General features: G+C 38.5%; 1 protein-coding gene across 1 annotated transcript; it reads left to right on the forward strand.

Moving 5' to 3' along the window:
* Positions 1-39,955: 39,955 nt before the first annotated feature.
* On the forward strand, positions 39,956-110,315 carry FAM189A2 (family with sequence similarity 189 member A2). Its single transcript, XM_044659418.1, has 11 exons — positions 39,956-40,396; positions 54,117-54,173; positions 85,367-85,477; positions 87,884-88,012; positions 90,182-90,289; positions 90,415-90,548; positions 99,178-99,307; positions 101,409-101,487; positions 104,105-104,257; positions 106,524-106,813; positions 109,377-110,315. Exons 1-11 carry the CDS (start codon positions 39,956-39,958, stop codon positions 109,578-109,580), a joined length of 1,836 nt encoding a protein of 611 aa, XP_044515353.1. The 3' UTR covers positions 109,581-110,315.
* Positions 110,316-116,891: the final 6,576 nt, after the last annotated feature.

Consider the following 116,891-nt stretch of genomic DNA (forward strand, 5'->3'; position numbering starts at 1 on the left):
GCTACATGAATTTGAATATTTTAAAAATTAATTAATTAAAAAATATTCTCCCATGGTTATATGATTCATGTTCTCTCCCTCCCCTCTTCCTTCCCTCCTTCTAGAGCTGACAAGCAATTCCACAGGGTTTTAGTTATATATATATATATATATAGATAGATAGATAGATATAGATATAGATATAGATATATAGCTATATATAGATATAGATATATCTATATATATCACTCAATATCTCTTTCCATATTATTCATTTTTGTAACAAAATAATCTTTTTAAAACCCAAACCAACAAGTAATAAATCATGTTTTTCCTCTACGTTTCTACTCCCACAGTTCTTTCTCTTGATATGGATAGCCAATGAATTTAAATCTTAACTCTTCTGTTTACTACCTGTATAGCAGGGACTATTCTATGGAACATTTGTGGACCTGTATCATAGTCCCTTCCAATGAGCCACATGTGCTCTGGATCCTTGGTAAGAAGCATGGATGACTGACAACTCCTCCATTGGTCTCTATGATAGAGTTATTAGTGGCTATATTAAAAGTATTGGCAATGGAGCTAGGAAAATAGAAAACTTTATGGGTTAAAAAGATAAAGAAAAAATGGCTTTGTCAATGGTAACTTTCTCTTTGACTTCTGTAAAGGAAGATTATTTTTCTCCCCTCCTCTCCAACAATGGCTATAACAGCTACATGCATATGGCAGCAAAAATATATGCTTGTCGAGGAGAACCTGATACTGGAGTTCAAGTCTCTAGCTGCCTCTTCTGCTTTGTTCTTCCTTTTGCTGAGCACAGGTGAATGAAAACTGTTTCTGAAAAGGATATTTCCAACCTCAGCATCAACCTTGTGAGCTCCATAGTTTGGGAGCTCTAGTATTGGGGCTAACTGCCAGAGGGGGTGATTCTCTCAACTGTCCTGCTTCTCAAAGAAAACCACTGCCATGAGGCAGGTTCTGCTTAAGAGCTAAGGTCCAAGCTATACCAAGAGATCTAGACTCAAGAGTTCTACACTATGGGTCAGAGGTAAAAATGAATACCTCTTAAGTAGTTCCACAAAGTGTCTCCCATTAGTACCCACTCAGCTCATAAAGTACGGCTATGGATTACCACCTCAGGATTCTAGAGATAACCTTGAGGGGCTGGAGTTTCTAACAGTGTAGCTATGAAGCCCCCATCTGATGTGTTCTGCATACCTGTCAATCAGCAGAACAGTTAGCTTTTAGAAAAGAGCTTTACTGAGAAGGTATAGTCACAAAACAGTTCCCTCCCAAACTGGAAAAATGCTACCCAGAGATAATAGGTTCATAAGAGCACTTATTTAGCACTTACTATTAAGCACTGTGCTAAACTCCGGGAATACAATGAAATGCAAGAACCTGGACCTTGCTCTCCAAAGAGCTTTAAAAAAATTATTATTTTTTAAATTAATTCCTTACATTCTGCTATAGAACTAATACTAAACATTTTGTTCCAAGGCAGAACAGTAAAGGCTAGGCAATTGAGGTTAAGTGACTTGCCCAGGGCAAGGGCTAAGAAGTATCTGAGGATAGATTTGAACCCAGGATCTCCCGACTTCAAACCTGACTCTCTATCTACTTAGGTGCCTCGAGAGCTAGAATACTAACGCACATGTTGTGCTAAGCCTCTACTCCATCCCCCAATAGAATGTAAGTTTCTTAGGGGCATATATGGTTTTATTCTTCTCTTTATAGCCCCAGATGGTGTTTGGTTGTGCCTGAATTCATCATTAATACGTGTTGATTTATGAAGTGATTTGCACAGGGTCACACAGCTACTACGTACCAGACTTTAGAATTTCTATCTTTGCTGAAAGCAGGACCAATCTTACTTAAAAGCTCTGAGTCAAAAGTGCTTCAAAGAGGAATGGGGGTGTGTAGTCCCTCACACAGGAGCGTTACTACATGGTTAAGGTGACCGAGACCTCTGAGTCAGGAAGACCTGTCTGGCCTCTGACACATCTCCTTTGCAACTCTGGGCAACTCCTTTAACCTCTTAGTGACTGAGGCAACTCTCTGACACGTTTCTGGCCTTTTCGTTTGTTTGGTTTTTACAACCCTTAATTCTGTCTTGGTATCAGTTCTAAGACTGAAGAGCAGTAAGGACAAGGCAATCAAAATTAAGTGACATTTCCAGGGTCACATAGCTGGGAAGCATCTGAGGTCTTAAGGTAAAAACAGGGGGTTAACTTAAATATTTATCTGGGTTCAGAAGGGTGAGTAGGAGACAGGAATGGACAATAGGTGGGGACTTAACAAGCTGGGAAATTGGGTTTCGCAGTTTGGGAAATGGCAGTTGATAGGAGTGACTGTTGGGTCTTAACTGCCCCACTGACCCACCTAGCCAGGGAGTCAGAGAAACTAACAAGTAACAGGGTAGTACAAAGACAAAAGAATTATAAACACAGGATTTTAATAATAATTGAGGGTCAGGAATAATGGGGAACGGTCACACTGAATCTAATCACCAGGGACTACACAGGGGCTGGGAGAAATGGGTTAAAGCCTATGCTGCACTAATCAGACTTTACAGACTAGAAGGGAAAATGGGTCTCTCACAAATCATGTCTTCTTCAGCTCCTCTTGATGGCATAGGAAATGGTTCTACAGAAAGGTAAATCCAGGAGATGCTAATCAAGGAGTTTATCTCAGACTGGGATGTCCACCACCCCAGCTGGATCTTCTTGCTCACTTGATCTTCCCTGGCAGGTCTTCCTTCACAGTGGTAACTCCACTCTCCTTGGGCTCCTCCCTGGGCAGGTAAAGGCATCTACACCCTCTCCCTTTCCCAGTTTGACCAGAGTCCTCAAGGGCAAACAGTTTTTTCCCTTCATTCTATTTAGAATGTCCCTGGCTAACAGCCAAGGCTTTTCCCCTTAGTCTGTCTGCTAAGTCTGCTTTCCTACTTTTAAAGCCTATACATATTACAGAGGCCAGATGAGTTTTCCAGACTCCAGGTCCAGCACTCTAGATTCTACTCCTCAACTCTAATGTTTCCACATTCAGGACGGGCAGGCATTGTGTTCTCATGTTTTTCCTCCCAACACATTGCCTTTATCTCCACGCTTTTCTTACCAGCCAGCTTTGCCCAGCCCTGGCTATTCCCAACTTTCTGAGCCTAAATCTCCATCCCACTTCCAAACTTCTGCTCACCCAATCAGCACTCTTTCAGACTATCCCTCAAGCTCCTTTTCTTCTAGTTAGCCCTTCTTTCCCCATTCAAGACCCTTTGGCCACCCTCTCTGAGGAAGGAATTGAGGCACAAATTGCCCTAAACACTTGATAATCTGGGTCCCTCAGGCCATCTACTCAAAAGCTATGCCTTCTGCTTCAGAGGTATCTGGGGGTAAGGGATGCCCACTGCTCAGTCTAGACTAATAGAGCTTCCTTAACTGGTTAGCCTGTCCTGAATATTCCAAGATAGCTACTAAAAGGTTAACACTTAAGAAATTGGCTTAACACCCTCCTTGGGGAGTTTCCCTAACATCTGGGGCCCTTGCTTTGCTAAGTTTCTAGCTCCCTGATTATATCTCTTGTCTGTCTCATCAACTCACTTGGCTCACCTGCTTAGTTCAGACATGATTTGCCTTATTCAAGACTTTCTTTTTTATGGTTATATCTTTTATTTATTTTTTCTAGATTACATGTCAATACAATTTTTAATAACCACTTTCTAACTTTTTTTTAAACTATTACCTTCCATCTTAGAATCAATACTGTGTATTGGCTCCAAGGCAGAAGAGTGGTAAAGTGGGGGTAAGTGACTTGCCCAGAGTCACACAGTTAGGAAGTATCTGAAGCCAGATTTGAACCTAGGACCTCCCATCTCTAGGCCTGGCTCTCAATTCACTGAGCCACCCAGCTGCCCCCTATTTTCTGACATTTTGCAATCCATGTTTTCTCTGTCCCTCCTAAACATATACCCCCTCCTCAAGAAGGCAGGTAATATGACATAAGATGTACATATATTATCTTATAATATGTTTCCTTGTTTAATATATTATGAAAAAAGAAACATTATTTACAACTAAAGGAAAATTCATGAAGGGAATAAAGTGAAGAATGGTATGTTTCAATCTGCATTCATACTCTGTCTATGACAGAGGGTAGCCTTTTTTCATCATGAGTCCCTTGGAGTTGTCCTGAATCCTTGCCTTGTTGATAATAATTTGTAGTTGATTATTGCACTTTATTGCTGCTACTGTGTACAACATTCTCCTGTTCTGCTCACTTCCCTTTGCTTCATTTCACATGTCTTTCCAGGTTATTGTTGGGTTTTTTTTTGGGGGGGGGATCATCTTGGGTTTGTCATTTCTTATGGCACAATAGTATTCCTTACCACAACTTGCTGAGCCATTACCCAATTGATGGACATCCCTTCGGTTTCCAGTTCTTTGCTTGAGACTCCGTACACCATATCTCCAGTATACACCCCTGTCCAAGGTTCTTGTCCAAGCTTTGTGATTCTGAGTCAAAGTCAGAGCTGAGTTCTGAGGTTCCTGCTCCCTGCCTGCTGAAACCCACTGGTCCTGCCTCAGAACAGAAGCAATAGTGTCTGCCCACTTGAGTTCAGACTGACTTGGCTGGGCTTTGTGACCTCTCCATGTAACTCTGAGGGGAGGTAGGGAAGAAAATAGTTTGGCTGAATTTTTTAAGCACTTATGATGTATCTCTCCCATTTTTTTGTCTGTTTGCTCTTTATGTGATGAAAAAGGGTCCCCTAAAACTGGCCCCAAATCAGAGCCTGAGATGCATGGCCTCATCTCTCCTCTCTGGAGGTGTCCTTCCCAGGTTCCTGTTCTTCTCTCTCCTCCACTGCAGTACAGCTCACACAAACTCGATGTAAGTGTGTGACTATTTTTACTGCGGCATGAGGGCATCTAGACACAGTTGAGGGAAGTTACAAATATGCAGGCTCAGGTTACTGAGTTGGCACAGGTTTAAATAATTTCTCCTATGACTTCCAGGTGATCTTGTTGTCATTCTCCTTCCTGATCAGGCTACTGATTCTTTCTTGTAACCACAAGCCTTTGAGTGACCTGCTTCCTTTCTCAAGGAGCTTTCTTCAATCAATTCTTTTTCTTAATAAATATATTAGTAATAGTATTCTTAACGTCTTAACAATATAATAACAATTTAGCTTCTTAAAAATACAAATAATAATACTTTAAGGTTTTCAAAGTGCTTTATAAACATTGGCTCACTTGATTTTTACAAAAGCTCCATGAATGAGGTGCCATAATCTCTTTTTTACAAATGAGGAAACTGAAACTTTGAGAGGTTAAAGGACTTGCCCAGAGTCTTAGAACTCATGGTAATCTTGAGTAGGATTTGAACCCAAGTCTTCCTGTCTAGTGTTTTACTAATATATACCATACTGCCTGTGAACTCAAAGCTCTTTAAAAGTCTCAAGTTCACAATAACTGACATCTCCCAAGTACTACCGTCACAACTGCAATTAATTGAAATCTAATTCTTTTGATTGTAGCCAGATTGGATAGGCTTCTTATCCATCATGATAGGAGGAGGAAAGGAAGGTTGTTGTTGCAGTTTTTAATGTTCTAGCTTAGACAAATAGGTTACATTCGCACCCAGTATATGTAGCAGAATAAGGCTTACTTCTGGCAATCTTGTAATCAGTTTTTCAATTCTCTCTGTCTAGAGATCACTGTCTAGAGTTTATGACAGTCACAATCAAGGAACCCTTATATGTCCTGTATTTCATTCTCTCAAGCTCTAACAGCTCAATGAACTAATCTGAAGAACTCAGCCCAATGAATGTACTAATGGAATTTTAGTTTAACTTTCTGGAGAAAATGCTCCTTCCCTTCATACCTGATCAATTTTTTAAAAACTTTTAAACCCTTATCTTCCATATTAGAATCAATACTATGTGTTTGTTCTAAGGCAGAAGAGTGATAAAGTCTAGGCAATAGGGGTTAAGTAACTTGCTCAGGGTCACACAGCTAGGAAGTATCTGAGGCCAGATTTGAACCGATGACCACCCATCTCTATCCACTGAGCCACCCACTTGCCTCCCCCCTTACCTGATCTATTAATGAGATGAAAGTTAAGAGCTGAGTTGATCACTTACATCATACCTCAAAAGCAGCTATTTTCTACTCCTAGCTATAGGTCTTTCTTTGGTTATGGCTATATTGATGGTAGTGGTATTCTTGAGGCAGAAGGGTTCCTAGGCAGGCTCTGGTAAAAGAAAAGAGGAACCTATTAAAATGCAAAAATCTGCCCTCCAGGACTATGCCTCTGATTGATGATGAACCAGTCAAACCTTGATCCTAGTGCTATTGGAGAGATCTTCATGTTTCCCACTCTATATAAAGCACACTCACCTAAGCAGACTTAATTGTTACCTACCCAATCATTTATACTCAGCAAGTTCTTTTATAATTTTTTTTAGTATTTATATAGTACTTTATTTTTTATTCAAAGATATTTTATTTTCTCAATTTCATGTAATAATTTTCAACATGCATTTTCCAAAATTCTAAGATACAAACCATCTCCCTCCTTTGCTTCACTCCCCCCAACTAAAGATACTAAGAAATTCCATCTGGGCCATATATGTAATATCATGCAAAACACATTTCCATATTGGTCATTGCTGTAAGAACACACTCATACAAAACCCAAACCCCTAAATAAAACCATAAATAAACTGATGTGAAAGATAGTATGCTTTGATCTGCATTAGCCTCCATTAGTTCTTTCTCTGGAGATAGATAGCATTCCCCATTATAAGTCTTTCAGGATTGTCCCAGATCATTTCATTGCTGAGGGTAGCCAAGTTTTCACAGATAATCATCATCTGATATTGTTGTTATTGTGTACAACATTCTCCTGGCTCTGCATATTTCATTTTGCATCAGTTCCAGCAGATCTTTCCTAATTTTTCTGAAATAATCTTGTTTATCATTTCTTATAGCTTGGCAAATTCTTCTAAAATTTTTTTTTCAATGGACAAAAATCCATTTTTTTCCCACTCTACCTTCCTCCTCACATTGGGAAAAAGAAAAACAAAACCCTTGTAACCAATATGCATAGTATAGCAAAACAAATTTCCACTTTGGCGATGTCCAAAAATATATGTCTCATTTTGTATTTTGAGCCTATGACTTGTGTCAGGAAGTTGGTGGTATCCTTTATCATCAGTCCCTTTGAATCATGGTTGGCCATTGCAATGATCTGAGTTCTTAAATCTTTCAAAGTTGTTTGTCTTTATATTGTTATTGTTATTACTTAAATTGTTCTCTTGTGTGTTCTCTCTTCACTCTGTGCCAATTCATATGAGTCTTATACAAGTTTTAATAATAAATAAGAATCTAGGAACAATAATTGAATTCATCTGCCTACCTTATTTTGGAAGGTAGACAGATGAAAAATGTTGATGAGATTTGCAAATGTGCTCATGAAGCTGCACAAGTCACTTTGTCATTATTTTTAAAGCCATGAATTTAAAGCCATTTATTTTGCAAAATAAATTCACAGTCATAAAATGATCAAGAACTTATTTGTTTCTCAAGGTGGATTGACTAAAAGGTTTGAGATTTTATTTTCAAATCTATGCCTATTGCTTTAATAATCAACACCCATTTTTTTCTCCTTGTCACAAAGACAGAAAAAGTTCATCATTTACTACACTTAGATAAATGTCAACTTGCTCTGGCTGTAAGTTACAATATGTTTCAAAACTCCTCTTCCCTTATGGTCATAAGGGTTAATTGTTAGGAGTTTGACAAAAGTGAGGAGAGCAGTTTGATAAAACACTTAGTTTAATTGGAGAAGTACAGATAGAAAATAGAAAGGAGGAAAGAGAAATTAATACTCTATTACCTTATGAGTATACCTAAATTGCTAATCCTAATTAAAATTTCTAAAAAACCCTACTCTGTTTTCAAGGACAGGTTCTTCTGCCTGGGCAGACCAGGCCTAAACTAACCTACCCTGCCTCTACTGATAAATTTATTCACTATCTACCTACCTATACTAATAACTTAACATTCATCACCTATGAACTCCTTAAATCCGTTTCTCTATCCCAACTGTCAATAGTAAAAACTACCAGTAGTGGCTCTTGACTGAGAGACCCAGACCGACCTTCTGTTCCCTCCAGGTCCTGAGGTAAAAGCCCTCAACTGCCAACTGATCCCTTCCTTATATATCTCATCTCCTAGATAACAGAATCTTTAGCTCTGGCTAACTCTCACAGAAGTCTGTCAGTTCTCTTCTACTTAGAAATCCTTCCCCTCTCTTTCCTGCCTCTTAAAGAGACAGGGGAGAGACTAAGAAAAATCCCTTTAACATGGTCTTAGGCCAATAAAGACAGAATAACTGAACCTGGTTAAGATGCTAATTTAGTGCATGGTAGAGAATTTAAAATGATTTTAGGAGTTTTTCTAGCAAGGATCCAATTATTTCCTAAAGCTGCCTTTTTTTTAAACCTTACCTTCAGTCTTAGAACCAATACTGTATATTACTTTCAAGACAAAAAGAGCAGTAAGGGCTAGGCAATGAGGGTTAAATGATTTGCCCTAAGACACACAGCCAGGAAGTGTTTGAGGCCAGGTTGGTACCTAGAACCTCTAGTTTCTAGTCCTGGCTCTCAATCCATATGAGCCACCCAGCTGCTCCCTAAAACTGTCTTTTGGATGATGATTAACAAAGATCTCAATTAATACAAATAATGAATCTCCTGAAAGTAGTCATATATATTTGAGTTTATACTATTTGAAGTTATTATTATAAAATATGGCAATTGTTGGGGTAGCTAGTTTGCATAGTGGTTAGAGTATCAATCCTGGAGTCAAAAGACTTGTCTTCCCAAGTTCAAATCTGGCCTCAGACACTTATTGCTATGTGATCCTGGGCAAGTCACTCAACCCTGTTTGCTTCAGTTTCCTTATCTATAAAACAGAGGAGAAGGAAATGGCAAACCACTCTAGTATCTTTACCAAGAAAGCCCCAAATGGGATCATGAAGAGTCAAATACTACTAAAAGAATTAAAACGACAAATAGCAATCGGTTCCAGCCCAATGGGAATATTTAATAATGTGACTACCTCAGGGATTTCACACTCATCACTATCCAATTATTATTATTTTTAAAACAATTGTATTTATTTTAAAAATATTTTCCCATGGTTACATGATTCATGTCTACTCCCTCCTCTCTTCCTTCCCTCCTCTCAGAGCTGACAAGCAATTCCACTGAGTTATACATGTGTTATCACTCATAACCTGTTTCCATATCATCACAATCCAATTATAAAAATCTTCCCAGAATCAAAGGAAGGCCAGCACAAAAAATAAAAACCCCATCCTGTAGTATAATTAAAAACCACAACTCCAAACATGCACACATTGTTACTCAATAAGTATTTCCCAATGTTGCTGCCAAATATTATTTACTGCTCAGACTCTAAGTTCCCCAAGGGCAGAGATGGGTTGTTTCAAAAACTTTCTTTCTGTCCCCAGCACTTAACCTGTTCCTGACACATAATAGGAATTTAATAAATGCTAGTTGACTAGCTAAATAGAGGCAGTGTGGTCTGGAGTGTGGAGGTTTAGTCTTTTTTTTTTTTTAACTCACTTTCTGTCTTAGTATTAATTCTAAGATAGAAGAGAGGCAAGAGCAAGGCAATTGGGGTTAAGTGACTTGCCCAGGGTCACACAGCTAGGAAGTGGAGGGTTAGTCTTGAAAACAGAAAAAGCTGCTTTCAAGTTCTGGCTCTCTGCGAGACCTTGGGTCATTGAACCTCTCTCAGTACCTCAAACAACTACTTTATGACTATAAGTTGCAATGGAGTTACAGATCTATATTAACGAAGGAACTTTTCATACTATGTAATCATAGGTCCAAGTCCAAATATATATACATATATATATGTATATATATTTATTTATATATTAGTTACTTACAATGTGAATAATTTGAAATAAAATACCTTGGTCACAACTATCCCAAAGATGATGGTGATGATGATGATGGCAAGTGCTTTAATGTTTGAAAAGCACTTCACAATTATTTCATTTGAGGGCAACTAGATAGCACAGTGGATAGAGAGACAGAAGGTACTGGGTTCAAATCTAACCTCAGATACTTCCTAGTTGTGTCTCTGGGCAAGTCACTTAACCCTGATTTAGTAGTCCTTGTAGATCTTCTGTCTTAGAACTGATATTAAGACAGAGGTTAAGTTGTTTTTTTTTTTTGTGTGTTGTTTTTTTTTTTATTTAATTTGGTCCTCACAACAACTATGGAAGGTAGATGTTACTATTATCCCCATTTTACAGATGAGGAAACTGAGGAAGATAGCAGTTAAGACTTGCCCAGAATCACCTAACTAGCAAGTACGATGGTGGATATGAACTCAAAAGTATTTCAGAGAATGAAGTAGGGTCTCTAGAAGGAAGGAAAATATCTGTTTCTTTTTTCAGTGAAGGGGGATGAAGAGTACTTTGCTCTCCAAAGATAACATGAAACCTCTCCTTCATTACTCAGCCCATTGTTTCCCCAGCCACATTCTTTTATTTCATATTTTCAGAGACCTGCGTGTTTGACTGAGAAATGGCTACTTCTCCAAGAATTGGCCTCGAGCAAACTTGTGAAGTAGATTTTTATCTTGTCCAAAGTTGTTGTCCTGCATACTCCAAGAGGATCAAAATGGCGTCACTGTATTGCTCTAACTGTGTGTTCAACTGTGACTAATGGGATCAACATGAGCTTGCAAGGCTTAGTTCCATGGGTTGGGCATGAATGGCCCCATGACCATTTGAGATGGAGATGTCTCTAAATTTGTACATCTCACGTTTCTTTTGAGTATGTGCCAGGGGCAGACATTTATCTTTCAGGTTCCTTTCTCCTTTGGAGAGATTTTCCTCTCTGAGCTTGCTCTCTTCCAGAAGTGCCCAACACAACCCCAATGAAGCTTTGCCCAATTCTTTTCCTTTAGGGTCCTTCAAAATCCTTGCCTGAACTGAGACTATCAATACTAAATGATGTATGTTTAGGCTGTTAGAGATAGTATGAGTTTCTATAGGAATTCCCCTGCTCATTGACTATCACCTTTTCCTCTTCTGAAGCTCCATCGAGATGACTCAGTAGATAGGCAACCAAGCCCAAAGATGGGAAGTCCTGGGTTTCAATCTAGCCTTAGACACTTCCTAGATATATGACCCTGAGGAAGTCACTTAACTCCCATGGTATAACCCTCATAGCTCTTCTGCCTTAGAACCAAAAAATAGTATTGATTTTAAGATGGAAGGGAAGGGTTTTAAAAATAAAAAAAAATTAAATTCATAGCTTCTAGATCTTACCTTGGCCCCTAAGCTTCAGATTCTTCACCAAAACTCTAGCAAGGAGCTAGGAAGATAATCAATCAATCAGTAATTGTTAATCACCTCATATATACCAGGCATTATGCTAAGGATACAAAGAGAAATAAATGAGAATCCTGTGTTCTATTGGAGAGATTAAGAAAGGCCACCAATGAGCAGCGAATACAGACAAGGATAATCAATTAGATCTGTTTCTCCTAAATGTGGTCCCACTAGTCACAAGGTTAAGTAAATAAACCTTTTTAACCTTTCCTTTTGTCTTAGAATTGATATTAGGTATCAGTTCCAAGGCAGAAGAGCAATAAGAGGTAGACAACTGGAGTTAAGTGACATTCTTAGAGTCACACAGCTAGGAAGTACCTGAGTTCAAATTTGAACCCAGGACTTCCCATCTTCAGGTCTGGCATTCTATCCACTGAACCACTTAAATGCCCCCAGATATGTAAATTTTTTCTGATGGTTATTCGACCACCTGATAGCAGAATTAGGAATAGACCTGTTTTTCATTGTGTGATCTTATACATTTTATAATATTTAGATTTGGAACATTTGTCCCTGTCCTTAAGGAATACCTGTGCCGCACTAGCTCTGACTCAGCTGGATAATGATTCCTGTCTGTTGTTGTTGTTGTTGTTGTTGTTGTTGTTGTTGTTGTTGTTGTTGTTGTTGTTGTTGTTGTTGTTGTTGTTGTTTTAAACCTTTACCTTCTGTCTTGGAATGTATTGGTTCCAAGGCAGAAGAGTGGTAAGGGCTAGGCAATGGGGACTAAGTGACTTACCCAGGGTCATACAGCTAGGAAATGTCTGAGGTTAGATTTGAACCCAGGACCTCCCATCTTTAGACCTCACTTTCAATCCACTGAGCCACCTACCTGCCCCTGATTCCTGTTTTAATAGTATATGTGATGAGTCTCTTTCCAAAGAACTTGGGATTATATCCATATCATGTCGTAATCACCCAACAGTTTGACTGATTCAAAGAAATGTTGTTTTATGGGTAATTGTATAACCAAGTATGGATTTGGTTTTGCTTATAAATATTTTCAGATCCAGAAGAAAACATATGATTTATCACTTGTTTATACAGGCATATGATTTGGAGTTTGGGTTTTAAAAGATTACTTTATTATAAAAAATGAATAATATGGAAATAGATTTTGAGTGATAATATACGTATAACCCAGTGAAATTGCTTGTCACCTCCAGGAGTGGGGAAGGAAGAGGGGAGGGAGACAACATGAATCCTGTAACCATGGGCAAAACAAATTAAAAATAATAAATATTTTCAGGCTATTCTCACAAAGTACTACACACCACTATGTAAAATCTTGAGCATCCCATCTCATATTTTGGCTGCCAGGAAAGTTTCCCTGAGCTTGAGGTGCTTAGTGGGAGAGAACATATATGTACCCACTCAAAACCATAGTTCATGAGTTCCCCACCAATGTGTGTATGCTCTAACCATTTAGTACAAAACTTTTTTTTCTTTTTAAAAACTCTCATCTCCTGTTTTAGAATTGATACAATTTCCAAGGCACAAGGGCAGTAAGGACTAGGTAATTGGAGTTAAGTGAATTTGCCCAGGATCACACAGCTAGGAAGTAACTGAGACCAGATTTGAACCTAGGATGTCTCATCTCCAGGCCTGGCTCTCTATCCACTGAGCTTCCCAGCTGCCCCCAAAACAAACCTTTTGGGAAGATCTACAGCAGAAGCAAGATTTCTTAGTTTAAGGAGCTAAGATTTGATCCATATGGGTTTTCTTTCCCCTGACAGAGATTTTTAACCTCTCTATGCCATAGTAAATGAGCTCCTATGCCGACCTCCAAAGGAGAAAAAAATTTACTCTCATAGATGTTATGATGATAATAACAGATAGTTTGGAGAAGCAGATAAAGGTGTCAGGGCCAAATAGAGCTTTAAGTCAAGAGCCAGAGATTGACAGGCCACAGTGAGGAAAGGATGGGGCTAAACACTCCTGGCTCTCAAACCCCTCCCCCTCTAACTGCTTCTGCTTCGGTTGGTAATGAAGACAGGAATAGGATTCTTCTGGTAAGTTTCTGATATGGCTGAAACCCCAATAATGTTCCTTTTCATTAATTTATATTCTTCTCAGGTCAGTTAGAGGAGATATAACAGCTAGCTATCTAACTGTTGAGGACAGAGATCTTAAACTGGCAGCCAACAGGATTCAAACTAAATATACAGACTGAATTGTAAGTATCTTCCCAAATAATTATCAGGCACAGATTTGAAGGTAAAAAGTTATATTAGGAATTAACAAGGAAAATTAGAGAAGTCAATGAAGGTTTTAGGATAAAGGAAAGGTAACCCTGAACTGTTAAATTGATGCCCCCTTCCCCCTCCTCACTGGAGGGATGAAGCACTTAACTAAAACTGGCTCTCTTGCAATAGATAAATATCTTACTCTCTAATTACTAAGTAATTATATAATTATATTAATGAAGAATAGTAATAACAAATAGGCTAACCCTAGCTTAAGCTACAACGGCCACCTCAGGTGAACCCCCAAGTCCGGAGAGACAAGCAGAGTGTCTGCTCACATCCACTCCCACAAATTAACTGTCTCCAACCCTTCTCAACTGCCCCTCACCCAAAGTTCTCCAGGGGGGGTCCCCTGGAATTCTGGGTGAGGCTCTCCCTGTACCTTTGCAGGGATTCCATGCTTTGCATCTGCACACAACATAGACCACTTTCCAGTGATGAGTCAAGTTGCTGAATTTAGTTATCCTCGTCCTCATGTGATATATACAATCTATTAGCAGGTCTGTAGCTGAAGTCTTTCCAGTGTGGTAGGACCTAGCAGAGTTAAGCTCTGACTGGTGTATGTTTTGAGAACCCAGGATCAGTTCTGTGCCATAATTAAGAAATGAAAGGCAACTTTAACAGACAAGGATTTCTTGAATGGCCTGAAATAGTATATTCACCTTAAGACCTATTCTCCAGAGAAAATTACTTTTCTTCTCTTCTCTCTTCATGAGAATCACTTTCAGAGATTAATTGATAGGGGGAAAATCACTTAAAATGAATTCAATTAAAATGAGGACCTACTTGAAGTCATTTTCTATTTTCACACCCCATATATAATCTAGCTCCATCCTGGGTTCTCCTTTTTTCCCCTCTCTATGCCCTCCCTTTGAATCTTTTCACCAGTTCCTTAGGTTCAATTATCATCTCTATTCAGATCATTCTCAGATATATTTCTTTCAATGATTAATAAACTTCCATCTCATAATTTCCCCCTCCTAGTGATTCTAAATACCTAGCTGTCATTATTTAAACCCTGTTCTATGTCCCCTGACTATAGATTTACCTCATTTTTGTGCTCTTCACTTTATTGTGGTTCACAAATATTGTGTGGTTTTTTACAATTGGCAATTTTCACAATATTTCCATTTTTCATTATTATTATTACAATCATATCCATTATGATCATCAGTGATCTTTGATGTTACTACTGTAATTGTTTTGGGGTACCATGTTCAAATGTAATTGATTAATGTTGTGTGTCTTCTGATTACTCCACCCACTGGACAATTTTCCCATCTCTGTCCCTCTCCTTGGACCTTCTGATTCTCTGAGACACAGCAATATTGAAATCTGACCAATAAGTAACCCTACAATGGCCTCTAAGTGTTTGGGTAAAAGGAAGAGTCAATCAATGTAGCAAATTTCACTGTGATCTTATTTTAAGAAATTGCCACAGCCACCACCACCCTGATCAGCAGCCACACAGCTCTCTCAGCAAAAAGATAATGACTCATTGAAGACTCAGATGATGGTAATTTTTTAATCAATAAAGTATTTAAAAAACAAATGAAAAAAATGAAACCTTTATCTCTTCTCTTAGAAAGGATATTATAAGTTCCAAGGTGGAAGTGTAGTAAGGACTAGGCAATTGAAGTTAAGAGACCTGCCTAGGGTCACACAGCTAAAAGTGTCTGAGGCTAAACTTAAACCCAGCACCTTCTGTCTCCTAACCACTGAGCTACCTCGTTGCTCCCCAATAAAGTATTTTTAAATTATGGCATATAAATTGTTTTTTTTAAACATAATACTATTGTATACTTTAATAGTGTAAGCACAACTTTTGTATGCACTGGAAAATCAAAAAATTCCTGTGACTCATTTTATTATGATATCTGCTTTATTGCAGTGGTCTGGAACCAAACTTGCAATATCTTACAGGTGTGCCTATACTCCTTTTTTCCCCATCTTCCTCAACTCAACCCTCCTAATATCCCTCTTTGAAGCTACCCACCCCTCCTACTGGCTTGCTTATAATGACAGAAAAGGGAGATGCTAAATGTTGGAGGGGATATGGAAAAATTAGAACACTAATGCACTGTTGGCGGAGTTGTTAAGTAGTTAAATCATTTCAGAGAACAATTTGGAACTGAACCCAAAATGTTATAAAACTGTGTATACACTTTGATCCAGTATTACCACTACTAAGTCTGTATTCCAAAAAGATCAAAGAAAAGAAAAGGGGAAAGGATATATATCTACAAAAATATTTATAAAAGCTTTTTTATGGTAGCAAGGAATTGGGAAATGAGAGGATGTCTATCAATTGGGGAATGGATGAACAAATTGTGGCATATGGTTGTGATGGAATATTATTGTGTTATAATAAGTGATGAGCAGGATGTTCTCAAAAAAAACCTGGAAAGACTTACAAGAACTGATGCAAAGTGATATGAGTAAAAGTAGATCATTATACACAGTAATAGCAATATTGTACAATGATCAATTGTGAATGACAGCTATTCTCAGCAATATAATGACTTAAGAAAAATTCTGAAGGACTTATGATAAGAAATGCTATAAAACTACAGAGAAAGAACCAATCGAGTCTGAATGCAGATGAGGAATATTTTTTAGACTGTCCTTATTATTCTTGTTTAGATTTGGTTTTAGTTTTCTTTCAAACTATGACTAATATCAAAATGTTTTGCATAAACGCACACGTATAACCTGCACTGAATTGCTTACTGTCTTGGGAGGTGGGGAGAAAGAAAGGTCAAGGGAATTTGAAACCTAAAATGTCAAAAAGTGAATGTTAAAAATTTTTACATGTAATTGGGAGAAAATAAAATATTTTTTAAAAAACCACTGCCATTAAAATTCCTAGATATACTGAAAAAACTTGCATAGCTAACAAGTATATGCGAGACATCTTTGGTGAGAGGGATTCCTTTAAGGACCTGTGTTTGCTCTTTCTTGTCAAATTCATTTTTATAGTCAACAAAGAGTAATGACGGAAGGATTTTGTATTCTCTTCATTTTTCAGTCTACTGTGTGAATATGTGGACTATTGTGAAAAATTGCTTGAGTTTGCTTATTTCCTTCCAATATTTTCATTGTCATATTAAAAAACACTTTTGATATTTGCAAGAATTGTTCTCATAAAATCTTTTTTTAGTAGAGATAGCTGCAGAATTAGAGAATTCTTAGTCATCTATTTTTAAAACTTAACACAAATATGTCTTCCATTCTTTTTTGAATTATCTATTCACGAAATGTTTTGAGAAGCAACCCTCATAGGTCTTTAAAATTAAGTTGCTTTTACAATAGATTGCTTCAGTATATATTAATCAAGTCCAATGGTTCTTTCTGACATTTTTTTAGTTTCGATTTCCCTTCCTCATATAGCTCCCTGGATACTAAGAAATTAGTGTTCTAATGTGATTCCCCTGTTATTGATAATTTTTTAAAAAAAGTTTATTATAGAAATACAGGGCGTTCCAGGATTCTTTTGTTTTCCTCCTTACAATTTCTATGAAAGCTCTTGGATGATTTACCTTAGTTGGATCTCATGAAAAGTTTTCTGTAGTCTTGTTTTCTCCTTCATTGTTCCTTGTTATTTCATGAGGCATTAATACTCATATCCTCCCCTTACTGTTCTTTGTAACATTTACAATTTAATTTTTATTTTAGCCAGTGTTATCCTTGAATCTCTCCATTTGGCAAGGGAGTCCTGGATACAAAATTTTCTGATCTCTTTATGCTTTATTGTTATCAAGCTTGCTTTATGTTAATTAAACTTCTATAGGAAAATGTGATTATTAGTATCAATGTTTTGCCCTTTATCTGCTTCCCATTTGGGGTTCTCCAATAGCTTGTATGTATAAATAAGCTAGGAGCTCTCCTAATCGCATGATGCATCTTTTTTCTTTCTTTCTAATTTTGACCTTTGTTCTATTTAGTTAGTTTGGCTACACAAAGATAGCTGATTTATAAATTACTTCTTATGTCAGTCACCAGTCATTTCCCGTCAGTTAACAACTAGCCAACTTCATTTTTTTATGATGTTATTTGGAATTCATCATGTCCAGTAGTTTCTAAACACTCTACTTGATAAAAATATCCACAATACACAAGTGAATGGTTTCTGTAGGCTATGTATTTTTGATTTTCCATTTAAAGAACATCCAAACCAAATTTTCCAAAGTAGCAGAGGTGAGCAGGGAAATTCTTGATTTCTTGGCCTGCGGCACTTCTCATGGTGTATGTAGCATGTACATGTCAGCATGTAGTCTGATCTCTTGGGAAGATAACCCTGGAAAACTGTAGTTGGTCACTAGTAATTAGGTCTGTGCTAAAGCTGATATATGCAATTTGGAGTTAGGAAGGGGGATATACTCTTGTTCATAGGAGATATATCTTCCATGCCATGAATAAGATGTACATCCCTTAGCAAGTGCCAAGACACAAGTCCGAAGCACTGGAGGTACCCCAGGCCAATGATATGGAATTGATTATGATTAAAATATTGTTCCTGAGTACAATGTTCTCCTAGTTATACTCACTTCACTTTTCATGAGTTCATATAAATCTTTCGAGGTTTTTCAGAAACTATCACCTTTATTATTTCTTATATCACAATAGTATTCCGTCATAATCATACTCCGCAACTTGTTCAGCCATTCCCCAATGGGTGGGCATCCTCTCAATTTCCAATTTTTATAAAACATTTTTGTACATATAGGTCTCTTTCCTTTTTCTTTGATCTCTTTGGGATACTGGTAGGGTATTGCTGGATAAAGGAATACCAACAACTTTATGGTCTTTTAGACATAGTTCCAGATTGTTATCCAGAGTGGCTGGACCAGTTTACAATTCACCAACACTAATGTGTGCCTATCTTTCCACATCCCCTCCAACATATGTCGTTTTCTTTTTCTGTCCTGTTAGATGAATAGTTATTATTCTGCATTTTCTCCTCCCCTCTTATTATTCCCTCTAGAAAAGAAAGGAAAGAAACCAGCATTTATTGTTCAATGTGTTCAGTTGTGTTCAGTTGTGTTCAACTCTTCATGAGGCCAGGGGCAAATCACTCAACCACTCTCTTTCTCAGCAGGGTAATGTGGGTATAAACTATTTCAATAGTATCTGCCTCCCATGGTTATTGTGAGGATCAAATTAAATAATATTTTTAAAGTACTTAGTACAGTGCTTGACATATAGGCAATTAATGAGTCCTTCCTTCCTTCTTTCCTTCTTTACATCCTTCATCAGCTGGTATCTCTGTGGTCTAGGCCCAAAGTCAAGAAGAACTGAGTTCAAAACCAGCTTCAGACACTTCCTGGCTGTGTGACCCTGAAGACTCTGTCTTCCTCAGTTTTAGCCCCATTTGGGGTTTTCTTGATAAAGATACTGGAGTGGTTTACCATTTCCTTCTCTGCCTCATTTTATAGATGCGGAAACTGGGACCAACAGAATTAAGTGACTTGTCTAGGGTCACACAGCTAAAAAGTGTCTGAAGCCAGATTTGAATTAAGCTCTTTCTGACTCTAGGTCTGGAGTGCTATTCACTGTACCACCTAGATGCCTTTAAGGCCAATTTTTCTGACTCTTGTCCCATTGCTGAGTTATTCTTACTTAACAGTATCTCTGGTGTTATTCTCTTGAGAATTAAATGAGATTGTGTGCATAAAATATATTTTGGGGACAACTAGGTGGCCTAGTGGATAGAGTATCTGGCCTAGAGTCAGGAAGATTTATCTTCCCAGTTCAAATCTAGCCTCAAACACTTACTAGCTGTGTGACGCTGGGCAAGTCACTTAACCCTGCTTGCCTCAGTTTTCTCATCTGTAAAATGAGTTGGAGAAGGCAATGGCAAATCACTCCAGTGTCTTTGCCAAGAAAACCCTCAGTGGGGTCATCAAGAGTTGAGCATGACCGAAACAACTGAACAACAAATTCTTAGTTGAACACGACCTGAATTTTAGGAACCTTCATTCTAATATATTTTCTTGACTCCCACAGCATGGCGTCCACTTAAATCCCTGTTCCTCAGACAAAGCTTTCTCTAGACTGACTTTAGCATAGAAGTCTTGCCTCCTTCTGTTAGTTCCTCAGTCTTACCCAAAGCAATCTTAGTCAGACTGTGTATGGGGTGGGATTGCTATGTGTGTTATATCTGGTGACGGGTAAACACATGTTCAAGATGGCATTCAACAAAATCATTGGACTTTGACATCCTTCCAAGCACCCGCTTGTGTATTCTGCTGGCCTGGGAAGCACAAGAGAGTGCAGAGGAGAGCACAGTTCCTGCTCTCCGCAGCTTAGGTTCAGTGGAAGACAGATAACAGAATTCTAATGAAAGATACACCTGATATACCGGCAGTATAGTCTGACACCAGGACTGCTCAGCCTTGAGTTTTGTTTCAGTTTCCTTTAAAAACTTTATCTTTCTTTGACAGTTTACTCATGAAGAAGTTTTACCATCAGGATATTCCTAGTTTAAGGAAACCCCAAAAGACAAAAGGAGCCAGCCACCTCTGGGTCATAATGAGGAAATTTCAAATCATAGAATTTATTTCCCTTGTTTTTACATCCTCTACATTTCCCAATGTCTCTGCCTCTTTTATTCCCCCAGACAGCCATCCATTGTAAGAGGAAAGGCAGGAAGGAAAGGAAGGAGGAGGAGGAGAAATAAACATTTATAGTGTCTACTATGTGCCGGGTACTCTGCTAAGCACTTTTTTGCAAATATTATCTTTTTTGATCTTCACAATAATCCTGCAAGGTAGTTGCTCTTATTATCTCCCTATCTATAGCTGGAGAAACTGAGGAAGACAGAGTCTTCAGGGTCACACAGCCAGGAAGTGTCTGAAGTTGGTTTTGAACTCAGTTCTTCTTGACTTTGGGCCTAGACCACTGAGATACCAGCTGATGAAGGATGTAAAGAAGGAAAGAAGGAAGGAAGGACTCATTAATTGCCTATGTGTCAAGCACTGTACTAAGTATTTTATAAATATTATTTAATTTGATCCTCACAATAACCATGGGAAGAAGATACTATTAAAATAGTTTATACCCACATTACCCTGTTGAGAAAGAGAATGGTTGAGTGATTTGCCCCTGGTCTCACAACTTGTAAGTCATTAAGGCTGTATTTAAATTCTGATCTTTCTGTCTCAAGATCAAACATTCTATGAATTAAACCACAGGAAAAAAGAGGGAGTTTGAGCATTACAATTTTGTAGCATTTGGGTTTGTTTGTTTTCTGATCCATACAAATTTATTTTTTAAAATAAAATTTTATTTTCCCCCAGTTACTGTAAGAATAATTTTAATGTTCATTTAAAAAAATTTTAAGTTCCAAATTCTCCCCCTCCTTCCCATTCTCACTCCTTTATTTTCTCTCACTCCTTCTGTGTATGGTGAGCAATCTGATATAGATTTTAACATGGTAGCATTTGGTTTTGAGAATTGTTGAATGTTAGTGTTAGAAGGGGACTTTCAAATCATCTAGCCCAATCCCTTGATTTTACAAATGAGGAAACCAAGGTTTGGTAAAATGAGATGACTTGCTCAAGGTTATGTGTCTAAGCTATGGTTGTAGGGGACACAACTGAGACCCAGTTTCTTGATTCCTGATCTTTCTTGTTCTTGTTTCTCTGATCCAGAGTGGTTCTCTCTCATTCTGTCTCTCTCATTCTCTCTGTCTCTGTCTGTCTCTCTTTCCCTCTCTGTCTCTGTCTCTGTCTATCTGTCTGTCTGTCTCCCTCATTCTCTGTTTCTCTGTTTCTCTGTTTCTCTCTCTCTCCCTCCCTCTCTCTCTCTCTCTCTCTCTCTCTCTCTCTCTCTCTCTGTCTGTCTGTCTGTCTCTCTCTCTCTGTCTGTCTCTCTTTCTCTCTGTTGTGTGTGTGTATTATGGACCCCTTTGAAAGTTTAGTAAAGTCTATTAACCTTTATTTAAAATAATGTTTTAAATGCATAAAATACATAGGATTATAAAGGAAAGTAATTCCATTGAAATATGGTTATCAAAATAATTTTTTTAAGTTCAGTAGATCTCAGGTTAAGAACCCCTGCCCATTATCATGCTATTTAGAATTCTTTTGGTACTTTCATGATTGTAGGGGTCACAATTTTCCACATTCCAATAAAATTGAGCTGGTTACTCATATACAGGACCCATATTGATACAGACATCTCAAAAGGAAGCATTCCTGTAGATATTAAAGTTTTCTGTAGTTGATGATTAAGACAACTTCATTCTCTTAGGGGAAAAAAACTGATGTATCAAGGGCTTTATTTTGGTAACTGAATCAACATTTAATAATAGGGGATGAGCCGTACCCCATGCTGGAGCTGTGGATGCCACGGAAATCCTGCCAGTGTAAGGCTGGTAATTACATCAATACTGGGTTACCAAGATGTCCCTCCAACCCCTTTCATCAGAGGCAATGTCCATCGCTCCCCACAAATTGAAGCCCAAAGGAAAATGAAAGGGGTCCAGTGAATACAGTTATCCAAAAGCACTCCTGGTGATCAACAGCTGGCCGTGGAGGAACTACCAGCCAGGGTAGCTGTTTCACAGTATGGGGTCATTGCATGTTACTATGAGAAGAACTGGCGACAATGGAATGCCAGTGATAGATAAAAGGGGTGCACAAAGCTGGTCGCTATCATCATAATAGCCAAATATCCCTTCTTCTATCAATAAATGGACTGCTACTGCTACGTTCAATCCTCTTTGGTGGTCAAACTTCTGACACAAGACCCCAAGTAATTATGCCTTAGATTTAATGACACAGGTCATTGGGGCAAGGAGGGCATTTGCCTCTAGCTCTGAGATTATCTCCAATTTATCCGCTGTTGCACAGATCATGCAGCTTTGATGCCAATGCTGTCTTAGTTTGTGTTTGAAGTTGGGGAAAAAATATAATTATAAGTCATTGAACATTTAGCAAAGGAGGTCTACTTTGCTCTAAGCCAGCGAGATAAAGCAAGGAGGATACTCGGCTGCACTTACCTTCCCTGGCAGCGGCCCACTCATCGGTACTGGACAACTCCAGTGGCTCTTATGCACTCAATTAGTCTGAGAGTCATAGACTCTGGGACCTTTTAAATTGTATTAGGAAGCTGGGGCCAATCAGGTTCCAGGGCAGCTTTGTTGTGAGGGATAAAAGGTAGGGAAGGCCAATTCATTTGGGGTTGGCCACTCTGGCTATCACATCTTGGATATTGTCTCTTTTATATAGTTGTTTGCATGTTGTCTACCCCATCCATTCTCAGTCCTTTATTTTCTCTCACCCCTTCTGTGTATGGTGAGCAATCTGATATAGTTTTTCTCATAGTAACATGCAATGACCCCACACTGTGAAACAGCTACCCTGGCTGGTAGTTCCTCCACAGCCAGCTGTTGCTCACCAGGAGTGCTGTAAGTACTGCTACCTACTTAGTCTCTCTCTAGTGCTGGCACATCAGTTAAGATTTCTTTGATGGTGCAGACTTTCTTCCCCTGGTAGCAAATGAGCTCAGCTATCACTAAAACTTGTTTGTCTATGAATAAGGGACACTTGCTATCTGTCTTTTCCATCTGACATTCTGTTTTTGTGATAAAACTTTGCTTCTTTTACTTTTTAGTGCCAGAACAGAAAAGTAAAGAAAGAACCCATATACTTTTACCCACCTAGTCCCCCCCTATTGCCTTGTCTTTTTCCAGACGAATGAGAATTTCCCTTACACTCAAATTTCCCCATGCCACTAATTCCCCTCTTACTAATTAATGCTTACTTTCCACGAAAAAAAAAAGAGGGTTCTTTGTTGACTCTAGGTCCCTGAAGCTTTAAAAACCTTGCTTCTTGCAAGATAGAATGGAATAGAACCATTTTAATTTTAATTAAAAATTTTGTTTTCCAATTGCATGTAAAAACAATTTCAAGCCTTTTTTTTTAAATTACAGTTTTGAGTTTTAAATTCTCTTCCAATACTCCTTATTGAGAAGGGAAGTAATTTAATAAAGTTATACATGTGTAGTCATGCAAAACATTTCCATATTACTCATGTTGCGAAAGAAAAACACAGATAAAAATAAGTTTAAAAATATGTATACTTCAGCCTGCATTCAGATTCTGTCAGTTATCTCTCTGGAAGTGCACAGCATTTTTCATTTTTAGGTGTTTCACCATCCCCTCCCCCAATTAAAGAAGACACCATTTGACAAAAATGTATATTATAAAACTACATTTTACATAATTTCTATTATCAATTCTTCATTTCTCATATTATAATAGTATTCCATCATAATCATACCGCAACTTGATCAGCCATCCCCAATTGATGGGCATCCTCTCAAGTTCCAATCCTTTGACACCACAAAAAGAGAACAGAACCGTTTTTAAACAGACATTCACAGTGGTTTTCCCACATAATGGAAGACCAACTTAACAGTGTTTCACATGTAATATTTCTTTCATATTTCAAGGCGATATGGTTCTTTTAGAGGTACTTTGAGGGAATGGCTAGAGAGCTGGACTCAAAAGTCAGGAAGACCTATGTTCAAGTCTTGCTTCTTACATATCCTGACTCTGTGTTCCAGGGAAAATATTATATATTTATTTATTCCCTTTTAGAAAAGGTATTTGTTAATTGGTATAGCAAGGATAGTTCTTACAGAAATAATCCTTCTATATTAGGTGTGCATTCTCCTCTTACATATACATAATCTGGGGAGAACAGGCACTAACTTATTATAAAAGAGAAGCAAATAATATAAAGCATATACATAGAGAACACACTTACCAAAGTTACTAGAAGTTACTTTACCCATTTTTTTAAACCCTTACCTTGCGCCTTGGAGAGGCAGAAGAGTGGTAAGGATAGGCAATGGGAGTTAAGTGACTTGCCCAGGGTCACACAGCTGGGAAGTGTCTGAGGCCAGATTTGAACCTAGGACCTCCCATCTCTAGGCCTGGCTCTCAATCCACTGAGCTACCCAGATGCTCCCCCGTTTTACCCATTTTTGGAGGCTTTACAAAGTTCCCTTTATATGTAATTCTCTTACATAGTTCTAAAATTACCTTTCTTCAGTGGGTCAGCTTTGCCCTCGATGTTCCCAATGCAGACACTGCCACCAGCTGCTGATACCTTGAGAATTGAGAGAGCTAAGCAGTGCTATATAAGGATATGGAGTCAAGAAACCCTGAGTTCAAATCCAGCCTCATACACTTATTAGCTCTTGATCTTGGGCAAGTCATTAAATCCCTGTGTGCCTTAGTTTCCTCAAATGTAAAATGGGGATAATTAAAATACTTGCTTCCAAAGATTATTGTGAAAAATAAGTGAGATAATAACTGTAAAACTCTTAGCACAGAGCCAACCACATAGTAAGCACTAAGTAAATGTTTATCCTGTTGTTTGCACCTAGAGAATCTTGGATTAATTGATTTAATCAAGGTATCTGGGGGCGGTTGTGATTAATTGAAGATATTGAATAGTTAATCCATTGTTTCTATTCTGAGGCCTGGGATGTCCAATTTAGCAAAAACTAACCATCCTTTACAGATGATCAACTTTAGGGGATCAAGGAGGCTCACAGTGACAGCTTCTTTTGACAAATCACTTTAACCTCTCAGTATTTTAGGTACCTCTCTAAGATTATAAATTGCAGAGAAGGGGCCAACCTGCTTTGAGGAAAGGAGTTTCCTCACCCGGGAGTTCCCTATATCCGTGAAATCACAGGTTCCATCCCTGTCCCTATTCCTATGACCTTGATGATGATTTTCCCTATATGGACACAGATTGCAACCTCCCTATGCTTTGGTAATGCCCTTCTGGAGTTATGGTTAAAAAATTCATTATCCTCCAGTCAAACTGCCGAACAGCTTTGCCAAATTTTGTTAGACTGATTCTGAAATGTAAGACACACTATCCTGCTGCTTGTTCTATACATTAAGGCTTTCTGCTTTGGCTGGACTTATCAGATCTTGCCTTCTACCAACATAGCTTTCAAGAACCTAAAGGATGCTTGCATAACGAGGAGGACTTCAGTGAAGAAGCCTGATGTAGTCTCTCAGAAGATCACCTCTTTAGTCTTGGAAGGAAGCCCTGGGCCAACAACTTCATTTTACATCTGAGGCAACAAGACCAAGAGAGGTCCTGCCTGAAGTCACCAAGGAAGAACATAGCAGAATTCAGATTTAAATCACCTATTTCTGAATCCCAATCCAACACGCTTTACACTGTGAAAGAAAAATGTTTGTTCAACAGCCCTTTATTGACCAAAGCCCTGCACTGGACTCTGGAGATGGACAAAAATGAATAGTCCCTGTCCTCATGGAGCAAACATTCTATCGGGGGATATGATATGCTTTAAAAAAATAGTACTGTCAGGTCCCCCAAAATACAAATAATGAATAACCTGGATGGTTGCAGTATTCGACTTTGCATATTTGACTGCATATTTCCATTGGCAAACTAGTTACTGTATTTTACATAATTATAATTCTGAATAGGTTGAAAACTTGTGTCCACTTCAAGGAATTTAGTATTCACTCTAATCAGGACCTAGCTGCACACAATAAGTATATGCAGAATTATTTGTTGTCCTACATCCTCAAAGAGGACCAAAATGTTATCACTATGTTGGGGGTCAACGTCCAGTGTGGCTGATTATGGCTGATCAAACCAATATGAGCTTAGAAGGCTCTACCACAAGATAGGGACAAATAGCCCACATGAACATTCAGGATGGAGATGTCTAAATTTGAGCATCTCACTTTCTTTTTTCTTTCTTTTTTAACCTTTACCTTCCGCCTTAGAATTTATACCATGTATTACCGTAGAATCAATACCATGCTTATCATGTAATATTGTGTATTATGGTCTCTTAGAATCAATACCAAGTATTGGTTCTAAGGCAGAAGAGTGGTAAGGGCTAGGCAATGGGGGTTAAGTGACTTGCACAGGGTCACACAGCTACAAAGTGTCTGAGGCCAGATTTGAACCTGGGACCTCCCGTCTCTAAAATCCACTGAGCTATCCAGCTGCCTCCTGCATCTCACATTTCTTTTTTTCTTTTTTCTTTTTTTAAAATTTTTATTTTAAACCCTCAACTTCTGTGTATTGGCTCCTAGGCAGAAGAGTGGTAAGGTTAGGCAATGGGGGTCAAGTGACTTGCCCAGGGTCACACAGCTGGGATCTCACATTTCCTTTGAGCTACTGCAACTCTACTTTGTTCATAGAGTAGAACACCTTCTTGATGCTGCCTGTGCCAGTGTCTCCTATATTTCATAACTGATCCCAAAGTTCTTCAGTAACACCCTTAGAGTGTCCTTGTATCACTTCTTCTGTCCTCTGTGTGAACCAACCAACAACTCCAGGAGAAATGCCAGGAGCAGAACAGAGGTTTTTCTACAATGTTCATCAATCTGACAAAGGTCTTTGATACTGTCAGTCATGAAGGCTTATGGAAGATTATGGCAAAATTTGGTTGCCTGGAGTTCACCGGTATTATTCTCCAGCTTCATGATGGCATGTTTGCACGGGTTCTGAATAATGGACAGTATGCAAAATAATTTCAAGAGGAAAAGACAGCTAAAAAGTGGAGTGGATCATCAAAAGTCTGGGTAGGAAGTAGCACTGGAATTGTGGTAATTTATTTTTTTAATCAGTTAATCGAACACCTCTTATGTACAAGGTGCTGTGCTAGGTCCTTTGGGGAATAAAAAAAAAGTATAAAATATGGTCCATGTTCCACCGAAGCTAGTAATCTATTTGGGAAGGGAAAGCTATAAGTGCATAAATAGAGTACTAGTAATAAAAATAAAATGTATCCTGTATATATCATTTTTCTACTTAGTTCTTTGCATGTTGTCTCCTCCACTAGAGTGTTAGTTCTATGTTTTGCTTTCTTTGTAACCCCAGTACTTTTTATAGTGATGGGCATATAGTAGATGCTTAATAAATGGTAGTTGGCTGACCTACTAAGACAGTTCTTCCTATGGGAATTTAGACGACAGTGGAAAGAGTTGGGTAAGGAAGGTTTCGCAGAGGAGATGGAATTTGAATTGGCATTGAAGTATGGGTAGGAATTAAATAAATAGAAAGATTGAAGAAATGTTCAAAGGAGATAAGGGAGAAAGCTGGCCAACAAGATTAGACGAGAGGGTTCATATTTATAGAAATGAAGGATTGAAGGCTATGATCAGGCCAGATTATGGAGACCCTCAAGTCCAGCTATGACAAAACTGGACATCATATTAACAAGCAAAGATAGGACCTGGCCAGCAAAGGTCCAGATAGTGAAGGTTATGGTTTTTCCAGGAGAAATGTATGGATGTGAAAATTGGGCTCTAAGGAAAATGGAGTGCTGCAGAATCAGCACTTTCAAATTGTACTGGAGAAGACTTTTTGAGAGTCTCTTGAATAGAAAGGAGATGAAATCAGTCAATACTTAAAGAAATCCAGGCTATTCACTGGAAAGTCAAATACTGAAGCTGAAGCTGAAATACTTTGGCCACATCATGAGAAGACAGGACTCAAGGATTCATTGGCAAAGACCCTGATGTTGGGAAAGATTGGAGGCAAAAGGAGGAGACAGCAGAGGATGAGATGGATAGATAGTATTGGGGAAACAACAAACATGAACTTAGACAGACTTCAAGAGATAGTAGAGGGGAGAAGGACCTGCTGTGCTATGGTTCATAGGGTCACAAAGAGTCAGACATAACAACAACAAAAGAAGAAATCTAAGATTTATTCTGAAGGCAATGGGAAGTTACTGAAGGGGTTGTCTTACTTAATCATCTGAATTCCTTCTTGCATTGTGATGTAAAGCAATGGCTACAGCTTGAATTTGTCTTGCTTTGTTCTCAGATCAAAAAAAAAAAAAAGATGACCAAAGTGGCCGGAGACACATATTGCTGTGATAGAGTACTCTTCAGCCTGTGTTTGAGGGCCACTGAGCTCACCAAGGATGCCTAATAGTTAGAATTCATTTTACTCTATATTTTGCCACAAGGCTCTCAATAATTCTCAAACTTTGGTTTGTTGCTGTTGATTTTGTTTTTGAATGAGTTGGTAATTTCACTGGCATTGGGAATTTCTGCTAAGTAATCTTCCTCTCCTCACACAGATTAGGACCTGCTCTATTGTTTAGTCATTTTCTGCTGTGTATGACTCTTTGTGATCCCATTTGGAGTTGTTATTTGTTTTTTTTTGGCTTACATAGTAGAGGAGTTTGCCATTTCCTTCTCCAGCTCATCTTACAGGTGAGAAAACTGAGGCAAACAGGGTTAAAGGGACTTGCTCAGGATTACACAGCTAGTTAAGTGTCTGAGGTCAGATTCAAATTTAGAAAGATGAGTCTTCCTGAGTGCAGGCCCAGCACTCTATCCACTGTCCTACCTATCTGACCTTTCTGCTCTATAACTTACTAGTTAAATGACTTGCCCATGTGTAGCAGGCAGCCAGTGTTCAGAGGCAGAGCTTGAATCCAGGTCTTCCTCATTCCAAGATCCAAGTTCTATCCACTCTCTAGGACTACTGCTTTTCATGGTTGACCGCCAGAGCAATTAACTTTGTTGCTACTTGACTCTCCATTATGGGTTTTAGAGCTTTTAATGGTTACTGTCCCAGAAGCAGATGATGTTTGTACCCTTTTATATCAAACCTGCCGAAACAAATGGGAGTTTTTGAAAGCTTACATTCTGCAGACTCCAGCATCTTTTTAGTGACATATAGTCCGTGACTCTTTTAGCTCTGCTCAGGGTATTTTAGAGGATTAAACAGGAGTCAGGTTTAGCTATTCAGCTCTCTTCCCAAATTACAACCCTGCACAGTGAGAGATGTAATTAAAGTTGCCACCCATCCATTTTTTTTCACATTTGACTTCACACAACAATGCTTCCAAACAGTGGAAAAACAGGGAGTAGTACAGAGAAACTTACTCAAAGTTCAGAGCTCTGCAATCTCTTCTTTGTCCTGGTCTAGTCACTTTAAGGCTCGTCACCTTAACTTCCATGTCTTAGTTTTCTTAAAAAGTAAAACCAGGGGAAATACTTTGACATTTCTGGGCCAAAGGAATGCCATTTTGGCACTTGGGTGTGCCGAAATGGAGCATCAGAGAACAATTTCAGTGGAGGTATGTTACATGAGAATAAAAGGAGGGGCCGAACCAGATGTTCTTAAGATCCTTGGAGAATGTTCTAAAGTCAGCTTCAACCTCTTGGGTTAGCCCATTGTTAAATTTACACGGCAAATCAGGGCTTGATTGCCCAGACTAAGAAAGCGAAGGAGAAAATGTTAATAATGTAGACTAAATTTAAAAGTAGGCCATGTGCATTTTTTTTTTCTGGAGAGCAGATCATTAAACCTTTATTAGCATACTGCTGGTTTGAATTCTGCTTTGCTACTTGTTTGGACAAGTCACATTCTCTCTAGATCTTGGTTTCCATACGTACAAAACAAGAGGGTTGGATTAGCTTATTTTTTAGGTCCTTTATAGCTCTAAATTGTGACTGTGATCTTTCCTTTTCTTTCTTTCTTTTTTTTAAACCCTATTTTCTCTCTTAGTAACAACTCTAAGACAGAAGAGCTAGGGCTAGACAAAAAGAATTAAGTGACTTGCCCAGGGTCACACAGCCAGGAAGTGTCTGAGGCCAGATTTAAACCCAGGCTCTCCTGACTCCAGGCCTGGTCCTTTATCCATTGTGCCCCCAAACTGTGATCTTTTGAGGTGCCTTTGGGTCCTATTATTCTCTGGGTATTTTTTGTTTTGTTTTAATGGAGTGGGTGGAGAATTAATGTTCTCAGTACAAATAGTAGACCCCACCATAGTGAGATATGTAATAATGCCAATAGTATAATACCTCACTCTCAGTTTCCTCATGTACAAATTGAAGAGATTAAGTAAGACAATTTTCCAGCTCAAATATCTTTAATTCTGTGATTCTATAAGTGGAAAAGCAAAGTGGCAGGACAGTCTTGTCAAATGCTAAGTGATTCCTGTGTGCAAGGCAACTTTAGCTGCTACAAGAATTTAGAATCTGGAGATAAAGTCCTTATGCTTCAGCTTTGTAATTTAAAGGGAGGAACAGGCCAGTTTAACATCTTTAAGCAAATGGCCTGGGTTTGAATCTTGACTTTGCTAATTAATACCACTGTTACCTTGGGTGAGGTAATGTAACCTAGTGAAAAGAGTCCAAGATTGGGAGTCAAAAGACTTGGGTTATTATCCCAACTCTGCCATTTAATATGTGTGATATTAAGCAAGTCACCTGGACCTAAACTTCCTCAACTACAAAATGGGGAGATGTTAGATTAGATGACCTTTAAGGGCCCTGCCAGGTCTAAATCTTTGACCCAAAGTCATTGATACCCTCTGATCCTCAGTTTCCTCATCTGGAAAATGAAGGTTTTCATAGATTTACAACAGTCTGGATCCTCAAGGTTATCTAGTCCAACCCTCATATTTTACTGATGAGGAAATGAAGGCCAGAGAGTTAAAACTGACAGAAATCAAGTAGGTTGTAAATCTCAGAGCTAGAATTCAGTTAGGTACACTAATTCCAAATTTGGCATTTTCTCTATTGTCCCACAGCTAGACAAGGTGACTTTTAGGGTCCCTTCCATATCTAAAGCTTTGAATCTATAATTCTAACAAGTGCTTATAGATGTACACCTATGTGTTTTTTAAACTCTTGCTTTCTGTATTCATATCAGTTCTCTGTCAGAAGAGTAGCAAGAGCTAGGCAATCATGGTTAAGTAACATGCCCTGGGTCATTCAGCTAGGAAGTGTCTAAGACCAGATTTGAACCCAAGTCCTTCTAATTCCACGCCTGATGCTCTATCTGCTCGACTACCTAACTGCCCCTATCCACACTTGGATCCTTATATCACAGACTTGAATCTACATATCTTTATTTATTTATTTCATCCCACCCACCCACTTATTTATTTTTTTACTTGTTTGTTAATTTATTTATTTATTAGTTATGTTTTTACTTTTATTTTGAATATTTTCCCATACTTACATGTTTCATTTTCTTTCCCTCTCCACAAATCCCCCTAATCCCCCTTAGCCAATGCACAATTCCACTGGGTTTTACATGTATCATTGATTAAGACCTAATTCTATATTGCTGATAGTTGGACTAGAGTAATCATTTAGTGTCTACATCCCCAATAATATCCCTATCAGCCCATATGTTTAAGCAGTTGTTTTTCTTCTGTGTTTCTCCTCCCACAGTTCTTCCTCTGAATGAGGGTAGTTTTCTTTCTCATAAGTCCCTCAGCATTGCTCTGGATCCTTGCATTGCTGCTGGTAGAGAAGTCTGTTATGTTTGATTGCACCACAGTGTATCAGTCTCTGTGTACAATGTTCTCCTGGATCTGTTCTTTTTACTCTGCATCAATTGAATCTATTTATTGAAAAGGTAGAAATGAACTAAAGAGAATGAAGATGTGAAAAGCAGATGTATTAGATAAAGACTACGCAGAGGAGACTTATGTTAGAGGCAACAGAATTATAAAGGCCTTAAGGGACTGATACATTTTTTGGGGAAAAGAGGTTGCTGTTGCTATTCAGTCATTTTCAGTCATGTCCAACTCTTCATGACCCCATCTGGAGTTTTCTTGACAAATATGTGTTGGCATGATTTGCCATTTCCTTCTTCAATTCATTTTACAAATGAGGAAACTGAGGCAAGCAGGAGCAAGTGACTTGTCTAGGTTCACACAGATTTTAAGTGTCTGAGGCCCGATTTGAACTCAGGAAGATGAATCTTCCTGACTCCAGGCCTGGCACGCTATCTACCAACGTGTCACCTAGCTTCCCTTTTTAAAAAGAGATGTCAAATCCATGGAAAAAAATCTCAGATCAAATTTGATCCATATTTACTATTTTGGACCAAAAAAGGCAACTAAGACAATATCGGTAGCTACTGACCTATATGCCTACACTTCAATCTATAAAAATCTTTATGAATCATCCATACTTGGATAGAGAGAATCTTTAATGAAGGTATTCATATGGAACAAGCAGGCTTCACAAGTGATATTTAACAGCCATATGTTACAATTAACTCAAAGATGTAGAGATCTTACCAGGCTTCTTTTCTGTTAATTTCCCAAAGAAAAAATTTTTTATTTAGTAAAATAAAATGTCACCTTTCGATTTCTTTTACAAGATATATCCCAGATGCATGTTAAAATAATTTAAGATTCTTTTAAAATATAAAAATCAAAATGACCATGTTCATTGACTGATCAAAAACATAAAGGAAGGCCTACAACAAGATAGATGCTCATCAAAACAGTTTGACACTGTGAAGGAGGAGATCCTGTGAAGAGTCTTAGTTATGGAAGGATTCGCCACAGATGATGAATTCTCTCAGAAGCTCCTGTTTGTGGAAGATATTGTGCTGATTAGATCAAACCCTAAACACAGCAAAGCTTCCTGGAAGAAATCTATAACCCCTCAAAGGAGTTTGATCTTATCATCTGCATAGGAAAAACAAAGCCATTGAGCCATTGAAGAATGTCTACTGCCCAGGTTTCAACATACATTTAGATGAACAGCCTGTAGAGTTTTTCCATCAGTGTGTAAATTTAGGAAAGTAGAACAGATGGACAACACATTGTTCAGTCATCTTTTCAGTGGTGTTTGACTCTTCTTGACCTCATCTGAGGTTTTCTTGGGAAAGATACTGCACTGGTTTGCCATTTCCTTCTCCAGCTCATTTTACAGATGAGAAACTGAAGCCAACAGCTGTGTGACTTGCCCAGGGTCACACAGCTAATAAGCATCTGAAGTTAGATTTGAATTCAGGAAGATGAGTTTTCCCTGCTCCAGGTTGACTATATCCACTGCAGCACCTAGCTGCCCACAGTAGTCTAGTTAAATAGAAGGAGAAAAGTGGGGTGTTTGGGGAAATTATGAAGCTCCTTTAATGACACAGACCTTCCCATGAAAGCAAAGTACCATCTTTTTAATGACAGCATTCTACTCTTGTTGCTGTATAGCAATAGATGAACTACATTTGCTTAAAGAATTAAAAAATGAAAATGAGAAAGAAAACAATGGAGAGACACATGGTAGATATGACCAGGCTGGATAGAATAATTCATAGAATAATGGAAAAAGCTGAAGTAAAAGATATGCTAGGATGCAATGATCCAGGACAACTCTGAGGGACTTATGAGAAAGAACACTATCCACATTCAGTGGAAGGACTCTGGGAATAGAAACACTGAAGAAAAACAACTGCTTGATCACATGGATCAATGGGGATATGATTGGGGATGTAGACTCTAAATGAGCACCCTAGTGCAAATATTAATAATATGGAAATAGGTCTTGACCAATGACACATGTAAAACCCAATGGAATTGCGTGTCGGCTACAGGATGGGGTGGGGAACAGGAGGGAAAGAACATGAATCTTATATCCATGTAAAAATATTCTAAATTCATTCATTAAATACAATTTTCCAAATTAAAAATAAAATAAAATAAAAAGAATAATATACTAGGAAGGAAGAAAGGTATGCTATCATATGATTTGGGAAAGGGATGACAGGCAGGAAGTCAGACTGTACTACTGATAATTTCTTTTTTTTTAAACCCTTACCTTCCGTCTGCGTATTGACTCCAAGGCAGAAGAGTGGTAAGGGTAGGCAATAGGGATCAAGTGACTTGCTCAGGGTCACATAGCTGGGAAGTGTCTGAGGTCAGATTTGAACCTAGGACCTCCCATCTCTAGGCCTGGCTCTCAATCCACTGAGCTACCCAGCTGCTCCTACTGATAAATTCTTTAAAAACAAACAAAAACTTTACCTTCTGTCTTAGAATCAATACTAAGTATCAATTCCCAGGCAAAAGAGTGGTAAGGGCTAGGCAGCTGGGATTAAGCCACTTGCCCAGGGTCCCATAGCTAGGAAGTGTCAGAGGCCACATTTGAATCCAGGCTCTTCCCAACTCCAGGCATGGCCATTTCCATTGAGCCCCCTAGCTGCCACTACTGATAAATTTGTTGTCAGGAGAGAGAAGGTCTCCAATATATCAAAAAAATACTTGCCTCTAGATAAAGGTCCTTTCAAATCCTATAACAAGGTCAACTTTTTGCTTTCTTTTAAGGTCCAGGATTTAGAAGAAATGAGGAAAGGGTTTACCTGAAGATGAAGAGACCAACCTGAGCCAAGACTTAAATTCTAAAGGAAAAGAAAGGAATATAAAAAAGGAACTGGTAATGAGGTTGGTCAGGAAATACTCAAAGGGAAAAGAGTAGGAAGGAGGAAAATGAGACCTATGAAATAGGCAGGGGAGAAACCAAATTGGAGGAAAGCTTTGGAGCCAGATCATTTTTGCCTTGATCCTGAGAAAAAAGAGGAGCTTTTGTTGTTTCCAAGCAATATAATTGTACTTTATTATTGTTCCTCTGGTCTTTTAACTACCTAAATCCAGTACTATGGGCAGACTTTTCAGAAGTCCTTTCCCAAGTATTTGTAACACCTAAAGTTCTTTGTTCACATTGCTAAGTGGATCCCTAAGAGTTGAGCCTACAAGTGCATTTTTGCATTCAAATTAGGCAGTTCAAACTTTCCACTTTAAATTATTGTAATTTCTGTATGTACTATTTTTTACCTCCATTCCCAATGGTAACAAATAAAAGTAGTTAAGAGAGATAACAGCTGACATGATTAAATCTGACAGCATATGTGACTTTCTACTCTTGAATTTGCCACATCTATGCTTTTTGGGGAAGGGGAAACGTTTCCTTATCTGTTCTCCAGGAGTGAGATTACTCACTTCTGGAAGTAATGAAAGAAATGATACATGTAACAACCCAGTGGAATTGTGCATTGACTATGGGGGGGGTGGATTAGAGGGCTTGGGGGAGAGGGAAAGAACATGAATCAGGCAACCATGGGAAAATATTAAAAATAAAAAAATATTAAGTGGAAGTAATGAACGAATGAAGTTTGATTTCCAGGGGAATCTGGATCTGCAAGTTTTTGCCCTGGATACTGCTAGGTACCATGATGGACATAAAGACTGTGTTGCTTGAATTGCTTCATGGCTATGATAATCACTTAAGATATTCTCATTATAGAAACCTGCCCATGTCTATGCCTTTAAGAGGCAGTGTGCAGCACTGTATATAATAACAGCCATATTGTTCATAGAGTACATGTGAATGACTAAACTATTCTGGCTTATATGATTACTCAAATCAACTATAAAGGATCTAGGAAGGAAGATACTTACCACTTCCAGAGGAAAAATTTATGTGGAATTGAGAAGGAGGGAGGAAAATAGCTTGGAACTCAAATGTAAATATATATATATGCACATATATATATATGAAATAAATATTCAAAAAAAATTTAAAGAGGCAATATCCAACAAAAGAAATTAAATAGTGGCTCTGATAGCCTAATCCCTGAGGTTTATTAACTACAAGCCTAGGATAAATCTTTAGACTATGATTCTCTCATCTGTAAAATGAGGGAGTTGGAATTGATGATCTTTTGGTTCTCTTCCAGTTTTAAATCTATGATCCACTAAAGCCATCTATAATCAAGAACAAATACATAACAAAGCAAATTCAATTAGAATTCCCTCTAGGAAATGTTTATAGGTAAAAAGGTCAAAGATATCATCTTTCTTTTTTTTTAATGGCTAATAAAGCTATCTATATAAATTAAGTACTATAAGTTTGTAAAGGAAAAATTCTACATAGAATTAAGGGCATAGTCCTGCCACCAAGATGTTTATAATCTTATAATATATAGATAATCCAGCAACTCAGTATTATATCATTAAATCCTTAAACTTTATTTTATTATATGCTTAAGTTATATCTTAAATAAAAGTCTTTCCAAGATAACAATTTTTAAATGTTACATTAAAGATCATTTATATCAGGAAAGAAAAATATAACCTCAAACTTGTATGATGAGAAGAGAAGATGGATGGATCATGTAGCTAGAGCAAGGGATGCAACATGATATGGTAGAAAGAGCTTTGGACTTGAATTGGAATCTTGGTTATGCTACTTAAGACCTGTGAGATCTTGGATATTTTACTTGACCTCTCAAAGCCTTAGTTTCTCTTTCTTTAAAATGGGGGTGGGGATGTAGATCATATAGCCTCTGAAGTACCCTTCAACTCTAAACCTATGACTGAGAATTTATGTATTATCTAATGGCATTGAATGCCTTAAATATTTGGTGGTATGACAAGATGACTATTCTCTAAGGTCATTTCCATCTCTAAATCTATGACAATCCAAGCTTTGCTCTGATTTATCAGGATTGTTTGTTTCACCACTTAGATCCTTTATAGCTCTGAAGTTAGGTTATTGTCCACAATTACACATGAAACAATAATAATGGATGATATTTCTAGAAATTTTTAAGATTTGCAAAAGGTATTCATATAGAAAATGTACATCTACAGTCTTGTGTAATTTTGCATATACGAGGATTAGAGATCCATTAAAACACAGATTTATTCACTCATCAATTTGTATGTTTGTTTGATCTCTCCCTGTTATCTGGGTTGGTTGTGTGGTGGTTCCTCCAAGGCCCATCTCACAACCGATTGGTAGAGAAGATTTGTACCATTCCATTTCTGACCTCAACTGGTCAGAAAGCTGATATCTGTTTAGGCAAATTGGTTCTTCCTTCTCCCAGGCTCTGGTACCATATTGGTACCAGTCTTAGTGGAGCTATCCCATATGCTTTAGCACTATTGCATACAGCTCAGAATTCCCAAACTCAATTGATTTGACAGCTCCAGTCTTCCCAGTAGCAGGGATTATAGGTATGAGCTACTCGGTATACTGAGTTTTTTCCTAAAGAACATCCTCTCATATATCTATGCATTTGTCTTCATTTCCAAGAGTAGCTTGGAAAAGAAAAAAAAACCCTGAAAAATAAACACAAATACTTTAGGAATTATACAACTCTGTATGCAAATCCACCCGCAGTAAGTATGCCATATATTTGTGGTCATAAAGTACAATGAAAATGAATACAATCTCTGGCCAAATTTAAACTATAAAAGAAGGTGGAAGTTTATCTGCTATAAGAGAAAGCAGTTTGGTGTAGTGGAACCAGTTCCAGGGTTGGGGGCAGGTAGATATAAGTTTGAATCTTGGCTCTAAACTTATGCTTATTAATTGTGTGACAGGGGCAAGTCAAATCACTTACCTTCTCTGGCTTCTAGCTAACTTGTCAAATGAGAGGGTTGAACTAGGCAACTTCGAAAGTGCTTTCCAGATTTAAATACAAAGAATCCATTAGAAAGGAGGACACTAAATATCCCCAGTCTAAAATAATCTTCCTTAGCACCCAGTAACACACTTAATTCCAAAATTACACTGCCTTGGCTCATTGACCATAAAAATTCTTTAAAATGTCTTAGATTTAGTAGCATTTTTAGAGCATTCAAGCTTCTCCTGATTGAAGGGTATGATATTAGGGTAAACCATTTATCAAGAGCAAGTCATTTTAAAAAGCTAAGTTTGGCAAATATTACATTGAACTCTTGGGTATAGATTGGAATTTCATTTTTTTTTCAGAAAGTTTAAGAACTTCTCTTATATCTACCAAGGAAAATTAATTTAGAGGAGGGGGTATCTGGGGAATTAGATGGATGAAGCATTCACTATGCATTCAGTCCCTCGAGACATGAGGAATTTCCTTTATTGATGGTGACCGCTTAGGGGAAAAAAACAGACAAATATAAAAAGTTGTATCTGGGCTCAAATAGGGGCCGGGATGGGTCTATCCTTTTATTTTGTTCCACTTTGGGTAATGAGAGTTGTTCGGAAAGAGCTCCTCTCTGGTAGAACATCTCATTTGAAGCTTTTCATCGTTGCAGCCCCTCCCTTGCAGCTCTCTGCACTGCAGTGTCAGCATCCTGAAGCCCTGAACCAGAGGCTGGATGTGGGAATTGAACTCGCGACCTCCCTTCCTGGAGGTAAGCGGTAAATTCACCCAGCCCTTTATTTCCTGATGCCTTGTAGCTATTTCTGTAGCAAGCTGGTCCGGGGTACCACTGTTTGTTCCCTTCTAGTTGCCCTGGGGCCCTCTATGGTCCTACCCAGTTCTCCACACCCATCCTCCCACGTGGAGATGGAACCCCCCCCCCCCACCCCAAACAGGTTAAAGAAATGAGGCAAAGTGACAACTTGGGCAGCTGCCAGAAATAGCCAGTCAGGCAGAGCATCAACAAGTGGAGAGTGGAGAACGACCCTATCCTTTCGAGTCTCCCTCTTGTTCCCGGCTCTAACCCCAGCAGTTTGGGGACTTCTTCGTCACAGAGGATTTCCTAGAAATGCAAGGACTCCGAGACTCAGGCGGGTGGCCGGGAATATAGAGCTAGCTGAGGTCATCCTCAGACCGCCCACCTCCAGCTAGACGCCGAGACACCGTTTTGAAGGTAGAGACGCGGCTGGAGAAAGACAGACTCGGGACCCAGATCGGCGCCTGCTGGGCACTTGCAGTCGCGGTGGCGGCCAGACAAACCTAGTCTCCCTTTCTTTGACGAACCCGCCCCTCTCCTCCTGCCCCTCCCGGCCCTTTTCTACCGCCTCTTTCTCCCAGGATCCCCTCTCTTTTCTCTCTCCTCAAAGGGCCAGCAGCCAGGACCCTAAACGCAATCCAACTGCTCTTGCGGCCGTCCCTACTATCCCAGGAGGAGTTATTTTAAAACTTCAGGCTCAGAACCTTCCTCCCCGCCCGCTAGCCAAAGAGTGTCGCCGGCCGAGAGAGGCCGGCAGCCTGCTGCTCTCCCCGCTGGGCTGTAGCTGAACCTCAAGGAGGGAGAGCAAGAGAGCGCCAGAGTACCCATGCACTTGACCGTGGGCGGCGGCTGTAGCAGCTGCAGCAGCAACAGCAGCAGCAGCAGCAGCAGCAGCAAGTAGTTTGGCGTCTGTGTGGGGGAGGGAGGAGACTGTCAGTGGCGGCAGGTGGTTTGGGTGGGTCTGGTCCGGCGGTCTCAGCGGCTGTAGCCCAGCGGCCGCGGAGGTAGAAGAGCTTGAAAGTGTTGAAGGATTAAAGGCTCCGAGTCCGTTGGTTTTTGGGGCGAGATCAGCACCGGCTGCAGAAGCCAGGGTACCATCTCCCCTTTTCTTCGTTTCTCGGACATCTCCTTTGCCCCCCGTCCCTTTCCCCACTCTGGGTGGTGCTTGCCACCGCCGCCGCCGCCTCCTTCTTCAGCTCCGGGTCCCCTCCAGCCGGCAGGGATCCAGCCCCTGCCCTTCAGTGTCTCCTTGCAGCCGCGGCCGCCCACCCTTCCTTCCGCACCCATGTCTCTGCCCGTGGTGCTCCCGGGTTCCTGCTGTCCAGTGGCGGGACTGTCCGCGGGAACGCAGGTTGGGGGTCCGGGCGCTGCTGCTGCTGCAGCCGCGGCGGCAGCCGCCGCCGCCCAGGAGGCTCCTCTGGCCCCGCTCCGGCCCCGCTGGTCTCGGGCAGGGCTGCAGCCCCCAGCGCGGCCTCGCTGTGCAGCTGCCTCTGCTGCCTCGGTACTCTCGCCACCACCGCCTCCGCTGTCCGCCCGCCGGGCCGCCACCGCCGCAGCCGCCGCGGGGGTCCCGGGCTCTGGATTGCTGCCGGCTCGCCCGCTGCTGTCCCTGGGGCTCCTGCAACTCATCTTAGGCTGCTGCATGGTGGCTCTCAGCTTTGGAGCTCTGTCTTTGAGTAGTTCCCCGCAGGTGAAGAACTCGTGCCCATTTTGGGCTGGCTCTTCGGTAAGTGGTCCTGCTCTGTTGGATCTCTGAACCTGGGCAGCCCCAGGTGAGAGGGAATATATGAGAGTGATAACATTCTTTTAATAACAAGGAAGTTCAGGGGTCTCACCTAGTTGTTCCTCTTCTCTCCTCCTAATTGTTTCGTTGGAGTAGCACTTTTCTGGTGCAGTAGATTTCTATAATGGCTCATACCTTTTTTTGAGGGCTGAGAATGTACACGAGATTGTAATTTCTTTCCCTCTGGGATTTAAACTTCTATACATGTCTCTCTTGTTTCTCTAGCAGTTAAGGTAGAGGGGAGCAGACTGAAAGAGGGGGGAAAAAGTTTCCCGGGGAAAATGGGTTACAGCAAGCTTTGTTTGGGGATAGAATCCATACTTTTCCATCACTTACCATGTGTATACATGTAATTGTTTTAAAATATATTTGCAAAGTGTTGCTAGCATACAGTTGACAAAAGGTACAAATGAAACGAGAGAGTGCAGGTGAATATAAGGTATATTTTGTTTTTCAAGTTCAAGTGCAGAAAAGTTTTAAGTAACTGTGTTATGTTTCTAGAGGTTTGCCACTCTTGCTTACTATGTGTATAAAAGTTTTGCTGATTTGGAGAAAGCAATTTGAACCCCAAATCAGATACTGTATTTAATTCTAGAGAACCTAAGTCCCGATGTCTTCATTAATCAGTAGGCACAACCCCAGGAGATCATCAGAGATCTCTGCTTTTAGTCTCAGGATTCCTGTGTTCTACTGTAGCTGTAATTTGATGCTGGTTCAGTGGTGAATGTATTCTGCAAAGTGCATGAACCCCTATAAACCTGATCATAGGATCTCCACATAGACCTTTGGGAACAATTGCTTCATAGGATTGCCTGTTGCTAGTATCTACAGCCCAAATAAGAAGCTATGATGAATCTAGATGCTGCAACAATTTAGGTTTGTGCATAGTTACAAAGCATCATGACATGTGAGGTTTCCAAGAAGATTTTGCCCTGTGGGCTGAGAGCCTTGGAAACAAAGGCTCACATTCTGACAAATGAGCTTTGTGGGGGGAAAAAGAGGGCCAGTAACTATGAAGTTTAAAGCAAATTAAGTTTCTTATGCACTAAAACCTTAGTGAAAATTTAGTGCACAGTTTTATACATACATGTCTTTAGGCCTGTAATTAATACACATTGTTTGTCAAGTTGCATACTTTCCTGTAATACATGCCCCTTAAAAATACAGAGTGAAAGTCATACAGGAATAAAAGAGAAAAAAAGAGAAAAAAAGAATACAGAAGAAACGAAAGTAACTTCCCAAAATTCAGTGTTATATTTGATTACAATAATATCAACATTAGGTATACCACCTACCTGGGCTGACATTTTATCCTTAACTTTTATTTTCCCACTTACTGTAGTAGTCTGATGGTAGATGATTTTGTGGATGGTATAATATGTGATGGGACCAAGAAGGTACCAAATAATGTGTACACCTTGTGATGATTTCACCAGTCTCATTTTCTAATGACTAAAAGTTGGATTCTTGCTTTGAGCCACATTCTGGTGCTTCTTTGGGAGGAAATCCAGTAAATTTAGAATTGTTAGATCATAGGTCTAGAGCAGAAGAGTACCTCATAGCCCCTATTGTCTAACTCCCCCTTCCCCATTTTATAATTGAGGAAACTGAAGTCAAGGTAGGTTAAGTGAACTTGGTCATGGGCATGCAGGAGGTTAGACTCAGTTTCCTTTTCCCAGAACCACACTTGCTTTCAACCTCAGAGAGAGAGATGCCCATATTTAACAGTTTGGGAATCAGATGCATTTTATCATTTATCAAAGTGGTGGTGGTGTTCTGTTATTTCAAATGTATCCCATTTTTCATGACCTTGTTTGTTTGTTTTTTTGTCAAATATATTATAGTGGTTTGTCATTTCCTTCTTCTCATTTCACAGTTAGAGAAACTGAGGCAAGCATGGTTAAGCATCTTGCCCAGGGTCACAAATAAGTGTCTGAAGCTAGATTTGAACTCAGGTGTTCCTGACTCCATGGCTTATGCTTTATCCACTGCACCACCTGGCTGCCTTTGGGGGCTAAATCATAGTTACAGCCATGTAGACTTTAGAGTTTGAAGGGATCTTAGAGACTATTGGAAGGCACCTGGGCATGATGGGAAGAGCACTGGGTCTGGAATCAGGGACTTGGTTCAGATCCCACCTCTGATGCTCATTTCCTTTGTGTTTTCTTGGATAAGCTATAATCTCTCTGGGCTTCCTTGTTTTCATTTATGTAATGAAGAAGTTGGCCTAGTTGGTTTTCTCAGGTTCTTTCCACATCTAGGTCTACCCTTCCTCTTCATATTATATATGAAGGAACTGAGGCTCAGAGGGGTAAAGAATCTTGCCCAAGGTTATAAAATTAGTGATTACTCTGACCAAAATGAATTTTATTCCTTGTAAATACCCTGACCTCTCATGGCCAAAATGCCTTCTCTTTTGTTTTTTAAATTCTTTTTTAAAAAATCCTTTCCTTCTATTTTAGTATCAATCCAAGTTAGGTGACTTACCCAGAGTCTCACAGCCAGGAAATGCCACCATATTTGAACCTAGGTCCTTCCGACTCCAGGCCTGGCACTCTTATCCACTGTACCACCAAGTTGCCTGGCTTATTAAATTCTTTTAAAACTCCACTCAAATGCATTCTCTTCCTGGAAGCCTTCTGTGATATTCAATATACTTATGTCAACCTCAACTTCTCCCCTCAGATCTACTGCCCCTTTGTTTTATAACTCTCTAATGCACTCACCCGGTTGAATTTTGTGTTCTAGGCCTCTCTGCATTTGTGTATCATCCTTCTTCTTGTTGTAAAGTCAACCTTTCCACTGTTAGTTATATTCAGCTATTTTCCATGAATGGTTTCTTTAGACTGATCTCAGTTTTTGCCACTGTGATAACAAAATCAACAGCTATTCACTGTAGCTGAAAAAAAAACCAGCAGTATATACTGTAGTTGAATAATGCATCAGTGCCTTAATTTCATGAATTGTTTGAGGATTAACATTTTGATAAAAGTTCAAACACTTAAATTTTTTTATGTTAAGTTTTTTCCAACTAAGAAAAATTCAACTTCTCTCTCTCCCACTTCATTGAGAAAGAAAGAAAGAAAAAACTTCCTTTGCAAACATCTATCGTCAAGTAAACCTTATTCCTGCATTGGCCATGTCAAAACAAAAAGAAAAGGTCTCGATCTGCACTCTGAGTCCTCCACTTTTTTTTTAAATAACCCTTACCTTGCATCTTGAAGTCAATACTGTGTAGTGGCTCCAAGGCAGAAGAGTGGTAAGGGTAGGCAATGGGGGTCAAGTGACTTGCCCAGTGTCACACAGCTGGGAAGTGTCTGAGGCCAGATTTGAACCTAGGACCTCTAGTCTCTAGGCGTGGCTCTCAATCCACTGAGCTACCCAGCTGCCCCTGAGTTCTCCACTTTTGTTAGAAGGCAGGTAGCTTGTTATATCATGAGTCCTCTGATTATTGTGTTGATGAGTTCCTAAATCATTAAAAGTTGAATGTCCTTATATAATGTTGTCCTTGATGAAATTGCTCTTTACTTTATCTTTATACTTTATATGTGTATATAAAGTATACTTTCTACTTTAACCATTTGTAATTCTTTGACACCTCAAAAAGAGCTGCTATATTTTGATAGCTCATTTCAAGTTATTATTTATTTACACAATTGAAATTTTTATATAGCCATGAAATGCTGGAATGAAGGGGCTTTTGAGTTATTTCAAAATGGGAGTGACTAAAAAATTCAGCTAAAATAAAGTGTTCATGGAAAAGCTGAAAAATGCCATGGATGAAAACTAGGTGGAAGTTTTTAGATTTAGAGTAATTGTTTCATTAGCATTTGAAACTTAGGGAGTGAATTAGAAAGGCCAACATAACCTAAACATTGAGGTGCTGTTAATACAAGATAGGAACATTGGATATGAGGATATCCTCATACCTCAAGATCTGAATAACCATTATGAGCTTTGGTCTACACCAACTAAGCAGACAATAACTAACTTTTTGACTTTAGGGAGAGTTTTGCTCACAAGAGAAATACAGATTAGGCCCCATGATTAAATCAGTATATTACTTAAAAGAGAAATATAACATCGGAATCTGTGAACAACAAAGGTATTTTTTCCAAACAAACTTCTGAAAATAATAGCATCATAGAAACCAGGAAGGAGATGTTTGAGGAGTTTCTGTTGTCTAAACACTGAAGAGTATATTTATAATAAGTAAAAATATATCATTTTTATATTTAAGAACAAAAAAGTCCCATTTTCTAAAGTCATAAAAAAAGAACCAGTTTTTAGAACTCTAAACTATATTCATAACAAGTCATGGGAAACAATTTAATGGTGTATTTTATTGATATTCATTTATCCGCATGGCATCCTTGGGAAGTAGTTCAAATGTTCACTTTCCCATTTATCCCCCTTCTGTGATTCCATCAGTGCAGGGACCTTCCAAATGAGGAAATTCATTGTGCTTATGCAGATCTAATAAAACTTATGTTCTTAGAGAATTGTTAGGAACACTAAGCAGTTAAGTGTCCAACGTCAGGCAGAAAGCATGTTAGCGGTCCAGAATATTTTAGACATGAGATTTAAACCCAAGCTTCTCTGACTCTTAAGAAGCAGAATGTAATCATTGATGGACGAGATCTGGCCACAGAGTCTGGAAGACCCAAGTTGAAGTCTTGTATCTGAAAGATACGAGCTGTAGGACCTTGGGCTAGGCTATTCTTTAGGGGCCATGAGTTAAAGGTAGTCAATGTTGGAGAGACCTCCCACTCTGGAACTTCCCATGTACTAATAAAGTGACAGGTCTGGATAAATAAAGATATGGACATATACATACAAAACATATATCATATAGGTACATGTAGCATCAACAGATCATGACATTAAAGAATAGTTGTCTTACAAAGAATCTAAAATTCGACTCCAGATAAATTACAGAATCCAAATCCAATTACTTTTTCTAAATATCATGCTTGGTTCTTAAAGACTGGCATCTTGACACTATCCACATTCAGAGGAAGAACCGTGGGAGTAGAAACACGGAAGAAAAACAACTGCTTGATCACATGGGTCGATGGGGATATAATTGGGGATATTGACTCTAAATGATCACCCTGTACAAATATCAATAATATGGAAATAGGTCTTGATCAATGACACATGTAAAACCCAGTGAAATTGCTCATTGGCTACGGGAAGAGGTGGAGGGGGGGTGGGAAGAACATGAATCTTGTAACCACGTAAAAATATTCTAAATTAATTAAATAAAAATTTCCAAATTAAAAAAAAAAGACTGGCATCTTGGTTAGGAGGTATATTTAGTTAATTAATATTAAATATATCCCACAGGGATGTTTTATTCTCCTATGTGACCCAGCTGATCACACAATTTGATAGATTTAATTAAAAAGTGCAAGATTAGATTGCTTTATGTCTCCCACTTAAATATGACTTTGATGTCCTATAACTTTTCAAAATTATTTCAGGTATATGGTCAAGATTTTTTTTTTCAGTTCAATGAAACTTTGATTTTGACATTTGTGCTTTGTATACATCCTCCATACACAAGCTCTTTACTTTATCTTTATACTTTATATATGCATATATATTTTTCTATGAAATTTCATGTGCTTCGGTGATGACAAAGAATTGGGATTCCATATCAATAACTCTGCAGTCCCCTGGCAAAGGTCAGTTTCCTACAAGAGACAAACCGTAGTTACCTTCCATTAGCAAGCCTTTAAAAATAAGTCTCAGTGGTTATCGACTTCAAAAGGAATGGCTAATGGGATAAACTAACAAAGAATAGGAAGTCTCTGTCGATCACATGAAACAAACATCTTCATACACATCAAGTCAGTCTATTATTTAAAGAGCCTCTTCTGTTTCATTCCTGCGGATGGTTCGAGTGATTTGATTCTGCCCTTTGGCTAGATATTGCAGAGGGAATATTTAGCAAAAGTTAATCTTAGGCTTGAACCTACATGATCTACTTTTGTAGACCCTTATAATTACAAGAGGAGTGCTGGCTGTATATCACTGGAAATTACCAGTTTACCTGCTTCCCCCACCCGGGGGTGTGATGATTCATGCTGGCCCAGTAGAATAGAATCCTGGGTTCATTTTTTTTTTATTGCCAATGCAATTTCGAGTTTGGGACAGGGCAGGATGGTGAGAAATATTTATAGAGGGAGATTTAGTAAGTTGTTATGATGATGTTTATTAGGTTGATATAGAGAATGCCCTACATGGAACTTCCTATCTCTACATGGAGTGTCACATAGGATCATAGCTCAAAAACTGGAAGGGACATCAGAAGCCATCCAGTCCAACCTTCTAATTTTGTGGAAAGAGTGGCCCAGATGGGGCTAAGTGACTTCCCCAAGGTCATGCAAGTAGTAGACATCCAAGATGGGATTTGAACCCAGGTCTTCAGAGGAAAGAGATTGTGTTCATTCCATATTCCATATTTAACAAATGAGCTAGGTGACTTGGTGGATAGAGATCGAGGCCTGGAGACAGGAGGGCCTGGGTTCAAATATGATCATAGACATTTCCTAGCTGTGTGACCCCGGGCAAGTCACTTAAACTTAGTTACCTTGCCCTTACCACTCTTCTGCCTTGGAACCAATACATAGTATTGATTCTAAGATGGAAGGTAAGAGTTAAACACACACACACACACACACACACACACACACACACACACACACAAAATCAAACAAATAAAATGTTGACTTAGAGGTGTTTTCCCCCCTCATTATTCTTAGTGCGGTTTCCTGATTTGGAGTAATTAGGGAGTTAAAAATGTGGGCTGCCACAGTTAAACTTTCTGCTGCTGCAGTCTCCAGCTTATGGATGACCTATACACAGTAACAGCTGCTGCTATACTCTTTCCCCCAACCCCCACCCCAACTTCCTTTTCCCCCTTCTGACCTAGGCAGCTGTTGCTGCCTGAGGGAGCTGATGTCCTTGAAAGCCTCGACTCTCCCTTTCTGGGAGCCACAGATTCCGGCCCCCATGCCTGGCGAGGTTTCCACCCATAAATTCCCCCTCCCTGCCTCCAGTTCTCTCCCACCCTCGCTCTACCTCTTCCTCTATATTTCATCTTCCACTAGAGTTGGATGGGAGGAAGAGGGAGTCTTTCCCAGAGGTGTGAGCAGAGGAGGTGGCTGCTGGGCTTGTGACAGGGGAGATGAGTTCTTAGCATCTTTACAAGGAATTTTCAATACATTTTCCAAATGAAACATTTTTCTTTTAAGGTGGTAAATTCTATTATGCCATCAAGTCAGTACAGTCCACAGGGCCATGAAGAGTCAGACAGGACTGAACAGCACCACTCTGTAGTCGGACAGCGTAATAGACCCTATCACCCTAAAATAAAATAAAATGTTTCACTCACACCTCTAATTAAAACTCCCCTTTCCAACATTCCATCTGTCTTTGGTTCAAATCTGGACTCATACTTCCTAGCTGTGTGACCCTGGGCAAGTCACTTAACCCCCATTGCCTAGTCCTTATTACTCTTCTGCCCTGGGACCAATGCATAGTATTGATTGTAAGAGAGAAGGTAAGGTTTTTTTTAAAAAAGTAACACAAAGTAGGGATGCCTGGGGAGCCCAGTAGATAGTCAGGAAGTCCTGGGTTCAAATTTGACCTTAGTCACTTCCTAGCTGGAAAAGTCACTTTGCCCACATTGTCTAGCCCTTACCAACTCTTCTGCCTTGGAACAGATATTTAGTATTGATTCCAAGATAGAATGTGACGGTTTTTTAAAAAAATTAAAATGTGCACATTTCAGTAAAATTATTGAAAAAATATGACATGTAGAATGCAGATCAAAGTATACTATTTTTACTTTAATTTATTTGGCTTTTTAGTTTGGAGTTTGGATTTTATGTGACTATTCTCTTACAAAAATGAATACGGTGGAAATAGGTTTTGCTTGATAATACATGTATAACCCAAATTGAATTGTGTACCATCTCCAGGGAAGGGAAGGAAGGGAGGGAGACATTTTAGACCATATAACTTCAGAAAGCTTATGTGGAAAATTATTACATGTAATTGGTAAAATAAAATATCTTTATTTTTAAAAGTTGCTACCTGGGAGAGCTGATGTCCTCGAAAACCTTATGGAAGTCACCTAGCTGCCCCTTTTGAGTTCTTTTTTTAAAAATTGCACCTGAAATGAGCACCTAATTTTGTTTTGTTATGCTGCTATCAAGAGATATCACTAAAATGTATTTTTTTAAAAAGGCATTAAAGGGGCACCTGGGTGGCTCAGTGGATTGAAATCTAGGGCCAGAGATGAGAAGCCCTGGGTTCAAATTTGGCCTCAGATACTTCCTAGCTATGTGACTCTGGGCAAGTCACTTACCCCCCATTGCCTAGCCCTTACCACTCTTCTGCCTTAGAACCAATTCACAGTATTGATTCTAAGACACAGGATAAGAGTTTTAAAAAAAAAGGCATTAGTTAAAATTTTGCTTCAGATATTTCATTTATTAACTGAAAGGTCTTAGATAATCCATTCAGCTTTTCTGTACCTCAGTTTTCTTCTCTGTAAAATAAGAATAATGATTACTTTGTGACCTTTTTCATAGGGTTCCCAGGCAACAATCCTTTGTAGATCTTAAATTGGGTAGCTAGGAAGTATGATGGCTAGAGGGCCAGGCCTGGAATCAGGAAGATTCATCTTCTTGAGTTCAAACCTGGCCTCAGATACTTAATAGCTGTGTGACCCTGGACAAGTCACACAGTTGTTTGCCTCAGTTTCTACATCTGTAAAATGAGCTGGAGAAGGAAATGGCAAACCACTCCAGTATTTTTGCCAAGAAAACTCCCAGATGGGGTCATGAAGAGTCAGACAGGACTGAAACAACTGAACAACAACAAATCTTAAATATATACATTTAGGCTGCTTTTCTTTATTTTGATTTTCACAAAAGCAGTTTTCTTTCTTTCTTTCTCCCCCCCCCCCCCAGCATATACCAGGTGATATCAGAGACAGGTCTTCCAGAAATATATTAACTTAAATAGTTAGCATTTACATAGCACTTTAAAGTTTGTAAAATGTCTCATAAACTTTATCACATTCGGTTCTCACAAGAACCCTGAGAGGTACTACATATTACAGTTAAAGAAACTGAGGCAGACAGAAGACAACAGTTAAGACATTTCCTCAAGGACACAGAGCATCTGAGGTGGGATTTGAACCTGGATATTCCTGACTCTCGACCCAGTATTCTAGCCACTGCTTCCACCTAACTAAGTTGTATAGAAATATAAAGCCTGTCAGAATTTAAAATTTTCTATGGGTAAACTGCAAAGTAGATAAATTATACCCTTATGAGTATTGACAGTATATTTTATATATGCTTCTAAGGGGGAGGAAAATCTTTTTGAAATGTGTAAAATTCTAAGGCAGTTACAGAAATTTTCTATTTAGTAATGCAATCTTTTTTTTTAACCCTTACCTTCCACCTTAGAATCAATACTGTATTGATTCTAAGGCAGAAAAGCAATAAGGGGTAGGTAATGGGGGTTAAGTGACTTGTCCAGGGTCACACAGCTAGGAAGTGTCTGGTGCAAGATTTGAACACAGGACCTCCCACCTCTAGGCCTGGCTCTCTATCCACTGTGCTACCCAGCTGCCCCCAACATGTCATCTTTAAATCACAGTATGTTTTTGTTTCAATAGATCATAATGTAAGGAAATCTATTTTTCCCATGTTGTTTTTGGCCATTGATATTAAGATAATAGGTTTGTGTTCTTCCATTTTCACAGAACCTGTCTGGTAGGCTACTCTTTACCTAAATGGAAATCTTCACAACATTCTCCAAAAGTTGTCATCTCACCTTTGCTCTCAAATTATAGAGAATCCAGTGCCTTGGTGGCTCTTATGGTTAGGAAGTTTTTCTTCATATCAAGTTTAAATTTGTTTTGTATATATTGTGTTGTATCTTCTTGAGGATTATTTTATTTATTTTAAAATACTTTTTATTGATAACCTTTTGTCATTTGTCCCTCCCACTTTTGGAAAAGGAAAAAATTTGATCCCTACCCCTCCCTAGATTTGTTATTGTTCAGTCATTTTAGTCACGTCTGACTCTTCATTGCCCTATTTGAGATTTTCTTGGCAAAGGCAATGGAGTGGTTTGCCATTTCCGTCTCCAGCTTATTTTGCAGATGAGGAAACTGAGGCAAAAAGGGTTAAGTGACTTGCTAGTTGCCCAGATTAGCCCTCCCTTATTACAAATAAAATCAATTTGGACAAAAATAGCCCGGGTAAGACTATTTCTAACAATGTATATAAAATTCTGCCCTAGCAGTCCCTTATTTCTCTGTGAAGTGGAAGTTTTTTTTCATTATCATCTTCTGGGGACCATTGTTGTTTTTTTGTTTTGTTTTGTTTTGTTTACCTTCTGTTTTAGAATCAATACTGTATATTGGTTCTAAAGCAAAAGAGAGGTGAGGACTAGGCATCAAGGGTTAAGTGACTTGCTCAGGGTCACATAGCTAGCATAATTTTTTTTTAAACCCTTGTACTTTGGTGTATTGTCTCATAGGTGGAAGATTGGTAAGGTTGGGCAATGGGGGTCAAGTGACTTGCCCAGGGTCACACAGCTGGGAAATGGCTGAGGCCGGGTTTGAACCTAGGACCTCCTGTCTCTAGGCCTGACTCTCACTCCACTGAGCTACCCAGCTGCCCCCAATTTGTTTTTTATTCACAGAGTTCATCATCTTTTTTCCCATCATTTTAAAAAATATTTCTCAATTTGATGGGGGAAGAGTTCAGAGGGATTATCACCTCCATCATTCCCTAATTTATTATTATAATCTAAGTTTGAAAAAAATGGTTGCCATGTCACACTCTTGAGGTTTGAATACTCCCCTGGTTCTTTTTCATATAAGCTGTTATCTGACTACATCTATTTCATTCTGTTTCATCATAATTTTTTGAAGTCAAACTTTATTAAATTATCTCTTATTTTTTAAGTCAAAATTACTAGGCTGTCACAATCTTTTTAGACTCTGACTCTGACTTAGCTATTATTCCCAGCTTTGTTTCATCTGTAGGTCTGAAAAGTAGATACTTTCATCTAAGTTATTGATAAAAAAAAAAAAAAAAGAAAACCAAGGACAGAAATCAGCATTCTCTGCAAAAGATCTCCTTTTAGTTGACATTCATCCATGAATAACCATTTTTTGGATTTTGGTGGTCAACTGATTCCTAAACTACCTAGCTCACATTTCTCCATTTTATCCACAAGGATAACATGAGAGGCTTTGTCAAATGTTTTGCTGAAATCCAAGGAGACAGTATCCATGGAATTCTTCTCATCTCCTAGTTTAGTAAATGCCAAAAAAGAAAATGAATTTTGTCTGCAATGTTCTGTTCTTGATGAAGTTCTGATGGGTCTTAGTGATCATTACGTTTCTTTCTTACATGCTCACAAACCATCTTTTTAATAACATGTTGCAGATTTTTTTGACAAGAATCAAAGGTAGGGTCTCTAGCCTCTTGTTTTTAGACTCTACTCTTTTTCCTTTTTTGGAAGATCAAGACTTTTGCCTGCGGTACCTGACCAATTATCATCCACATTTTTTCAGGGATCAAAGACAGTGTATCAGCAAGCTTAGCTGCTAGCTCTTTCACTTCCCTAGGATGTAATTCATCCAGGCCTGGTAACTTGAACTCATCGAGGGCAGCAAAGATACTTTCTTATCATTTCCTCATTTATTTTTGGTGCCAGCTCCCTGCTATCTCTTTTTTGTTCCGTCCTTCCTAGTATGAAGATAATTCTCTCTGGTAGAGAAAACAGAGGCAAATTTAGACTTGAAAAGTTGTGCTTTTTCTCTATCGTCCATTATCATTGTCCCATTTAACTGAAATATAGGTCTGATTCCTTCTTTGATCTCCCTTTTGAGCCCCCAAACTATGGGGGAAAGCCCTTTCTTTGTATTGTCCTTAGCATTCCTTATCAGCTCAGTTTCATCCTGAATTTTAGTATTCCTGAGACAGCTCTCTGGACCATGCTACACTTTTGTCTTCATCCTTCAATGACATTACCTTGGCCTTGTTTCTATCTCTTCTATATTGCTTAAAAATTTAGGCTGGTTAATTAGTTCCCAGAGTGTGCATGCAAATATCTTAAAACTTAAATGGCTTATAAAAACTAAGTTTCTGAAACTCTTAAAAACATTCCCCTCTTTTCTTTCTTTTTGGAATCTTTTATGTTTGTGCCTTTGGAATTTTATGAAGCTTTCCTTGTCTCTCCAGGTCCATTTCATGCTGTAGCAAGATTTGCTCCCAATCTGTGAAGGTGAAAAGTGTTGCAAGCTTTCTTGGATGCTTTTAACTTGTTGAATATTTAACTTTTCTGGAAAAAAGACAAACAGTTTGTCATTAGTGAATGGTAATTGTGAATTGCTAAACTTGTTGGATTTGGCAAGTAAAAAGCATATGTGAATGAAAAAATCCACCACACATGGCTCCAACTTCTTTGTGCAGTGGTAATGGACTTGAACAGTGACTGGAATGTAACCAAGGGGCAGAATAACTACTTCCATTGTGATTCATTGACCAACTGTTTAGAATTATAATATTCACTGGGTGGATGCTAGTTTGAAGTTTTAGCAAAAAACGTTGCTGCTTTTTCCTGAGTTTTGAGCTTTTATTTTGTTGAAATGATACTGTGACTTTCTAACACAATTCTTTTTCATTAAAATATTGGGTTTTGTCCCCAAAGAGTACAGCATAAAATCTTTTCTGTTTAGCTCCACCTCATCCTGCCCTCGCTGCTTCCCTCCTCAAGAGAAAGTGTGGAACAATGAAGATGAAATGGATATAGAATCAAAGGACTTGGATTCAAAATTGATCATACACATTCCCTTTATAACTCTGGTCAAGTCATAACCCTTCTGAACCTCAATTTCCCTATTTGTAAAATGAAAAATTTGGAATAGAAGGCCCCCAAGAAACTAGCTAGGTCTAAATCTCACAGAATTATGATTTATATATCCTATATATAATATTTATTTATATTATTTATATATAATAATTATATTATATATTTATAATATTAAATAAATAAAATGTATTTATATTATTTAAAATAAAGTAATTATACTTATAATATCCTATGATTTCTTGGTTGAAGACCTTTATCATAAAGATCTTTGAAAAGAATGAAATCATTTCTATTTGTATATTTCTAGTTGACTGAAAAGGAAAGACACCCAACAAACAAGGCCATTTGGGGAGGGTTATTTTGTGAAATAGCCAAGGGATTTTCTTGGCAGATACTAGAGTGCCATTTCCTTCTTCGGATTGAAGAGAAAAGGAAGAGAGGATGGAAGCGGCTGATATAGATGGTGTCATGGAAACAGTGATCATGAACTTGGATAGGCTTCAGGAGATAGTGGAGGATAAAGGGGCCTGGTTTGCCATGGTTCCTGGAGTCATGAAGAAACAGAATTGAACAACAACAGAGCCAAGGTGGTGTCCTCCAGGAATATTATTTGTGACAAACATCAGTGATATCATAGTTTTATTAGAGAACTTTTCACAGTTTCACAGACTCTTCTATTATATCTCAGAGACTATAGGAAGCATTTTGTTGATAGGGGGACTCATACTTATGTTTGCCTTTGCAGGTGATCCTCTCTGGAATCATAGGACTAACAACATGGAAAAGACCAATGATACTTTTGGTATGTAATAATTTTACAAACTGTTAACAGGATTAAAATATACTGTTAGAAGTCATTTTCTGATATAAAATGAACACTTAAAAAAGAAGTCAAACTTCCTTTCCCTCTCAAAAATGAATGGTGCCTCCTTAGGCAAAATAGTGTAGTCTTACTTATTGTTCATGGAAACATTATTACTCATGTCAGACATTCCCCTTTTTTTAAACAATAAACCAAGACTATAGCACTTGCCAGCACTGAAGATTTACTTATATCTTCTTGTTTAGCTAGTGGTATATATTCCTAATCTTAATTCTGTCAGTGAACCCATTCTGCTTTTTAAGTACACTTCCTCCTGGTTGTATGTAGCACATAATTTAGGGGTACTTTGAAAATTCAGTGGGTCTGTATTCTCATTGGCGTGGATACTTTCTCTTTGCCTCTTCATCCCATGTAGTTCTTGTTTATGATCTTTTGTAAATGAGTCTACTTGATATATTGGAAGCCTTTCTCTTTTCCTTATAACTAACACATTGACGTTGATAATCCCTAATTTACCTTGAATGCCATAATATTACAGATTCTCCCCTAATGAGATCTGCTGTTATTTGAAAGAGTTTGATTTAACTACTTAGCTTGGAAAAACAAAATGGATGAAAAATGTATCTTGCTTAAATGATAACATGCAACTGAATGAAGTTAGTCTATCAGGGTGTACAACCTGAGCAGGTACTGCTGATATATAATAAAGATCTGGATCCAGAATCCAATAGAAGGAAGAGATCAAAATAGATCCTTCATCACTCTATGGCAAATATGAATAACATGGAAATAGGTTTTGAACAGTAATATACTTGTAACCCAGTGGAACTACTTGTCAGCTTTGGGAGGGTAGAGGAGAGAGCACGGAGGGGTGGGGAGCATGAATCATGTATGCATGGGAAAATATTCTAAATAAAAATTAAAATAAAATAAAATAAAATAAAAAGCAAGACAAAGTAAAAAATATAGATCCTTCAGTAATCTTAAATAGTTCATTGATGCAAAAGTCATCTTTTGAACAATAATATTTTTTTGGTAATAGAATGTCAATGCAAATTTTGGAATGTCATGATTTCAGTTGCCTCAAAGGCAATGGAAAAAATTATGTGGCAGGGGTGACTTGCACAGAAGAAGGAACATAAAAGATGTATCTGAGGCTAGTTGTCTAGTGAGAGTGGGGAAGAAAATATAGATAGTTACTGGAAGAACTATAAGTGGGAATTTTAGTGCCTCAGTCAAATTTAATTTATGTGGATCCCAGGGAACCACCAAGGTAGCAGTGGTGCAAGATGCTAGACTAGAGGCCCACCCTAGGGAGAAAGTGCATCCCTGAATGCCAGCCTCCTAGAGCAAGCTCCATGTTATATAATACCTGATACTGTTAAATGCTTGGAAATGTTGAAAGAATTCATGGAAGGCTTTCCCACCACGGTTAACAGAAAGACATAGACAACAATTACACAGGATAAGAAGTTATAAAGGGGTTATAATCTGGGTCAGTGGAGGAGGCAATTAGATTGATGGGATCATGGACCTAAATAGAATCCAAGTATACCGAAGACAGATTTCATTGTGATGGCATAACCTCATAGTAGTTTCTGGACACTGGAGGCAGTATACCATTTTACAGGACAGAAATATGTTATACAGTATTGATTCATGTAGCAAACATTTGATCCATTGCATTCAATATGAAAGGCACTGAGGCCAGCTGCTGTGCCAATATAAAAGTGAATAAAATGTGGTGCCTGATCTTAAGTAGCTAATAACTTGGTTGGTGAGATATAATAGCACCTGCCTCCCAGGATTATGGGAAAAATGAGATAATATTTGTAGAGCATTTTAGAAACTTGGAAGCACTATATCAGTGGTATCTCTCTTTCTCATTACCATTATAAGACATGGTAAAACATTTTGGCCTTGTACTCAAAGAAATTTAGCAGAAATTTGCCATACGTAGTGTTTTTAATCAAAGACTTTCTGATGATTTGGGAGAGAAAAAAATTGCTATTTTACTTTTATTTTTACTATTTGGGTCATTTGGCAGCTAATAATAGACATTTAGAGGGTTCTCTTCCAACATTTGCTTCTGTTTTCCAGAACTTTGTATTCATCCCCTTCTTAATTCACAGTTGCCGGGTAGTTCTCCCCCCCACCTGTCCTCTTTCTGTGGGCTCTTTTGGGGGCAGTTCTTAGTAGCACACCATTCTAAACACACTCGATCACCCTTTCCTGAAGAACATTTATATTCCCACTCCCTCTTTGATCATTGTTTCAGTGATTACATCAGGCTTCTTACTGTGTGTGTGTGAACAAAGGAGGGTCAGTTTGACCTAGTTTCTTTAAACTCAAGTTTATTTGAAAACTTCAAGAATTGGAAATTCACAGTAAGCTATCTATTCCCCTTGCAGGTTGCACTTTTCATGTATTATATATAAAAACAGTCATATTAAAATGTTCATAAGAATATATTTGGTTCCATTTGGATTTGAGGAAAAAGGCATTTGATATGAGTATATGGATGTTTTTAACAGCAATATTCTGAGCTATTTTTTCCCATTTAGATCAGATATTCTGCATTTTTCTCTTCAGACATTTTATGCATAATTTCTAGAGGTTGTTGTTGTTTTACTTTATTAAAATGTCTAACAAAATAAGGGCTCTTAGAAATTAGAATTTTAGTGCTATCATCTTCAATATCATCTTTAGATTTGGAAACTGAGGCTGAGAGTGTTTAACTGACTTGCCCAGGGTGACATAGCTAATTAAGTATCTGAGGTAGAAATCTGAATTTAGATCTTTCTGACTCCACATTCAGTGCTCTATATATTCTCACCTAGCTAGAAGATAATTATTGACTCTCCTTCATTTTACAAATGAGAGAATTGTGTTGCCATGAGATGCACAACCCCATTGCTTCTTGGTTGCTTTTCTTGGGGAGTTGGATTTGGAAGGGATATTCTCTCTGAAGGCTTACTTTAATATTGCATGTTTGAAGTTATATACCACTTGGTAGGTACTTTAAAAATTACTGCTATAAGGTTTGGTGGTGGTGGTTTTCTGGCTTACTTTGGAGCAACTGAATTGGGAAAGGCTTAATTTCAAAACTAATGGAAAAACCACAATCATTCATTTTACTCGCCAAGATTCTGTTCAATAGCTCTTCTGGGTCAGAGTTCAGATATGTTGTTTGATCTAGTTTACTGGCCCTGTTGACTTAACATCTCATGCCACTGAAGGGTTTGGCTAACATCATTGAAGAACCAGTTCATTTCAACCAATATTTTATTAAGAACCTGCTACAAGGAAGGCATTGGTGATAGAGTTTATGTTCTAGTTGTTATTATCAAAAAAGGAGCAATGAATGAAAAATGTTCTTTTTGTGATGGAAGAACAATCTCAGAAATGAACATCTAGCCTCATAAATATTCCTCAACATACCATTAAAAATCACAGAATCATCACTTTGTAGCTGGATGGAATTAATGTGGCCATTGAGTACAACTTCCTCATTTAAAAGAAGGTTACAGAAAGACTAAGTGTTGGAAAGCAGCCTCTCTTCCCATTATGTCGCTTTGTTTTACATTATCAATCAGCGACCTAGAGGTCATTTATCATTGAGATGTGCAGGCATAGACAGACCCTCAGAGAAAGGAAGATGAAACCAATGAGATGGAAAACTGATCCCACAGGCACTGCCCCTCTGGGTAGTACCAGGCAAATTGAGGAACTATGATTGGTTCCTGAGATGTGATATGGAAGAGCTAATGGAGTGGAGAAAACTGCTTATAAGCTGAGACCAAGGCATGCTTGCTTGCTTGTGCTCTTCTGGCTGGAGGTTGGAACCTAAAGGAACCCCTGTTGGTGGTGAGCTTCAATCTATTAGACTGGCACATAGGGTATTAAGCTAAGCTTCTCTCTACCTCTTTCCTACATCTCCCTCTCTTTACTATCACTTCTTTGATGTAATAAAGCTACCAAAGCTACTAGCAGCCTCATAATTTAATTTTAACTATTACACTAAGTAACTTACCTGAGATCATACAGCTAGTCAGTGACCAAGAAAGGCTTGAACTCAAGTCTTCCTAATTCCATATCTAGCATTTCTACCCATCTTCTCAACTAGCTACCATTCAATGATGTAGAAAGGATCACAGTACATTGAAATAAGGATCCAGATGACTGTACATTACAAATCCCATCCAAATGAATCACATTTTATCTCTTGTTTAATGACTAGCAGATTAGGAGAAAACAAGGAGTCTTAAGTAACACTTTTGTTTTCATCATCAGTGTCTGAAATCTGGCTCCTAAGCTAAAAGCTCCCTAAATATTGTTTCTGGAGTTCTCCATGCAGCAAGAAGCTTCATGGCCCTCTTCTTCATTCTTTACATCCACTCAATTGCTAAGTCATGTCAATTTTGCCTCCATAATCTTTATCATGGTTGTCTTCCCCTCATCTCTCCTACAGGGATTGCCCTTTTTCAGAACTTCAGGGCTTCTCATTTAGACTAATATCCTCCAAGGCCAGCTAGCTGGTGCAGTGGATAGAACACCAGGCCTGGAATCAGAGACTGAGTTCAGATGTGGCCTCATATACTTACTAGCTATGTGATCCTGAACAAGTCACTTAACCCTGTTTGCTCAGTTTCCTCATTTATAAAATGAGCTGGAGAAGGAAGTGGCAAACCACTCCAGTATCTTTGCCAAGAAAATCCCAAACGGGGTCACAAAAAGTCAAATGACTCAACAACAATAGCCTCTTAACTGGTTTTCTGTCTCTAGTCTATCCATTTTCCAATCTAGCCTTTAAATTTTGGCTCAAATCAGGGACTGCCTTGATGATATTCTGCTCAAAACCTTCCTTGGTCCTGTATTGCTTGCTGAATAAATTATAAATTATAAATTCTAATTTATGCTATATATATAATCACATTCTCATTTTCTCACTTCCTAGAGCATGAGAGAGTGAATATATGCCTATTTTAAAAAAATTTATTTGTTTAAACTTATTTCTTAGCATCAATACTAAGTATTGATTCCAAAGCTGCTACCCCCTTTCAAAAAACTATTGAAGAAGGAGTACATTATAAACTTTTGAGGATCTTTATTTTTTTTTAACCAACTCATTCCTTATATTATTTTTTAAATTACATATAGAAACAATTTTTCAATAATTGCTTTCTTATCTTTTGCAATCCAAATCCTCTCCTTCCATTCCCTTTCCCATCCCAGGAAGCAAATAATCTGAAATAAATTATTCCAGTGTTGTCATGAATACAAATTTCCCTATTCCTCATTTTGAGAAAGAAGACACACTCATGAAGGAAATATGGCAAAAAATGACATTGTTTGATCTTCATTTATATTCTGACAGTTTCTTCTATGGCACTGGATAGCACTTTTCATCATGAGTGCCTTGGGGTTAGTTTTGGCTCTTGCATTGCTGACAATAGTTTAGTCCTTCACAGTTGATCATCATATAATATTTCCATTACTATATACAATGTTCACTTTGTTCTGTTCACTTCACTCTGCATCAGTTCATACAAGCATTTCCAAATTTTTCTGAAATCATCCCATTCATTGTTTCTTATAGCTCAATAGCATTCTATTACAACCATATTCCACAAGTTGTTCAGCCATTCCCCATTTGGAGGACACCCCTTCGTTTTCCAACTTTTTCATACCACAAAGAGAGCAGCTATAAATATTTTTGTACACATTGGCCTTTTTCACTTCTTTATGTATGATCTTGTTGGAATATAGAGCTACTAGTGGTATTGCTGGGTCTAAGTGCATGCCCAGTTTTATAGCCTTTTGGGCATATCTCTTGAGGATCTTCTATAGGGGGACCCATAAAGACATGGAGAGAAAGAAAATAGAATATCCTATATAGGACAGCTAGGTGGCACAGTAGAGTGCCAGGCTAAGAATCAGGAAGACTTGAGTTCAAATATGATCTAAAACACTTATTTATTATATGATCCTAGGTGAGTCACTTAACCTTGTTTGCCTCAGTTTCCTCATCTGTAATGAGCTGGAGAAGGCAATAGTAAACCATTCCTGTATCTTTGTCAAGAAAAACCCAAATAGGGTCAAGAAGAATCAGACACAACTGAAACTACTGAATAACAACAACAACATAAAGGGGGGCAGGTAACAAGCCAATCTGATTTTAATAGGCAGTGTTTATGGAAAAGTATATAATACATGGTGCAAGCATATAGCCAATTTACTTTTACATATGATCATTAGTGCTACAGAAACACTTGACTACACTTCTTTTCAATGTATGCAATCAAGCTTTATTATCCAAAGAATGATATGAAATAAGATTAGAAATATGATGGGAGACAGATCATGGATCTGAAGATTTAGTATTTTATTCAAGAAGCAATACAGAGACATTGAAAATTTTTGAGTAGGAGTGACATCGTCTGATCTGGGCTTTGAGGAATACCCATTTGGCAGTTGTGAGGATTGGAGAGGGGAGAGATTGGAAATAAGGCTGTCCTTGCTAGAGTATAGTGTCAGCGTTGGGCTTCCACAAGTCAAATACAAAATGCAGAACTGTGAGATTGTCTAATGAGGAGCCATTTTGATTAAGTGACCTCTTCATTGTAGCAGAGACGTTAAAAGATTTGAAATTGCTCATCTTTTGAAAGAAATGATACAGGGTCACCTAATTATAGTTGTTAAATGTGTATAGAGTTGGTATGTTTGCAATTTCAAGTAGCTGCTTTCTGTAGGCTTAATGGTAGTTTAAGGGATTTGGGTGAGATGTAATTGTGGGTTGTTTTTCATAAAGAATGACACAACTGGTCCACCAGAAATGCACATACTTTGAGTTGTTTTTCCAGCTCTTCTGACCTCTTGCTGAACTTACTCTCAAATGTTAAGGAGAACTTTTTTTAGTTGTACTTAGGGGAGCCCAAGGCACATTTTCAGTTGAAGTTGAAGGAATAGCTTCTCTAGATTTTAAGACTAAGACATTTACCTCGACTGATTTAGGTGCTACCCTGATGAAAAGCAACAGGAAGGGCTGGATGGTCTGGGACAAACCCTTCAGCCTGATGTTGTGATGAGCTAAAAATGAAGCAGGTGGTCAGTAGGAGAAGATAAGAAGACTTAGGAAAGAACCTTGGGGAACACTCACAATCAGGGGTCATGATATGGGTGATCAGCCAGCAGAGGAGCCTGAAAAGAAGCAGTTAGATAGTGGAATGTGAAATAAAGGATTAGTACCATGGAAATTTAGAGAAAATAGTATGTCCAGGGAAGTTATCTGGAGACACTAAAAGGTTAAGTAATTTGCTCAGGGTCACATAGCCCTGGGTATCAGAGGATGGGATTTGAACCAGGAATTCTCTTCCTGACTCTGTGTTCTCTCTCCCTCCTTCTCTGTCTCCCTTCCTCTCTCTGTCTCACTCTGTCTGTCTCTCTTTCTCCCTCCCTCCCTCTCTCCTCCCCCTCTTTCTCTGTCTCTCCTAAAAACCCTTACCTTCTGTGTTAGAATTAATACTGTATATTGGTTCTAAGTCAAAAAAGTGGTAAAGGCTAGGCAATTGGGATTAGGTGACTTGCCCAGGGTCACACAGCTAAGAAATGTCTGAGTCCAAATTTGAACCAGGACCTTCCTTCTCTAGGTCTGGCTCACTATCCTCTGTGCTACCCAGCTTCATATATATATATATATATATATATATATATATATATATATATATACACACATATTATAACATTAGAAAACCGAGGACCTATATTTACATCGATTTGGAAACTCTTTCCCCCTCAGGATAGATTTGAACATACCTTTAGCTTACACTTTAATATAATCTCCACTTACATTAGTGGTCAAGGAAATTGCCTATGATCCCAAAATTAGTGAGTTATCAACTATGGTATCAGATTAGAGACTGTACTTGTGCCTTCATTTGTTAGAGTTCTAGGCCTGGAATCTGGAGGACCTGGGTTTGAAATCTGGCCTCAAGACTTCTTAGCTGTGTGACCCTGGGCAAGTCACTTAATCTCAGCTGCTTATTACCACTTTTCTGCTGTGGAACCTTGATTGCTTAGCCCTTGCTGATCTTCTATCTTAGATTTGACTTAGATTCTGGCTTAAGAGTTGATACTAAGATAGGAGGTAAGGGTTTAAAAAAAGAAAAATAATGCAGTTTCAAGAACTAAAGCCAGGAAAACTAAGTATTGCTGTCAAGAGGCTATTTAGGTAACTTGCTTTAATGAATGTTCAAGAATAATTTGCAGTAGGTTTGTAAATTGCATGTAAATAGGCATTCTAAAGCTCTTTAAAAGAAAGTGTTTTTCATTATTTACTTGGGATTTTGTTAAATTCAATTTGCACTCCTATTAAGACAAAAGAGGTCTCTAAGCAAAGGTAAATTCCTTCTCACCTTTTCTCCAAATGACCATAAATTAAAAATTCACTGTGTAAGTTTACTTCATTTTTAAACAAATAGGGTTTATGAAAAATCTGTATTTATACAAAATGAATTAAGGAGTGATTCTTCACTTTACAAAAGGAATCATTGCTTTGAGTGCTTTGATACAATATAATGCACTTAAATACAAAATGATTTGCAATATGATCCTTTAAATAGGCAACTCTACCTTCCTTCCTTCCTTCCTTCCTTCCTTCCTTCCTTCCTTCCTTCCTTCCTTCCTTCCTTCCTTCCTTCCTTCCTTCCCCCCCTAAGTGGCCTCACTGGACAACATAGACAACATTCTGTTCCCATAGACCCCACCTCTCCACTAAACTTGTGTTTTATCAAGCATTCTCTGGGACCAGGCTTGGCCAATGTACTTATTCAGAGTTTGGCTGGGTTTTATGTGTTTATTTTGGGCTAGACTCCTGATGAGGAAACTTCCTCTACTGGGGCAGATCAGCACCTGCTCTATATTTTTCTGAGAGAGTCACTTGGGTTATTAAAAGGTTGAGTAAATTGTGTAGATACACACAGCCAAAATGTATCAGAGGTAGGATTTGAACCCATCTCTTCCTGATGGCGAAGTTGGCTCTATATTAACTATGCCATGATGCCCCTTATGTCTGTCCTTTAAACAATAGAGCTTTTAAAAAACCCCTTACTTCCTGTTTTAGAATTAATACTGTGAACTGCTTCCAAAGAAGAAGAATGTTAGGGATAGGCAAATGAAGGTTAAGTGATTTGCATAGGGTCACACACCTAAGAAATGTCTGAGTGCAGGAAGCTGTCAGATTTGAACCCAAGACTGCCCATCCCCGGACCTGACTCTCAATCCACTTTGCCACCTAGACTTCCCCAACACCAGAGTTTTTTAACATTAGAACTTGTAACTTTCTTCTTTTATTTGGACAGTTTGCTTTAATTGATTCAGAAACTTTTATAAATATATTATAAAACTACAACTTGTGAGACAAATTTCCATTTAACTAAAAAGATGAAAAGAATTAGATTTCCTACATATAACATTATGGGAAATAACCACTCAGGAAATAGCCATTGGACAGAAAATAAATGTATGATTTTGAAGCCAAAATTTCTTGCATAAATTTAATGAGGAATGCTTGAGTAGTTAGTTGGGTTTACCATTTAACAATTTTTTTTTGGCTTAGGCCATATCCTTCAGCAACGACCTCTAAAATTAGTCCTATTTGCAATTGATATAAAGCCTAATTAGGTAAATAAGTATTATGATTTGCGCAGATTGCCTACTTTGTATAAAGCTGGCAAATCTCAATTTCAAGTTTAGAAGTTGCTTTAAGAAATTTCTTTAGAAAAAATTTTTTCTTGGCTATTTACAGAAGAGTGTTGTGAATTTTAATCAATGTTTTTAATTCAAGGCATTTTTCTTTTTTTTTAGCTTGAGGTGATACTTCTTAAAGGAAACAAATCTTATTTATTTTGAATGAAATAAATTCAAAGTATTTACTTTGATAATAAATACTTCTGAGGACTCGTATGTGTTTTCTGAGTTTTGTTTTTTTTAATAGAAGACTAACTGGGCCTACTTATATTAATTGACAATGCAAAAAAGTATAAATGGCTGGCAAAAGGGATTCACAGAAGTGTTCAGTGCATTGATGTGCATGTCATCTTTGATGTGTGGTGGTTTCTTTATTGAATTTTGTTGGATAGTCTCGGCGTTGCTATAGCAAGCTGAGTAACCTTGATTGAAGCTCAGAAAGAACATATTGATTCAGCTCAACTCTTGGCAAATGCCTTAGTTGGAAAGACATTTTTGTTCATGTGGAAGGGAAGAAAAACCTATCTACGATGAATTCCTTAATGGTTTGTTGATACCATCTGAAGACAATTTTAAGTGGCACACTGATAGGGCTGAGTGGTTTGCCATTTCTTTTTCCAGCTTATTTTAAAGATGAGGAACTAAGGCAAACAGAGGTTGTGACTTGCCCAAGGTCACATAGCTATTTAGTGGCTGAGACCACAGTGTAGTAGAGGAGGCATTATGAAAACAATTATGTAAAAATCATGTACAAAAACATAAAAAAAGACTCTAAACTCTAGACTTGGAGTTGGGAAGACTTGACATTGAATCTCAACTTAGAGGTTTACTGGTTGTGTGTTCTTGGGTAAGTCATGTGTTCTTTTTTCAGCCTCAGTTTTCCCATCTGTAAAATGGGAATATTATTAGCATGTACCTCACAGGGTTGTTTCTGAAGATCAATTGAGATGATACATATAAAATGATTTAAACATTAAACATTAAAGCTCTATGAAATGTTAGCTCTAACAGTCATTTCCAGATATACCTGTTCCTTGCCCTTGCCTTTCTGTGAACCTTACTGTATTCAAAAGAAATACAGTATATGAAACATTCTGCATCCATAGTCTCCTATCTCTAAAGAAAGGAAGGAGATGAATTTCCTCATCTCCTCTTCAGGGTCAAGATTGTTTATTATAATCAATGTTATATAAGCTTTATTTTATTGTTGTATTATATTATAATATTAGTATTATATCTGTAGTTATTGTGTGCATTTTCCATTTTCTTATTACTTCATTTCTGTTTCTCTGAATTCTTTATATTTTTCCTGAAGGTATATTATTATTCACATACTATTATTTATTCAATAGTTTCTCAGGTGAAGGACACTTACCTTGTTCTCAGCTTCTTGCAATAACATAAAGTAATGTTATCAATATTTTGCTATTTATAAAATCTTTTGTGTGTGGGGAGGAGGGAGGACTCTGAACTACTAGGACTATTTGCCTAGAAGTTAGATCACTGCATCAGACGATCTCAAAAGTTTAGTGAATTTTCTAAATACTTCCAAATTGTTTCAAGAATGGTTAGACCAATTCACAATTGGAGAAATAATGGGACTATCTTTCAGCAGACTCTCTGTCATCGACCATTTGTAACCTATGCCAGTTTTCTGGGTGTGAAACCACAAAGTTATTTTTCACTTCTGTTCATGATCTGGAGTATGGTTTGACTTGGTCAGTTATAGTTTCCATTTCTTTTGGAAACTTGATAACCATTGACCATTTATCTTTTGGGGAATGGCTCTTGAGCATATGCATTTGTTTTAATTATATATATAAATATATTTGTGTATGCATTAGAAAATAGACTTTTATCAGAGATATTTGATGCAAAGATTTTTTTCCCATTTGACAGATCTTATCCTAGTTGCATTGGTTCTAATCCTACAAAGGCATTTTATTTTTATGTAACTGATATTGTCTACTTTATCTTTTATGATCTCCTCTATTCCCATTGGTCATAGTTATAAAAGGTACCTAGGAATAAGAGATAAAAAAGAGAGAAAGATAGGTTTTGAAGGTAAAGTATTTTCTAGCAAAAGGATTTGGGATGAAATAATAAGTGAATAGAGGAGAGAAATGCTGGTAGCTGATGGTAATTAGATAGGGAAGGTAGCTATTGATATTTCCTGTATAGAAGCAGCTTTAATATTGCAGCTGTTGTCAACTCAACTCCTATGTAAAGTCAAAATTATAGAGGAAGTAGCTTAGAAAACAGGAGAATTATGTGTACTGCCTTTTGTTAAGGAATTTCTTTTCCCATGAAGGAAAAAAAAAGTTGGCTGTTTCTATTGCTAATTAGTTCAATTCAACTGCTACTTTGTAAATGCCAATTTTCCAAGATACCATGGTAGCCAATGGCAATACAAAGACACAAAATATATTTTTTGCTGTGTAACTTTTATTCTGAAATCATTCTAACTAAAAAAAATACATTTTAAAAATTTAAGAATTTAAAAAAAAAAGAGAATCAAGCTGCTTATGAAATTTTCTTCCACTTGAATTTGGCACTTGGCAACTGTCAAGGCTGGTATTGCTCAAGAAATCTCCTTTCTTTTGAAGGTTAGATTCATGGAACATGAGACCTAGGAAATCCTCCCTCTTCTAATTGGGTGTGTTAAGTTTCGGGCTGCTGTCTCATTTCTTAGAAGTAATGGATGAGCACATAGATATGTCTGCCATATATTTTTCCAAAGCTACTATTAATGCCTGGGTAGAAATGGGGAATTCTCATCTATGTGTCTCTAGACAAGCCACTTAACCTCTGTTTGCCTCAGTTTCCTCAACTATGAAATGGGTGATAATAATAGCACTAGCCTATCAGGGTTGTGGTGAGGAACAAGTGAGGTATTTGTAAAGCACTCAGCACAGTATCTAGCACATAAGAAGTAGCATATATATGCTAGTTATTATTATTATTATTATTACTCTCTTCTAAAACTGCTACAATTTGATTCCAATCTCATCATTCAACTGAAACTGCTCTCTCCAAAATTGACAATGATTTCTAATTGCTAAATCTCATGGTCTTTTCTCACTCCTCATCCTTCTGCAACCTTTAACACTAATGATCTCCATCTTTTATTTGTGGTCCTTTCCAGGTTTTTGCGACATTGCTGATTGTTCTCTTCTCTGGGGCCTCTCCTTTTCAGTCTCTTTTGTTGGATCTTCATCTGTTTCATACCCAAATCTATCCTGGGCCACCTCCTCTTCTCTCTCTATGCTATTTCACTTTGTGACTTCAAGATGTTTGGAGGATTCCATTGTTGTTCCTATAGAGATGATTCCCAGACCTATATAACTTCTCTCCTGAGTTCCAGTCTCATAACACCAGCTTCCTTTTGGACATCTCAAGTTTCATGTTGTTATGAGAAAAATTAATCTGGGGGCTTATTACTAGACTTATAACTTTATTAGTAAAGAGAGAGATAGGGAGGGAGGGAGGGAGGGAGAGAGAGAGAGAGAGAAAGAGAGAGAGAGAGAGAGAGAGAGAGAGAGAGAGAGAGAGAGAGAGAGAGAGAGAGAGAGAGAGAGAGATATCTGAGCCTTTCTAACTTTAGGGATAGATCTAATTCTTGATTTAGCTGAATGGCTGAGGCTACCACTTGCCTGAGATGGTCAAATGAGATAGGGAAGCCAAAAGAGAGCAAAACCCCAGAGACCATTCATTCAAAGGCAGTAGAAAAGGGGCCCCACTCCTTCCTGAGCTTGCACGTAGATGCTGGGGATACTCACACTGATGCCAGTGGACGCCAGTGTCAGGCTGTCAGGTCATCAGACAGGACACTTGACTCTGTGTCTCCCATGTCCTACCACTAGAGTATGTGGGATCCAAGTCCCCTAAATAATTACTTCACACAATGTCAAAAATAGAACTCATTATTTTGTCATCCAAACTCTCCCCTCTTCTAAACCTCTCTATTACTCTCAAGAGCATCAGCATCCTTCAGGGCTTACAACTTTGGTGCATTCCTCTACTTACCTGCATTAGCCCTAAATATCCAATCCATTGCCAACTTGTGACTTTTATCTTTGCAACATCTCTTCTATGGATTCCTCTTTTCTCCATTCACTTACTAGCTGTGTGACTCTGGGCAAGTCATTTAACCCTACTTGCCTCATTTATAAAATGAGTTGGAGAAGGAAATGACAAATTACTCTTGTATCTTTGCCAAGAAAACTCCAAAAGAAGTCACCAAGAGTCAGAAATTACTGAAAATGACTGAACAACATTTTCTCCACTCACAGAAGTACTAGCCATACTATTGCAAGTAGCCTAATGAATGGCCTCCTGGCCTTAAGTCTTTCCTCACTTTAGTTACCCTCCACTTAGCTGCCTAAGAGGTCTTTCTTAAGTAAAGGTTTGACCATGCCATTCCTCCTCAAAAAATACAATGACTCACTTTTACACTTAAGATCAAATATAAAATCCAGTTTGGTTTGGAAAGTACTTTGCAACCTGACTCTGTCTTACTTTTCTGTCTTCTTACATATTACTCTTCTCCATATACCTGATGATCCAGTCACCAACCTTTTTGCTGTTCCTCATACATGACATTCCATCTCCTGTTTCTTTGTCCTTTCTCTGGCTGCCACTTGTTCCTGAAATGCTCTATAACTTCATTTCTGCTTTCTGGGTTCCTTGGCTTCCTTCAAGACTCAGCTGAAGCATTACCTTCTCTAGGAGGTCTTTCTGGGTCCTTTTTTTGCTAGTGTCTTCCCTTTGAGATTATCTTTCATTTACACTGTAGGTATCTTGTATGTTCAATTTTTCTATGTTTTCTTTCACAGTAGAATAAGATTTCCTTGAGTGAAGTGATCTTGGTTTTGTTTTTTATTTGTTTTTTGCCTTTTTTTGGTATTCCCTAGCATTTGACACAATGCTTGGCACATAATATTTAATACATATTTGTTGACTATCACAAAGATTCAGAGGAGAAGGTTCTGGAAGAGGGTGTAATTAACAATATCAGATGTTACAGAGAAGTGAGAAAGGATTGAGACAGGACAATTGAATCAGACAATGAAGGGACTACGGGTAAACTTTTCAGACAGTAGTTTCAATTGGATGAAGAAGTCAGAAGCCAGAGTGCAGAAAGTTTAGAAGAGAAGGAGAGAAGAACAAGAGGGGGCATCGAGCATTGAAAGCTTTTAAAAGACAGAATTGGAAGGATCCTCATTGATCATCTAGTCTAATCATTGTAAAACTGAAGAAATCAAGACCCAGAGAGGCTTAAGTAATTTGTCCTATGTCACACAGCCACAGGAAAAAGCTTCTTCCAAAATCTCATAAATGTATTTATTTATTTTCTAATCCCATAAATTTAAATGACAACTTGGAACCTTGAGTAGAGGCAACTAGGTGGTAAAATGGACAGAGAATTGAGCCTGGAATTAGGAAAACCTGAGTTCAAATGTGGTGTCAGACACTGAATTGCTGTGTGACCCTAGGCAAGTCACTTAACTTCTGTTTGCTTCCATTTACACAACTGTAAAATGGGGATAATAACAGAACTACCTCCCAAGGTGGTTGTGATAAAATGAGATTATATTTATTTTGCCTACCTAGATATAAATCCTTATTCCATCCTCCTTTTCGACTTCCCTGTAGGTGGATGATTGAAATCAGGGAGCATGGGGGTGGAATGATTTCCACTCTCATTTTTCCTACTCTCTTTCTACCCTCATTTCTTCTCCTCTGAGGGTTTTCTGACTTTTACCTCCCAGGGTAAACTAATGTCACTGTCCATCACCAAAAAGGGAGGTCAGGTTCAGAACTGAAAGACGAAGACAGCTGATGCTTCTGACTCTTTTTCAGCTTAAAATAGTGACAAGAGTGGTTGTTGCCACTGCTAAAGGGCTAAGGAGGAACGGTCTATTAGAAGCTAAAAAGAAATAGGGCAAGGGAGGGGGCAGCTATGGGAAAGGAGAGACTGAAAGATCTGGAGAAAGGTTGAAGTAAGGGAAATAAAGATGGAGTGAGGGGAGAGACTCAAATTTTGCAGCCAGAGGTCTCTAATAAAAATCATGCTTGATTTCTTCTCTACCATTTTGAATTTGTTTTTGCTATCTCTATCCTTAGGGATAAGTAGGAAGCGCAACCAGTATTTCCATTAGTTAAAACGGCAAATATGATGCCTAGAAACCACCTACTGCTGTTATACCCAGTATTCATAGCAGAGTGCTTTGTTAGTGAAATGAATTGCAGTACAGAGGCAAGTAATGGCAATAACAAAGCAATTAATGAAGTTCATAAAAAACTTCTAGTGTCCCGAGAATAGTTTTTACTACTAAAAGCAATGTTGATTCATAGAAAGACTATAACGAGTTAACCTTTTTATGCTCCATGTAGAGGAAAGAGGTTATAACTTCTATCTGAGAGATGAAGCCATGTCTGAGTCTCCGAAAGCTGCTTTTGCCTTCTGGTGTTCAGTCAAGCTACTCGTTTACTCAAATATATTCACAGTTTGAGGGGCTCAAAATAGTATGTGACTCACAGGATGAATTTGAGAGGCAACACATATACTGGGGGCATAGTACCTGCCTCCCTCCTCTGCTAAGCTGGCCTGTCAGCTTGCTAATAAAGTCCTTCCCTTTGAATAAAAGGAGATGACCTGAAAGTAAGGAAAGTAGAGTTAAGGAAACTGGGGAGCCAAGCTGGAAAAGGGCCATGTAGAAAATCTGTCCTGGCAAGAGAGAATTTGCTTTTCATGGACCAGAAGTCCTGGAAGTACCATTGTGATTTGCAAGTATTCTTGCCAGGAATAAACAATTGGTGGTAATAAATACTTTTCATTCTCCTGGTAACTGTGCTTGCACAAAACAGTTTGTATCTTCAGCCCTGGAGGGGGAAGGGAAAAGAAGAGAAAGAGTCTTTTTAGCTTTGCTTAGAGGAAGAAGGATAAATAAAAGTTATCTTTAAATAAACAATAAAAGAAACTATAAAAATTGGGGCAGGGTCATTGCAAAATGAAACTTTTTGAAAGGACAAAGAGATGGCTAATTCAGTTTGCAGTTAAGCCCTTTGTCTGATTTGTTGGCAGAGGGTACCTGCTCTAAGAAGAGAACTTATTTGCCAGACTTCTGGAGAAGATTTAAATGATGTCAAAGGAATAGAACACAGGAATTAAAAGAGTTCTGAGGATTAAAGGAGCCCAGACAAACCATTCTGTGTTTATATATCCTGCAGAAACAGGTCTAAAGAAATTGGAGTCTTGGGTTTGGGGATGGATTGAAATGTAATGCACTCTATTTCGTTGATTTCCTTGGTACTGGATGTTCAGTCATTGAATTCCTTTTGCTAAATGGTAACTCATAAAGATTTTATTTTGTTGTCTCACTGTGGTTTTCTTTGAAGCATCACTGTCCCCAATAGCTGATTTTTAATACTGGACATTGAGATGCATGGCACAAATTGAATTAGTCTATGCCCTGTTCAAAGTAAAAGAATCGAAAATAACCATATAATATGTTCTGAGTGTAAACCTAAGCTATAGGGCTAGCACCAATTCAGGATTAATTGTACGGAACCAGAGACTTGCAACTAGGAACACAAAAAACATTTTCCCCCATAGAAATTATCTATCAAATGGTGACAGGTCCAAAGAAGTTATTTAATCTATAATATTATTGGACGACTTACCCGAACGCTCCTTCTCAGGCTCCTTACTTGGATAATCATTCATATCACATCCTCTAATTGTTAATGTACCCCAAGCCTCTGTCCTAGGCTAATTTCTCTTTCTTGGTATAATTTTTCTTTATTTCTCCTAATACTTTCTGGTCTTTACTCAGACTTTTGAGTTATCTTTTGCAGAATAGAACACTAGTCCTGGAATCAGGAAGACCTGGGTTTAAATCCTGCCTAGCTCTGTGACTCTGGGCAAGTCACAACTTTTCTTAAACTTAGTTTCCTCATTTGTAAAATAAGGATAATAATAATAATGATACCTACCCCTCAGGTTGTTGTGAGAATAAAAAGAGATAATATTTGTAAAGTACTTTGCAAATCTTAAAGCAATTTGTAAATGCTAGCAAAGCAATTTCAGATTTTCATTGAGCTAGCTCTAACATAAGTTTGAATTCATCATTTCAATTTAAATCTTCATACATCTTTTATTAGATGTATTTTCTATAGATCCATTTTGTGCTAATAACATATAGTGAATTATCAAAGATCTATTGATGCAGAATCTCAGAAATCATTATTACTGTAACACATGTTCAGAGAAGTAAAGGGAGGTGAGCCTTTGTTCAAGATTTTAATTGCCTCTCTCTTTGGAAGATATATATCAGCTTTGTTGAGTGGATGGATGAACATCTGGGACATATCTGTTAACACCTCATTTAGGATAAGTGATTGAGTATCTGTGAATAGGGATGATTTGGTTGAATGGGCTGTTGTTTGTTGGAATTACAAGTTCTGTACTACCCTTTGTACTGGGCCTCAAAGAAAGAGAGAGAATCTTCATTGTTAAGCTATTCCTTTTTCCCACCCCTCCTTTTTTTCATCAATTCAGGGAGAACGAAGACCCAAGACGTGGGAGCAGACTTTGGTCTCTATAGGGTGATACCTATATATTAGCATGCATATCCCTCTCAGAAACTGACCTATTATTCCTCTTTCAGCACCAGAAATGGCAGCCTCACAACCCAAGAGATGACAGGAATGAATAAGCAAGAGTTGTATCCCAAGTTTCTGGATCCTACTATGAGCCTGTCCTAGGCATTGGTAGAGACATGTTCTGTTTGTAAATGCTCTCAAGCACATTGTATTTGCACATGCTCTCAAACACATTGCCCTAGGAGCATGGAATTATTCCATATGATTACACTGGAGAATTATTCCATATGATTACACTGGAGAATTCTGGGCCCAAGTTTTCTGGATTAAAAATGGGATTATTGGGCAGACTTTTGGGAGAAGATGAGCCATGTAGTCCCAACAGTTGGAGGAGCAAAAAATCTGGGCTTTTACTGTTGGAACTGCTATTTTATTTCCATAGTTCAGGTCTAGTGAGAGCCCAGGTTTATTTCCCAAGTCTTTAGTATAGTGTACGTGAGTACCTGGGAGTACAGAAAAGACTCACCAAAGTCTCAGGGCATTGCCTCTGCAGAAGAGTCAAATTAGATTTGTTTCTATGGACAAGTGGAATCCAAATCATGTGATGGCACTTTGAATCTGATAGGTCCCTATGGGAAAGGTGAAACTCACTGGAGACGGAAGAAGATTATATTGATTCTGCATGAGCTACTGTGTAGCTCCTTTGTGTTTTCAATTTCTGTCTCTGGAATTATGAAAATAAAATTCCTTTGTGTTTTCAGTATTCTGTTTGGGGGGAGGCATGAAATAAAGGCTGTGCCATATACCATGCACTGTTCACCCCTGAATGCTTTCATGGAACCTGGAGACTCATATAATATAATATAAACATATATATAATATAAACATATATTATATGTAATATAAATATAAATTATGGTCTGAGATTTCCCAGAAGCGTCTCTGTGTAGGGACAAAGTAGATGACAAATATATGATTTTTGAACAGCCTTCTTTCTCTTGAATTGATGCCAGTCCATGTAAACACAGGCCATGAGGGTCTGGTCATAGATTGTACATGTACTTTTAGCCATCCATATCTAATTTCATCCTCTCCAAGCTAGGAGTATTATTGAAAGGGCAAGGTAACCTTATATATGACCAATTTATAGACCACAGAAGACAGTCTCTTTTATGAAGAGATAACAGGGATCTATGTGGGAGAACTCTTAGTGGAGCCCCTTGAAGAAGCCAGACATTCTTCAGTGAGACCTAGAGGTTCATTTTTGAGCACAGAGGTTCCCTGGTAAAATATTAAATTAGGAACCCTGGATTCCATTCATGACTCTGCTGCTTATAAGCCATGTGACCATAGGCAAGTAAGTCATTTATGAAATAGAGATAATGAATATTACACTATCTATGTAGCCAGATTGTTGAGAGGAAGATACTTTGCAATTTGTACTTTGTAAGTAGGAGTTACCTTTTTCACCATCACTGTACCTCCTCAATAATCATTAACTCCTTAATCAATCAATTCTGAGCCTATTAAAAACCAATTGAGGGGTGTGATTATAGATTGTTGAGAACCAAGATAGTTTTCCATCTTCCTTCTAGAAATTGTGTTCTTTTTCCCCCTTTACCAAAAGTCTCTGCTATCATGTAAATTTGTCAAGAGATGTTATAAGTTGTGACATTTATAAGAATAAATTATGCATATATAGCCTACTACCAACCCATGTTTGGCTCTCTACCAACAAGATTGTCTTTGAACAACTCCTTTCTTTTCCTGTTTTGTTTTGTTTTTTTAAACTTCTTACCATTTCCACATCTGTAAAATGGGAAAGATAATAGCACCTACCTCCCAGGGTTGTTGTGAGATTCAAGTGAGATAATAACTTAGTTTGGCACAGAGTTAGCTCAATATAAATCTTAGCTATTATTAGCTATTGCAGGCAGAGGTTGCATGGCCATTTGTTGGAGATGTTGGGGAAGAGACTCTCAATTGTGTACAGGTTGGACTAGATCTGATCTCTGAGATCCCTGACAATTCTGAGGTTTGGTGACTCATTCTAGCATTCTTTTCTTTACACCACAACAGGTAACTAGACATTCATTGGGTAAGAATTACTACTCCCTAGATGGACACCAGATAAATTTAGTGCTGGGGATTTAAAGATTTAAAGAAAAAACAAAAGGTACAGCCTTTGATCTCTTTATAACTTTTGTTTAACATGGAGAATGAGGGATAAGGATGGTGGGGGGGCAGGGAGATGGTAGGAAGGAGATAAAATGACGTGTAAAAACTGAAATATAATTAATACAAGGTAGAGTGTGATGAGTCAAAGGATAAATGCCAAATATACTAGGAAAATTTTAGGAAGGAAGCAATACTTTGACTTGGCTGGCTCAGGAAAGGATTCATGTGGGTAACAATGCCTGAACTGGGTCTTGAAGCAAGAGAAATATTCTGAAAGCCCAAGGGAGATGAGAATGTAGTGTATCACAGACATAGAGGATGCAAGAGTGTGCTCTTAGTGAACCACCCCAAATTTTCAGTGTGAGTTTTTATACCTTGAAAATCAGCAAATGCTACAAATCAGGACTTCACTTTTTGTTCCCTTTATTGTCTAAGCTTAAGAAAGAGATGGAGAAGATGTTAATAATGTAGATGAAACTTAAAAGTATGTATACAGTTGAATTGCCTGCCAGTACCAGGAGTGGGAAAGGAAGGAGGGAGATAAGTTCAGTCATATAACAGGAAAACTTGGAAATTTGTTATAACATGTAATTGGTAATAAATAAATAATAATAGTATGTATACATATTTTTCCCCTAGAGAGTTAGTTGTTAAGCAATTTGCCAGCCCATTGCTGCCTCTATAAATGTATAGACAAATGGAAGGAAAGCTATGGGAAAATCTGGATAGTATAATAAATAAGCAGAAACATCACCTTGCTGACAAAGGTCTGTTTGGTAAATGCTATGGTTTTTCCATTAGTGATGTATGGCTGTGATTGTTGGACTATTAAGGAATACTGAGAGCTATAGAATCCATGCTCTTCAGATGTGGTGCTGGAGAAGAGTTCCTTGGACAACAAGGAGATCAAATCAGTCAAAACTTAAAGAAATTAATTGAGATTATTCACTAGAAAGTCAAATACCAAAGATGAAACTTAAATACTTTGGCCACATAATGAGATGACAAGACTCATTGGAAAAGACTCTGATGTTGGGAAAGATTATAGGCAAAAGGAAAAGAGGGCAGCTGAGGATAAGATAGAGAGATAGTGTCATGGAAATAATGGGCATGAATTTGGATAGACTTTGAGAGGAGGATAGCAGCATCTAGTGTGTATGGTCCATGAGGTCACAAAGAGTCAGGTATTACTAAGCAGAGGGCAGTTGGGTGGCTCAGTGGATTGAGAGTCTGGCCTAGAGATGGGAGGTCTTAGGTTCAAATCTGGTCTCAGACAAGTCTCAGCTGTGTGACCCTGGGCAAGTCACTTAACCGCCATTGCCTAGCCCTTACCACTCTTCTGCCTTGGAATCAATACAGAGTACTCTGTATTGATTCCAAGATAGAAGGTAAGGGTTTAAAAAAAGATATTACTAAACAACTGCACAACTGCAAACAAAATAATCATATATTGAGAGATGGAAAGGATCTTGGATGCCATCATATCCAACTCTCCCATAATACAGATGAAGAAGCTGAAGTTCAGAGCAGTTATTGATTTATCCAGTGTCTCATTGCTAGAGGGGTGAATTAAACTAAGTCTGTCTTCTCTGACTCCAAATCTAGTCTTCTCAAATAATTTGTGACACTGTTTAAAAAAATAGCCAGTAGTAAATACAGTTTGGCTGTAATATAACAGGTGAGGAAGGGAGCATTAGGAAATCTGACTGGAGAGGTTGGTTTGAGCATAATAGTGGAAGTTGGCATTTTATCCTGTATATACAGAATAGGGAACCACTGAAGATTATTGACCAGGAAAGTGGGGTGATGAGATGTGTGCCTTAAGAAGATTATCTTGGATCTATTAAGAACAGATTGGAAATAGAAGAAGCTGGAGGTAGAGAGACCAGTTAGGATGCAATTATAATAGTCAAGAAGAGAAATTGAAGCCTGTGGGAAAAGAGAAAAGGGGACAGATGGGAGAGTTGCTGTAGAGATAAATTGGACAGGATTCAAATCAGACTAGATATGGGGGTGAGGGTAGGCAGTGAGGGGCAAGCAGGCATAAAAATTACTTAGCCTTGAAACCTAGGACTCTGTGATCCTCCCTCTGAGTCTGGTGTTCCTTTGCTATTTCCAGGACAGGGTGTTTTCCCACAGTAAGTTTCTTTTTTGACCGCCCAGCTAGGAATCCACTGTCCCTGACCTCCCTGATAGAAATCCACTGACTTCCAGGTTATGGGCAGCTTTGAGGTGATAGAAAAGACATACTCCAGAGTCATTCAGCTGTGGACATCTATCCTTTGGCGGGCTGCCGGCTCCAGCAGTCTCCATGCTGAGTCATGCTTTCCTCCCCAGGGGAGTGGTTTACTATTCTCCAGATTCATAATTAGAAAAAAAAAACCAACTCTTAACCCATAGAGTGTATAAATAGCAAATGATTTCTTTTGCCAATAAGGAAGAGTCTGGTACCACATAGGATGAGTTCTTGTAAAAACCTTTGTGACTGAAAAGTGGAAACAAGACATCAAATGAAATATTTCTTTTTGGATATTCTACAAGCTCATTATATAGCATTATAGAAGGTTTTTAACAGAGCTATTAGATGATGGTGGATAAAAGGTCAGAAAAAGGATAGAGCAAAGCAAATTGAGATTATGGCATTGTTCATTGAATTGAAGAATAATCACTCCCTTGTGAAAAGCCCAAAGGCATATGTACCATAAAACAATTACTCTTATTTTGTGTAGCAAAAAAACAAAAACTGGTGCTACTCTAAGGCATGTTATCTGCTACTAAGCAGGCCAGTTTATAGGAGTTGTTTTATATTTTGCTGTTGAAGTGGTTAACTTAGGGAGCTCCAGGGCATGATAGTCAAGGGATCCCTGGCATGTGAGTCCTTCATAGAAAATATTCTCCATTTTCTGGCTTCCCCCAAGAAGAATTATTGGCTATTAGCAGTGCTGGAGCAGTTAATAAGCTCATAGATTTTGAGCTGAAAGAGATTTTAGAGGACCTCCTATTCAGCCTCTTGATTTTACAGATGATGGAGGCGAGGCACAGAGAGATTTAATTATTTGTCTGCTTGTCCACAACTAGTATGTGTCTGGGTCAGGATATAAATTCAGATCTGGGCTCTGCTCGATTCCAATCCTTGAGAGCAAAAGTCAGCATGAACTGATTCCAGTAAGTCCTTTTGAGAAGAGAACATAGAAACTTTATGCTGTTTCTAGTAGAAAAATGATCATTAATTAATTTGACTTTAGAATAAAAGGCCTTCAATTCCTCGTTGGTTCTTTGGAATCAACCCTCAGATTTTGAAGCTTTAGAAGTGAAATATAAACTATAATTGTAAAGGCTTCAGGTATGGGACTGATGCAGGCTGATTAGATGAGGTCCATTTCCCCCAGAGAAAGGACAGGATGGTAGCTTGACAGAGTTGGAAGGGAACTTAATTATTCAGTTGTTTCAGGCATGTCCAACTGTTTGTGACGCCATTTGGGGTTTTCTTGGCATAGATACTGGAGTGGTTTGCCATTTCCTTCTCCAGCTCATTTTATAGATGTAGAAATGGAGACAAACAGGGTTAAGCAACTTGTCCAAGATCAAATAGCTTGTAAGTATCTGAACCTGGATTTGAACTTAGGTTTTCTTGACTCCAGACCTGGAGCTCTATCCATTCTGCCACCTAGTGAACTTAGAGGTCATCTAGCCCAATTTTTTTTTTTGGATAAGAAAACTGAGGCCAAGAGAATTGACTTGTTCAGGATTGCCCAGGTCATAAGTGGCAAAGGTAGAATTAGCCCCTGACATAAAAAATGTTCTACCAATCCAAGTTTACACTTTATCTGACCTCTTCAAGATTAGTGTATTCAAGGGTACCTGGTGCCTCTTTATCCTGGATTGGTGTACTTGTAAAAGGCTCCAGCCTTCTGTTTATTAAACACTGTAAAACTAGATAAAGCGAACTTCTAAGGAGTAGTTACGGAGCAAAATTGGGACTCAAGAATGGTGTGCCAGCACACATCTCCTGGTCCATTTTCCTTCCTCCCTCTCCTCCATCCCCACTCTGTGCCATGTTCTGCTGGCCATTTATATGTTTTCCTTAAACTCTATAGTAGGCTGAAGGTAAGCCCTAGACCTGACAAATGCACATAGTCTCACAAGCAAGACAGACTGTGATTTGACCAAGGACTAGCCAAGCAGAGTTCAGAAATAATAGCTAGTCGATAGCATTTCTATAGTGCTAACTATGTACCAGGCACTATTCTAAGAAAGGCTTATCACTGCAGTGTTAGCCACCAGGTGATTCGAATTTTTTCCTCAACACAGCAACTTGTGAAATATCTAGTAAAGCTATGGAAATGTTGCAGTCTCTGTTGGTAGAAGGAATGCCATTACTAATGAAATCACAGAGCATTTGATGTACCAACAATAGAAAGTAGTTGCCTTGACTATAGCAGCGGAGATTTAAATTAGAGATAAGAATTTTCTAGAATAATGTGTGCAATGAAACTAAGAATTTTCTAGAGTAGTGTATGCAATAAAACCTTGATCTGGATTACTAAAACGACTTGTGAAAATACTTGGAGACATTAAAAAGCAGCATAGACACCCTTTAGTCAGAAATGGGTTGGGATGTCACTGAGAAATCCCTTCCAGCTGGACAGTTCCACTTGCCATATAGTCAGGCTTTGGTTCCAGCCTTGATCAAGTTTATTTTGTGATTCCAGTTTGGATGAGGACTTGAAAATGAATCTGTCATCACAGGTCTACAGTACCTGTTTGGCATTAAAGTCCTTGAAAATCTGGCTCCCACCTACTCCATCACCTTATATATATATATTATGGCCTTTGCACACATAGAATAGTTCAGTCGAATTGTTTTCTTACTGTTTCTCATACATGACAGGGGTAATTAGGTACCCCTAGGACACTAGAAACAAGGAGAATAAACATATTAACAGAAGGGTTCTGGGAAAAGGTGGATGCTTTTGTGATTTTATAATAGCCAGAGTCTGGGCTGCGGTCCCAGAAATTATAGTAGAAATCAAGGCCCAGGTCTGGTGAAAAGGCCAGAGAACCATAAGTTTAAGCAGATTTCATCAACTTGGGAGTTACCCAGATTACTCTGAGTTGATTTCTTGTACTCATTTTTAAATTAACTTAACCTTTACATGTTATTTCTGAACTTAATCATATCCCTTCCAAAATAAACTTTACAAAAGCATACTGGGATTCAGGAGTACTTGGCAGAGGGGCAAAAAAGAATAAACTACTTAGCAACGTTAGTATTTCAGGATATGGAGACCAGTTTGGGGTACTAGGCCAGCCAGAGACCAGCGCAGGTTATGACCCATTTGTACTTCATATTCTGTGCAATTCTTGTTCATGTTCTTAAATAAGTCCTTCACAAAAGAATTGTCATTCTTTTAGGTAGGAGGTCTTCTTTAGGGACCTTCCATATTTCATAGTTATTAGTACAATATTTGTGCTATTTATTTGTTGCTGATAGCTTGTCCTCTTTGAAAAGTCCATCTTTTCCTGCCATACATTTCTTTGATAGCTTTAACTCTCTATCTTGTGTATGTGCCATCTTTGGTACCATGCTGAAACCAGTTTGCACTCACCATGCATTGTTTCATTGCCCTTTGGCTCATTGGCTATTATGATTCTCTAATGATGGTCTTTCAAGATTCATAGTTTTAATGTCATCACCAGGAGAAAATGCACAATTTTTAAAAAATGCTCTGACAAAGAGAAACTTGGGGTGATTGAAAGTGCCATGTAACACAGCCCATTCTTTTCCTCCTCTTCTGTGCTGGATCCAGCTTACTCTCTCTCTCTCTAGTCCCTGTCTAAGAGATATCATTTAATAACTAACTTGATGGGGTTACTTATCTAATTGCAAGTCATAATCTGAATGGTATGCATTCTTTGTCATTCTATTTTTCTTTAGTGGATTGCTAAAGCAGTTACTTCTGAGTGACTTTGGATTTCATTGAAGAAACTACAGGATTATGGGGTTTGTACAATGTCATCAGCAAATAAGAACATCTGGGGGACCTCACCATCTGGAGAATTCCTCTTCCATTTGGGTTCAATATAAATTAAACAAATGTAAAATCCATTAAATCCAACTTAAAACCCTGGCTGTGGCCCTTAATAGTAGTGTGACTTTAGACAAGTTTGTTTACCTCTTAGTTTGTTTATCTGTAAGATGGATACCCTAAGTTATACACTACCTTCCAAAGTTGTCATAAGGATAAAGTGAGATAATGGATGTAAAATAATTTATAAAGCTCTCAGATATTACATAAAATTCACCTGTGGGAACAGGGACATAATTATACATTCTAAAATAATGGAGAAATGGTATGGACTTTAGAAAATTATAAAATATTCAGCAAATGTTCAAACATTTTTATTTATTACTATGTTCAAGACTCTGTGCTAGGCACTAGAGAGAAAAAGAAAAAAAACTGTCCCTACCCTCAAGAAACTTCTGTTCTGAGGGGAAGATCACACTATATAGGGAGGAGTAGAGACAGGTCTGTTTTAGACAAGGAAGGCAGAGGAAGAGTGAGAAGTCACAGAGCCATTGATTGACATGACCTTTTCAGGAATGCTCATATTGATTTGATAATTATTCACAGAGCTAGAACTGGAAAGGTTAGGTCAGAGGAGAGAGGGATTCTTCATAAATCACTGAAAATTACAAAAGCCCTAAGGCCCATAGTTGTCTTTATTAGACCTTGTCTCTAAACTCATCTGTTATCTCCTGAAAACTTCAGCCATGAGAATTCTTTGAATTGAGAATTGGGTTTTGTCTTTGTGATGATAGCCATTGGACATAATGATGGATGTCAAACCACTGAATTGTAGAGTTTATATATGGTTTGGGGATAATTCTCAGATCAGTAAGCTGTAGATTGGTTAAAGAGAAAGATTGATAGAAACAAGGCTAGGGAGAAAGGGAGGAGATAGAAGAAAGGAGGAGGGAGAGGAGGAAAGAGAGGTAGAAAGGGAATGGGAGGGAAAGAAGAAGAGAGAAGGATGAAGAAAGAGAGGGGGAAAAGGGGGGACAGGGAAGGAGAAAGAAAGGGAAGAGAGAGTGAATAGGAGGTGGGAGAAAACAGAAATATGCACACATATTACCATCTAGGGCAGTGGTTCCCAAACTCTTTTGGCCTACCACCCCCTTTCCAGAAAAAATATTACTTAGCACCCTGGAAATTAATTTTTTTTAATTTTAATAGCAATTAATAGGAAACATAAATGCACCTGTGGCCATCACTGCCCCCCTGGATCGCTACAGCACCCACCAGGGGGTGGTGGTGCCCACTCTGGGAATCACTGATCTAGGGTTATGCATTTATAAAACTATTCAGCAATGCTGGGGGTTGGAGGCCTTCTTGTAAAACAATGTCCTGTGCCCTACAAGGGCTGATGAGGTTGGGTGATCCATAGGAAGGACAAAATTCTTGTCCAGAGTTTCAACAGGTTGCTGTTTCCCTAACACATACATTGCACACTCTGTGATCATCCCTTCCAATTCTTTTTTGTGAAGGAAGAGGGAAGGTGGGAGGCAAGAAAGAAGAGACAAGAAGGAAATAATGGCACCCAGTATGGCTCCATCTAGTATCCAGCCCTACTTCATGGAGATTTTTGCCTTATGTGATGGTTTTAATCAATCCACAAATATTTATTAAAGCCTCAGAATTGGAGTTACCATAATGTGTGGGGAACTGTGAGAGATAATGGGTTTGCAAATGCAAAAGTGAAATAATCTTTGACTTTAAAGACTTTGACTTAAAAACTGTGACTCTATACTACGTTCACAGATTTGTAAATAAAGGATATATTCAAAATAAATACACATCAGAAGGGAGATAGTACCAACAACTGGGCAAATCAGAAAACCTTCTTGAAGGAGGTATCAGATGAGCTGAGTCTTGAAGGGAAGTAGGGGTTCCAAGAGGTGGAAATAAAGACCAAAAACATTCCAGGCATGGGGAATAGTCTGGGTAAAGGGATAGGGGGGAGATGGAACTTGTGGGCAGGGAATTATGAGTGGATAGAATATACAGGTTTTGTGTGTGTGAATTACCTGGCCATATTAATTAGAGCCAGATTGTGAAGGACTTTAAATGATAGAGGAGTTTGTACTTTTTTTGTAAAGCCATGAGGAACCACTAAAGCTCAAGCAAAAAATGACACAGTGGCTTTAGAAATGCCATCTTATCATCTCTGTAGAGGAAAAATTGGAAAGCAGAAATCAGCATTTTTTAAGTGCTTTTCTATGTGCCAGGCACTGTGCTAAATGCTTTATAAATATGATCTCATCCGATCCTTACAATAACTCTGGGAGGTAGATACTATTATTATCTCCATTGTACAGTTGAGAAAATGGAGACAGTGGTTTAGTGACTTGCCCAGGGTCGCTTGGTTAGCAAGTGTCTAAGGCTGAATGTGAAAGTGTACTAAAAAATGAAAACACGAAAGACTTAATTTGTATGAACATGTAGCTCTCCCAGGTGGTACCTTTTGAGATGCAAGGAGGCAAGGGAGAGGCTGGGACACTTGTGGATGGGATTCATTATGTACATATGAGGAAAAAGAAGCTAAACATATAAGAGCTTTGTGATTTCCTTTGTGTGCAGTCTTTCTTTTCTTTGTATATGGAAATACTTGTTTTATTTGGATTTGTAAGATTTAGAATAAAAAAAATTAAGGTTGGATTTGAACTTAGGTCTTCCTAACTCCAGGGCCAATACTCTATTTACAACACCACCTAGCTTCTTTTAATTGGAAAGGGGAAAGACCTTAGAACATTACCCCCCTCCATAAAATTGGCTTTATTATTAAAGAATTAGTCTGGTTATGATCAAGATTGTAGTTTGTAAGTAAAAAAAGGAGCCTAGTTTTTGATTTTCAGTATCAACTGTGGGCTTCTTACTTGAGACTGATCATTATTATTTATTGATATTATTAATTATATGGGGTTATAGTTGTAAATATTAATGATAATATTAATTATATGGGGTTATAGTTGTAAATATTAATGATAATATTAATTATATGGGGTTATAGTTGTAAATATTGAACTCTAGGGAAATCTGCAGGGGAAATGGTTTTATTTAATCCCTGGTGTCTAAACTCTCTCGAGCCGGGAGAGAAAAAAAGACTATATTCTTTATCTTGGTTTGCTTGTTGTGTAACCATGGTAAATACAAAGACACTAGATATGTCCTGCCTGTCTCCAATTGCTGGTTCTCAAAACCTCAAAAATGTCTGTTATGTGAATAAGGATTGATTGTTTTACAAGTTAATACCAAAGGAGAGGAAAGAATGGGAAGATAAAATTCCAGTCAAACTTCTGAACCACAGCTACTGCCTGTAACATGTTATTAATAAATATCAGCATGAAGAAGCAGTCTGGCTAAAACTTGTTTTCTTTCAACTGTTGCTATTTTCTGTCTGTGAAGCCCCCAAACCTGTTTTTTTTTTAATTCTGGAATTCAGCAAATTTCAGATATAACTACAGGGATTGTCTTTCAACTTAACAGCTTTTAAGAGCAGAAAAATCTGCAGAAAATCTTTCTCATTCACTCATTCAAATAAACTGATAAGATGGTTAATTTCTGATTTTGTAAGAAAGAATAAAAAATGAATTTTGTGGGGTATAACATTCTTTAGAGGAGTTATACTTATCTGACATTAATGCATACAAGTAGTTTCAAAACACCGATCAGTCTCTAAAAATAAAAAAATATATAGATTTAAAAATATAAACTGTCTTTCCATTGACTGGACATCTGATGGACAAAGAACCATCAATAAGATAAAGGGAAGGAAAGTGTGGTGGATTAAATTAGCTGATTCTTTTTAACGGCTTGATTTTATTTCCAGTTCAGGTTAATTTCTTTTGTGCTTGTCTTTTACAATGAGTTGTACTAGGTGTGTCCTTACTTTCAAAACTTCTAAAATGAACTTCAAATTTCTTCTATGGAGTCTTGATCTTTCCTTCTGCTCACTGGTTTTCTCTCTTTTTCCTGATGATCTTCCTTTAATCAGAGACTCTTAACTTGGAATCTCTGCTCTTGATTTAAAAAATATTTTGAGAAATCTTTCAATATAATCAGGATCCTTTGGAATACTATTTATTTTTTGCATTTAAAAACATTATTCTGAGACACCAGACTGCCAGAGGGTCTGTCTCTCAAAATAGTTAAGAACTTCTGCTTCAACTATTTATTACCTAACCCAAAGCATCCGGGTTAAGTCAGAGAGACTTAAGTTATAGATAGGGCTTAATGAGATACAGTAATATTTAATAAATGTAAAAATACTATGTTAGATGTTCAATGTATGCCATTCATGAATTGAATTTAAGAAATGAGAGAGACAGGGAAATAGGGAAGGTAAAGATAAAGTCATTTGAGAGGAGATTGGGGGTGGGTAGAAGGAAGAGGAGTAACACTGATTCTCAGTTCACTAATTTGGACGGTATACCTTTTTATAACTTTGTACATCTAAAATGTAGTTTTTAAAAAAAATCTTTCAAGACATTATGTTTCATTTTATAAACAACTCAAGCTGCTTCATTGAGTTTTATTACCTTCCTTTAACAATTGTGGGCCCATCTTTTATTGTTTCAGGTGAACCTTTTTGTCTTACTGTCTGTGGTCTGTGTCCTGTTGAACCTTGCTGGATTTATCCTAGGCTGCCAGGGGGCCCAGTTTGTGTCCAGTGTACCCAGGTGTGATCTGGTGAGCAGACCTTAAAATCCAGTGTGCTTCTGAACTCAAGCTCTCATTTCTGGCTTTCCTGGTATGCAAAAGCATTGATATTTGGTCTTAGTACAAAACCCCCAAAGTGAAACCCGAGTATGGTTGAGGAAGAAAAAAAGTATAGTTTGTCAGTTTATTGAACTCTGCTGCATTTTTTTTAAGGAGAAGAACAAACCAGCCAGGCATAACTTCAGTAACATCAATAGTATCATGCATCATTAGTTTGTGAAGAGATGGATTAGACTGTCACAATCAATAACTGTCTATTTCAATTGAGAGCAGGAAGTTGGCATTGTCAAAGACCCCTTTCTTAAACAGTTATTTTTTTAAATTCTCAGTTAAATATCTATTATTCCACCACAAAGTAAGAGGAATCAGTCTTTTAAAATATAAAATAATACTTCTTCTACATAGAACTCAGAAATCCAATGACCTCGTTTGAATGATGGCTGAGGATCTAGCAGAATGTAAAAAAAAAATTTCTGGGAAGTCAAATAGAGGTCAGGAAATCAATATACTAAAAACTCATGGTTTTTTTCTTCACAGCAGGGTCCCTTAAACTCTGTTCCTCTGACTTTTCTTCCTCTATTCACCAAAGCAGCTGTGTGACCTTATGAAAACCATTTAACTTCTCTGAGCTTTCATTCTCTTAACTAGAGAATGAGGGCATTGAACAAAATTATTTCTGACAATACAAATGTGGCACTTTACTATCACATACAAACATTTATTTATTCATTCACCAGTAATTGAGATTTTTTTAATTAAAATTTTTTCTGATAAACAAAAATCTATTCTCTCTCTTCTACCTCCTCCCTCTATTAAGGGTAAAACCCTTTCTAACTAATATGGATAGCTAAGTGAAACAAATTCTCATATTGGCCATGTCCAAAAAATATGTCTTATTTTTAAGCCTCACGTATCGCCTCTGTGGCTCGTTGTGGGTACAATACTCTGGAATTGTGGGGTTGGCCATTTGTTCTGCTTTGAGTTAAGTCTTTCAAAGATTTCAAAATTGTTATTGTGTAAATTGTTCTTCTAATTCAGTTCTGCATCAGTTCATACCAATCTTCACACAGTTTCTCTAAAGAATTTTTTTTATCATTTCTTATGGAACAATAGTATTATTCACATATTTTTTGTTCAGTTCTTCCCCAACTGATGGACACTGCCTCCCTTAATTTCTATTTCTTTATCACCACAAAAAAGAGCTGCTATAAATATATTTTCACTAGTCATTTGTTGTGTCCATTATTTTAGCTGCAAAATGGAGAGAAAATTTTTTTCTTATCTGATCCTCAAAAAAACCCTGTGATAAAAGAAAAGTGGGTATCAGACCTAGATAAGGAAATGGGCTCGGAGCTGATCAGGTACTTGTTCAAGATCAAGGGACTAGTAAATGGCAGGCACAGATCTCAAAAATGCTGGTCTTGAGACTCCTTACCGAGTGCTTTCCCCAAAATATAATACTTAGTGCCCAAATCCTGTGGTTCCATAGCTCTGGTCTTCAACTAGAAAAAAAATTTGTCAGCTCCAGGACCTCAAGAAGAAGACTGAAAATTAGGAATCCATCTGCTAGAAAATTTTCCTGAAGTCCCTGAGCTTTCATGTCTACAACTTCAAACTAAGAGAATTTAAGGAAGCTACAGAGTTCTTATTAAAGAAACCGATCGCTAGTCACTATTGCATAATATAAGCAAAAACAGGACAAACATTTTTTGGAAGATGTGCCACAACTGAAGCTGCTGATTTAAAGATCTTATCACAGGAGAGTTGAGAATCCAGTTTAAGGCAACATAGTTTATTACTTACTATGTGTCAGATACTATATTAAGCTCTGGCACTGTAGGGGAATATTCCAGAAGGGTAAGAAGGCCATACATAGGTGATCAAGTAGAATATAAGCTTCTCCAGGGCATGGAGTTGTCTCATTTTTATATTTGTAACCCCAATAGCTAATACAGTGCCTAGCACCTAGCGAGTTCTTAATAATACTTATTGAATGCTTTCATCAATTTGGAACGTTTTTGATTGGGTTACTGAATAGGTTCTTCATGGCACAGCCTGTGTATTAAGGTTAGATGTATGAGTAGGGGATGGTAGAAAGGAGGCTATCATTGGGCTTTTTTTAAACTTTACCTTCCTTCTTAGGATCAATACTGTGTATTGGTTCCAAAGCAGAAGAGGAGTAAGGGCTAGACAATGGGGGTTAAGTGACCTGCCCAGGGTCACACAGTTAAGAAGTGTTCTGAGACCAGATTTGAACCCAGTTCCTCCCATCTCTGAGTCTGGCTCTCAATCCACTGAGTCACCCAGCTGCCCCCCTCCCCATTTCTTTTACCTATCATAGTTAATAAAAATATTGTCCTGATTTTTGTCCCCAAGGTGGACCTAGGAGAAGGCAAGATTTGCTTCTGCTGTGAAGAATTTCAGCCTACCAAATGTACAGACAAAGAAAACGTGTTGAAGCTCTTCCCAGTCCAGCCATGCAGTGCTGTTCACCTTCTATTAAAGGTACTTGAAAATCTGTAATGGCTGTTTGCTTGACAATGCATATTTAAAAGGGCGATATGAACCTTAGCCACAATTATGGTGGTGATGGTTGTTAAATTTTTTAACAAAAAAACCCCATCACTCTGCGTGTGTCTACTTTCATTCTCTAGCACCTTTCTCAGAAAGTGAATCCGTGAAATATAGAAATAAGCAGTTGCTCATCAGGGAATCACGGACAGAAATAATGGGAAGAGAACTCCACAGGCCAGACATTATTGTATCCTCTTTAATTATGTAAAGATTTGTGTCTTTTACATTGTTCATAGGAATCAGGCTGCGGAATATAGTTATAAGGGACCTGGAATATTTATGTATCTATCCAATGTTGAATGGTATGTATACTGTTAGTTACACTGAGTGTAGGACATGTTATAGCCCTTGAATTTGGGCCTTAGTCTAAAGCAGGGAAGAACTATTTGAAAAGTCAGTAATTGGAGTACCCACTTACAATTCTGTTCCACAGAATGATAATTTGTTTGCTTACGGAAGATCCCATAGATTGTTAAGAACTGTCATTCTATGAAGGAACTATAAGAAAAATTCAAATGCATTCTTTTGGTTAACAGATAAACATTGCAGTCTAGAATTGTAGGGAGTCAGGTGGCACAGTGGATAGAACATTTGAATCTGGAATTTGGAAGTTAGGAAGATGTATTCAAATCCAACCTGGGACTTTTATTAGCTGTGCGATCTTGGGCAAATGACTTACCTCTGCCTCAGTGTCCTCAGCTGTGAATTAGAGATAATAAAAGCACATATCTCTCAGGGTTGCTGTAAAGATAAAATAAGATACTATTTGTAAAGTGCTCTTCAAACTCTAACATGCTATTTAAATGCTACATAATATTATTATAATGTTGAGGAGACCTAAGTTCATATAATAGATGACCATAGTTAACAGTGGAATGTAAAAGTGAGTTTAATGAAATTTCCAAAAGCTATTCCTAGAGCCAGGAAGACTTGAGTTAAAAATCTGGCCTCTGACACTTACTAGTGTACGACCTTGAACAAGTCACTTAACCCTGATTGCCTCAGTTTCCCCATTTATAAGATGAAATGGCAAACCACTTCATTATCTCTGTGAAGAAAACTCAAAAAGGGTCACAGAGAGTCAGCCACAACTGAAAACTGACCCCTTGAGCATGCACACACACACACACACACACACACACACATTGATGGCTTCTTCCTTTCTCTTCTTCCCTTCTTTCCCCTTCCTTTCTCTGTCCTTCTTTCTTTTGTCCTCCCCCCTCCCCGCCCCTTCCTCCAGTTTCCTTCTTTCTGTTTTCTCTTTTTCTTTTCTTTCCCATTCTTTCCTCTTCTCTTCCCTTCTGCTCCTTCTTTTCCCTTTCCCTAAAATTTTCCCTCTTTGCCGTCAAATTATATTTATTACATATCATATTTCTATTCCTCTTAAAATTATATTTATTTCTATTTGTTCCCTACTTAGAGGGAAGGAAGTTGGGAATTTCATGAGGCTGTCCATTCTCTAGCATTCTGTAGGATTGAGAAATAACCTTTTCTTGCTCTGGTTCCTGAATCTCTGGAGGAAAACCCTAGCTTAGGAGTCAGGGTTATGGAAACAGAAATGTTTGGAGTTCCCTTTGCTACTATTTTAAGATGCTTGTGCAGAAGTGAAGAGCATATTTTCCTGCAGTCTTACCTACTTGGTTGCCAGATGCTTCCCTTTGGACATCATATCCTGTGACCAATGAAATAGAAGTGAGGGTTGCAAATTAAAAACATGCCATCAGGTTGGAGGTAAAGAAGGAGCCTGGAGACTACTGTGACAGCAGCATTAGAAGAGGAAAAAAATTGTCACATGTCCATCAGTTGTTTTTCTGCCTACAGTTTCCTCTAGGACACTGATTTGATATTTATAATAAGATAAAGAGCCATCCTTAGGTCTAGATCTTTCCTAGATCAGAAACTTTTGTGTTATTCACACAACCCCCGAATGACTAATGTTTGCAAAAGAACACTTTCATAAGATGAAGAAAAGAAATACTTAATAGGAATCATTTGCTTTATTTAAATTATTCTTTAAACTTGGTATAGTATCCTTTGCTCCAAATACATTTAATTTCTGAACCAGGACTCTGGTGTTTTCGCTTTTCTCTCCCACTTCAGAAAGTCCTCTTTGCCCTGTGTGCCCTGAATGCCCTGACCACGACTGTTTGCTTGGTGGCAGCTGCCCTGCGTTACCTACAGATATTTGCCACCCGAAGACCCTGCATAGTAAGTGAGTGCAAGGCGCCGTTGGCAGTTCATACACAGGCTTCCTTGCATAACTCACTGGTATGTTTAGTGTACCTCTGGTGCAGAAGGCTATTGGCTAATTAATCTTGGTGCTGTTTGATTAGGACGAATCCCAGATTTCTACAGAGGAAATAGAAGGACATGGACGCATTCCAGACCCGGAAGATTTTGTACCACCCGTGCCACCTCCCTCCTATTTTGCTACATTTTATTCCTGCACACCCAGGATGAATCGCAGGTACCTCCCTAAATTCCTTCAGGGTTTTTTGTGGGGTTTTTGGAATGCTATTACCCCAATCTAAAAAGAAAAAAAAAGCAATACATGGTATAATGGATAGTGTAGGAGTCTAGATGATCTAAGTTTAAGTTTTGCTTCTGACCCATTCTGGCTGGATGACCTTGGGCAACTCCCTAAGACTATAAATTGGAGGACAGTTGGTAATGCCCATTAACAAAGAGAGTTTTCTCACTAGAAATTCCCCATACCAATTAAATGGGAAGATTGGACCTAAAAAACTTCTGTATTAAGTCAGGATAAAGAATTATGGATGTGGAGTTGGAATTTGCTTCCGTTCCCCTCTCCCACGCCCCCCTGCCTCACCCCAGCCAATAAATCAAGAGGAAAGGTAACAACTATACTTCCATTTTGACCTGAGGATATAATTATGCAATATCTCACTGTGTTCCAAGGGAAACCTGGCGCCATGTGAGAGAAAAGCTGTCATTTGTTGTGAGTAAGAGCTTGGTTGCCCTGGAAGGACTCCTAATTAAGATGGCTGCAAACTCGGTTTTACCATCATCAGAAACCACAAAGGTATCTTCTTTAGTTCAGGAAGGGCTCAAAGTTCCCAACTCTTGAAAAAGAAGGAACACCTGACTGAGTCAGTGGATCAAGATTCAGGCTGGGAGACAGGTAGTCTTGGGTTCAAATCTGGCCTCAGATTCTTCCTAGCTGTGTGTCCCCGGGCAAGTCACTTAACCCCAAATGCCTAGCCCTTCAGTGCTCTTCTAAGATGGAAAGTAAAGTTTTGGTTTTTTTTAAGTCTTAATATAACTTGAAATTATTAAAGCTTCCAACTTCACTAAGACTTTTGGGACACACAGTACTTTGAACCTATAAAGCATTCTTATATTAAAAGATTAAATTTTTTAATCAATTCCTATACTCCTTTTGAAAGATGTTTCTAAAAAAAGAGAAAAGCAAAAGAAAGCAATTTCTTAATGGCAGCTTCCTGACAGACATCTCTTAACCATAACTGCAGATATTGGTGACTTGTGGGCGTTTACAACCCACATTGTGACTCTCTATTGTGTAAACCCCAGAAATTTCTGTTTGATAGAACCAGAATCTGGCTTCCTACACATTCTGAGGCAATGGGCTTGGTTTCTGGGAAATTCTTGACAAGATTTTCCCAAAGAGTAATCGTACCATTCACTAGATTTGTGAACCACTGCAATTTGTTTCACTTCTTTACCAGAATTACTGAATTCTACCTAGGCGCATGTTGGACACCAGTGTGGAGTTTTTGGCAATTAGACTATGGAAGGCTAGTCCTTTCCTTTGTTTTTTTTTAATTGATCTTTATGAAATAATCTTTGTACATATACAGGGTTTAACTACATATTGTTTCAATCCCTGTAACAGAGAGAGAAAATTATAGCATCAATGTTAGACGGTTTCTAAGCCCTACCTTCAAGACCCGGAGAATCTAGATTTACCTATTTCCAGAACCATGACTAGGGTGGGGCCATTGGAGCTTTGCCTCAGGATGAAAATTTCAGAGCATATTATTTATACTCTCCAGAGGCATAATTCCACTCCCAGGCAACTCTTCCTCAGGGGCTCCACCATTGCCTTCTTCCACTTCCATCCCTTTCATGGATAGTCATTTAATAATAGTAAACAAATTTTCTGGTGTCCTAGAGGAGCTCAGTTCAGCCTTTACCCTACCTATCACTTGCTTCAGAAGCAAAAATTTCTAGTTACATTTCTGCCTTTCCCCACTCTGGGCAGTTGTTTTTCAGTTTGAAATGTGTTCTAAACTGGAGAGCCACTTGAGAGACTCTATGTACTTCTTGTCCCATTCCACTCTTCATGGAAAGCTGGCATCCTGGTCCAACATCAATCTCATGCCCTCCAGTGGCCTCCTTTGTATGGGGGGGAGGAGACAGGACTTACTTTATCCAAGCTAAAAATAAAACAGGAAGCTCATGTCAGGGACCAGTTGTTCAGCAAGGAGGGTGCCATCATAGCATGGTATCCTCACCAATGTTTTGAAGTCTAGGAAAGACTAGATTCGTCTGTTGCTTCAAGAATGGTAAGCTAAGGGCTTTAATGGGCACCACAGCATTCTAGAAAATAAATTCTTAGAGCCTTCTATTTATTTGAGAGACCCCAGTTTTCCCCTGCCCTACCTCCGTTGCCTTTTGAATGCCCTTTTGTCTGCTTTGGATTGGTGATTTTTATCTCTGTGAGGAACTCCTTGATGTAGAAACTCCATCTAAGTACAGGGGCAGATTGGCTTCTGTTGGTGACTTAGTAGAATTTCTAGGGACATTTTGGGGAGGGAGAGAGATCAAAGGATTTGGTCTGGGTTAGCCATGTACCTCTTAAGTGTCAGAGGTGGGATTTGAACCCAGAGCTTCTTAAATACTTGCTCAACATTTAATGGCCAATGCCAATGCTATGTCTTCCAGCATGCTTGCCCTTATTCAGACTGGCTCATCTAGGTAATGCCCCTTTTCCCTCTGAGCATAATGAAGCACTGCCACATCTCCATCTCCCAGCTAAACTTACGTTATTGTACTATTTTTGAACTGCAGTGAATATGTGAAAGGTGCCCCCACCCCACCCCTCTCTCCACTGGATGGTAAGTTTCCTGAGAACAGGGTCTATATCTTTTGATCTAAACTTTTCTGGCTCATGACACAATGCTCTGCATCTAGATTCTACTGCATTCAGTAGACATTAGGAAGCCAATAAATATTTGTTATTGGAGAGATAATAAAATTTACTTTCTTCCCATCTATTAGTTCATTTTGTTGCTATTAGACAATCATAAATAGTGATCCCCTGGATCCCTCTGAAGCAAGAAGTCATGTCAGCATGCAGAAAAAGTCAGTGTATCATTCCATGATTAGCAGCTGTGTTCAGGAAGCCCTGCTTTGGTGGTCCTGTGTAAAGTGACATCAGTTGGGGGTGGTATTTTTTTTAATGGGGCATTGAGCACAGACAGAAAAAGCAACAGGCAGATTTAATTTCCCTCCATAGCAGAGAGGGGAAAGTGACTCATTTCAGATTAAGATTCATGTCCAGCAGTGTGTGTCATTTAGACTTGACCTGACCCTTTCTCCTCCTCCTTTTCCTCCTTTTCCTCTCCTGCCTCTTGAATAGAGCTCTTGTCAGACTGTTTGTTCCCTTTTGGAAGATCAGGTTGGGTTCTTGGGCTCTCCTCCTGAAACCCAAGACCACACTTGATCAGATGTGAGCTAGAGAAAAGTAAAACCAAGCTTATCCTCAAGTGTTCCTATCATTCAGAACATTGCAAGGGCATTTGAAAATAAGCCACAGTTGTGGGGAAGGAATCATTGCCAGGTAGAAAACACATGCCAAGATCAAGATACTCCCAGAAGCATTGAGAAAATGCACTGTCCTCCCTCCTTGACAGAGACAGAGGATTATGGGAGTGAAATATTGCATTAAATGTCAAATAGGGTTGAAATTTTGCTTGTTTTTGCTCGTGTGATTTCCCCACCCCCTCTTTATTATGGGGAATGTCTAGTTGATAGGAGAATAGGGAAGGAATCTATTTGGGAATGCAGGTGATATGAAAACAAAATATATCATATGCAATTAAGATTAAAAATGGCGGCCAGGGTGGGAAATGGACAAGATGCCTGTATATACAGGCTATCTCCAAAGTTGTGATGTAGCAGGTAGCTAGGTGATTCAGAGGATAGAGAGTCAGGCAGAAGGATGGGAGGTCTTGAGTTCAAATCCAACCTCAGATACTTCTTAGCTGTGTGACCCTGAGCAAGTTACTTAACCCCAACTGCCCAGCCCTTACTACTCTTCTACCTATGAACCAATACTTAGTATTGATTCTAAGGTGGAAATTAAGAATTAAAAAAAAGGCTTAGTGTATCTTGAAATGATTAAAGCTTCCAACTTCATTAAGACTTTGGGGACACATAGCACTTTGAACCTACAAAGCATTCTTATATTAAAACTGAATTTTTTCTTCAACTCTTACATTCCCTACCAAAGATATTTCTAAACTGGCTAAAGATGGCATCATAGGAATCATCCTTGTTAATGCTAAAGTATTTTCCACCTACCTCTCCGCATCTTTGTTTCTTCAGCTGTAAGATGAGGGCATTGGGCTAGATGTTCTCTGAGGTTCCTTTCAGCTCTGGATTATTATGCTAAATCCCATAAATCCTCCTGAAAACTGTTGTCTATGTTGATTGTTTCCAGCTCTATTACACATAAAATTGTAATTTATTAAACAAACACCACACTTAAAGGCAACATAAATTCATTAAGTTCTTATTATATAATATGTGTGGTGGCATTGTGCTGACACTAGGGTATATATGAACAGGAAGGTGAAATGGTCCCTGATCTCAGGGAATTTACATTCAGTTGGATCACTTGACAGAGATTAATATTAATATATTTACAAACTATTATATTAAATCTTTCACAAAGGCACTTCCCATTTCCTAGGGCCAGGGAAAAGATGATTTGCTAAGGAGATCTTTTCATGTGCTTGCTTCTCATGGGGAAGGACTTCTTCCTGAGGAATCATGTGATCTGTGTAAACAAAAGCAATTAAACCAGTCCACTCTCGAGCGTCCATAAATAAATGTTATGAATCATGGGCAAGAATCCACATGGGTCCTGTGCAGCTAACAGTAGATAGCGACAAACCAAGACAGAGACTTTATCAGGAGTCTAGGTAGCAAGAGAAGGTTTAGTGTATATTTCTCTGTACATCAAAACCAGATTTAAGTGTGGTAAAATTATCTGTTTCTTATTACCTATTTTCTCTGTTCACTGAGAGATACTTCTCAATTTGCAGAAAAAAAAACTAGGAGTTGAATGAATATAGACAAATCACTTAACCTTTCTGAGACTCAATTTCTTCATCTGTAAAATGGGAATGACAGTATTTGTGCTACTTCTCTTAGACATTAAAATAAGAAAAGCACCTGGGAAACTATGTAGTGTTATATTGTTGTGGAAAAGGTGCTGGGTTTCATCCTAGCTCCAGCAATTGTTCGCTGTATGGCTACTGGCAATTCATTAAGTTTTTTTGAGCTTTGTTTTCTTCATCTATAAAATGGGAATGATACTAGTTGCATTTCCTACTTCACAGGGTATTAAGAAGAAAGCACTTTGCAAACCCTGAAGCATTGTATAAAGGAAAACCATTATTCAATAGCATGACTAGTTGGCAGTTGACCAGATCTTTAAAAAAGAGTGTTTTCACATCTTTTAACAAATATTTCCCTATTTAATCTTATACACACCTCTTAATCAACAGTTTTCTAAAGGTGATTATTGTGTAGTAAAAAGCCAGATTTAACTAGCTAGCAGTTAAACCATCTCCACTATGGTTGTTTTTATTTGTTGTTTTAAAATCCTTACTTTCTGTCTTAACTCTGAGACAGAAAGGCAAGGGCTAGGCAAATTGGGTTAAGTGACTTGCCCGGGGTCCCAGAGCTAGGAAGTATCTGAGACCAGATTTGAACCTAGACTCTCTAGACCTGACTCTCTGTCTCCTCCACGGTATCTCCTATTGGCATCCTTTGTGCTTGTTTTAAAGGATCTAGGATTACTTACGCTTTCAAAAGGTTGGAGAAAGAGACACTCTGCCATTCTTTGATCTTTCCTTTCCTGAAGTACAAGTAAATGAAAAGCAACTCTTCAAAAGAAGGATCAGCTGTGCTTATGAGTTGACTTTTAGTGCCCTCTGTGAGAGTAATGGAGTTTTTCCTGAAATTCTTTTAAAAAAATAAAAAAATTCTGTGATAATGAGGTTTAGGACTCTCTTTAAAAGACTCTCTGTAAGCTAGATGGCCCAGTAAATAGAATGCTTGAGCCGGAGTCAAGAAGACTTGATTTCAAATGCAGCCTCAGATACTTACTTGCTATGGAACCGTGAGCAAATCACTTAAATTCAGCCTGCTTCTGTTTCTTCACCCGTAAAATGGGTTGGTTAATCATAGCATCTCCTTCTCAGGGACGTTATGAAGATAAAGCAGAAAATATTGGTAAGACACTCTTATTTCACAGTTATTTTTCAGGCATGTCTGACTCTTTGGGATTCCATTTGGGGTTTTCTTAGTAAAGATACTAGAATGGTTTTCCATCTCCTTCTCCGTCTCATTTGACAGATGAGGAAACTGAACCAAACAGTGTTAATGACTTGCCCAGGGTCACTAAGACTTTTGGAATGCCCTGTATTTTTATTATTTGTGTAGATATCCCTCTTGTGTCCCACCAAAAAAGAACGCTTGATCATCTGGCTGTCCCTTCTTCCAGCTTGATTCCTTCATCTGTAGGCACTTGCATTCAATTCTGAGCTTTTCAGAGGGGATTTCCTAAGTGTCATCTAAACGTCTATCTATCAATGGATCTCTGTGGAGCACCCACTGACTCTCACAAGGAGACAGTCCCTCCAAGAAAGGGCCAGAGAATCATTAACAACAAGAATAGCCCCAGATAAGCAGTTCTGCAGCTAGTGTTTTGACATTTACAAAATGCTTTATCTTCATTATCCTTTTTTAGCCAGGCAGCTTTTTGAGTTTGTACTATTATTACCCCCTTTTTATAGATGAGGAAACTGAGGTCGAGATACATTAAGTGACTTGTCCAAGGTCACACATGTAAAGAGTAAGTGACAGAGTCAGGGTTCTCAGATTCTAGTTCTATTACCATAATTCCTCTGACTTTCTCTTCAGCCTAAAGTTAGAATTTTGGGAAATTGTTGTTTACCGAAAGCTATAATTTGACTGGAGGGAATTTCTGGTGAAAAGTTGAAGTTGCGCCATCAATCAACTTTATTGAATTTCTCATGACAAGCACATGAGAGAGAAAAACTGAAGTCCTCATTTCCCCCGGCATTAACCTATCATATGATATAAATTTGTTGGACCCTTGGGGGAAAAAGCACATAGTGATTTCTCTCTATATATATTAATCACCCTGTGCAGTGACATCCCTGAACTCCTCCCAGTCCTGGTCTGTCTCCTCTTTGTAAACTGCTTTGGAAAGGAATTGTCACTTAAGAACGTTTGTTTTTATTGGACTCTTTGTCTCATCATCTATAATGTATAGGATATGACCATTTGGGTTACCTCTAATTTTCTTTTTTTTTAATTAGATATTGCCATTTCTTTTTATATTACACCCATCTCCGCATATAACCCTCACTGTCCTTTCTCCAGCGGGTCATTCCTACCCTCATTTCTAGGTATATCCCTTGTTCTTCCCTATCCAGCAAAGCATTCCTTATAACAAAGATAAAAAAAACCTAAAAAATAACAGTTCAGCAAAACTAGCCTAGTGTAATATTCTTCCTATGACCCCCTTTACAAAAAAAGAGAGGGAGCTGTATCTGCTCAACTCTTTTCTTAAAACTTGGTCATTATAATTTTATATCATTCAATTTTATTTTATTGTTCTCTTCACTTACATGAACATGGTATTGTGTCATTGTATATAGTGTTTTTCTGCTTCCACTTACTTCACTCTGCCTCAGTTTATCTAAGTTTTCTCATATCTCTTTAAATTCTTCATGCTCATTATTTCTTATAACTCACTAGTATTCCATGGCATTCATGTGCTACATTTTGTTTAACCATTACCAAATTGGTGGATACTTACTTTATTGCTAGTTCTTTGCTATCACAAAAAGGGGTTGCTTTGGATATTTTGTTGTCAATGGGAACTTTGTGTGTTTTGTGTGTCTTTGGTTTCCATGAGGTATATATCTAACTATGGAGTATCTGAGTCAGTAAGTATAGACATTCCAGTCACTTTGTTAGCATAATTGCCAATCGAGTTCCAGAAACAATGGCCATTCTCCATTTCCACATAATATACTAATGAGCTTTTCTTTCAACATCCTGTCTTGTTTTCTTTTCTAATACCAGGCATGAATGTTTTGATTTATAGTTATACTACAGGTTATTTGGAAAGCCATTTCATAGGATTGTTAATGGTTTGCATTTCCCTTTTTGAGAACTATTTGTTTGTATATCCTTTGACCAATTATCTATATAATCCAAATTTTCTGCATAGAAAAACCACAGTGTTGAAGGAGTTCATTGATCTTTCCTCTATCCTTGTCCAGGATTCACTTTATTAACAGTAATAGTAAAACTTGAGAGGCATGGGAGTGTGATAATCACCCTCCGTGGGTAGCTGACCTTGAAGTCAATATGACTCCCCCTCGCTCTGGAACTGCGGACAATGACCCAACTTCCCAGAGCCCCCATATAAGACTCTAAATTAGGCAAATTGATGGTCTGCATTGGTGGTGGGAATGTCCATGTGGATTAAATCACAAATCTATGCCATTTACCCCAAACTAATCTTTGTCCTACTTTGCAATTTCCTTTCTTCACCACAACCCTGGGAGCTAAAGCCACAAATGTTCCAATTCCCATTTTACAGAGGAAACAAGTTCATAGTGATGTTGTGCTCTAGGTCATGAATCTGTTACATGACAGAAGATCCTGAGCACTATCCTGTAGATTATTCTGCCTCTCAATCAAATAGTCAATCATTAACCAAACAATCAAATGCCTGTGAATTGAGTAGAACATGTGGACTAATGCCAAGGTGTTTTTCCTAGGATGGTAGGCTCTGATGTTATCCCACTTCCGCACATCTATGGAGCTCGGATTAAAGGTGTCGAAGTCTTCTGTCCTCTGGACCCACCTCCCCCTTATGAAGCTGTAATGAGCCAAATCAATCAGGAGCAGGTAACATAATCATAGTTTTTCTTGTTTTGTTTTTTTAATTTATAAATTTGACTTAGTTCCTTATATATTTAGGAAATTAAACCTTTGTCAGAGAGTTTTGTTATAAAAAATGTTCTCCCAGTTTGTTGCTTTCCTTCTAATTTTGGTTGCATTGGTTTTGTTTGTACAAAATATTTTTAATTTTATATAATCCAAGTCATTTATTTTACATTTTGCAATATTCTCTATCTCTTGCGTGGTCTTAAATTCTTTCCTTTTCCATAGATCTGACAGGTATACATAGTTTTTCTTGTTAAGGACAATCGAGATGCTATTAAGAATAATTTGTATTACAATTTCACTAAAATTAAGCAAAATTAGATATAGATGATGTTAGATATTAAACTAGAAACTATATCTTTTATAAAAAGAAGAAAATATAAGCCATAGTAATAGCAATTTGTTTAATGTCCTGTTCTATTTTTTTTTTAAACCTTTACTTTCTGTCTTGGAATCAATACTGTGTATTAGTTCCAAAACAGAAGAGTGATAAGGACTAGACAATGGGGGTTAAGTGTCTTGTCCAGGGTCACACAGGCAGGAAGTATCTGAGGCCAGATTTGAACTCAGGACCTCCCATCTCTAGACCTGGCTCTCGATCCACTGAATTACCTAGCTGTCCCACATCTTCTTCTAATCTGAAAAAAACTTTTCCCATGGATGTGATCCCCTTATTCTCTACTCCATAGTGTCAGAAGACACTTGAGCCAATGTTACTAGGTCTTTTTTTTTAAATCCTTACTTTCTGTCTTAGAACCAATACTTAGTATTGGTTCTAAGGCAGAAGAGAGGTAAGGGCTAGGCAATAGGGGTTAAGTGACTTGCCCAGGGTCACCCAGCTGGGAAGTGTCTGGGGTCAGATTTAAACCCAGGACTTTTCCCTCTCTGGGTCTGACTGTCAATCTACTGAGCCACCCAGCTGCCCCCTAGTCTTTAAAAAAATTATTTTAAAAATATTTTTCCATGTTTACATGATTTATTTTCTTTCCCTCCCCTTTTACCTCCCCCCTCCCAGAGCCAACAAGCAATTCCACTGGGTTGTACAAACATTATCACTTGGTACCTATTTCCATATTATTCATTTTTTGCTATACATCAATCTTTTAAAGCCAAAACCCCAAATCACATACCCATATATATACAAGTGATAAGTGATAAATCCTGTGTCTTTCTTTTGCATTTTACTAGGTCTTTTAAAAAATATTTACTGTCATGTAGTCCCATTTTAGCTTTTAAAAAAAGTTGGTATCTTTTATTTTCATATTCCCATCCTTCTTGATTATATCGTTCTTCCTCTCTACCCTTTCTCAAGCCATCTTTGTAACGAAGAAGAAAGGGAAGGAATGTTCAGTAAGATCAACCAACTCTGACAGTATGTAAAATGTCCCACACCTGTAGTCCCCTTTTATCACTCATTCAGAGTTTCAGTTGTGTCCAATTCTTCGTGACCTCATTTGAGGTTTTCTTGGCAAAAATACTGGAGTGGTTTGCCATTTCCTTCTCCAGCTCATTTTATAGATGAGGAAACTGAGGCAAACTGGGTGACGCAGTAAGTGTCTGAGGACAGATTTGAATTCAGGAAGAAGAGTTTTCCTGACTCCAGTCCGGGTTCTCTATTCCCTGTGCCATCTGCCTGCTCTACCTTTTTCCAAACAAATATATGCCAGTCAGAATATATTCTCTGATTCTGCTTTCTTTGCCCCGAACCACTTCATATGTTCTCACTTATTCCTTCATGTTTTCATATCTGTCCTTTCAATGGCATAATTTCAATGCATTTTCAATTCATTGGTCACACAAGTTATTCAGACTTTCCCCAATCATTGGCCCTGTAGGCTGTTTCCAGATTTCACTATTAAGGATAAAACCACTAGGAATATTTTTTGGACAGACGAATACAATTTTGGTTTTCCATAGTAAAAAGGATAAGCTTTACCCAGAACAATTGAGTATAATGTACTTTACCAAAAAGGCCATTCTGTAGAGTTTTCTTCTTTAAAAGAGAGGTTGAAAGAGAGACTAGGTTGTGAACAAAACCAAATGCTACTGTTTTGTGTGATAGGGGACTTCCTTCCAAATTCCAGAGGCATCCGAAGCCGGGGCAGGCCCGTTGGACCCAGTCAGTGCCCAGGGGTCTCAAGGTAATGAAGATATTACTTAATAAGTATTAATAATGTAATATTTTAATTATAAATAAAAATACTTCAGTAAATATTTAATAATTTAATCGTCTTCTGCCCGAATTGTTTGCCAAACCAGTGAAAATTGCCGATCATTTCAGATGATTGAAATATCTCATTGTGGCCATCCATATAGATCTGTAGCATACATTTCTTTTATTGTTTCACTAACATGTCAGTCTCTATTCTTCAAGCTGATTATTCAAACTAGAGCCATTGTTGTATCTGCTAACATTGTCAAATGTTATTGTCAAACGAAGAACCCATTGCTATGAAATCACATTGGATTACACAATTTTTTTCAGTTGGTTTTTTTTTTAACCCATACTTTCTGTCTTAGTAACAACTCTTGGGCAGAATGGCAAGCCCTAGGCAATTGTGCTTAAGTGACTTGCCCAGGGTCACACAGCTGGGAGATGTCTGAGGGCAAATATGAACCCGGGTCCTTCTGGCTCCAACCCTGGTGCTCTATCTACTTTGCTACCTAGCTGCCCTTGTACTCAGTACCTTTTAAGAATATGCTAACTTGGGGCAACCAAGGCTCAGTGCCAGGCTTGGAGACAGGCAGTCCTGGGTTCAAATCTGGCCTCAAATACTTCCTAGCTGGGTGACCCTGGGCAAGTCACTTAACCCCCATTGCCTAGCCCTTACTGTTCTTCTGTCTTAGAACCAGTACTTAGTATTGATTTTAAGACAGAAGGTAAAGGTTTAAAAACAAAACAACAAAAAAATAAAAATAAAAAAAGTATATGCCAACTTTTCCAAAACCAAAGAAATGCCCTTTTGTGGTTTAATTTGGCATTCCTAAGCCTTCTTCTCTACATTATTGTACTTTTTTCTCTTCCTAAAGGTAAAATGGATCTTTTTAGAAGCCTATCCATTATTACAGAGTGGATGGCTATGAGGTCTCCCTGTATAATTTATAAACTGGGACCAGGGTCATGTTGCCTTAATATAAAGTGAATTCGGTTTTTCAGTAGTACAGAGAATACGGGGCTTGGTTTACATTTATCCTTGTAAGTTAAGGGTGCATTATTACAGCTCACCCTCTTTGGGGAGGTTTTAAATGGCCCAGAAAATTGTCCACCAGGACTAAATTGCAAATGGTAATGAATAATGGATCAGGCTACAGCTATTTCAGATGATGGTAATTTTTCAGTAATGCCATTTGGAACTGGTTTCTTTTCTTTTGTTCATTTTCGATCTTGAGTAGAAAAATGGAGAAAGGTCAAGTTTCCTCAATGTATTTGTGTTTCCTAATGCTGTTGTTGTTTTCTTTCATCAAACTATAGTGAAGGACTACAACTTCTTCAATTTTATTTATTTTTTTTTTCCAGCAAAAGTCAAATGAACCCAGGGTAATCTTAATGGATCATTTAGCTGCCACTTGTTTTTTAACTAGGCCGGTTGGGACTTTTTCACAGCTTGTCATTAACGTCCTGGGCTATGCAGATATAAAGACTTCCTTCTTCTTGATGTGCATTTTGGCTTATGGCCTGTGGAGAGGAAGGTTATTTCAAGTGTTAGTTTGCTGTATTCCTCCAGCCGAAATATCAGGAATTGTCTGACAGTCTTCATCTTTGTCAAGATCTTGCACTTGGGGAAATTTTAAGCACTGTTTGGTTTTTTTTTTAATGACACATCAAGAAAGCTGGTTTTTCTTTGTTTTCAATTTGTGAGTTCCTCCTAGAGTTCTGTTATTTAATGAAAGCTTGTGGAGTATTCCCAAAATGATATTTCTAAATCGTGGGTCTGACTGTGTCACTCCCTGTTCAATAAACTCAAACTCTTATGGCTCCCTATTACCTCTAAGATAAAAATTTTTTCTTTGGCACTTAAAGCCATTTGGCTGTTGGCGAACTTTCTCAAACATATATAGCCTTAGCCTGGTGAAAGAAACCAGTTCAACCTAAAATCAAACCATTTGAACTTTAAAATAAAAAAAATCAAGCGGGCAGCTGGGTAGCTCAATGGATTGAGTCAGACCTAGAGATGGGAGGTCCTAGGTTCAAAAGTGACCTCAGACACTTCCTAGCTGTGTGACCTTGGGCAAGTCACTTAACCCCCATTACCTAGCCCTTACTGCTCTTTTCAATACACAGTATGGATTCTAAAACAGAAGGTAAGGATTTTTAAAAAATAAAAAAATAATAAAAAATCTGTTTGGTACATGTTATTATTAAGGAGTACATATTATAAAAGGGGTACATATTATTATTAAATTTTAATACCTTATATGCAGCCTTTTCTGATTTCTCTAGCTACCAGGGCTTCCCCTCATTACTCTCTGCTCCACCCTATTACTTTGTATTTATTTTGTTTATACTCATATATGTATATGTTATTTCCTTCTGCAGAATGAAAGTTACTTGGAAGACAGGAATGGCTTCATATCACTAACCCCAAGTCTAGCAAAGTCTCTGGTACATAGGGGGCTCTTAATAAATGTTTGATTGATCAGGGGAATGATTAACATCACTCCTTGGCTGGCAAGAAGATTTAGAAGGTACTGCTGGCCTGAATCGTGAAGTGAATTGATTGATGAAAATTAATCGGCATTTCTTTTTCAACAAATCAGGTGGAGACATTCCTAACACTCCTGGGGAAGAGAGCCCATCGCTGTCAACTCCTGATTCAAACCTGGCACATCTTCCATCGAACAGGAGAACCTTGCAACCCTTGAGAGCAAGATCGAAAAGTGACCCTGTGCTCCATCACTTGACAGCCAGAGGTGATGTCATTTTGTTGGCTTCTAACTGTGACATTTTTCATGATTTTCTTAAAGATTCTATCTGATCACAAGTGATATAGGCCAGACGCTGGTCCCTAATTTTAGGTGGTAACCTCATGGAAGCTGAGTTATGCCCTGGAGGAAAAAACATGGGGAGTCATCCCACGTACAGGAAATGCACCAGCTCGTATTTAGATGCACAAATCTTTTTCAAGTTCATTTTATTTTCATCTTTGTCAAAAGTACTGATCAAGCTCTTGGTGGTATTCAATATGCCAATAGGTAATATGCGGGAGAAGTAGGTAGATCTGGTACTTGATTTCTGGATGTTCTTAATACTGTTGGGAAGAATGTTTTCTTTGGAGGAAGAAGTTATGAGGGTGTGTCTGCTTTTGTTGGTTATTTTTCTTCTAATATATTCATTTTTATTTTGTCGGACTTAAACTCTGTAAGCAGATTGGACCATTTAAAATGAATGCCATCGAATGGGTTTTACTTTAAATGGATAGACACACACAACCCTGCTCGTGTCTGCCTGTCTGTAGGTATCATTTGACTGAATATAGATTTATCTTTCAACATGACTCCAGAAAGTGACATATATAATATACTCAGATAAAACTCTTCTCCAAGAAAACTTCCTAGCTCTTCATAAACTTCCCAACTTTTCCGATGGCCAAATTATTCTTTCAGTCTCTTGTAAGCTCTGCTCCATCTGTTGTTTGCCACAGCCATAGATTGACCATGTAGCTAAGAGAAAACTCCTCTTGTTTCTACAGCTGCCACAGAGTGGGGTTCCCCCACCTCCCCGTGATTGACTGTATCACCTCTGCAACCCCAACAAGCCCCAGCAGCCTGGGCTCTAAGAATCCCAAGACCTGTCTTCACCGTGGGTCTCCTCCACCTTTACTCTAGCAAGTTGAGGACTCGAGCTGGCCGCCTGCCGGTTTCAGCTGGAACTTAGTTCTCTCTACAGCATAGTCTTAGAAGATGGACCCTTACTCATTCCTGCAGTACTGAAAGTCAGCAGGCAGGAGGGTGGACAGCATATGTTCATTTGTTTGGACCTTCCAATGTAGAAGGTGGCCAGGACGTTTTCAAGTGAATGAGCATAGACTCTGGCCCTGGCCCTTGTATTAAAATGTTCCTAGCAAAGTATTTCTAGAAAGTGTTGCATGAAGACTGTGACTCTGGCTGGGAGATTGAATGGTGTCAATTGGGAGGACAGGGTGGGAAAAGGGCCAACTTCTTTTCCTGTTTTAGAGCTCTCTTTGCCTGAAAAAGGGTCCAAGAGATCTCTGCATCCTTCACAATAATCTCAATGCCCCCGATTTCTGTTTTTGTTGTCATTGTTGTCGTTGAGTGTTTTCTTTCCTGCCTCTCTGGTTTCCTCAATCCAGAACAGGCTAAAGGTTGCTAGTTACTATTGCCTACAATTAGAGAATGGTTGTATCTTCGTCTTCTTCCCAATGTACCTCCCAGTTTATTGGGCCCATTAGGGGTGTTGCTCTACCTATCTTTAAAATAACTTCACAAACTTGGAGATGTAAATCCAACCTGGCAAGTTAGGAATCTGGTTCTCATTAGAAAGTCAACAGACTTTCCAAGGTGACTCTCAATGAGTTACTTATTTTCTTTCTCTGGATTTAAATTTTTTAGTCTGTAAAATGGAAATAGTGATTTGCCTTCTACTTACCTCCTAGCTGTGATGTGAGCACAGGTGAAATGGAATAGGAAAGGGAAACTCTGAGAATTTTGGGATAAAGCTTTATAGACAAAGAGCATTATTAGCAACTTCTCACAATCCTTGTTTCTCTGACCGAGACTCCCCACACTTGTTAAGCAACATTTTCATCCATTCCCTGTTGGGTCATCTCTTTCCACCAAAACAGAAATGCTTTCTCTCTGTGACTCATCCATTTGCCATCCATTTGCAAGTATCACTTGAAAATATTACATATGAGCATGCGTTGTCTTTTGTCTCCTGGTTGCTCTTTGTCATTTGACATAAGTTGGGAATTGTCTTCTGTAACACACTAAAACCTGCAGAGATGTCCTTGGATGGAAAAACATCCCAGAAACAAACCTTGTACTGTAGATTTCTTTTCCTCCTTCTGTGAAAGACAAGATTTGCATGGATGTCAGTATTTTGCCAGGTGATTTTCCATGCTGAGTTAGAGACCTGGGCTGGGGTTTCAGATAGTCACATGGTTGAATGACATTGGCAGAAGTGTGCTGAGGAGTTTTTCTCTTTACTCATACATAGGACCTGTGCTCAGCTGTGAAGCTGCAACTCAGACTGAAGTAAGACCTGCGCTGGCTCCAGTGACCTTGAGAAAGGGTCTTCGAGTAAGAGCTGCCCGGGCTAGACCTCGCTCTTTGGTAGATTATAAATCATACATTGACACTAAGCTTCTGGTGGCCAAGTTCCTGGAGCAGTCATCCTGTAGTATGACCCCAGACATACATGAACTGGTAGAGAATATCAAGTCTGTCCTTAAGTCTGATGAAGAACACATGGAGGAAGCCATCACAAGTGCCAGTTTCCTTGAACAGGTAGTTTTATTGTGCATATTCAGGGTGAATAATCCTCATTGTTTCTTTACTGGGTGAACTTGATTGTTAACTATTAAAAAAAAAACCACTCAATTTGGGACTACACTCTCAAGGGAACAAAGGGGAAGATGAAAGACAACTTTCTTTCCAGAAGGATTGCCCTTGATACACTGTCCAGTGGGATATTTTAGATTTTCTTCTACTTTTTTCATTCTTTTGAATTTGTTTTATTGTTTCCTGATGTCTTATGGAGTCATTCACTTCCATTTGTCCAATTCTGATTTTTAGGGAGTCATTTTCTTCTATGGGGCTTTGTACTTCCCTTTTTAGGAGGTTCTTTTCTTATTTGACCTTGTGTCCCTGGCTTAAAAATAGCATAATCAAGTACTTCTGCTGGGAAAGCAAATCTGCTAAATACAAGTGTATGATAGGAGCAGGTTTTGAGTGAAATTAAAAGAAGATAAATGAAAAAAACATGTCTTGAGTGACTACCTTATTCCAAGCACTAGAGATACAAATAGAACAGCATGACAATCTCTATTAGGGGAGATAACACATAGAAGAGGGTTCAATTGCAAGGGGGATAGAAAGACCCAATGGTCCTTAAGGATTCAGCTATAGAGCAAATGGAAAGGCCCAGGGGTCTATGCCCTGGCAAGGCAGATGGCAATGCCTGGGAATCTGGAGGGCATATTGACAAGGCAGATATTAAGATCCAGTGCACAATTTGGAAACATAGGCAATAAAAGCATGCCTTGGTGATTCCTGAATTTAATGCTTTCCTTGAATGACATGTTTTCTCAATTCTTTGAAAATGATACAAATGGACTTTATTTGAATTGACAGAAATCTGGGAAGCAGTCCATCTTCCCCTGAAATTGTCTGTAAGGTAAATAGGTAGAATTTGTGATAATAAAGAGGGTTTTTTTACTTTTTAAAGGGGAAATTAATGTATTTTAATGCATACAAGAGATAAAATGTATTGTAATCCTTCAAAAGTTCTAGCTAAAATCCTACCTTCTATAGGAAGTCTTTCCTGATCACTTATAATTTTAGTACTTCTGTTAATCATTTCCAACTTATCTTGTCTATAGCTTGTTTGTGTAGTTATTTGTATGTTGTCCCACCCATTATGTCATGAGCTCCTTGAAAGCAAGGACCATCTTTGTATTCCTAGTATTTAGCACAACTTGGAACATAGAGGTACCTAAATATTTATTGACTAGTTAGCTGGCAGCAGGATTTTTAAGTGGATTATTCCAAATTATGGAAAAGATTTGAAAGTGTAGGGCAGCCTTCCCAAACTGGGCCCATTCAACCAAGAAAGATATTCTCCACCTGGGAGAAAGGCACAGAATTTGTAAGAAAGAGAACTTGTAAAGCTTTTGATGTACTGAGTTTTTCATGACCAATTGCATTTTATATCAAGGTTAGAGAGCTGGGAGGACCCAGCCATAGCTGCTTTAAATCTAGTTGGATAGAGAGTAGACACAAGAAGCTTATATACTTGACATAAAAACATGACTTTAATGGCACCTACTTGTTGTCACCACCACCAAGGCCCTATGCCATATTTCATGGTCTATAGCAGTGGTTCCCAAACTTTTTTGGCCTACCGCCTCCTTTCCAGAAAAAATATTACTTAGCCCTCTGGAAATTAATTTTTAAAAAATTTTAATAGCAATTAATAGGAAAGATAAATGCACCTGTGGCCATCACCGCTCCCCTGGATCACTGTAGCACCCACCAGGGGGTGGTGGCGCCCATTTTGGGAATCACTGGTCTATAGTTTTGCCCTCTCTTTCTGGACCCTTTTTGTTACCTCCTAGAACCTTCTTTTCCTTCCCCATCTAATACTCTAATTCTGCCCTCTCTCTACCTAACTTAAGCCCTCCACTGTCATGCCTTACCTTCCCCCTTCCTTTCTTGTCCAAGAAGAGTGTTCCTGGGGATTGTAGAGATGTTCTGTCCTTCACCCTATTAAAAAAGATAAAAATATAACAATAAGACTATTTAATCTACTTGTAGGATCATAGCTCTAGAAACAGAAGGGACCTCAAAGACTCTCTAGTTCAACCCCCTCATTTTACAAATGGTGAACCTGTGGACCATTGAGAGTCATAGGATCATAGCAATAGAGCTGAAGAGGACCTCAGGGCCCATCTAGTCCAATCCCTTAATTTTATTTATTTATTTATTTTAAACCCTTAACTTCTGTGTATTGGCTCCTAGGTGGAAGAGTGGTAAGGGTGGGCAATGGGGGTCAAGTGACTTGCCCAGGGTCACCCAGCTAGGAAGTGTCTGAGGCTGGATTTGAACCTAGGACTTCCTGTCTCTGGGCCTGACTCTCAATCCACTGAGCTACCCAGCTGCCCCCTAATCCCTTAATTTTACTGATGAGAGAATTAAGGACCAGGGAGGAAGTAACTTGCTCAAGGTCACATAGTAGAAGGTAGCAGAGTCAAGTTTTGAACCCAGAATGAGGAGCTTCTTTTAAATGGATAAGAACTCTTTCCCGAGTTGATCTTTTTCTTTTTCTTCTTTGTTTCCTTCCCTCCCAAAGATAATGACTCCTGCTCAGCCAAGTACATCCAGGGCACCGCCGTTGCCCTATAGAAGACACCCTGGGCTCCTTCATCTGGAGAGCTGTGGAGATCTGAGCACTTTCGCCTCAGCAGAAAGTCGGAGAGTGGAGAGAAGGGTCCCAAGAACAGACCCAGAAAGGCCACACAGCCTTATTGGAGTTGTACGAGAAACTGTGCTCTGAACTAGCTTGAGTGGGTCCCTTGTGTTCCAGAGCTCCTCTGTGAAGCCAATGAGCTGCAAAAGAAAGCCATCACTGGAAAGCCCTGCATCGTGCGTGGTGTGGTGGCTTGTGTCTCTGTGTACGCTGTTTCATTGTTTAAGGCTGAGCTGGGAGAAAGGCTTTTGTTCAAGTAGTCTTTACTGTACTGTGTTATGCCTAAGGGGTTTGGGGAATGTTTATTTCTCATCTACTGGCTTCACCACCAAGGACATTCAGGGGGCAACAAGTATATCATTCCAGACCCATTGACTCTTTGGAGGCACCATTATAATTTGTGAGCTCAGCTCCGCTCCCCTTCCCCGGGCATCCCATATGGTATTTGAGTGTTCCAGACCTTGGCGTGGAAGGGGATGTGGGGGCAGCGATGCCTCAGCCGCCCCTCTGTCTGTCCTGTGGAAGGACATAATCTGTTTGGAGGCTATTTATAGCTGCCTGTGGCCTCTTACTGCTCAGGGAGAATGTGAGCTGGCATATAAGCAGGATGATCAAATAGCCCTACTGTTATTGAAATGTTAAAGTCTAAGCTTAGGGCAACTCTCAAAGCACTTTCTTTAAGGAAAACAGGAAGCATTTGCGACAACCCGCAAATTTTTTTAGCAGAGTATTTTGGAGGAGCAATCGTTGGTTCCATTTATTCAAGCTTGCAAGACTAGAGGCAGTAACCCCAGAAATGAGAATAAAAGCATTCACTTTTTACCTCTGGTGTGGCTGTGTTGGATCTGTTCTTTTTTTCACTTTTGGACCATTGCTCGGTGGGGATTCAAAAACTGTTTCCTAAAGTCTTAAGAAGGTGGAGAAATAGAAAAGTTGAAGTCTTCCTAGGGTTGACCATCGCTTGATTCCTGGATATTGTGGAATGACATAGGAAGATCTGGGTTTAAATCCCGCCTATGACCCTTTCAGGCCGAGTGATCTTGGGCAAGTCACTTAATCTCTCCCTGCTTGAGATACCTTTCTAAGAACATAAATTGTAGAGGAAGGTACTGACCCACATTTGTAGGAGTTCCCTCTGCCCGTGAAATCATTGGATGATGTAAGTATGATGGAATGTTAGAGCTAGAAGGGGCCAGGGCTAGATAATCTAATCAAAGGGTCCTTAATCTTTTTTGTATCTGGACCCCTTGGGCAGTCTGATGAAGCCTAGGGATCCCTTCTTAGAATAATATATTTAAATGCACAAAATGAGATCTGTTACAAAGGATGATGCTTTATAATAAGAAAGGAAACCAACTATATTAAAGGTTATCAAATTCTTTTTTAAAGTTCAAGGATCCCCAAGTGGAAAACACTTTAGCCCAAGCCTATCATTTTACTGATGAAGAAACTGGGGCACAGGGAGATGGCAACTTTGCCAAAAGCACAGAACTACTTAATGGAAGAGATGGGACTAAAACCTAGATGGCTTCACCTAATTCCCAGGGTTTTATGACAATATATTATTTCTTTGGCTCTTTGTAGATGGCATCTAAGGATTGGCAAGGATTCATTTTTTTAAATGGGAAACTTCTCTCCCATGGCCTAGATTTAGATTTTTAAAAAAAATGTTAGGTTTTACTTATAGTTTTTTAACTTATCTGGCTTTGTTTTTTAAATAATCCCCTGAGCCTTGGACTTTGAGTAAGAAGATCAAAGTTTGAGTCCTGACCACTTATTATGAGCTACATGTTGTCATCCAGTTATTTCATTCATGCCTGACTCTGCATGTTCCATCTGTGGTTATCTTGGCAAAGATGCTGGACTTTTTTGCATTACTTTTCTAGATCATTTTATGATGAGGAAACTGAGACAAATAGCAATAAGTGACGTGTCCAGGGTCACACAGCTAGTAAATGCCTGAAGCTAGATTTGAACTCATGAATATGAGTCTTCCTGATTCCAGGCTCAGTACTCTATCTGATGTACCACCTAGCTGCCCTATGGCCTGTATAACTTTGGGCTAATTATTTCAGTTTTCTCATCTGTAAAATGGGGAATATCAGTTTTCTCATCTGTAAAATGGGGATAATACTATATTGCACTGGCTAACTCACAGGAAGATTGGACTTGATGGTCTCTGAGGTTCCTTCTAGCTTTAAATCTAAAACCTTAAAATCCTATAAATATGTGTAAAAATGTCCCTTTTCCAGGAGCAAATAGAGTCAATCAACAAGAATTTATTAAACTTAAGAATTTATTTATATGCTAGGAACGATGCTAACTGCTGAGGATACAAAGAAAGATCTCTGCTCACAAAGGACTGACATTCCAATGAGGGAGACAACAATGTACACAGGAAAAATGTTGTTGTTCAGCCTTCGTTTTTGAAGATGACCAATAATATCACAGTTGATTTTTTTAAACTCTTATCTTCTGTCTTAGATTGATACTAAGCAACAATTTGAAGGCAGAAGAGGGGGTAAGGGCTAGGCGGTTGGGGTTAAGTGACTGCCTAGGGTCACACAACTAGGAAGTGTCTGAGTCTGAATTTGAACCCAGAACCTCTCCTCTCCAGGACTGGTTTTTCTATCTACTGTGCCACCTAACTGCCCCATAGCTTTTCTTTTTGAAGAGGAAAAATAATATCATGATGGGATTTTTTTTTTACTTGCTTGTGAATTGGATTTAAGTGAGGCAGATATGTGGCAAAGTTGTCCGCCTCACTCTCTTCCAGAGTCATCGACGTCCAGTAGCATGACAAAAGTCAGGATGACTGGCGATGGCCAGGGATGCACTGGATGACTGTGGCTCCTTCGAGTCTGACCAAGCTCTAAGTGCTCCGCAGAGCTGCTTCAGCTGCCTCCACGACTGTTAGAGCAGATTCTTTTCATCCACTCCTTTTTCCTAAGGAAGTCTTCATGTGCTTGGGCTATTGATCCTCTTAAATCACTGATGGGTTTCAGGCTTGTTGGTTACTCTCAATCTGGTTTAGCCTGTTGGAGGTAGTTTTACTGGGATGCGGCCACTCTGCCTGCTATAGCTTCTTGGAATCCCAGATGAGAGTTGGGTGAATGGTGGATACCAAAGCTGGAGGAGCTACCCTGAAAAGGGCTCGGCAAGACCTCACACCAGAAGTGCTAGTTTCCCCTGAACCCCCCATAAACCCCACAGAAGATTTGATACTTTGTAAGGAAGAGATTGGGAAAAGCCTCCCTCAGAAGCTGGAATTTGAGCTGAGCCTTTTTTTTAATAGAAAATTTAATTTAATTAATTAATTAAAATGTTTTTACATGGTTACAAGATTCATGGTCTTCCCCCCGCCCCCATAGCCAACACGCTATTCCACTGGGTTTTACATGTGTCACTGATCAAGACCTATTTCCATATTATTGATATTTGTATTAGGATGATCGTTTAGAGTCTACATCCCCAATCCTATCCCTATCAACCCATGTGATCAAGCAGTTGTTTTTCTTCTGTTTCTACTCCTAGAGTTCTTCCTCTGAATGTGGATAGTGTTCTTCTGAGCCTTTTTTTTTAAAAAAAACAAAACAACAAAACTCTATCATATTTTCCCTTCTAATGCAGAAGAGTGACAAGGGCTAGATGATTGAGATTAAGTGACTTGATTAGGGTCACACAGCTAAGAAGTCTACCTAGCTGCCCCTGTGAGCCAAGTCATGAAGGAAGTTGGGAGTTATAGAAGTCAGAAAGGAGAAGGAAGAGCATTCCAGGGGAACAGCCCGTGCCAATACTGTACACAGAGTCAAGAGATGGAATGTTGTGTGTGTGAGCCAATATGGCTACATCACAGAGTGTGGAGGGGGTTAAAGTATGAGAAGCCAAGATGAGCTCATTTGGGAGGGGTATTAAGGGCCCAAATGCCAAAGGATTATTTATTTAATTGTGGAGGAAATGAGGAGCCAATGGAGTTTATTGAGTAAGAGGGTGGGGAGACATGATAGGAAGAAGTTCTGAGTTTAAAAGCCATGGGTGAAGCAAGTCAGGCTCTTCATTATTTCTGGAAATTAGGGTGTTTTCTCTCAGAGGGTGGACATTTGTCATGATGCCATTTAGTGCCCTCTTCTGAAGGCATATTGTGCCATCTCTGTAATATTGTTCATTTTATCTGCAGCTGAAAAGAACCCTCACATTTAAGGGCTTGCCTCTGAGCTCAGGGCTAAAATTAGCAATGACTTTTGGGAGAGAGAAAAAAAAAAAGAGGCAGCAAACAGAAATGAAGAAGAGGAGAAAGAAGAGAAGAGCTGGTTACGGTTCTCCCCCTCCGCCCCCAGTTGAAATTTCCCTATTTTCTTCTAAAGAATTTGCTTGAATTCTGACTCAGATGATTTTTGTTGTTGTTGTGAGAGAGGAAAATAATGGTGTGGTGGGCAAAGAGGCCCAGGGAAGAAAAAAGAAAAGTGTTTCTCGGTCTTAGATGGCAGCAGGTTTTTCTGGTCTCTTTTTGCTCACCAACTCTAGGTCCTCTCTTCAAAGTGTAGGCATTTAAAGGATCTGACACAGTTCTGCAGTGTATTTATCGGAGTGAAAAGCAGACATGCTGTGTAAGCACTAGGGCTGGATGCCTAGATTGCCTAGATGCCCACGGAAAAGGGGCTTGCTTTTTCACATCTTACGTTCTTTGTGTGGGAAGGAAGTGGGGCCAGATCAAGAGTGGAGAACCAAGCAGAGATGGACTCCAGTGCACAGGAAAGCACTTGACCATGTATCCATCTGTCAGTCTCTTTCCCTTCATATCTATAAATCTCCACATAATACTCTATATGTTTATGGGTGTATCTATAACATGTACACACACATAATATGCGTACAACACACACCTAAACAGATAGAAATATATATGATGTATAATATAATACTATATAACATATACAAACATATAATACAAATAAATGCCTACATACATAGATAGTGTGCTATAGTGGCTAGAAAAATAGCCATATATAATATTTATGTAATTGTATTATATAAATATGTATTTGTTTATATATATATATATATTTGTATGTGTGGGTAAATGTCACATTTTTATTTCCATATACAATTATTTTCCCACATCATGGAGGTTTTGGTGATCTAGAAAATATCACCTAAATTTTTTTGGTCCTCTCTGTGCCAGAGAAGAAGTCTGATATTTTTCTTTTGCTTTTATGGGGTGTTTACAGTATGCCTCATTGTAAATTTTGGGTTAAGTATGTATTTCTGAGTTTCTAAAGTTTTTTTCTGTATCATCTGTTGTCCTTTGTGTGTCATCTGTGGCTTCCACAAGTCTCCCCCCAAATTCCCATTTAATTTCTTATGCTGACATACTCGAACCCCGATGGGGAAAGTCACTATGTGGAAGGAATAATTGTAATTCGTTTCTTTTGAGATCCTATGTATTTTATTTTATGCATATAGGTTTCACCAGACTGTCAAAGTTCCCACAACCCCCAAAATGTTAAGAATCCCTGTTTTTAAAAGGCAACTAGGCAGCTCAGTGTTTTGAGAGCCAGGACTAGAGACAGAGGTCCTGGGTTCAAATCTGACCTCAAATTCCTACCTTGGGTGACCCTGGGCAAGTCACTTAACCCCCATTGCCCAGCCCTTACCACTCTTCTGCCTTGGAACCAATACTTAGTATTGATTCTAAGATGGAAGGTAAGAGTTTCAAAAAAATAAATCCCTGTTATTGACCATTCTCAATGATCCCCAGGAATGTCCATTAAATGCCTCACCTGGAAGGCACTCAGATAAAAATGTCAGCATTTCAATGAATCAGTGATTTCTTTTATGTGGGTATTTTTTCTAGTGATTTGATTCCCAACCCTCTCATGCCTTCTAACCCCATGCAATGCTTCTTTTTTTTAAAGCCCTTACCTTCCACCCAATAATCAATACTGTGTATTGGTTCCAAGGTGGAAGAGCAGTAAAGGCTAGGCAATGGGGATTAAGTGACTTGCCCAGGGTCACCCAGCTAGGAAGTGCCTGAGATCAGATTTGAACCCAGGACCTTCCGTCTCTAGGCCTGGCTCTCCATCTACTGAGTTGCCCCTGACCCTGATGCAATTCTTATCCACATAATCCCATATGTTTCCCCCCATATATATTTTTTCTGTAGACAATACACTGAAGACCTTCTGGGTCTTGAGATTCCAGGTGTGTTAGCAATGCAACTAAGCTGTCCATCTGTTATCCTTTGTTGCTGATCTGTGACCTACAAAAACTACCTGTTTTGCTTTTCTTTAAAACAAACAAACAAACAATTGTTATTGATGCTTTTTGTTTTGGATCACTCATTTCTTGCCTTGCTGTAGGTTGAACCCTGCCTTATGATATAAAAAATACAAAAAAAACAAAGAAGCAAAAACATCTGCTATGGAATCAGAGTCCGACGGGATACACAGTGTTCTGTCCTATCTGTCAGATCTCTTCTGATCCTACATCTCCTCAATGATGCATGCCCCCTTTTGCCACTTCTCTCCCTCTAGTCTGCCTTGGTTATGTGTCAGAGTCCACTTATACCCACCATATGCCTTGCCATTGACCTTCGAGTCACATGCAATTTAGATTCTTTGGAAATTGTAGTGTTCCACGATTGGGAAGATGCTGTTACTAAAAAAAAAAAAAAAATAATAGGCTTTGTGTCAGGGATGGGAGAAATTTGAAAGTACAGTGTAATTTCCCAAATGAGATTTGGCCCAATTTTCAGTTGTTCAATTCTGGGCCCAGCTATTGCCCATCTGTAGTGCCCAGCAGATCTATACGTTTTTGGAGACAGATGTACCTAGCAGGGCTCATTTCTTGCTATTCATATAAAAGAAGAAAAGTTTTGGTTCCACGAATCATTTGAATGTCTAGTCCTATATGATTTCCTAGCCCCACTATTATTCCCTGTAAGATTAAAATTAACATCCAATCCTTGAAGTAGAGGAAAAGCATAGAGGGGTTAACAGAAACTTTATCTCCAAAACGTAAGGACGTAAAGTGAGGATGAAAATAGGATTCTGGGAAACGTAGTCCTGGGGTACAAAATTCTAATTACACATCCCCAAGAAATGGAGATGGCAAGGATGGGAATAGGAAAGGTAGTGGACAAAACCACATTCTTATTGGTGCTTATTATAAAAGCTCCTAAATCCAAAACAAAGGGTTCTCCCAATTGTAGACTGTTATGTTAAGACTTTACTTGGTTAATCTCCAAGTGGCTTGTGTGGACAGGAGATAGAGGGGTCAAGAAGTCAATGCCCTTGTCCATGGCTTGGACTCCTAGTAAACCTTTCTCTCTCTCTCTCTCTCTCTCTCTCTCTCTCTCTCTCTCTCTCTCTCTCTCTCTCTCTCTCTCTCTCTCTCTCT

This window comes from Gracilinanus agilis, chromosome 1 (assembly GCF_016433145.1).
Source record: "Gracilinanus agilis isolate LMUSP501 chromosome 1, AgileGrace, whole genome shotgun sequence".
Lineage (NCBI taxonomy): Eukaryota > Metazoa > Chordata > Mammalia > Didelphimorphia > Didelphidae > Gracilinanus > Gracilinanus agilis.

Coding starts and splice junctions, on each gene's coding strand:
- FAM189A2 (XM_044659418.1), top strand. CDS start 39,956: ATGTCTCTGCCCGTGGTGCTCCCGGGTTCCTGCTGTCCAGTGGCGGGA. Junction 40,397..54,116: donor CATTTTGGGCTGGCTCTTCG/GTAAGTGGTCCT, acceptor TTGCCTTTGCAG/GTGATCCTCTCTGGAATCAT. Junction 104,258..106,523: donor CCATCACTTGACAGCCAGAG/GTGATGTCATTT, acceptor ACTCATACATAG/GACCTGTGCTCAGCTGTGAA.